Source organism: Schistocerca cancellata, chromosome 3 (genome assembly GCF_023864275.1).
Source record: "Schistocerca cancellata isolate TAMUIC-IGC-003103 chromosome 3, iqSchCanc2.1, whole genome shotgun sequence".
In the NCBI taxonomy this organism is placed as follows: Eukaryota; Metazoa; Arthropoda; class Insecta; order Orthoptera; family Acrididae; genus Schistocerca; species Schistocerca cancellata.
In genome coordinates, this window is record NC_064628.1 from 938,813,893 (window position 1) to 938,958,071 (window position 144,179).

The following is a 144,179-nucleotide window of genomic DNA, read 5'->3' on the forward strand; positions in this document are numbered from 1 at the left end:
AATTTTGATTGTACAATAGCCTAATTGTTTCTGCGGCTACTAGATGGCGCTCGTAGCAACACCATGTTTACTTGCCCACACTTTCTAACGTGGGCACCTCAGTCTTGTTGCTACCCTTGTTCACTCGCCATCGTATCTTATTTACAACTTTTCATGACGTCGCCTTTCCGGCTTAGATTTTTTTAGAATGTGACTTGTAAGTACTGCATCTCTTTCCAGTCAGTACGCACTTTAGTTTATTAACGTCTTATATACCTATTATGTTTTAGAACAGTTAGTTTAATTCTGAAGACGACGCTCATAGCAGCGTCGAAACCTGGTCAATTTTGACTTAATATTTGTGGCTGAGGGCTTATTTGTTCCAATATAATTCTGACGCGGTCACTGAACCTTAGCAGCTATGTTCAGAGTTTCACGAATTAATATATGTTCGGAAGAATGCCCTGGTTCAGTCAGGACTGTTTATTTTCCAGACGTCTGAGAAGAGGTATTTAAGAAATCTTATCGGCGTCATTAGGAAGATGGGTGATATCCCGATGCGATCATCACTTTCAATCACTTTCAGCTACAATAGAAACCACTTTGTAACTGGGAGAACTTTGTCAAATCTCTGATGGCTTTCGCCCAGCCTTTGGTTTCTGTTACTGTTCTTTCTAGAAGCCGGCCCTACTCTTCTACTTTTTTCTGCTGCAGTGAGCTACAGATGAAGTATAATTTGGCCCGTGCATACTTATATTCTTACTGCGATAGCTCCACTGCTGTCTCCTTGTCTTTCGCAGAATATCTTGCGTGCTGTGAACATTTTCAATTTCTTTCTCAAGTCAGTAAGTACTAAAAACCTCCGCTATTCAGAGGGAAGAAATCAGACGATACTGTTTAAGTGCGGAGAGGACGTGCCGATGGGCAGGGGCGGCATAATAAAATGCGCTCACACTCGACTGAATACAAATTCACTGACGTGTCAGTCAACGAGAACTCTTTTCTTAAAACGTTGACGTCATTGTCATGACGATTTATTAGAATGCTAGGGCGACCATGGGGCATGACTAATGTTCATATAATGGTTAGACGAGGCACTTTACAGAAGCTATGTCTTGCTGGGGAACATGGTCTCTGTGTCTTCGCTAATTTATGAAGAAAAAAAAATACCGAAGAAAACAAATGGCTGTTTCGTAGCAGCAGAACCTTAGGTCGTCTTAACTGGGAAATATGTTACCTTACAATCTTCATTATATATTGCAAAAGAAGTGTAGCACGCATTTAGCGTCAGAGGGGATTACTGAGTGCTCGAGGAGGAGGGAAGAAATCAGTCGCTGTTGACATTGCACTCAGGAGGAAAAACTGTCAAGTTGGAAGAGCGAACGAGACACTTAGGAAGGGCTGTCTGCGTTGTTAGCCGACTATGCAGTAGGACAGTATTGGGGTTTAATAGCTCATCTAGTATTCTTACGGCGTGGAAGCGAACAGGGGATGTTTTCTTTTGATTCTCTTTAATTCCAGCGCTCGATCACAAACGTACATAGGCTGCTATTGATTTCTAGTGCTGACAACAACTGATGTACGCCTGCGATAAAACACTGGGGTTAAAGAGAATTAAAATCAACACTCCTTAGATCGCTGTTCCTTTCCATTTTCAGGATTCGCAACTCTTACTATGTTCCTCAGAATATTTTCTTCGCCGTGAGCCACTATCAGACTGTTAGCTCTACGCAACGGCCCGAGACTATTTGCTCGCTCCCACTCGACGCGGAGCAGTCAGTGAGCCTACAACAGCGCGGAGGTACGCCGTCCTCCGCCAAGTCACGCCACGAGGTGCGACCCTGCGGTCTACGGGGCGGTGTGAGGCTGTCCTCACAGCAACAACGAGCCAGCGTCATTGTTAGTCTGCACGGCTACAACGCACGCGACAGCTACCGACTTACTGACGGCCCACGCTGCGAGCTCGAACTGTGTCTTCTGCCTGTCCCTTGCCGGACTTGTCACAGAAATACATCGGACTTGGCCGTTACTCACGGAGACGCAACACTTCACGGATTTCATAACATCACCGCAGTCAGCCAGATGGTCTCAACCTGTACACAACTTGTAACTAGTGTTTAGTTCAAACAAACTGTGTGTCGAAGTACACGGCGATTAAAAAAAAGTTTACAAATTGATATGCCACATTAGAGATACAACATAGATCAGTAACCACACAGGAACCGGCAGTCGCAAACCCCACAGAGGGCGCTACTGTCACGAGAACGAAGTGTCTCTTCGCCGACGAGTCTGCGTTCTCTCTCGAGGGCGCGATGAGCTTCAGCAAGCTGCGTACGTGGGCGGGTGTGCACCCACATGTCACACGGACGCGTCACTCGTAACGCAAATTTGTCCTGAACGTGCGGCCGGGCTTGGTCGGGGGCTGTTTGATTGGGCCGTACACTCTCACGGACCGACTTGACGGTCGCTCGTGTCTCGCATACTTGCGACAGGTTCTGCCGGACACGCTGAGTGATGTTCCCGCGCCTATTCGTCGTCGCATCCGATTTCTGCACGACGGAGCCCCAGCACACGTCTGCACACAGCTGAGGGCACGTCTGCAGCCAGCCTTTCCGGGCCGCTGGATTGCTCGCGGTGGGCCAGTTGTACGGCTACCACGATCGCCTTCTCAGCCCCCAGTCGATATTTTCCTGTGGGAGGCATCTGGAGGTCCTCGTGTATGAAACAACTGTTACATGGCCAGAGCACCTAGTGTGCAGGATAGTTGCGGCAGCACGTCGTCCTCGAGATAAACCAGCTACCTTCCAGAGGGTACACCGTTCAATGCAGCGTCGATGTCACGCGTGTCTCGATGCCTCTGGACGAAACTTTGAGCATCTCCTCTAGTGGCATCCGTTTGTAGCGTGTGATGAAATAGTTGGAACGTCTTTTAGTAGCCCCAGATGGCCTTTGCGACCCGCTGTTCCTACGTGATTACGGATGTTGTATGCTCCATGGGCCGTGTCAGTTCGTACATGTTCTTTTGAATCACCCTGTATTCAATGGGTGTTCACACTCTCCCGGTGAATTCTGTCAGTGGGAGCTGCGTGCTGAGAGGTCAGCGGCCCTTCACCCGAGGTGCATCATCGCGTCGGAGTACGGCAGGTGGGCAACGTGAGACTGCAGCTGAGGATGGTTCTGTTGGTGGTGCTGGTGGTGGTGGTGGTGCGGCGGCTGCTGCTGGAGGTGGTGGTGGTGCTGTAGCTGGTGCTGGCGGTGGAACAGTGGGCAGTCGTCCTCGTCCAGGTCGCCGTCGCCGTCGCCGTCGGCGCTGCAGGAGGAGGAGGGCGAGGGCGGCAAGTGGGGGCGGCAGGCGGCCGGCGGCCAGCCAGCCGCGGCGGAGCACTGCAGCTCGGCGCCGCCCCCAGCCGGAGGCGGCAGCGCGGGGGCGGGCTGCGGCTGCGCCGGCGCCGGCGCCGCGGGGGCGGGCGCCGTCTGCTGCTGGAAGCTGAACGGCCACGTCTGCAACATACACACACACACCGTCACTCACCAGCCGATATACTGACTGCACGGTACCAGCGTTCATACATGGATACTATGCTACCGGTATACCAACCGTATCGTTATTTTCCCCCGACGGTCAGCTAGTTCTCTACGTTCCATAACCCATACTCACAGTAAATAATACGACGTGGAACATATCAAGAGAACAAACACACAACGTACACACACACACTATATACACACTGCTGGAAAAAATTAGTACACTTCTTTAAAGGTTTCCAGTTCATTCGAGATTGACTGTTGCAACAGTGCATATGAAGTACATGAAATTATCACATTTATGGATCAAGAGTCGAGGGGCATGAAAGGGAAGAAGTGGTTGGGAAGGGAGTGAGACAGGGTTGTAGCCTATCCCCGATGTTATTCAATCTGTATATTCAGCAAGCAGTAAAGGAAACGAAAGAAAAATTCGGAGTAGAAATTAAAATCCATGGAGACGAAATAAAACCTTTGAGGTTCGCCGATGACATTGTAATTCTGTCAGAAAAAATGGAAATGCCATGTGGCTAGGGCCTCCCGTCGGGTAGACCGTTCGCCTGGTGCAAGTCTTTCGAGTTGACACCACTTCGGCGACTTGCGTGTCGATGGGATTGAAATGATGATGAAAGACACACAACACCCAGTCATCACGAGACAGAGAAAATCCCTGGCTCCGCCGGGAATCGAACCCGGGACCCCGTGCGCGGGAAGAGACAGCAAAGGACTTGGAAGAGCAGTTGAACGGAATGGATAGTGTCTTGAAAGGAGGGTATAAGATGAACATCAACAAAAGCAAAACAAGGATAATCGAATGTAGTCGCGTTAACTCGGGTGATGCTGAGGGAATTAGATTAGGAAATGAGACAAAGTAGTAAAGGAGTTTTGCTATTTGGGGAGCAAAATAACTGATGTTGGTCGAAGTAGGGAGGATATAAAATGTAGACTGACAATGGTAAGGAAAGCGTTTCTAAAGAAGAGAAATTTGTAAACATCGAGTATAGATTTAAGTGTCAGGGAGTCGTTTCTGAAAGTATTTATATGGAGTGTAGCCATGTATGGAAGTGAAACATGGACGATAAATAGTTTGGACAAGAATAGAATAGAAGCTTTTGAAATGTGGTGCTACAGAAGAATGCTGAAGATTAGATGGGTAGATCACATAACTAATGAGGAGGTATTGAATACAATGAGGGAGGAGTTTGTGGCACTACTTGACTAGAAAAAGAAATCGGTTGGTGGGACATGTTCTGAGGCATCAAGGGATCACCAATTTAGTACTGTAGGGCAGCATGGAGGGTAAAAATGGTAGAGGGAGACCAAGAGATGAATACACTAAGCTTAAATCGGTTGGTAGAACATGTTCTGAGGCATCAAGGGATCACCAATTTAGTACTGGAGGGCAGCATGGAGGGTAAAAATGGTAGAGGGAGACCAAGAGATGAATACACTAAGCTGATTCAGAAGGATGTAGGCTGCAGTAGGTACTGGAAGATGAAGCAGCTTGCACAGGATAGAGTAGCATGGAGAGCTGCCTCAAACCAGTCTCAGGACTGAAGACCACAACAACAACAACAACAACAATATGGAACAATAGCACATGCGGTTCTGAGGTAGCAGGTATCGAATCATGCAGAAACACCCATATTAGGAATTCGTGTATCCCGCACGTGCGGCAGTGGAGCCACTGACCACTCAGTCGGTCCTACAGGTGGCGAATACTGTCCTGGGATAGGTTACGCCACGCCTAGTAGACCTGTCCACACAATACTGTAAGACTTTCAGTCGCACGAGTCATTTCTCGTTGCGTCGTATCCCACACGTGCTCGACTGGAGATGAGTTTGGAGTTTGCGCTGGCCAGGAAAGTGGCTGCGTTTCTGGTAGAGCACACCGAGTTTGATGAGCAGAGCGTCGGTGAGCGTTATTGTGTTGGAACCGCACATCAACTCCCCGTTGCAAGTACGGCAAAAAATGGGTCTAACATCATTCTGCACGTAACGAACGCTGGTTGGCGTCCCAGCAGCAACAGCAGAGGTGAACGAGAGTTGTAGGTTATCGCACCCCTGACGGTGAGGCCTGGGATGGGGGCCAGTGTGTATCGGACGAATGCACTCTGTGGGACACCGTTCAGCTGGTCTGTGTCGTATCCGTCACTTGCGTGCACGCAGAATCTCCTTGCATCACTGAAGCCATTCCATCTTCCACGTGATCCTCTGCCGGCACCAGTCGACAATGCTGTCACTCGAGTGGAAGATGGGCTAAAGGTGTGGGTGCCCGTTAGTGACGTTCACAGCAATTCACAAGCCCTCTTACGTGTGCAGTTGTAGCTGTACGGTCTGCCACTGCTGCCCTTACAAGACGACGGTCCTGCCGGGCGTATGTGCTGCGTGGTCGTCCAGAACCTCGTCTGGAGGTGTGACCACTGATACCAGCGTCATTGTGTAACTGGCGCAGCACGTCCAGCTTGTGTGACAATTCTCCGAAAGCACCATCCCGAGGCCATAATTTGATCCCTTTCAAACTCGCTGAATAGGAAGTAGGAAACATCGGTGTGTCTCCGTTCCGCGGTTAGCTGATTGCTTCACACGTTTTCGCCGCACTGGCCCTTCTGGCTCTGAGCATTCCGTATTAAAGGCCAGACACAGATGCCGGTCTGGTAGCCATGCCACTACGGTATCTGTTGGCGGACGACAGTGAAACCATCATCAGTACATGTACTACGCTGTCGGTGACATATGCCGTTATAGGATCAAAATCGACGTCGTCTTTCCAGGCGTAGTATTTTATTTTTCCAGGGGTGTATGTATTGCCTGACAAAAGACGTTAAGGACCCATACGAGATGGTCGGACGTCAGTGTAACTTCGTACAAATACGCACCATCGGCGGGTAAGCAAATGATTATAGAGTTGCAATTGTCTGTGACAGATAGAACGGGCACCAGCGTACAATAGTGTTTTCGCGTTTAGTGTTTTCACCACACCCGATGGCGTATACGAGGGTCGTGAACTACGTCCGGTGTCGAGTGAAGACTGTGAGGGACACGGAGATGCCGCGTATTCGTGTGAGACAGTGCTCGCGGCATCTGACGCAGTACGGAAAGGGCCTCATTGTGGGTCTCCGTTTGGCCGGCAGGTGTGTCTGTGCAGCATCCAGATTTGTGGGACATTCGGATGCAACAGTGGCTCCGTGTTAAACTGCAGAGCACGTGACAGCAGGCACACTCGCCGTCAAGGTCTGCGTAGACCACAAGAAGTGCTGTACCGCTCACCAACCCCTCCCCAGCCGCGCCTGCCGCCCTACGGCAAGTGATGGACCCTCCACAGTACTGTCATCCAGCACCGTCGGTCGAAGAGTGACTGGGAAATTACCGTCCCGTGCGAAGGCTGCCGTCAACATCGCAGCACAGGTCGCCGCGTCTGTCGTGGTGCGGTGATCGGGAAGTACGGACTGCTGGCGAATGGTGTCCCATCGTAATCAGCGACGAACCGCAGGTCTGCACTGCCCCGGATGACCCAGGAAGAGACAACTTTCTTACAATATTTTGGAGAGGTACGGCGTTGTTAGTGATAGCATGGAGAGTCATACGGTATTACTTCAGGTCACGGTCGGTAACTCTGAAGGCACGACGGTACTTGACGGACATCCTGGGTCCTCGTGTGTAACCCGTCGTACGTGCTGTACTGTGGTGCTGCTTTTTTTCAACAGCAATTTCTTAGTCCACAGCTGGCATTTGTCTCTGTGAACTGTCTACGTGACGTTGAGGTACTGCAGTGGCCAACAAGTTACCGAGATGTGTCACCAATGGAGCCTGTGTGGGAACAGCTCGGAAGTCAACTGGCTCAAATGGCTCTGAGCACTATGGGACTTAACATCTGAGGTCATGAGTCCCCTAGGACTTAGAACTACTTAAACCTAAGGACATGACACACATCCATGCCCGAGGCAGGATTCGAACGTGCGACCGTAGCGGTCGCGCGGTTCCAGACTGAAGCGCCTAGAACCGCCCGGCCACCAGCGGCAGTCGGCTCCCGAGTGGCCGCGGCCCAGGGCCCAGGTGTGGGTGTCACGACGGCGGGGGGCCGCCGCGCCTCAGGAGAGCCTGTGACGCCCACCCCAGCCGAATCGAGGCACGCATTCAGGCCAGAGGGAATGCAACGCCATATCGATGGCGGACTCGTACCGCCAAGTTCTGGGTCAATCTGACTGCAATTTTTCTTCACTGAAACATAATAACGTAGCCTCGGAAGCCGTGAAAGCTCATTTTGTTCCCTCCTCCCTTCTGGATGCTTTGCTTTTGTTGTCAGGCTGTGTATTTCGTAATGAATATTAATTCATTACTTGAAATTTCCTGCCCTTTTATAATCCAACCGCCACAATTTCAACAATGTGGAGAACAATAACTTTCCCAGAAAGTAAAACATTTTTTTTAGGTTGAAAATCCAACTCTTGCTAATTAATTAATGTCATTAACGGAAGTTTGAGAAACAACAAATATGATTAACTTTTGATGTTAACATTTAAAATAAATCTGGAAACCACTGAAGCTGACAAATTGTAGTGACTTTTACTTCTTATTGAAGTACTTTAATTAGTTTCCTGTGATTTTCATTTTTTTGTGTATCGGTTTCTTGGCCGTCGTATTCCTACGTCCCTTAAAAGAGATTAACGTATGAATGAATCAACATTGGAAGTGAATTTAAAGTATTTACAAAGTCTGTATATCGAAATTCGTAACAGTAAGGATTACAATAAGGTTAGTTTAGTTCATCTTCGTTCTGTGTGTGAGTGTGAAATCTTATGGGACTTAACTCCTAAGATCATCAGCCCCTAAGCTTACACGCTACTTAACCTAAATTATCCTAAGGACAAACACACACACCCACTTTTGGTAAACATTTTTGGAAACAGTGATCAATAGAGTTTTATATTTTAGCTAAAGTTCAGTCTCGATCCCAACACTTATGTCTCAATAACATAGGTGACCGGTTTCGGTTATACACTCCTGGAAATTGAAATAAGAACACCGTGAATTCATTGTCCCAGGAAGGGGAAACTTTATTGACACATTCCTGGGGTCAGATACATCACATGATCACACTGACAGAACCACAGGCACATAGACACTGGCAACAGAGCATGCACAATGTCGGCACTAGTACAGTGTATATCCACCTTTCACAGCAATGCACGCTGCTATTCTCCCATGGAGACGATCGTAGAGATGCTGGATGTAGTCCTGTGGAACGGCTTGCCATGCCATTTCCACCTGGCGCCTCAGTTGGACCAGCGTTCGTGCTGGACGTGCAGACCGCGTGAGACGACGCTTCATCCAGTCCCAAACATGCTCAATGGGGGACAGATCCGGAGATCTTGCTGGCCAGGGTAGTTGACTTACACCTTCTAGAGCACGTTGGGTGGCACGGGATACATGCGGACGTGCATTGTCCTGTTGGAACAGCAAGTTCCCTTGCCGGTCTAGGAATGGTAGAACGATGGGTTCGATGACGGTTTGGATGTACCGTGCACTATTCAGTGTCCCCTCGACGATCACCACTGGTGTACGGCCAGTGTAGGAGATCGCTCCCCACACCATGATGCCGGGTGTTGGCCCTGTGTGCCTCGGTCGTATGCAGTCCTGATTGTGGCGCTCACCTGTACGGCGCCAAACACGCGTGCGACCATCATTGGCACCAAGGCAGAAGCGACTCTCATCGCTGTAGACGATACGTCTCCATTCGTCCCTCCATTCACGCCTGTCGCGACACCACTGGAGGCGGGCTGCACGATGTTGGGGCGTGAGCGGAAGACGGCCTAACGGTGTGCGGGACCGTAGCCCAGCTTCATGGAGACGGTTGCGAATGGTCCTCGCCGATACCCCAGGAGCAACAGTGTCCCTAATTTGCTGGGAAGTGGCGGTGCGGTCCCCTACGGCACTGCGTAGGATCCTACGGTCTTGGCGTGCATCCGTGCGTCGCTGCGGTCCGGTCCCAGGTCGACGGGCACGTGCACCTTCCGCCGACCACTGGCGACAACATCGATGTACTGTGGAGACCTCACGCCCCACGTGTTGAGCAATTCGGCGGTACGTCCACCCGGCCTCCCGCATGCCCACTATACGCCCTCGCTCAAAGTCCGTCAACTGCACATACGGTTCACGTCCACGCTGTCGCGGCATGCTACCAGTGTTAAAGACTGCGATGGAGCTCCGTACGCCACGGCAAACTGGCTGACACTGACGGCGGCGGTGCACAAATGCTGCGCAGCTAGCGCCATTCGACGGCCAACACCGCGGTTCCTGGTGTGTCCGCTGTGCCGTGCGTGTGATCATTGCTTGTACAGCCCTCTCGCAGTGTCCGGAGCAAGTATGGTGGGTCTGACACACCGGTGTCAATGTGTTCTTTTTTCCATTTCCAGGAGTGTATTTATATAACCATCTTCAGACCCATGGCTTCCTTGGAGGATGGTAGGCGGAGCTCTTCTCAGCTGCTATGGAGTCAACTGATCAGTACACTTCACAGCAGCTGAAGAGAGCTCCGCCTACCATTCTCCAAGGAAGCCATGGGTCTGAAGATGGTTATATAAATATAACCGAAACCGGTCACCTATGTTATTGAGACATAAGTGTTGTGATCAAGACTGAACTTTAGTTAAAATATAACACACACCCATGCACGAGGGAGGACTCGAACCTCCGCCGGGACCAGCCGCTCAGTCCATGACTGCAGAGCCCCAAACCGCTCGGCTAATCCCGCGCGGCCATCTTCGTTCTATCGCGTACCTATGTGATCGATTCGATTTTCATTTTGTTTATCATTATCTTAAACGCTTCTAAAGATCTGACTAAGAGATATGACTTAAGTAAACATTTTGGGAATCCTCGTATATGCCAGTTTACTCGTGCGCCAGTTACAGCTGACGTCATCATTACACGTGTTACGTCAACTTACATTTAATTGTAACCAATTGCTTGCAGTAATGAATAGTCCGCTTTAAGAGTAGCGTTATTTCATTCCACGATTATGATTTCGCCAAGTCTTTATTAACCTTCCCACCACAAGGTGATGTCGGACAGAGATGGGTGAATTCGTGTTACAAAACCGGGTTGACTCCGGCTGAGTAGATTTCATGTCAGCCCGAGTTACACCGTTACTTACAACTCGAGTTGTGTTCGCGCGGCGCCACTCCCCCGGCAACGGTTCAGCTGCGACGCTGGAGTTTCCCTCCGTCACGCCGACCAAATCCGAGTTGGATCCATGCCTACAGAACGGGATGTCACTCACTGTGTTCTTTAAAAGTGTGTTATCGTATTACGATTTGTTTGGTAGAAATTCGTTAAACGTTTCATGAGTGAGGTTAAAATCGTTTGATCGCCGTCCAAATCTTACAGGAAATTCAAGGTGGCTCATGAGTGTATTCAGATACCAGTCTGTACTGTGGCATTCGTTAACCTTAGCAATTCAAACGCATTTTCCGCAGATCCCATTACCAGAGGATGATCCGTTAATTTTTGTTGACTTATATTAGCAACATACTTTTTAAAGAGTCATTGATATGAAAGTAAAATGCTCAAACTGAAAATACTGAATAGTAGCTTAGCGCCCACTGCTTCGCTCGTGTAGACTGTATGACCCGCACAGAGTTTTGTTTCTTTAATCGAATATTTAGGTTATTCACATATTGCTACACCTTCTAAACTTTTCACAGTAAACAAGGTCATAGACACATGGGATTTGCCGAATGTACTCCTGACCAAAAAGCTAGAGTAGCTAGAGTCCAAGGTTTTTGTTAATCATGACGTTTATTTTCTTGTGGTGATATATCCTTAGAAACATCATCACGTAACACATGTTTCCTTACATCTAACAGAGAAGTGAAATACCAGCTTTCACAAACTTATCTTTAAAAAATTTTAATATAACGAAATATTTTCTAGAAATTTTCATCCCTTACTTTACCCCCTTAGTGGTTGAACTGACAAAAAACCAATTTCTAGGTGAGAAACCATGTACCAACTTCGGTAGTTCTAGTTTCAAAATTGTCTAAATAGCATTATGTTTACGAAAAGCCTTTCATTCCCTAGGAGAGTACTTTCGAACGATGCCTACGGTATAAGATCCACACCATCTACAAATTTCAAGTTATTATTCTTAGAGGTTTGGGCTGGCTGATTGTGAGTCAGTGAACAAATCTGGCCCTATTCCATCCCCTTAGCGGTTGAGTATTCAAAAACAGTGAAACGGTACTTTTTTAATATCTAACAGAGAAGCCAAGTACAAGTCTTCATACACTTACCATCAAAAGTGATTGCACAATTAAATATTTCCATAAAAAAACTTGCATCCCCTGTTTCAACCCCACAGAAGTAGTGAAACTCAAATGCTCATAGATTTAGCTTTAAAAATGCTTTGGTAATGAAATATTTCAAAATCCTCCCCCTTAGCTGTTGAATCTGCACAAACACTGAAACAAATATTTTTTATATCTAGCCGAGAAGTCAAATACCAGTTTTCATAGATCAATCAATAAAAATACTTTAACAGTCCTTTAATCATAATTTATTTTCAAAAAAACTTTCACCCGCTGTTTTGCCCACACAGCTGCTAAATTTCAAAAAACGCCGAAACATATATTTCTTTATTTATAACAGAGAAACTAAACACCGATTTTCGTCGGTCTAGCTTCTGAATTTCCTTAATAGCAACATGTTTTCAAAAGACCTCTCTTCGAATATGTAGCCCACTTACAGGTCTAATTTGGAATGAACCCTTCTTAAACGACGCCTACAGTACAAGATCAAGACCATCTACAAACTTCAAGTTTTTATCCTTAGTGGTTTGGGCTCGGCGATGGTGACTTGTGAGTGAGTGAGTGGGTCAGTAGAGACATTTCCTTTTATAAATAGAGATTACATTCGTTGTGGAAAGGGACATCACTATTAAGAGTTAAATTTTTCGTTTAAAGCGCAGTTGCCGTTCGTGCTTGTGGCGGCGCATTTGGCTACAAAATCGCCGATTATGAACTGCTCTCAAGGAAAAAACTGGATAATATGTTAGAAGATTTATAATAATATTGAGTGTATACCTTGCAAGAAATAAACTGCAATGGATGGAACGTATTGCTTTGACATCAGATATTTGGATGTCAGGCAATAAAAAACGTGTACTCAGTTTGATCGCCGATTTCATATCAGAAACAAATTTGTAATCAAAGGGTATGCAAACTGCGCAGACGCTACCGAGAGAAATGAACGCTAGAAGAATATTTCTACCAATTTGATTTAGTTAGCGTATGTTAAGAGAAGTTGCAACCGCAGCAGACGTGAACGTGGCAAACGACGGTTTAAATTCACTTTATGAAACGGGCTAACTTGGGTTGGATTCTTATAACTCGAGCTGAACGCGCTGAGTTAGACCTTGTTTTGCGCTGTTTCTGAGCTCTCCGCCGCTTTCGCACCTACCGAACCTGAATTTATCCGGGTCACATGTCTACACCTTCATTAACGTGCGCGAACTGAACGTTATCACATATCTATCTTCAAAATTTCAAGCCTAAAGACCAAAAATTGCGGCCTATGCAGTAATCGTCACGCTCGTGACTAATACATATACATAATAATCGATTGGAAAACCGTGAATTTCGGGTTGTTTAACTGCATTGAACAGTAATCTGCTCAGATGCGAAAGAGAGATGTCATTGAAAGTTATCTCAGTTGTTTTTTCGTCCCAACTCGGTTAACACGGTTTGAACTCGGTTTTCTCAAATTTTCAACACGGTTAACTCGGTTTGGCGTAAACCCAAGTTTACCTATCACTGTCAGATTCGACACGTCGTGTTTCATTTCGCCTGCACATGAAACGGTGCTAGTGTCGCGATGGTTGCGACCTTCAAGTATCCTGTCAGCTATTACTCCTCAAGACATCGGCGTGGAAAGTTCTGTAGTTGACCTTCAGTTTTTCCGTAATTTAAGGTACTAGTAGGGTGCGCTCTGCCCCGGTGTCGGTTACCACACCCTCGTGTGGTCCACATCGTCATTTTTCATCGGAAGACGAAACTGCTACAGCAGCAGGCTGAAGAGTCACATGACGAATGCGAAAATATCAGCGACCCGTGTAGTACAACGAATGGTGTAATCTTCCAAAATGATGATGATTTGGAAGACAGCTCTTCACTCTCTAATCACGTTATGTTAGATTTTTCTACATATAAAACATTTTCCATGAGTGACATGAGGCATTATAGAACTTGGGCAAGCATTCGAAACTATTTGGTCAGATAAGCCTGTTGTATATTTTCGCGTGTTTCACGAAAAAACATAATAACCCACCATCTACATCTACATCTACATCCATACTCCGCAAGCCACCTGACGGTGTGTGGTGGAGGGTACATTGAGTACCTCTATCGGTTCTCCGTTCTATTCCAGTCTCGTATTGTTCGTGGAAAGAAGGATTGTCGGTATGCTTCTGTGTGGGCTCTAATCTCTCTGATTTTATCCCCATGGTCTCTTCGCGAGATATACGTAGGAAGAAGCAATATACTGCTTGACTCTTCGGTCAAGGTATGTTCTCGAAACTTCAACAAAAGCTCGTACCGAGCTACTGAGCGTCTCTCCTGCAGAGTCTTCCAATGGAGTTTATCTATCATACCCGTAACGCTTTCGCGATTACTAAATGATCCTGTAACGAAGCGCGCTGCTCTCCGTTGGATCTTCTCTATCTCTTCTATCAGCCCTATCTGGTACGGATCCCACACTGCTGAGCAGTATTCAAGCAGTGGGCGAACAAGCGTACTGTAACCTACTTTGTTTTCGGGTGGATTTCCTTAGGATTCTTCCAATGAATCTCAGTCTGGCATCTGCTTTACCGATGATCAACTTTATATGATCATTCCATTTTAAATCACTCCTAATGCGTACTCCCAGATAATTTATGGATTAACTGCTTCCAGTTGCTGACCTGCTATTTTGTAGCTAAATGATAACGGATATATCTTTCTAAGTATTCGCAGCACATTACACTTGTCTACATTGAGATACAATTGCCATTCCCTGCACCATGCGTCAATTCGCTGCAGATCCTCCTGCATTTCAGTACAATTTTCCATTGTTACAACCTCTCGATATATCACAGCATCACCCGCAAAAAGCCTCAGTGAACTTCCGATGTCATCCACCAGGTCATTTATGTATATTGTGAATAGCAACGGTCCTATGACACTCCCCTGCGGCACACCTGAAATCACTCTTACTTCGGAAGACTTCTCTCCATTGAGAATGACATGCTGCGTTCTGTTATCTAAGAACTCTTCAATTCAATCACACAATTGGTCTGATAGTCCATATGTTTTTACTTTGTTCATTAAACGACTGTGGGGAACTTATCGAACGCCTTGCGGAAGTCAAGGAACACGGCATCTACCTGTGAACCCGTGTCTATGGCCCTCTGAGTCTCGTGTACGAATAGCGCGAGCTGGGTTTCACACGACCGTCTTTTTCGAAACCCATGCTGATTCCTACAGAGTAGATTTCTAGTCTCCAGAAAAGTCATTATACTCGAACATAATACGTGTTCCAAAATTCTACAACTGATCGACGTTAGAGAAATAGGTCTATAGTTCTGCACATCTGTTCGACGTCCCTTCTTGAAAACGGGGATGACCTGTGCCCTTTTCCAATCCTTTGGAACGCTACGCTCTTCTAGAGACCTACGGTACATCCCTGCAAGAAGGGGGGCAAGTTCCTTCGCGTACTCTGTGTAAAATCGAACTGGTATCCATCAGGTCCAGCGGCCTTTCCTCTTTTGAGCTATTTTGTTTTTCTATCCCCCTGTCATCTATTTCGATATCTACCATTTTGTCATCTGTGCTACAATCTAGAGAAGGAACTACAGTGCAGTCTTCAGCTGTGAAACAGCTTTGGAAAAAGAAATTTAGTATTTCGGCCTTTAGTCTGTCATCCTCTGTGACCAAAATGGTACTGAAACAGAGTGTCTGGACATTTTGTTTTGATCCACCTACCGCTTTGACATAAGACCAAAATTTCTTACGATTTTCTGCCAAGTCAGTACATAGAACTTTACTTTAGAATTCATTGAACGTCTCTCGCATAGCCCTCCTCACACTACATTTCGCTTCGCGTAATTTTTGTTTGTCTGCAAGGCTTTGGCTATGTTTATGTTTGCTGTGAAGTTCCCTTTGCTTCCGCAGCAGTTTTCTAACTCGGGTGTTGTACCACGGTGGCTCTTTTCCATCTCTTATGATCTTGCTTAGCACATACTCATCTAACGCATATTGTACGATGGTTTTGAACTTTCTCCATTGATCCTCAACACTATCTGTACTTGAGACAAAGCTTTCGTGTTGAGCCGTCAGGTACTCTGTAATCTGCTTTTTGTCACTTTTGCTACACAGAGCCCGCATCTCGTGGTCGTGCGGTAGCGTTCTCGCTTCCCACGCCCGGGTTCCCGGGTTCGATTCCCGGCGGGGTCAGGGATTTTCTCTGCCTCGTGATGGCTGGGTGTTGTGTGTTGTCGTTAGTTAGGTTTAAGTAGTTCTAAGTTCTAGGGGACTTATGACCACAGCAGTTGAGTCCCATAGTGCTCAGAGCCATTTGAACCATTTTTTTGCTAAACAGAAAAATCTTCCTACCTTTTTTAATATTTCTATTTACAGCTGAAATCTCTCTGATTTTATCCTCATGGTCTCTACGCGAGATATACGTAGGAGGGAGCAATATACTGCTTGACTCTTCGGTCAAGGTATGCTCTCGAAACTTCAACAAAAGCCCGTACCGAGCTACTGAGCGTCTCTCCTGCAGAGTCTTCCACTGGGGTTTATCTATCATATCCGTAACGCTTTCGCGATTACTGAATGATCCTGTAACGAAGCGCGCTGCTCTCCGTTGGATCTTCTCTATCTCTTCTATCAGCCCTATCTGGTACGGATCCCACACTGCTGAGCAGTATTGAAGCAGTGGTCGAACAAGCGTACTGTAACCTACTTCCTTTCTTTTCGGATTGCATTTCCTTAGGATTCTTCCAATGAATCTCAGTCTGGCATCTGCTTTACCAACGATCAACTTTATATGATCATTCCATTTTAAATCACTCCTAATGCGTACTCCCAGATAATTTATGGAGTTCTTCCAGTTGCTGATCTGCTATTTTGTAGCGACATCAGCAGATAAAGGTAGGCCTTGTCAAGCAGAGTTAAATATTTTCAATATTTGTGACTTATGGAATCATTGATTACTGGTGCAATACGCCAAACGAAGAAACTGACCGTAAAACAGAGAAGTACAAGCCAACACAATGTTACATCGGTAGAACTGATTCAACACAGATTAAAGCTACTATATGCCTGTTGCTCAAATCGGGATTCGTTAAAAGTTTTAGACTGGCCGTAACGCATATGTTTTCACACATTTATAGTTCACCTTTATTTCAACGCATGATGACACAAAACACATTTGAATTTCTACTGGGTGCAGTACGTTTTGATACAAAAATTACAATGGATCTTAGAAAAGAAAGCGATAAATTTTCTGTCTTCTGCGAATTTTGGAATTTGTTCACTCAGTATTTTTCGGGATACTAGACGCCTTCAGAATACGTCACTGCTGATGAAACTTTTGGAGCTTTAGGGGTAGATGTCCTTTACATAGGTCCATACCTCAAAGACAAGATACATATGGTATCAAAATCATTGCTATGTGTGATACGAGAACGTTTTATTTTTGTGATTGGACTCCTGAAGTTGGCAGAGAGGATAGACCCGAAAATACCTTACTGCTGCCAACATACTATGTACTAAATCCTACTGAGCCACTGAAAGAAACCAACAGAAAAGTGACGACCGACAGCTGGTTCTCCTATTGCGAATTAGTTAAGGAATTAAATAAAAGAAAAACCTCTGTAGTCGGTACTTTCCGGAAGAACAAAAGAATAACTTTCTCCAGCCATGGAAATCCCAAAGGTCGTAATGGGAATTCTTAAAAATTTCTGTATGATGATCTGAAGATGATTGTTTCTTTCTGTCCGAAGAAAATAAAACCGTAGTCCTCATATCATCTATGTATTCCACTCGCGAAATTGACCACTTTAGCCACTTCCGTAGTTAAATTCTATAATTTGACTAAATGGGGCGTAGGAGATTTTGATAAGTTATGTCAGGCAAAATCTCGCCAAATAATGACAAATCGCTGGTCTATGCGATACTTCTATGGCATTTTAAATGCAATGGCAGTAAATTCCTATGTAATCCACAAGCTAAATATCCCACAAGGAAATAAAAACAGCACTTGTAGAACCGAGTTTTTGAAGAAATTTTCTGTTACACCCCGCATGAAGAACAGGATGATGGATCCCCACTTTATTAAAATATTGAGAGAAGAAATATGCAACATCCTATGAACAGAAATGTCCGAAGACGCATCATTACTTATTCCTTCAACATCGGCAAGGCCAGGAAAATATTCCTTTCGCGGTTGGAAAAAGAATCGAAGAGGGAATCACCTATGCAACAAATGCGAAAGTGTTTGTGGCGAACACAAGGAAGTGATTTGTCCGTTGTGCATTATGTTCAAATAAACACAAATAAAAACATTCTTTCTTAAAAAATAAAAAGTTTGTTCCGAATAAATAAAATTGTAATTCTGTAAATAATACAAATAGTTTGCTCCTAATCAAACAAAACTTTGCACGTTTTGTATTTATACATACATTCTTTAACGTGTATTTATGTATGTAAACTGAATGAACCTGATTTATATCGGGGAAAACAGTTTTTTAGCATGTGTCGTCTACGAGACGGTCTTGTCGCATGTGCCCGATAGTCCACGTTATGTCAGGAAGATTAAGACAGTGTATTCAGCGCTCACTTTTATAATTAATTGTAAACGTTTCCACATCGTTTTGGTCAAATTATTTCGGGATCGATTCTTCCTTGCAAATTAGGGACGAGGGTTGCTCAGAAAGTAATGCTCCGTGTTTCTTTTTTCCTCAGCCGAAAACAATGCTACGAATGCGAAACGTTACGTACGTTTTATTTGAAGTCTACTGAGTGAGCACGCCAACTTTCCGTCACTTTCGACAGTTAGCGTAGCTGCAGGACAGTTTCAAAATGGCGTCTGTAGGTGATGTACGTTACAAGCAACGTGCTGTCTGAATTTCTCACTGCAGAGAGAGAAACTGTGGGGAATATTCACAAACGCTTGTGCAAAGTCTGTGGAGCATCTGCTGTCGACAGAGGTACAGTTGGTCATTGGGCACGGGGTAGTGACGTCATCAGAAGGCGTTTCGGCGGAGCTCCACGATTTGTAGCGATCGGGAAGACCATCCACGGCTGTCACACCTGACATGCTCCAGCGAGCTGACGTTATCATTCACGAAGCCAGATGCATTATGACTCGGCAGTTGGTGCTGCGTCTGTCGATCAGCAAAGGAAGTGTGGATGCGATTATCCGCACTCTCGGATATTCAAAAGTGTGTGCAAGATGGGTCCCGCGGTGTCTAACGGTGGATCACAAATGGCACAGAAGAAACATTTGTCTCCATTTGTTGCGACGTTTTGAAGCTGAGGGGGGGAGGCCTTCTTGTCCCGGACTGTGGCAGGTGACGAAACCTGGGTTCACCATGTTGAGCCCGAAACAGAACAACAGTCGATGAAACGGCGCCGTTCCCACTCCCCACAGAAGAAAAAAATTCGAAGCAACTGCTTCCGAGGGTAAGGTCACGATCACTGGGTTCTGGAACTGCGAAGGTGTGGTTCTCATTGATGTGATGCCAAGAGGCGGTACCGTTAATTCAGAAGCATGTGTCAGTCCACTGACAAAACTCAAAACGCGCTTCCGGCGACTTGGGCGCTACAGCAACCCAGGAGATGTTTTGCTGCAATAAGATAGAGCTCGGCCCCACACGAGTCTGAGGACTGCTGAACACGTCGCAAAACAGGGCGGGACGGTGTCACCCCGTCCACCGTACGGCCCTCACCCAGCCGCCTCGGACTTCCACATTTTGAGGACGATGAGGAGGTGATTCACATAGTGAAGCACTGGCTCCGTCACCGTTTGTTTCACGCTGGAGGAAGGCCATAGAATGGGATGTAAATTACGTGGTAAAATAGGATGTGTAGATAAAACACCATATTGTTTTACGAGTGTAATTATCATTATGTTCAATAAAGAATAGTTGAAGAAGAATGCAGTGGATTACTTTTTGGGCAGCCCTCGTACATTTAATGACGGTCAGTTGTAGGGTATAGAGACCGAGGAGGAGTGTTACAAGAACACCCTGTCCGTTCTTCTGGTCTGTGTTCCCACATACTTGTTCACTCGCCGATTCAGACGAGAGCCTCATTCCTGATCTTTTCAAAGAACTTAGATTTCAATGTCCATTTCTAAAGTGGCAACTCAAACTCTTCGATTGTTTTTTTTTTTTTTCTTTTACGAAATCTAGCTTGGACTGTGGTAAAAGCGGGAAAGATGTTCTATAAGTGCACATTCGGTGGTCTGAGGAGACCAGGCCTGTAAATTTACCAGATTTTCCTGGAACGGTACCGCATTGCCCTCGGTTGGCAGAAAGGATGTCTCCGCAGTATGAAATTTTCACTCCGCAGCGGAGTTTGCGCTGATATGAAACTTCCTGGCAGATTAAAACTGTATGTCGGACCGAGACTCAAACCCGCGCACGGGCAGCGGAGTCGGTAGAGTACTTGCCTGCGCAAGGCAAAAGTCCCGAGTTCAGTCTCGGTCCGGCACAGAGTGTTTTAATCTGCCTCGCACAAGGACCTTTTGCCAACTACTACAATACTGTGGCAATCAGCGTGTTGTTTAAAGCGTTTTCGCAAATACCTGTGTTCGTGTTGTCATAGACAGAAACTGCTCTCATCGACCAAAACTAATGCTCCGTACCCTCACCAGTAAAATCGGACTCTGACCTCCGTACTGCTTCAAAACAGTTTTTGCGTCGGAACAACAAAGTGCCGACTGCTGTAACACAGTCAGATGTGCGACGATTGCGCTCGATCGCTCCATCGATGACTTCAGAGAGTACCTTAACTGCTACGTAGAGTTCAATCCATCAAACACTCAACATTCACCCAGTCACTACGGTGCTCTTTCGTACTGCGCTTAAAATACACCGATGAGTCAAAACATCATGACTGCCTGTCCAATGGCGTGTTGGTCCATTTCTGGAAAGCGATACTGCAGAGATTCTGCATGGCGTGGATTCGGCAAGACCTCGGTAGCTTTCCGGAAGTATGTCTACGATCAGGTCACGCAGTTCCCGTAAATTGCGGGCCGCCTGTTTGTGGGCACAGAGCTGGCGCCACTTGTGTTCCTTTGAGTTCAGGTAAGGTGAATTTGGTAGCCAAAACATTCTCAGTTCTTAGAACCGTTGTAGCAGTGTTCTGCACTTGTGACACGGATACTCATTCAGCTGGAAGACGCCATCAGCATCGTGGAAGACGTCACGGACAAAGGGATGAAGGTAGTTCTCAATCATGTTCAGGTCGTCGACAGCCGTCGCGGCGCCTTCGGTCACCACCATCCGTGAAGACAAATGCCTGGTCACTATGCTGCCGATATGGTTGCACTATCAGTCAGAGGATGGCATTCACGGATCGTACAACCATTACAGCACCTTCCATGACCACCAGAGGCATACGTTGGCCCCACATAATGCCACCACAAAACAGCAGGGAACCTCCTCCTTGCTGCACTCACGGGAAAGTGTGTCTAAGGCATTCAGCCTGACCGGGTTGCCTCCAAACACGCCTCCGACGATTCTATGGTTGAAGGCATATGGACACTCATTAATGAAGAGAATATGATGCCTATTCTGAGTGGTCCATTGGCATGGTGTTGGGCCCATCTGTACCGTGCTGCATGGTGTTGTGCTTGCAAAGATGGACGTTGTCATGGACATCAGGAGTGAAGTTGGGCATCATGCAGCCTGTTGTGCACAGTTCGAGTCATAACATGACGTTCTGTGGATGTACAAAAAACATTATTCAACATGGTGGCATTGCTATCAGTGTTCCTCCAAGCCATAATACGTAGGTAGTGGTCATCCACTGCAGTAGTAGCCCTTGGGTGGCCTGAGCGATGCATATCATTGACAGTTCCTGTCTCTCTGTATCTCCTCGATGTCCAATCTCTTTGGTTCCCTCTAAGATGCCTGCACACTTCCCTTGTTTAGAGCCCTTCCTGGCACAAAGTAACAATGTGGATATGATCAAACTGTGGTATTGACCGTCTAGGCACGGTTGAACTACAGACAACACAAGTCATGTACGTCCTTCCTGGAGGAAGGTACGGTTTTGCAGCACCTGTTCGCCTGGACGACGGCGCATCCGGATACGATTGTCGACCAGGTGTGACAGGAAACGTGGTTCACACGTGGAGGCGACGCGTTTCTGTTGGTCCTCGGTCGAATTCCGAGCATGCTGTGCCGTCTGCTATCGTCAGCGGCCGTGTAGTTGTGTCAAAATGGGAACGCGAACACCCGCAGGTCGTCTTCTACGTTTGAGGGTGAAAAGCGTCAAAGCTTTTCATGTTCATAATTAAAGGAGATAATTGCTTTCAAAATCAGTCATTAGTTTATTGCAATATATGAAGTGTGAGGGAGGTGAATTATTGTGCCATTAAGCTCCGGTAAAGGGCTACGATTCTTCTCTTTGCAAACTTGGTACACTTTGTGCACGAAAGGAATTCTTCTGATGCGTTCCCAGCCGGGGAGCCCGGCGACCAGGTGGACACAGGTGGTGCGCCCACGGGCTAGCGGCGGTCGCGCGCCCACGTCGGCACGCTTCACATCACAGAGGGTTAGCGACAGGCGAAGACGCCGCAGACATCGACACGCTGCCGAGGGAAGCCGTGGACATTCGCACGTGTGCCCTAGGCAGCGGAAACTACAAACTTAGAGCGAAAAACAGCTTTGCCACGATTCTAGGTAACGCGGACAGGGCGGCGAGTTGAATAGCAACAACACGACTTGGGTGTCCAAGAATCTCAAGTGGCCCGGGGAATTTTGGCCGTTTCCCGCGAGCAGGACACCTGGGAACGTAGCGGCAATACTCAAAGGGGGAAGTTGGGTTGGGTTGTTTGGAGTAGGAGACCAGACAGCGAGGTCATCGGTCTCATCGGACTAGAGAAGGACGGTGAAGGAAGTCGGCCGTGCCCTTTGAAAGGAACCATTCTGGCATTTGCCTGGAGCGATTTATGGAAATCACGGAAAACCTAAATCAGGATGGCCTGACGCAGGATTGAAAGGGAGAAGTCTCGGTTTATTTGTATGCTCTGTCTCACACAGGGTATCGCTCTCTTTTCCTCGCGGAATGCGACGGCCAGGAGGGAGGAAATTTTGACAGGGACCTCTTCATTGGCAAGAATCTCATGTTCGCTTTGAAAAATAGTACGAGCTACGTAATTTGTGGAAGGGCGGAGACAAGACGCTGGAGGGGAGCGGCCCTCTCTTTCCAGGTGCATCAGTGCATCAGTATTCCGAATATTGCTTCTGGGGAGGCAGGAGTTCACTCTTGACTGCTTCCGATAAGTCGCAAGGATTCTCTTATCGCTTTTCGTGAGACAATGCACTTTGCTCTCTACGCTGTTTGCGACGAATGCAAAGTTTGTTAGATCCAAGTAGGCGAGCTTCACTCACTGTGCGCATTATCGAGAGCTTCATTCAGGACCGCATTTTACTTTACTACATGTCCGATAACAGTAGTACTGTTAGAACAGTTTTGAGCTTTCTTCAATACAGTTTGACGTAGGTTTGCACTTGCAAATGGACGCATACCGTCGTCCAGTAATGATAACTTCCAGTAGCAGGTTTCGGTGACTATTTTTAGCGTAGGGCACGTCAGACGCTATCAACTACGTCGCCGGCAGAGTCTCGATGCAGCCGCACGCAATCAGCCGACACTACGGCCACGCCGACCACGCTATGAACATGGCAATACAGAAAACGCCCGCTTTCCTAGCTGCACATTCTTCTTTCGCTTTGTTAAATTTCTTTGCAATGTGTTAGAAGCTCATAAAGACACAAGGCACAGTATTCACCGTTTGCCCTTTAAGAGAGTCATATGTTTAACTGTTTTTTTATTCCTTCCTCATTTATTACACCAGATGAACCCGTCTCGTGTAATTTATTTATAGGTTATATTAGAATGAAGTCATACAATGCTCATGTTAAAAGGCAAATACCAGGGCAGGCTGTAAGTAGGCTGTTTAGGTTCTTATACTGGTAACGCCGCCGCCACGTAGTGCTCTCTGTATGAAAATCACTGGCTGTGCTGTGTGCAGTCTGTGGCTAGTTTGCATTGTTGTCTGCCATTGTAGTGTTGGGCAGCTGGACGTGAACAGCGCGTGGCGTTGCGCAGTTGGAGGTGAGCCGCCAGCAGTGGTGGATGTGGGAAACGAGATGGCGGATTTTTGAGTACAGAATGGATGTCATGAACTGCTATATATATTATGACTATTAAGGTAAATACATTGTTTGTTCTCTATTAAAATCTTTCATTTGCTAACTATGCCTATCAGTAGTTAGTGCCTTCCGTAGTTTCAATCTTTTATTTAGCTGGCAGTAGTGGCGCTCGCTGTATTGCAGTAGTTCGAGTAACGAAGATTTTTGTGAGGTAAGTGATTTGTGAAAGGTATAGGTTAATGTTAGTCAGGGCCATTGTTTTGTAGGGATTATTGGAAGTCAGATTGCGTTGCGCTAAAAATATTGTGTGTCAGTTTAAGCACAGTCATGTATAAATTTTTCTAACGGGACGTTTCAAGGGACCTTATATAATTTACTTGTTGTGAGCTCTTGGTACCAATTCAGTTCTATTTGTTGTTTTTTATTTGATACTTTCTACAGTATCTGGCGACCCAAATTTTTTATTTTTGTTTATCATTATTTGAATAATTTGTGAGTGGATGTTTAATGAATTTGATGAAATTTCAATAATTATTGCATATGCAGTTTAATGCAATTTTACTGAATAAATGACTTACATGTTGAATAGCACTCCTTGCATTTCATTTATAGAATCTAAATAAAATTCACACCTCTTCCTCCTTCTTGCAAAGGACACTTTCTTCCAGGTGCCGGGTCATGACGGTGTGCTCTCTGTCAGAGGCGCTTACGCCTGTGGCTTTCCCCGTTTCCGGTCAGTACCGTCGCTCGAGTGATTTTCCAGTCCCGTCTGCTGCATTTACACATTTTCCTTACCGCGACTCGGGCCTGCAACAGCACTAGGCGGTGGACAGTGGTCATCACGATATGCACGAACTAGCTCCACAGATAGGACGTCGTATCGAGTAATTAGTTTCATCGTAGCTCTGTGAAGTGCTTCTGTCAACACGTCCTACGAGAAACATTTTGACTTAATGGAAGAGGAATTTCGGAAAGCCACGGTGAAACTAAACGAACTGTAAAGCACGTGCGCGTCGTGTGATCAGTGCTGGAACGCTCAAAGCGACAGATAAGTTGGGTGTTGAGATTCTGCACGAAATGTGTAACTAAATGCAGAAAAGTGGTCAGTGGGTTAAAGACAGCTCTCTGTCAAAAATAATTGTCTTTTGCGAAAAATGCATATGTGTCGAAACTTCCTGACACATTAAAACTGTATGCCGCACCGAGACTCGAACACGGTACTCGTGCCTTTTGCAGGCCAGTGCTGTACCGACTTTCCGAGCACGATTAACGCGCCGTCGTCACGGCTCCGCTTCGGGCAGGACCTCGTGTCGTACCTCCCAAACGTCATACAAGTTCTCGTGCGTACCAGACTCTGCCTAACCCACGTTTCCACACAATCGTTTCTTTCGGAAGTGCTAGTCCCTCGTAGTATGTGCAAGAGCATCTGTGAAGCTTGTAACATAAGAGACGAGGCTCTAGCCGAAGTAAAGTTGTGAGGTTTAGGTCTTGAGTGGTACTCGAATAGCTCAGTCGGTACAGCAAATGCCCGCAGAAGTGAAAGGTCCCAGGTGCGATCCTCGGTCCGGCACACAGTTTTAGTGTGCCACGAAGTCTTATACAGCCGCCCATTGCGCTCCAGGGTGAAAATTCATTCTGAAATTCAAATGTGTTGTCTGAACAAGACCTACCCGTCCTGAGCTCAGTTTGCTCTTGCAACAGGATATTTTCTAAAATTGCTGTGAGTCTTTGTGATGTTATATTCGGAACCATTTAACATTCACTGTTTCTTTAAAAAAATTCCCCTACTTTTCTGTCGGTGTTTCCCATCTCCTTTCGTAAACATGAGCGTTAGTGTGTCCTGTCCAGACAATAACTCAGAAGCATGTGGTAGTCAATAGTGGAATACATCTACTATTTGCTGAATAGGCGAAAGTCGTTGATAATGTAGACAGGAGAATATTACTGAGAGAATATTAGACAGGAGAGTCATACGGTGCTATTTACTTAGAGTAACGGAGCAAATCTATCAAGACTCCGAAATTATTGTTGCTGGAGGAGAGAATGAAAAACTAATTAATTTAATATAATTTAATCTTACGACAAGGATGCATTTTGCCTCGCATATTTCGTAATACACTACTGGCCATTAAAATTGCTACACCAAGAAGAAATGCAGATGATAAACGGGTATTCATTGGACAAATATATTATACTAGAACTGACATGTGATTACATTTTGACGCAATTTGGCTGCATAGATCCTGAGAAATCAGTACCCAGAACAACCACCTCTCGCCGTAATAACGGCCTTGATACGCCTGGGCATGTAGTCAAACAGAGCTTGGATGGCGTGTACAGGTACAGCTGCCCATGCAGCTTCAACACGATACCGCAGTTCATCAAGAGTAGTGACAGGCGTATTGTTATGAGCCAGTTGCTCGGCCACCATTGACCAGACGTTTTCAGTTGGTGAGAGATCTGGAGAATGTGCTGGCCAGGGCAGCAGTCGAATATTTTCTGTATCCAGAAAGACCCGTACAGGACCTGCAACATGGGGTCGTGCATTATCCTGCTGAAATGTAGGGTTTCGCAGGGATCGAATGAAGGGTAGAGCCAGGGGCCGTAACACGTCTGAAAAGTAACGTCCACTGTTCAAAGTGTCGTCAGTGCGAACAAGAGGTGACCGAGACGTGTAACCAATGCCACCCCATACCATCTCGCCGGGTGGTACGCCAGTATGGAGATAACGAATACGCGCTTCCAGTGTGCGTACACCGCGATGTCGCCAAACACGGTTGCGACCATCATCATGCTGTAAACACAACCTGGATTCATCCGAAAAAATGACGTTTTGCCATTCGTGCACCCAGGTTCGTCGTTGAGAACACCATCGCAGGCGCTCCTGTTTGTGATGCAGCGTCAAGGGTAACCGCAGCCATGGTCTCCGAACTGATAGTCCAATGCTGCTGCAAACGTCGTCGAACTGTTCGTGCAGATAGTTATTGTCTTGCAAACGTCCCCATCTGTTGACTCAGAGATGGAGACTTAGCTGCACGATTCGTTACAGCCATGCGCATAAGATGCCTGTCATCTCGACTGCTAGTGATACGAGGCCGTTGGGATCCAGCACGGCGTTCCGTATTACCCTCCTGAACCCACCGATTCCGTATTCTGCTAACAGCCATTTGATCTCGACCAACGCGAGCAGCAACGTCGCGATACGATAAACCGGAATCGCGATAGGCTACAATCTGACCTTTATCAAATTTGGAAACGTGATGGTACGCATTTCTCCTTCTTAAACGAGGCATCACAACAACGTTTCACCAGGCAACGCCGGTCAACTGCTGCTTGTGTATGAGAAATCGGTTGGAAACTTTCCTCTTGTCAGCACGTTGTAGGTGTCGCCGCCGGCGCCAACCTTGTGTGAATGCTCTGAAAAGCTAATCATTTGCATATCACAGCATCTTCTTTCTGTCGGATAAATTTCGCGTCTGTAGCACGTCATCTTCGTGGTGTAGCAATTTTAGTGGCCAGTAGTGTAATACTCAGTATGCACTGGGCTGTCTCCACGATCACATGTGTTGCATGTTTTATCCATGGAAAATTAAGCGATTCAATATTGATCACTGCCGATTGTTGGCGCTAGACTTACTGACAACTTTCAAATTGCTACCACTCCAATCACACCTGGACACGCTCCACGGCTGGGGGTGGTGCATTCTGTCATTTATGCGCGACCATGAAAGCGGCTGCGATCATGACGGCAATTTTCTGCGACCTCTGAACATTCGCGCTGGCAGTGTATGAGGGGACTGGCGCTCCGCGTGTGGATCTCGGGGCAGGAGCGCGCGGGATGTGTGCGCGCTTCAGTGACCTCTCACATCTAGCTGTGACAACTACTGCTAAGGACTGGATCGTGCTATGGGTGTGCCATGTTTAGTGCTTCTAAATACACTGCAGTGGACTCTGTATTGTAGTGATTCTTGCTATTGTCTCTATCCTATCACGCAGTAGGCCCTTCCTCCTTCCAAACGTAGTGGAGACGAACAGTTTATGGACTCCATAGTGCTTTAAAAACCGACTCGCAACTCCAGAACGTCTGTTTCAATGCCATTATCATCCCTGAGTGTCTGGATATGCTGTTTCGATCCACTTACTGATTTAACGTAAGACCAGAACTTCCTAGGATTTTCTGTCAAGTCGGTACGTAGAATTTTACTTTCCAATTCACTGAACGCTTCACGCATAGCCATCCATACGCTAACTTTGACATCGTTTAGCTTCTGTTTATCTGAGAGGTTTTGGCTGCGTTTAAATTTGCAATGAAGCTCTCTTTGCTTTCGCAGTAGTTTCCTAACAGACGACAGCTACCTAGCTTCGACACCTATAACCTTTCACGACAAGAAGACATTTTTGAGATAATCAACAACCTGGCGAATGAGGTATCATTAAAGATCGTGCCTGAGGGACAACAATGATCCGTAGGATGTAGAACATACGTAGGGCATATCGCCGGGGTGAGGACTGGCCGACCGCCGTTACGACAAGAATCCGTCACGCCATGGAACAGGTGGGAGGGAGGTGCGCCACAAGCCAGGGAAAGACGACAGCACTTTTTTCAGTTGTAGAATTTTTGACGTATAGTAGGAAGTAGTTCGACGTGATAGTAAAAGTAGTAGTAGGCTCCAGTGACGGTAAAGCTTTTGCCATTAACTTTGATACACGTTGTAGTTCACACGGGATTTATGTAGCCTGTATTGAACTGAGCAGCCAAAGTTGCAGAAAGTCGCCGGACACAGGGAAGTCAGTGAGGTGCGTCCCTGTAGGTGCAGCCCCAGTAGGAACGCCTAGGTTTCCCGGCAGCACACATTCGCAGCAGACCGTCCGCCGGCTCCGCGGAGGCGACGTGACGTCCGTTCGTCAGACACTTGTGGTCGTCCTGTGCGATACTGAAGGCACACCGTACACACTGCTGACCTCAGCAACCAGAATACTCGTTTACACCGAGGTTATATGAGCCGTGAGCCTTGCACCGAATATCATTCCAGTTTCAGTATCCCGTAACTCGCTGTGTCCACTACACACGTGTCCGTAACAGACTGCTGAGGTGTGTCTACACTCGCACCGTGCACCGCCTAAGCTGCAGCACTCGGTCGCCAGACGCGGGGTAACTTTGAAGGTTAGAACCTTCCCACGACTTTTGGAAGCTGCATCTATTTTACTGCCGTACAGGTAATTTACAAATGTATGGGAATACTTCCTTCGTTGAGATTTTTTGCATTGTTTGACGTTGGTTGGAACACGAGGGAAAACGTTGCGGTCTGGGGGTACAACGATACCACAAGTTTGTAGAACCCAGAGCAATGAGAATGCTACTGGGACTTTTCAGGCGGAGGTCGCCTGCAGCGCCGTGAGAGGGTGTGCACGTGCACCTTTCTGACTGAGACGTGCCGAATCGCCGACAGATCGCGCGACAGTTGACTGTACTGCAGAACAAATAGTGACGACGTGACTAGTTCGACCGTATGTGACGAATAGATTGACGAAACAGCTGAACTCCTGGCAGATGTTTCGGGCAGAATTACCACCAACGGTCAGGATGAAATTACTGGAAGCTGCGTCCAGAGCTGGAGTTGCGTCGTTTACCGCTGACACTCTCGTATGCTGAGACCCGGTCGAGTTACAAGGTCTGACGGCATTCTGTGATGTTCAGCGGTGAGTCTCTGTTCTGTTTGTGGCGCTCAGATAGACGCTGACCTGGTGAAAGATCACGGGAAGCAGTGATGCTCGAGACTCGTACCTCTCCAGATCACGGAATCGCCATGTGGGAAGCCATTGGATATGACAATAGGGCGGATTTGGGAAGTGTCGAAAGTAGGCTGAGCGCTCGTCAGTACGAGGCAAGACTGATGAGTCCTACCAACGCGTCCTTCACGAGTAAGGCGCCAAATGGCACATTCTACCAGAAAAATGAGAGACCGTACACTGTAACCGTCTTGAGGAATGTACGGATCATTGACTGTCCTGCCCAGAACCCTGCTTTGTTACCCATACGGCATGTCTGGGATGACATGAGAAAACGTACAGTTTCGTACCAGCCTTCAGAAATCTTCATGAACTACACAGCATGTTTTTAAGGAGTAGAATAAATTCCTATTTGCTCCCATTCTGATGTTAATGATGAACATTTGCTCGGATCAAAATGAAAGTTTAAACCTTTAATGCTCGTTATGTGATGGACATTCGCACCAAGTTTGATAAACATCGGGCTGGCGCTTCATTCAGGATACATTTGTTACTAGCCGATATTCATTATATATTCTGAAATTCTTCAAAGTGATACTGAATTTGTACATTTGTCTCTATGGCAAGATGCGAGTTCGGTTTGCAAAGCTAATTCTTTTTACACGCCTTCCCCTTCCCCTCACTGGGGACTCCAAGGTGGGGTGATACTTCTTTAGGAGAAATGCAAACTTACACGTATGTTGCACTACACCGTTAATCTTTACGAGCTCCCTTATGCGAGCGCTACACGACGTAAGTCTATCCCATTAAGCGACTACACTCGTCCTCCTGGAGGAATATCTTCGGCACCACAGAACTCAGCACGTACAGTGTCCCATATGCTGATCTCAGTTGGTGATCCCTTGATGCCTCAGAACATGTCCTACCAAGCGATCCCTTCTTCTAGTTAGGTTGTGTCACAAGTCGTGTGCACTACGGTGTGTTCAAAAAGACTTGCGATCTGACAAATTGTCGTCTGTTTCGCCTTAGAGGGCAGGCCTCCGATCTCCACATTCTTTGACGCGGTGTGAACGTCATACATTTTGTCGCCTACTCTTTCTTTCACCGTCTTCGACCACTTTCCATAGACACTCACGACAGTAGCACGTAAACAGCCGACAAGGTTCGCCGTTTTCTAGATACCGGTTACCGACCGCCAACCATAACAACCAGGCCTTTGTCAAAGACGTTATTTATTCTTTCTTATTTTCTGACTGTACTTTCATTGGAATGATTCCTCATTCGTCTCTCCTCCGTTCGTGTATTTTCCTTACCTCGTCGGAAGAGGAGTTGAACGGAATGGACAGTGGAATGAAAGGAGGGTATAAGATGAACATCAACAAAAGCAAAACAAGGATAATGGAATGTAGTCAAATTAAGTCGGGTGATGCTGAAGGAATTAGATTAGGAAATGAGACACTTAAAGTAGTAAAGGAGTTTTGCTATTTGGGGAGCAAAATAACTGATAATGGTCGAAGTAGAGAGGCAAGTAGAGAGGCAAGGAAAGCGTTTCTGAAGAAGAGAAATTTGTTAATATCGAGTATAGATTTAAGAGTCAGGAAGTCGTTTGTGACAGTATTTGTGTGGAGTATAGCCATGTATGGAAGTGAAACATGGACGATAAATAGTTTAGACAAGAAGAGAATAGAAGCTTTCCAAATGTGGTGCTACAGAGGAATGCTGAAGATTAGATGGGTAGATCGCATAACTAATGAGGAGGTATTGAATAGAAATGGGGAGGAGTTTGTGTCACAACTTGACCAGAAGAAGGGATCGGTTGGTAGGACATGTTCTGAGGCATCAAGGGATCGCCAATTTAGTATTGGAGGGCAGCGTGGAGGGTAAAAACCGTAGAGGGAGACCAAGAGATGAATAGAGTAACCAGATTGAGAGGGACGTAGGTTGCAGTAAGTACTGGGAGATGCTTGTACAGGATAGAGTAGCACGGAGAGCTGCATCAAACCAGTCTCAGGACTGAAGACCACAACAAGAACAGCAGTGGATGGGGCTGAGGCGGACTGGGGAGCCGCGCTGCAGGGGTTGGCGGGCAGCGGCCGGCCGGCTGCGGAGGGCGCGGCGGATCGCTGCTCGGGGTGGGAGCGGCCCACCCGCGGGCCCGTATCAGCCGCGGCCCACAAACAAACCCGAGAACGTTGATCGCGGCGCCCGCCCCGCTCCCGTCTCACCAAAAAACGCGCCCACCTCCCTGGCGCAGCAGACCACAGCGGCCAACAGGCCGGTCTGCCACTCCACCCCCTGTCGCGTTACTTCTCTTCTTTACTCGCTTATGTCGCCACGGAATGACAAATTATATCTACTTGCTGACTTATTCCTTAGTTATTTACACCGTCATGACTCCGATATACAGCGCGTTTCACAATATCTGTTTCAGGCCTCTAGGTGTTTTAGAGGAGACTTAGCAGATAAAGTTTCAATAAGGAACTCGTTCCGGATTTGTACCAATTGATCGTAAAATAAGTTTGAAGATGGGTCAGTTCCAAATTTCCAGCTTCCCGGAACGCATGCCAGCTGAAAAGAGGGTGATGTCGCCAGACCCTGTTGCAGTTATGACGTCATCTTCATCTACATACATACTCCGCAAATCCACCATACGGTGCGTGGCGGAGGGTACCTCGTACCACAGCAAGCATATTTTCTCCCTGTTCCACTCCCAAACAGAACGAGGGAAAAATGACTGCCTAAATGCCTCTGTACCAGCCCTAATCTCTCTTATCTTTGCGGTCTTTCCGCAAAATATAAGTTGGCGGCACTAAAATTGTACTGCAGTCAGCCTCAAATGCTGGTTCTCTAAATTTCCTCAGCAGCGATTCTCGAAAAGAACGCCTGCTTTCCTCTAGACACTCCCACCCAAGTTTCTGAAGAATTTCCGTAACACTCGCGTGATGATCAAACCTACCAGTAACAAATCTAGCAGCCGGCCTCGGAATTGCTTCTGTGTTCTCCCTCAATCCGACCTGATACGGATCCCAAACGCTCGAGCAATACTCAAGAATAGGTCGTATTAGTGTTTTATAGGCGGTCTCCTTTACAGATGAACCACATCTCCCCAAAATTCTACCAATGAACCGAAGACGACTATCCGCCTTCCCCACAACTGCCATTACATGCTTGTCCCACTTCATATCGCTCTCCAATGTTGCGCCCAAATATTTAATCGACGTGACTGTGTCGAGCGCTGCACTACTAATGGAGTATTCAAACATTACGGGATTCTTTTTCCTATTCATCTGCATTAATTTACATTTGTCTATATTTAGAGTTAGCTGCCATTCTTTACACCAATCACAAATCCTGTCCAAATCATCTTGTATCCACATACAGTCACTCAACAACGACACCTTCCCGAACATCACAGCAAACAGCCGCACATTGTTATCCACCCTATCCAAAAGATCATTTACGTAGATAGAAAATAACAGCGGACGTACCACACTTCCCTGGGGCACTCCAGATGATACCCTCACCTCCGATGAACACTCACCAGCGAGGACAACGTACTGGGTTCTATTACTTAAAAAGTCTTCGAACCACTCACATACTTGGGAACCGATCCCATATGCTCGTACCTTAGTTAGGAGTCTGCAGTAGGGCACCGAGTCAAACACTTTCCGGAAGTCAAGGAATATGGCATCCGTCTGATACCCTTCATCCATGGTTCGCAAGATATCATGCGAAATAAGGGCGTGTTGCGTTTCGCAGGTGCGATGCTTTCTAATGCCGTGGTAATGCATGGACAGCAACTTCTCTGTCTCAAGGAAATTCATTATATTCGAACTGAGAATATGTCCGAGAATCCTGCACATAACACCTTCGTCCGGCTGCAACGTGGGCTGCGAGAAACTGGCTCGTTCGCAATGACGACGAACATCCGAAACACTGGCCGTGCCGTGAGATTTGGAAGTGATTCAATCCTCAGATTTATTTTACACCCAAACGGCACATTTCCAGAGATGGGTTTATTATCAAAACTTTACCTACTAAGTCTCCTCTACAGCCACTACAAACCTTTAATAGAAACTGTGAAACACCCCCGATAAGAGTGAAATTCAGTGCGTGCCATGTATTCCGACCACCCCAAATAACTTTTTTGTCCAGAAACAAAACCAAAAACGTTTCAAGTAAGTTCATTTAGCAACACCATTGCCTGTCTTGTAACTTTGGTCGCTACCAAGATATGAAATGCAATAAGTCTATTTTAAATAGCACCCTATATTTTTTTTCTCTCCCCGAGACGTGTTCAAAATCGTGTCACAGCGTACCACTCACGTAAACATGACGTTGCTAAAAACTTAACACAAAATTTACTTTGCCTCTTCCGCACGAGCTCACAGTGCACGTACCCAGGGTCTACTCTGTGGAGCTGACTGTACGCAGAGGAAATGCGCTCCTGTCGTCGAGGCAACCGCCTTCACGTGAACGACTGCGTGGGTACTGTGCTGCCAGCACAGGACAGTTGCGCTGCTAACTGCGTCAGGTTTACGTGATCTGTTCACCGCGATTAGTTTTTGAACACGTCTTGTGGAGAGGAAGTGGATTACCGAGTAAAAAATATAGGATGCCAGTTAAAAGGCACATACTGCTGTTCGTACCCTCGTAACTAAACCAAGTTACAAGAAAGGTGTTCTTGCTGGTTAATGTCCCCATGGTAGCTAAACAGTTCTTACTCGATATATTTTTTGTTTTGCTTCTGGGCTGAAAGTTATTTTTAGTGATCAAGATAAATGCACACCCTATGTAGGGACGATATATACACGCCTGGAAATCGAAATAAGAACACCGTGAATTCATTGTCCCAGGAAGGGGAAACTTTATTGACACATTCCTGGGGTCAGATACATCACATGATCACACTGACAGAACCACAGGCACATAGACACAGGCAACAGAGCATGCACAATGTCGGCACTAGTACAGTGTATATCCACCTTTCGCAGCAATGCAGGCTGCTATTCTCCCATAGAGACGATCGTAGAGATGCTGGATGTAGTCCTGTGGAACGGCTTGCCATGCCATTTCCACCTGGCGCCTCAGTTGGACCAGCGTTCGTGCTGGACGTGCAGACCGCGTGAGACGACGCTTCATCCAGTCCCAAACATGCTCAATGGGGGACAGATCCGGAGATCTTGCTGGCCAGGGTAGTTGACTTACACCTTCTAGAGCACGTTGGGTGGCACGGGATACATGCGGACGTGCATTGTCCTGTTGGAACAGCAAGTTCCCTTGCCGGTCTAGGAATGGTAGAACGATGGGTTCGATGACGGTTTGGATGTACCGTGCACTATTCAGTGTCCCCTCGACGATCACCAGTGGTGTACGGCCAGTGTAGGAGATCGCTCCCCACACCATGATGCCGGGTGTTGGCCCTGTGTGCCTCGGTCGTATGCAGTCCTGATTGTGGCGCTCACCTGCACGGCGCCAAACACGCATACGACCATCATTGGCACCAAGGCAGAAGCGACTCTCATCGCTGAAGACGACACGTCTCCATTCGTCCCTCCATTCACGCCTGTCGCGACACCACTGGAGGCGGGCTGCACGATGTTGGGGCGTGAGCGGAAGACGGCCTAACGGTGTGCGGGACCGTAGCCCAGCTTCATGGAGACGGTTGCGAATGGTCCTCGCCGATACCCCAGGAGCAACAGTGTCCCTAATTTGCTGGGAAGTGGCGGTGCGGTCCCCTACGGCACTGCGTAGGATCCTACGGTCTTGGCGTGCATCCGTGCGTCGCTGCGGTCCGGTCCCAGGTCGACGGGCACGTGCACCTTCCGCCGACCACTGGCGACAACATCGATGTACTGTGGAGACCTCACGCCCCACGTGTTGAGCAATTCGACGGTACGTCCACCCGGCCTCCCGCATGTCCACTATACGCCCTCGCTCAAAGTCCGTCAACTGCACATACGGTTCACGTCCACGCTGTCGCGGCATGCTACCAGTGTTAAAGACTGCGATGGAGCTCCGTACGCCACGGCAAACTGGCTGACACTGACGGCGGCGGTGCACAAATGCTGCGCAGCTAGCGCCATTCGACGGCCAACACCGCGGTTCCTGGTGTGTCCGCTGTGCCGTGCGTGTGATCATTGCTTGTACAGCCCTCTCGCAGTGTCCGGAGCAAGTATGTTGGGTGTGACACACCGGTGTCAATGTGTTCTTTTTTCCATTTCCAGGAGTGTACAAATGGAAAGAAAATTGATAGTCTGTTAGACGACGATTATGGCTTTAGGAAAGGTAAAGGCACCAGAGAGGCAGTTCTGACGTCGCACTTCATAACTAAGGCAAGACTTAAGAAAAAAGAAAGACACATTCATACGATTTGGTGACCTCTACAAAACTTTCTATAATGTAAAATGGTGCAAGGCGCTCAAAATTCTCAGTAAAAAAGGTAAAAGTCCGAAAGCTGATTTGATTTCATGCACCTTTCTACCCTACTGTATCCTGTGCTAGCCTCTTCATTTGTGACTAAGTATCACAAGCTACAGCCACTTACACCTGCTAGCCTTAGTCCAGCTTCGGTATCCTTGTACAACTTCAGCTTCTACTGACGCTTCCTTGATGACTAAAGATGCGTCCAATTAAGCGATCACTTCTTTTAGTCAAATTGTCCACAAATTTCCTTACTCGCCGACTAGATTCAGTTCTTCCTTTCAATCTTCAGCATTCTTCTTTAGCACCACAGATCAAGAGCTTCTATCAGTTTTGTGTCTACTGTTTATGGCCCGCAATCAACTTCGTGACATTCAAATTTGTAATCTATGTTAAGAAATGGTTTTTCTTTTGAGAAGCGCCGTCGCAGGTCCCAAACTGCAAAATTCTTCTACCAAGTTCTAATATCTCGCTTCCTAACCTAATTCCATCATCACATGATTTAATTTGACTACGCCCCAGTACCCTTGCTTTTAGTCTTGCTGATCACCTTATAACCTGTTTTCAAGAAACTATTAATTCCTTTGAACTACCTCAAGTCCTTTGTCGTCTCTCATAGAATTAAAATGTCATCGGCAAAATTGAAAGTTTTTATTTCTTCTCCCTGAACTTTCATTCCGCTTCTCTTTGGTTACCTTTGCTGCTCGCTCAGTGTACAGATTGAAGAACGTTGGGGATAGGCTTTCGTTCTCTGGCGAAGATATCGGAAATGACACGTTCAAAACCAGGTGTTAATTATAATTCTTCAGTTTCTTCACAATCTTTAAACGCAATCGAATGTAACATATTGCGGATATGTGATCTGAGGCTTTCCCGGCGTATGCACTGTTTTACGGGTTTTCGGGTGTCCAGCCGGATACGACCGTCGAATGCCCACGATATTTCGGCGAACAACCGTTCCGCCATCATCAGGTGCTACTGATTCAATGCATCGGCGACCGTATCCAGTTGGACAATCGAGAACCTTCAAACATATTGCGGATAAATAGGACGAAAGGCTTTTTATTTTGTGATTACACTATTGGGAAACTATCACCGGAAGCAGTCACATCCATCAAATATCTGAGAGTACGCGTGCAGACTGATATAAAACGGAATGACCACACTAAAATAATTGCAGAAAAAGCAGATCCCAGACTAAGATTCATTGGAAGAGTCGTCAGGAACTGTGACCCACCCAGGAAGGAGGGGCTTGGAAAACACTCATTCGACAGATACTTTATTCATCAGTCTGGGCGCCTTGACAGATAGGGTTCGTACAACAAGATCAGTGATAATAGATTCTTTCGGTAAGCGCTTAAGCGACACGGAAAAGATCATACAACTCCAGTAGCAGGTGCTACAAAAAAGGCAACGTCCATCACAGATTAAATTCTGAAAGAGTTGTTCCTAGAACAGCAGACCATTGTGTTGCTTCCCCCGGCGTATGTCTCAGGACATACCATGAAGGTAAAATTAGGGGGGCTTACCAAGAGCCGGTCCTTCCGCGCACCATTCGCAACTGGAACAGGGAAGGAGGACGTGATGGTGGAGCACAGAGTACGCCCCGCCACACACCAAAATGTGGCTTACGGGATACGCATGTAGATCAGGATGTGGATGTAGAGGGGCAATCGATATCGTCCGATGGCTCTGAGCTCTCACGTGGTAGTGTGTGTTGTGGTGCGTGACACTATTCACGTGGTTCTTGTTGCTTGGGGCCGCTTGTAGTTTCAGTTACTGCTGTGTTTGTATTGGGTTTGCAGAGAACGTTGTGAATTGTGATGGTGTGGCCGAGTTATTGAACTTAACAGTTAAACTGACTGAACAGAAGATAACGACTATTACTACAGGTTATCCGTCTTGAACTAATTGCAATAGAATAAAAAAGAATTACACAACAAGCTTTCGCTTTTATTTACAAAACATCTTCCGTGGTTATTCTGTAAATCGGATACATCGTTTGTACATTTTTCATTGTTTTAGGTTAAAAGCAGCGTTTTCTGTATAAAGTTGGTCTGCAAGTTACTTACGATGTTTCTTTACATATTCTGGTCCCTTCCTCCTTGCTAGCAGCGGTTGGTGTCGAAAGGCTTAATTTCACATATGCATTTGGCAGTTTTTGCCATTCTGCAGTATTTCTCGCACTGCACTATTTACAGTTTATTTTCTTAAACTATTTCTCACTCAGCACAGCCACAGTATTTATGTATGTTCGTTTGTTTTCGTTCACGTAGTGTTGCCAACCTGTGTAACGATTTTTATTTATTTATTTATTTATTTATTTTGCTTTTTTTGTAGGGGAGGGGGGAGGGGAAGGCAGAGATGGGCCTGGAAAGGACAGAATCTGGGAGGAGATGATAGCCTGTGATTATATGTGTACATTTAATGTTAAGTTCAAAGGGTGTGTGGTTTGCCAAGGTGGTCTCATCATTCATGAGTAGCTTCTTTTCTGTTATGGTTTTTTGGATGTGGTAGTTTTTGTGTAAGGTGAGGAGGTGTTTTTTGTTGTTGTTTATCCTTATGATTTCCATATCTGTGTCTTTGGTTGTAATTTTATGTTGCTGCTGGTGTAAGTACTCTGCAAAAGTTGATTGATTTCTCCCATACTTCCATGCTCTTTCATGTTCTTTGTATCTGGTGTCAAAATCCTCCTGGTTTAAACCATGAATCTTCCATCACATTTATTGCATTTCGATTGGTATATTCCAGGTTTCAGATACAGATCAGTTTTTCCTATTGTATTTTTAATTCGACTGCAGTCAGCTATAGCTTACCTATAGTAACACATGAAATTCCTGGCAGATTAAAACTGTGTGCCCGACCGAGACTCGAACTCGGGACCTTTGCCTTTCGCGGGCAAGTGCTCTACCATCTGAGCTACCGAAGCACGACTCACGCCCGGTACTCACAGCTTTACTTCTGCCAGTATCTCGTCTCCTACCTTCCAAACTTTACAGAAGCTCTCCTGCGAACCACATGTTAACAGTTGCTGCGGAAGATGGCCACAGAAACAAAAGTATAGAAGTTACGAGCTTAAGCTCCTAATACTCAGCACTGGCTTTCGAAATGGGAAAAGTTGAACTTCATAGGCCCTACATTTGAGGCAGTACATTGAAGGTGGATATGAAAATCCTAAATTCACAGAGTACTCTTTATGGATCTATCTGATGCATATAGCACGGCTAACCATCGGATATTGTTACATAAACTATATAATAAGACACAGCATTGTAAGATTCCTTAAGTTCTAAGCTATCTTCTTCAAAATCGCAAGTCCCTTGTCGAAATCCAAAGTTAGGGTAGTCGATGGAGGAAACAAAAAAAACTGCTTACCATAAGGCAGTGTTGTTGCCCCTATTCTCTTCAATATTTAAATGTACCACGAGAACCTTAGATGGTATCAGGAGCTTCATATACGCGGGCGATTGAGCTATTACATTTCTGGCAATCGAGTTTGAGGCTATAGAAGGTAAGTTATCCTATCGGAAATAACTTATAACCCTATCGGAAATAACCGACTGTTACAGAGAACACCAATCGAACGCTATCAAAAATTGAGGTTCGTGCCTACCATGTAAAGAACAAGCGGATTTGGAGGAAACTGCAAGCTTGGGAGGACGTTCGGTTAGACAAATGAGTAAGACGGGATTATTTAGGTGTAACAATGGATCGGACCTCCACTTACGAAAATCACCGCATAATCACCAAACAGTGAGTGTCAGCTACAAATACACTACTGGACATTAAAATTGCTACACCACGAAGATGACGTGCTACAGACGCGAAATTTAGCCGACAGGAAGAAGATGCTGTGATATGCATATGATTAGCTTTTCAGAGCATTCACACAAGGTTGGCGCCGGTGGCGACACCTACAACGTGCTGACATGAGGAAAATTTCCAACCGATTTCTCATACACAAGCAGCAGTTCACCGGCGTTGCCTGGTGAAACGTTGTTGTGATGCATCGTGTAAGGAGGAGGAATGCGTACCATCACGTTTCCGACTTTGATAAAGGTCGGATTGTAGCCTATCGCGATTGCGGTAACGGATCGTGCAGCCACGTCTCGATCCCTGAATCAACAGATGGGGACGTTTGCAAGAGAACCATCTGCACGAACAGTTGGACGACGTTTGCAGCAGCATGGACTATCAGCTCGGAGACCGTGGCTGCGGTCACCTCTTGTTCGCATTGATTACACTTTGAACAGTGGCCGTAACATTTCAGATGTGTTAAGACCCGTGGCCCTACCCGTCATTCGATCCCTGCGAAACCCTACATTTCAGCAGTATAATGCACGACCGCATGTTGCAGGTCCTGTACGGGCCTTTGTGGACACAGAAAATGTTCGACTGCTGCCTTGGCCAGCACATTCTCCAGATCTCTCACCAACTGAAAACGTCTAGTAAATGGTGGCCGAGCAACTGTCCCCTTCACAATACGCCAGTCACTACTCTTGATGAACTGTGGTATCGTGTTGAAGCTGCATGGGCAGCTGTACCTGTACACACCATCCAAGCTCTGTTTAATGGCCAGGGGTATTAAGGCCGTTATTACGGCCAGAGGTGGTTGTTCTGGGTACTGATTTCTCAGGATCTATGCACCCAAATTGCGTCAAAATGTAATCACATGTCAGTTCTAGTATAATATATTTGTCCAACGAATACCCGTTTATCATCTGCATTTCTTCTTGGTGTAGCAGTTTTAATGGCCAGTAGTGCAATATCCTTAGCAAACTGACTGGCAACAATTGGGGTACACAACCACAGACGTTCAGAACTACCGTCCTAACTCGGTGCTACTCTGTCGCAGATTGTGCCCGCCCTGTTTGGTAGACATCGCTTGATGCTTAACAAGCTGACATTTTTCTGTATGAAACATGTCTACTCGTCACTGGTTGCGTGAGACGAAAACAACGTAACAAAGTGTGGCAGGAATCGCTCCATCGGATATTACAAGAAAAGTTGCGTCCATGAACGAGAGACCTGAAACACTTGCTTCACACATGCGAATATTGTACGCCTATCAATCTGTCCACCGTTGACTGAGACTTAGGAGGAGTTTCCTGCATACAATCGTAAATCTAAACGACGTGAAGATTATGGAGGACGTGCTGGATGGATGATAGCAATCAAACATCTGCTCCCAGCAGAGAAACACTGATTTGCCGGAAAATCGTTAAACGGACTTCGTATTCATGTTGGAGGATCGAGAATGAGTACGTTAAAGTGCAACATCCCTGGCACATGTAGGCTCTGCGAACGTGGCGAAAATCAGACCACAGTCCACGTCGCCAGGTACACCAAGTGCCATTCGAGATGTGACACCTAACTCCGGCGATTTGGCAAAACTGTCGGCAGACAGTATTTGATATGCATTCTCATTAAGTATCATCATGTGAAGCAATTTGAATCTTCGTCATTGTTCGCTTCTGATACTAATGGATAAAAAGTCAGAATCAAACATTATATTTGGTTGTCATAGTAACAAACGTAAACGGTGGGTACAGTTCACTCGAACTTAGAATCGCTTACAAAAAAATTTTTATTCCTTTTTTTCATTCTTTTATTTCCTGCTGTTGCCACGCTGTGCTTCTTGGTAAATGGTAACTGTACGGTAATTTATCATATTTTGGCATAATGTATTAGTATCGATTTTTGGCTTTCTTTTTAGTTGAGCTATATTGGTCAAGAGTTGTTCTTCATTTCAATATTTTAAACATGGCTGAAACAGCAACTGTTGAAATTCTTCACGATAAAGGATGACAGCCAAAACAGTTGCAGAATAAAAATTCATTAAAATTGTTGACCAAGGTTTCGGTATATATAAATATACCTTCATCAGGAGTAAAAAATCTAAAATTACATCATGCAATGGAGATTAATAAAACAATTGTGCCAATGGCACCATTTATAACTGTTACACAGTCCGCCCTCGGTAGCTGAGCGGTCAGCGCGAAAGAATGTAAATCGTAAGGGCCCGGCACGGTAGCTCAGCGTGTTCGGTCGGAGGGCTAGCCGCCCTCTGCATTAAAAAACTGAGTTAATGGATCAACAACGAACTGAAACAGGTGTCTTTCGACGTCCGCCCAGAGCAGATACGACGAACGAAAGCGAACCAAATGAGCTAAAAAAAGGGGTTCAAAAATGGTTCAAATGGCTCTGAGCACTATGGGACTTAACAGCTATGGTCATCAGTCCCCTAGAATCTAGAACTACTTAAACCTAACTAACCTAAGGACATCACACAACACCCAGTCATCACGAGGCAGAGAAAATCCCTGACGCCGCCGGGAATCGAACCCGGGAACCCGGGCGTGGGAAGCGAGAACGCTACCGCACGACCACGAGCTGCGGACGAAAAAAAAAGGGCCTGGGTTCGATTCGCGGCTGGGTCTGAGATTTTCTACGCTCAGGGACTTGGTGTTGTGTTGTCCTAATCACCATCATTTCATCCCCATCGACTAGCATGTCGCCGGAGTGGCGTCAAATCGAAATAGGCAGGGGATGTAAAGCACATTTTGTGCAGTTTAGATGCTATGCAACGTGTCATACAAAATTTTGTGCAATATTTCGATCAAAATAGAAATGTGTCAACAATGTGAGATACTTTTATGTTGCTTCATTATGTCGGTATTTGGCATATACAAAACATTTAATAGAGTGTTGACCTGACAACATTGCAGCGATTTTGCATGCCACGGATTTAGCGAGTCTTGTGTCTATGTACGGGTTATTCAGTTCCCGTGCCGGCCGGGATGGCCGAGCGCTTCTAGGCGGTACAGTCTGGAACCGCGCGACCGCTACGGTCCCAGGTTCCGAATCCTGCCTCGAGCATGGACGTGTGTGATGTCCTTAGGTTAGTTAGGTTCAAGTAGTTCTAAGTTCTAGGGGATTGATGACCTCAGAAGTTAAGGTCCATAGTGCTCAGAGCCATTTATTCAGCTCCCGTAAATTACGGGCTGGTGGTTTATGGGTGAAGAGCTGGTGCGTGATAGCGCCCAGACGCGATCCACTGGATTCAGATCGGCAAAATTTGCGTCTTTGATCTCGGCCACTGTATCGCGTTCTGATTTTTCGGTAATTTTTTTTTCCTTGAGATTTTTGTTTGTCCCCGCGAAAAACACCCAGTTTCCCCGTTAGTTTCAATATTTACCATTAAGAATTCGTGCATTTTGGTATCTGATGACTTTTCATTTTCGCGGCAAGGGAACGGCTGATGTCATGATCGCCATTTTGAAATCATGTTTGTGTTTTGGGGCTTGCAATGAAATCACTGGCCGTTTAGTATCGAAGACTCTGTTTTATCCGATGTGAAGGCGCTTAGATTACGTTTTGGCTATTTATTATTTATTTATTTTATTTATTTACGCATTTATTTTACCTGGCAAGATAAGGGCCTTCAGGCCCTCTCTTACACCTAACCAGGCATACTCAGATTCAACAAATTTCAGTTTCTACAGAACATTAAGGACATATAACATGTTATACAGTATTAATGTTACAGAAAAAAATTAGAGATTATAAAAGTAGTACAATGATAATTATAACAATCAAAAAATAATTATAATAATCAAGAATAATAATAATAGTAATGACTATGTATAGGAAAGTAAACATATTTTTTCTTTTATGAATGTCAGTCCTGTTGCTAGTTGGGAATTTTCTCGTTATATTCTTGCAGCTTGTGAGTTATTCTGATCAAGCAGAGACATAAGACGATAGAATGGGGTGAAAGAGATATAGAAGAGGTAGATAGGTTAGAGGAAGAGAAATAGAATGGTAAAATTCGAAGCTATGATGGAGAGGAGAAAGAAAAAGATGAGAGGGGCACGACAATGGTGGCTATACCGTCTCTAATATGTAAGTCTTGAGTTCCCTCTTGAATGTTAAGTGGTTCTGGATAAGACGCAGATCACAGGGGAGCGCGTTCCATAGTCGTATGGCTGAGATGGAGAATGACACAGAGAAAGATTTTGTGTTATGTAAAGGTTCAGCCAAGATGCTAGACGTATCCGATCTGGTATTGCGGTTGTGGAATGATGATAGGTGTTTAATGTGAGAAGATAAGTATTGGGGGCACCAGTGGCTAAGAAATCGATGAAGTAAGCACATCGTGTGGAGATCGCGTGCCTTATGTGGGCGTATCCAACCTAGCTGGGAGTATGAAGGACTGATATGATCATACAACCGTATATTGCATACGTATCTAACGCAAGCATTCATCACTAGCTCGAGGCATCCTGAATTTTCACTATTTGTGCCGTGTTGAACTACATCACAGTAGTAAAGATTAGGCAAGACTAGTGTTTGGACCAATTTTTGTTTAACATGGGTTGGAAATAATTTTCTAAATTTTTGAATTGCATGTAGGGAGGAGAGCGATTTCCGGCAAGCTGTGACTGTTTGTTCTTCCCAGTTTAGGTGTTCATCCAAGATTATTCCAAGGTCTTATTAATATTACGTATTTAAAGAGAGTAGAAAAATGCATTCGAAATGTGGTAGAGGCTGACACCTTGTGGAGACACAGGGCAGCGGCACGCGACCCCGGGCGCCCTGGCCGGATGCGCGGCGCGGCGCGGCCTTCCACAATAGCCGGGGCGGGTAAACAGCGGCCGGGGGCGCCAGCTGCGCGCGATCCGCGCTCCGCCGCCACTTTTAATGGCGCTGTTTATTTTCGGGGCCGCTGCACGGCGCGGCGGCTGGCCCGCCGCCATCTTGCCCAGGTGCGTCTCGTCCAGTCGCCGCCATCTTTGTTTACGGAGCGCGCGCGACTAGCGAGCCGAGGAGCACTAACTCGGCTTTTAATAGATCCCTCTTCCCTTCTAAATGCTCGGCTCTGAATTCTTGATACCCCGTGCTTTGTAGAAGCATTTCCTGCCGAGAGACACCGAACGGCAAAAATTTGAGAAAGTTTCTGCTGCCCATTCCCAGAAGCGCTGGGTCTATTTCTATGGTGTTAAACAAAACAGAAAAAGGATATTTGACACACTAATTCTTCTCGATAGTCTTCGAAATGGTGACATTTTTTATTATTTTATCTCGTCGATGTACATTTCTGAACAGAGTTCCTTCATCAGGCGTACAGCTCGGTAGTAAGGCAGCTTAATCGCAATGTCACCACACAGCTGCCGCGCGGGATTAGCCGAGCGGTCTTAGGCGCTGCAGTCATGCACTATGCGGCTGGTCCCGGCGGAGGTTCGAGTCCTCCCTCGGGCATGTGTGTGTGTGTGTGTTTGTCCTTAGGATAATTTAGGTTAAGTAGTGTGTAAGCTTAGGGAGTGATGACCTTAGCAGTTAAGTCCCATAAGATTTCACACGCATTTGAACCACACAGCTAATGATAAAAGATCAATTGAAACGTGGATTATATTTTAACTTCTCTTGTTCGCGTATTGCATCCCTGGATATTGCATCGTAATACTCAAACACTGATGATCCAAAACGTTATGACCACTGCCCAGGGCAAGAGTCAGTGCCGACTTGTGCCGTTGCAGGCATGTGAAGCGGTAAAGAGAGAATATAAGGGGAGCAGAGTCGGATGGAGAATCATTGTGTCGACGATAGAGGTTGCAAATGCGGAAGTCCGCTGACTGACAATAGGCAGAGTGTTATAGCCTGGAACATGGGGAGCAGCATTTCGGAAACGGCGGAGCTGGTCGACTGCCGGACTGAGCCACTATACGAAGTGGTTTAAGGACGGTGAAAGCGTGAGAAGATAACGACATGCGCGACATCCGTGCATCATGACGGAACGTGGACATGAAAGGCTTGCCCGTTCAGTGAAGCACGATTAACAGCGATCTGTGGCGGATTTGAAGGCAGAGTTCAACACCGATGCAGGCAAAAGTGTTCCACTGCACAGTAGTGAGCACAGGGCTCTCTGCAGTAGACGACCCGTACGTGCTCCAATGTAGACCTAACAACATGGGAAATAACGATTGCAGTGGACGTTGTATCACCGAGACTGCATCGTTGATCAGTGGAAACGTGCCGTCCGGTTGGGTGACTCACGTTTGTCGTTAGGCGAGGTCGACATCCGCGTCTGCATAGACCATCAACCAGGCGAACGGCTGCTGGAAACACGCGCTCTGAGTGCCAGCTGGTGGGAGCAGCAGCGTCCTCTTAATGCTACAGGAACATCACTCGGACATCCGTCCGACCTGTCATAGTTATCAAACTCGTCATGACACCAGTGGACTAAGTGAATATTACTGTCGCTCCATCGATTTATTCTCGATGCCAGAATCGTGTTACAGTCGTTTCAGGATCATTCTAGTGAACTCACATCGAACTGTATGCCACCAAATGCTCGAGATCTGAATCCAGTGGAACACGTCTGGGCATTGTCAGGCACCAGCGCTTCACCCGTAAACCACCAGCCTATATGATTACGTAGGCTTTCCCGGCGTAATAAGTCTTGAAAGTCTCTTCGGGTTTGCTACCGGATCCTAAAACCAACTTGATATTTCGGCGATCCAGCTGTTCGCCATCTTCAGGCAAATGCTGCTTCTGCTGATAAGTCCCGCTGAGAACTGACACAGTTCTCAGTGGGACTCATCAGCAGAAGCAGCATTTTCCTGAAGATGGCGAACAGTTGGATCGCCGAAATATCGAGTCTTCATTTTAGGATCCGGCAGCAAACCCGAAGAGACTTTCAAGACCAGCCTATAATTTGCGGGAACTGAATAACCCGTGCGTAGACACAGGACTTCCTAAATCCGTGGCAAGCAGAATCGATGCTATGTTGTCACACTATTAAATATTTTGTATATGCCAAATACCGACATAATGAAGCAACGTAGAAGTACCTCACATTGTTGAGAGATTTCTATTTTGATGGAAATATTGCACAAAATTTTATATGACACATTGCACAGCATCTAAACTGCACAAAATTTGGTTTACATCCCCTGCCTATTTGCAAAACGTATGCGTGGTTGGTTTCAAGACGAGCACGGATGAAATAATAAGCCTCATAAATCTAAAAAAAGAGGAACTTTAGCGTGAAACGAAAGCAAAATAATAGTTAAAATACAGTCAATCTTCTGAAAGGTACACATCTTTCGAACAAATGGAATCTAAACGTACTGCTACGTAAAATTCAGTACCACGTTACTCCATCGTGTGTACTGTAACGTAAAGTGGACCCATCGGCCCTGTCCCACTCTTCAAACAGCAGCTCTGCTGACGTCACCCAGTGTGGCGGGATGGGTTTCTGCGCTGATGCAATGCGACTTTCCACTGACCTCCAGAATGCTCCGTCACGGAGAAGAGTGCGACAGGTCATTCCATTGTTTGACTCCTGACTGCAGAAAGAAGACCGCGACGAGGTGGGAACCGTGTGCTGAGTACTACCGCCTTGAAAAACAGACCTGTCGATTGTACGGCTAGAGAATAGAACGACCGCGTCCCAGTACTGCACAGCACTCACGCTGTTCTGGACGGCGACCATCAAACAGAGCAGCCTGTCTGCTGCAGCGTGAGCGAGCAGGCCTCAGGTGTGCGTTGGTACCAAACAGACCCCGCCCCGCAGTCTCCTACGACGATCACGAAGCATCAGGCAAGTCGGTCGAGAGATCCGAACGTCGTCATTCCATATCGTACAGGCTTCTGCGGCCAATGTCACATTCAGAATAATGTCTCTGGGTTTGTGCATAGAGTAAATATCTCTGGAGTGAGCATTGCGTTCGGCGCATGTTGTCAACATTAAACCAGGATCGTCACGTGTTTTCGGGACTTCGCTGTGCGTATGTGATTTCCTCAGAGTTTGATGTTCATAATATCGAGAGTTTTTGTTGTGTCTTCACCGTTTGTTGATAGTGTAATAGCGACGGTGAATAACTGTTGTTGCTACGGATGCTAAGAAAAATATGCGAAAGGAGGGATAGTAACTTTTCATGGGTACTATGTTTAAAAATTTCGAGACGCATTATAATTAAGGCTTGATTCTGTAGACCTATTTTCCTACGATTTTATGACTATATAATAGATATTACGGCTCGTACAAAAGCTTACAAATAATCGCTTCCTCTCGTAAATTCGCTAGTGGAACAGGAAAGGGAATGGTTAGTTGTTTCAGCAAATACTATCATCCATGCATTTATCAGTGACTTGTCAATTACGTATATAGATTTGAAAGACGGGAGAGAGATAAATTCACTAGAGTGGGAGTCTGTAATTGTCTTCGTATAATGTGTGTCTCCAAACCTTTTGTTTACTATAAAGTTCCAGTAGGAGACCATGTTAAGTGTGTCTAGGACATGGAGAATGATTATGTGTGATTTATATTTTAGGATGAACAATGAGTAAAGACGTGCCTCCAGAAAATAAGGAGGAGTAATTTTGTCCCCACAAAATATTCCAAAGTATGTTCAAAGCACTTTGAAGAGGAATGTTTAGAAAGAGAAAAATTTGGACGTGTGTGGCTGAAGGTAAATGCTATACCAACTATTTTTAATTTTCCACAGCACCTACTACCAATTTCTGCATTCTGCTTAAATACATTTTCTGCACAAATCAAATAAAAAACACAATAGTGTAGCTAATCGAAGTACACATTCATCTTCTTTGGTGTATTTTGCCTTCAATTTATTTTCTTCACCATTTGATTAAGAAGCGTAAAATATTAGTGAACATGTCCCCAAACTCTTTCATTTGTGTAACTTTCCACTTTCCTTAATGGTGTTATATGGTTTGACTGTTACATGACCAACTGTATTTGCTTTGCAGTACATTTATTCTCCGATCGACTTTTTTCCCCCTTCTTACTCAGTCTACTATTTATTTAATAAACTGGGAGCAAGTACGTAAAATGCGTTAAATAAACACTTCAAAGAGTCACCAGTAAGAAAAATTGTGCTTTAGGTCGCAAAAACGAAAAAATAAATACACAGAAATAGCAGAAAAAAGGACGAATTAGCAGGGATATAATCGCTAATGTGAGGCGAATTCGGTGTTTTTCGGACACTTGCAAAAGTACTAGCGTACTGTCAAGTCGTTTTCCAAGACTATCACTGCAAAAATGTACGTCAGGCTCTGTAATACTATCAAGTGCCGTATCATACCGAAAACTACCAAAAATCGGGTGCATCTGAACTGACACCTATCGTAAAGAAGCAGAATGCAATATCACTTGCCCCTAAAATTTACGTAGCTGCTTTATTCCCAGTATCAAATGGATACTGTCAAAATGTCTGCGCAACATATATAAATAATCCATGACACGTACGAAAAGAATCCGTCTGTACTAAAGATGTAGTGACATTCGAAATATACAGGGCGCTATACGGACAAACACACGACGTCCCGAGATCACGTGACCAGGCCGGCAATGTATGTTGACAACACAACACCTATTCTGCGCATATGAATGCTGACTCCAGAGATATTTACTCTATGGGTTTGTGACCGTATTGTCAATATTTAAAACTACCGACGTTTCGATCCCTGTTGCAAGTGACGTTCTTCGGCGCGTTTTTGTTCACTGCCGAAAGAGAAACCTTTGTTTCTTATTACCTGTAGACGTAGCTGTTATCTAATTCTGATAGGTTGTTAAGGATGAAGGGGAGGGATGTTATAAATCTTTACTGGTGTTCTTATTATTTGTTATCATTGGTGGTAACCCGACGTTTCGATTGGTGTTTGCATTACTGCTTGTGACTGGTGGAAATCGGCAAATGGAACACTGGACGGCAGTTGTGAGGTGGCGTTGCTTTCCTGCTTCCTAGCGCCGGCGCCAGTGCTCTGTGTACTTGCGGCCGCTGCGGTCTCCCGCGTGACCACGTGTGTCGCTTCACGTGAGCTGCCGTGCCGTAACGCTGTTACTGCCGGCAGCCAAGACGTCGGAAGTCGGTACCCGTCTTCTCTGTCCACGGTGGCGGGTCGCTTGGCTATTTCTATTGCCTCTCTAATCTTCAATTCTGAAGGTGGAAGGGGTAAAATACAGGGAGCGAAAGGCTATTTACAGTTTGTACAGAAACCAGATGGCAGTTATAAGAGTCGAGGGGCATGAAAGGGAAGCAGTGGTTGGGAAAGGAGTAAGACAGGGTTGTAGCCTCTCCCCGATGTTATTCAATTTATATATTGAGCAAGCAGTAAAGGAAACAAAAGAAAAATTCGGAGTAGGTATTAAAATTCATGGAGAAAAAGTAAAAACTTTGAGGTTCGCCGATGACATTGTAATTCTGTCAGACACAGCAAAGGACTTGGAAGAGCAGTTGAACGGAATGGACAGTGTCTTGAAAGGAGGATATAAGATGAACATCAACAAAAGCAAAACGAGGATAATGGAATGTAGTCAAATTAAGTCGGGTGACGCTGAGGGAATTAGATTAGGAAATGAGACACTTAAAGTAGTAAAGGAGTTTTGCTATTTAGGGAGTAAAATAACTGATGATGGTCGAAGTAGAGAGGATATAAAATGTAGACTGGCAATGGCAAGGAAAGCGTTTCTGAAGAAGAGAAATTTGTTAATATCAAGTATAGATTTAAGTGTCAGGAAGTCGTTTCTGAAAGTATTTGTATGGAGTGTAGCCATGTATGGAAGTGAAACATGGACGATAACTAGTTTGGACAAGAAGAGAATAGAAGCTTTCGAAATGTGGTGCTACAGAAGAATGCTGAAGATAAGGTGGGTAGATCACGTAACTAATGAGGAGGTATTGAATAGGATTGGGGAGAAGAGAAGTTTGTGGCACAACTTGACTAGAAGAAGGGATCGGTTGGTAGGACATGTTTTGAGGCATCAAGGGATCACAAATTTAGCATTGGAGGGCAGTGTGGAGGGTAAAAATCGTAGAGGGAGACCAAGAGATGAACACACTAAGCAGATTCAGAAGGATGTAGGTTGCAGTAGATACTGGGAGATGAAGAAGCTTGCACAGGATAGAGTAGCAGGGAGAGCTGCATCAAACCAGTCTCAGGACTGAAGACCACAACAACAACAACTCTAATCTTCCTTCTGAAAGTAGGGGATTGTTTCACCAGTACGCGAGCTTCACCGAAATCAGTCTGTTTGCCGCACTCATCCCGATGTTCTCCCACCGCTGACTTCGTGTGACGTCTTAGTCGGATATATTTTTCGTGTGCAGATATCCGTGGGCTCATGGATCGCTTTACCGACATGCCCCGAGGACCGCATTACTTCCATCTAAGTGCTCAGTTTCTATAGTCCATTAACAGATTAATCGTGGGAAACACGCAGCTCTGTATGAAACACTTTCCTAAATGAAACGTTCGAAATCCCCTCCGTTAACGAGGCTACTTGCATCAACCGACCGTCACGTTTTCACAGCCTTCCACAATACGGGCACGACGACTGTTTACATACCATCTGGGGTTCGGGAGACGTGAGGTTCCAAATGCCCACCAGAAGTAAAAGATAAAATGGTTTGGATCCGGACAGTGTGGACGACGACAAGTCAAATCCCCATTCTGCCACCCAAATTTAGGTTTACTGCGATTTCTCTGCATCGCTCTGGGTAAATGCCGGGATGGTTCCTTTGAAAACAGCACGGCCATCATTTAAAACAGCATGGCCGATTCTATTCCCCAACTTTTTCAAATTCGAGCTTGTACTCCATCTCTAATGATATCTCAGTCGATGGGACGTTAAACACTAGTCTTGCTTTCTGCTTTCCTTCCTTCATTTCTCTGCGTGTCGAACGCCGAGTGCAGAACATTTCACATCAGGGCTGTCTTGCGTTGTTACTGCGGTCTCGTAAACTGACATAGGGTCGGGAGAGCGGTGTGCTGGCTGCGTGCCCCGCCATAACCGCATCCAGTGACGGCCGTGGGCCGGCGGCCGGTCGCTACCGTTGGCCCTTTGTGGCCTGTTCAGGCGGAGTCCAGTTTACTTCCGTGGTTACTGTCATTATGAGAAGTGGAAAATGAGCTCCGCTATGTTTTTGCGTTGCTGCTCGCAAGGTCACTGAGACGAAGAGCAATGAGTGGAGTGTTTGGAGATGGCAAAGTTAATTAGCCATCCTCCACCTTTTATTATTCATCATTGAATTCCTTGTGTCTACTGATGATGTTCAACCAGCGGTATTTTTCTGATTAGTGGCCGCTAACGCCCCAGTTACCTGCCCTGGAGGTAGCGTATTTTCGCGGCAGTGTACTTTTCCTCGCCTTGCCGCTACTGTCCGGTAGGGCGTGTAGTTTGACAGCCTCCTTGATTGTGGTTCAGATATTTTGTCCTTTTGGATTACCTTGGTCGTAGTGGTTCGTTCTGCTTCTGGATGTTCTAAACACCAGATTCTGTAGACGCAGTGCTGTCCGCCAGTTCTGCCTTGCCTGGGTTATTCCATCGTTGTGTTGGTTACCTGAAGTTAGGTAGATTTTCCAACACTCTTGGTCTGCATTTAAACTGTCACTGGTTTGAGTTGTCATTCGGTTACGTGAATACAACTCTTGGCTGCCTGTCTCATTGGTTACGAAGTTGAACGACTTTCTCAGGTCGATCCTTGGAGCACTGTCAGAGGCCCGCTTCTCTCTTGATTTGGTCAGGCTCTGAGCACTATGGGACTTAACATCTATGGTCATCAATCCCCTAGAACTTGTTGTTGTTGTTGTTGTTGTGGTCTTCAGTCCTGAGACTGGTTTGATGCAGCTCTCCATGCTACTCTATCCTGTGCAAGCTTCTTCATCTCCCAGTACCTACTGCAACCTACATCCTTCTGAATCTGCTTAGTGTATTCATCTCTTGGTCTCCCCCTACGATTTTTACCCTCCAAGCTGCCCTCCAACACTAAATTGGTGATCCCTCGATGTCTCAGAACATGTCCTACCAACCGATCCCTTCTTCTGGTCAAGTTGTGACACAAACTCCTCCCCAATTCTATTCAATACCTCCTCATTAGTTATGCGATCTACCCATCTAATCTTCAGCATTCTTCTGTAGCACCACATTTCGAAAGCTTCTATTCTCTTCTTGTCCAAACTATTTATCGTCCATGTTTCACTTCCATACATGGCTACACTCCATACAAATACTTTCAGAAATGACTTCCTGACACTTAAATCTATGCTCGATGTTAACAAATTTCTCTTCTTCAGAAACGCTTTCCTTGCCATTGCCAGTCTACATTTTATATCCTCTCTACTTCGACCATCATCAGTTATTTTGCTCCCCAAATAGCAAAACTTCTTTACTACTTTAAGTGTCTCATTTCCTAATCTAATACCCTCCACATCACCCGACTTAATTCGAGTAGATTCCATTATCCTCGTTCCCTAGAACTTAGAACTACGTAAACCTAACTAACCTAAGGACAGCACACAACACTCAGCCATCACGTGATTTGGTCAGATTGTGATGATTGTCAATAAGGTCTTCAGCCGTGAATGCAATTTTGTCTTAAGAATTTTTAATTAGATATTGTCTCTTAATGTGAGTGTCCCTTTTTCAATAATATTTCAGTAAGAATTTGCTATCTAGGCCTTCAGCCGTCAGTTGAGTAATTGCTATTGGCCGACAAAGAATTTGAATTTCTTGTTAGTAAGGCCTTAAGCCATGAATGCAATTTGTCTAAAGAATTTTTAATTAGATGTTCTCTTAGCAGTCAAATTTAATAATTGTTCCTTATTGTCGACCTTATATGTAATTGGTTCCAAATAAAGTGTACGTGATTTAAAAATAAAAAAACTGAGCAACCGACGGTAACTGAGTAAGGCCCTGTCCACACCAAATACTGCCTTTCCCTAGGTACCATGTTACAGTGGTAGCAGGGAGTGGTTGCGATTTTAATATTGCCATTACAGTTACCGTTGGTTCGAATTCTAACTCTGTCAGCGATACACGATATTTGTCTTTGCTATTTCGTTGTTTCAGGTAAGCTATTGTAATGGCGGTCAGACAGTGCCCGGGATCGGCCTGTTCAAGAAGGACCACCTCACATTTATGAGCTGGCGATAAGGCGCCAGCCCATTGACGGTGGTGTCCCGGACTCAGCTGCCCGTCTGCGTGCTGCCGTGCTTCAGCCGGTTGACGTCACGTCGGATGTTGTGGGTGAGACAGAAGCAGCAACTGAGTTTTTGTGTAAGGCTGTTAGAGGTTTTCAGGGCATCATCGGTTAGTTGGAGGGCACTCAACCTAGTGGCAGTCAGTTGGACAGGGTGCGGGCACAGTTAATACATTTAACCAACCAGATGGCGGATTTAAGGACTTTAAGGTTAGAGGATCATTATAAGGAATCAAGCGCTGAATTGGGATCCTTGATTAATGAGTTGCAGTTTAAGACTACATGTTTAGAGCTCGATGGGAAGAGGACTGGGGAGCAGTACTTGCTGTCGTCTTCCGGGTGCGCGCGAGCCAGCCCGGGAAGTTAGACGCAGCGTTTGCTAAACTGCCTAATCCCCTGGTGAATCTGTTTCGAGATTTCACTAAGTTAGCTATAGACCGACTTGAGCAAATTGAAAGGTTGTTATGGTTGTTGGTTCGCTTTGAGCAACATTCTGATGCGTTTGGTGCTTCGCATCAGGTAATTTTGTCCCTATTGTATCCTTTAACCAGAGGCGAATTGAGGACTCCGGTATCCAGGACTATGCCAGATGGGTATTCACTGCAGCGGTCGAGGGAGCTTGTGATCAGCGGAAGATTGACCACAGGAGTTCGTAAGCAGCTCATGGGTCGCTATGTTTGGCATATGCACCAAGATAGGGAGGAGTTGCATCAGTACGTGGAAAGGGTTAAGACGGCCTGTTTAGCCTTGTTAGTCGACTTGCCAGAACTGGAGTAAGTTTCAATTGTCCTGAGGGGAATGCGAGCGGCGGATAAGTCACATTTTGTTTTTTGTGATCGTCCCTCCAGTTGGGAAGAGCTTGGTGCCGCCGTTGTAGCGATATCCGCGTTGCCGCTCTCGGACGACAGACACCGTGAGGTTAAGGTTCAGCCCGTGGGGGTCACCGAGCAGAACTCCGGATTACCAACATCAACTGAGGAATCGCGGCGTTGTTTTAGGTGCAGTCGAACTGGCCATTTAGTTCGTACTTTTCAGCCGCGGACACCCAGAGTCAATAACTCTGCTAACGGGGAATCGCAGCGTTGTTTCAGGTGCGGTCGAACAGGGCATTTAGCTCGTACTTGCGTTCAGCTGCGGACAACTAGAGTTAATAAATCAGAGCCGTCGGCCGGTATGGCCGAGCGGTTCTAGGCGCTTCAGTCTGGAACCGCGCGATCTCTACGGTCGCAGGTTCGAATCCTGCCTCGGGCATGGATGTGTGTGATGTCCTTAGGTTAGTGAGGTTTAAGTAGTTCTAAGTTCTAGGGGACTGATGCCCTCAGATGTTAAGTCCCATAGTGCTCAGAGCCATTTGAACCATCTGAAATCACAGCCGGCTGGGCAGCGACCCCGGGATCGAGCCTTTAAAGCCTGGTGTGCCCGTGTCGCTGCTCCATCATCTCCCTCACTGCCTTATATTTGTTCACGAATAGGTGGCGAACCTCTTTGTGCCCTTTTGGATTCTGGTAGCTCCTTTTCATTGCTGAGCTTGGAATGGTTTCTTGAATATGGTCATCTTGTGAGACTTAGGCCTGTCCCTACTCTGTAGGAATCAGCATCGGTTTCGAAAAAGACGGTCATGTGAAACCCAGCTCGCGCTATTCGTCCACGAGACTCAGAGGGCCATAGACACGGGTTCACAGGTAGATGCCGTGTTTCTTGGCTTCCGCAAGGCGTTCGATACAGTTCCCCACAGTCGTTTAATGAACAAAGTAAGAGCATATGGACTATCAGACCAATTGTGTAATTGGATTGAGGAGTTCCTAGATAACAGGACGCAGCATGTTATTCTCAATGGAGAGAAGTCTTCCGAAATAAGAGTGATTTCAGGTGTGACGCAGGGGAGTGTCATAGGACCGTTGCTATTCACAATATACATAAATGACCTGGTGGATGACATCGGAAGTTCACTGAGGCTTTTTGCGGGTGATGCTGTGATATATCGAGAGGTTGTAACAATGGAAAATTGTACTGAAATGCAGGAGGATCTGCAGCGAATTGACGCATGGTGCAGGGAATGGCAATTGTATCTCAATGTAGACAAGTGTAATGTGCTGCGAATACTTAGAAAGATATATCCGTTATCATTTAGCTACAAAATAGCAGGTCAGCAACTGGAAGCAGTTAATCCATAAATTATCTGGGAGTACGCATTAGGAGTGATTTAAAATGGAATGATCATATAAAGTTGATCGTCGGTAAAGCAGATGCCAGACTGAGATTCATTGGAAGAATCCTAAGGAAATCAACCCGAAAACAAAGTAGGTTACAGTACGCTTGTTCGCCTACTGCTTGAATACTGCTCAGCAGTGTGGGATCCGTACCAGATAGGGCTGATAGAAGAGATAGAGAAGATCCAACGGAGAGCAGCGCGCTTCGTTACAGGATCATTTAGTAATCGCGAAAGCGTTACGGAGATGATAGATAAACTCCAGTGGAAGACTCTGCAGGAGAGACGCTCAGTAGCTCGGTACGGGCTTTTGTCAAAGTTTCGAGAACATACCTTCACCGAGGAGTCAAGCAGTATATTGCTTCCTCCTACGTATATCTCGCGAAGAGACCATGAGGATAAAATCAGAGAGATTAGAGCCCACACAGAGGCATACCGACAATCCTTCTTTCCACGAACAATACGAGACTGGAATAGAAGGGAGAACCGATAGAGGTACTCAAGGTACCCTCCACCACACACCGTCAGGTGGCTTGCGGAGTATGGATGTAGATGTAGATGTAGCTGTAGAGGTGCAGAGATGTCGGGTTGCCGACGGCAGGTGTTGCCTCTTCATGGTTGGGTCCGCGGGAGTATCTCGGTTGGTGATTTCTCCTGGCCCTTGTCTTTGGCCTCGGTTAAGAAGCTGCCGATTGATTTGATATTGGGATGTGATTTTATCAGTAAAACTTGTCTTGTCTTGGAATATTCGGGGTACACCTTGTTTTTTATTTTTAAATCTTATGGGACCTAGCTGCTAAGGTCATCAGTTCCTAAGCTTACACACTAATTAACCTAAATTATCCTAAGGACAAACATACACACCAATGTCCGAGGGAGGACTCGAACCTCCGCTGGTATCAGCCGCACAGTCCGTGACTTCAGCACCCTAGACCGCTCGGCTAATCCCGCATGGCACACCTTCTTCTTTAAGTTCGCTTCTGGTCAGAAATTCGGGTTCTGTGAGTGTGCTAAATGGAAGGTGCATCGAGATGCGGGGATGCTGGCTGTTGATGCCAAGGTTAGTGAGTTTGATCTCACCCATGTCTCTTCCCAGCTTCTCTCAACTGTTTGGTGGAGAGGTTCCCAGAGCTCCTCTGTGATAGACTCGGGGTTAATAATGTTCTTGACTATCAAATTCGTCTGTCTGACCATATTCCCGCCAGGCAGTCCCCATATCGCCTCTCACCACCAAAGACGAAGATACTAAGCGGAATGATCTCCAAAATACTTTGTAAGTAGGCTGTTTGTATTCTTTATGTAAGTAGGCTGTTTATGTTTTCTTATTGGCAACGTTACGTAGCGCTCTATATGAAAATCACTGGCTGTGCTGTGTGCAGTCTGTGGCTAGTTTGCATTGTTGTCTGCCATTGTAGTGTTGGGCAGCGGCAGCTGGATGTGAACAGCGCGTAGCGTTGCGCAGTTGGAGGTGAGCCGCCAGCAGTGGTGGATGTGGGGAGAGAGATGGCGGAGTTTTGAAATTGAACTGCTATATATATTATGATTATTAATGTAAATACATTGTTTGTTCTCTAAAAAAATCTTTCATTTGCTAACTATGCCTATCAGTAGTTAGTGCCTTCCGTAGTTTGAATCTTTTATTTAGCTGGCAGTAGTGGCGCTCGCTGTATTGCAGTAGTTCGAGTAGCGAAGATTTTTGGTGAGGTAAGTGATTTGTGAAAGGTACAGGTTAATGTTAGTTAGGGCCATTCCTTTGTAGGGATTTCTGAAAGTCAGATTGCGTTGCGCTAAAAATATTGTGTCAGTTTAAGCACAGTCTCGTATACAATTCTTCTAAGGGGACGTTACAACTTGAGCAGGGAGTTACTAGGCCTTCTAAATCTGCTTATGCTTCCTCCATATTCCTCGTTCCTAAGGATCAGGGGCGGAACTTTCGGCCTGTTGTTGACTACCGTCACCTAAATAAGAAGGTTGTCGTTGAATCAGTTCCATTACATGATCTTCATAACTCCTTTACTTGGTGTGCCGGGGCTATCTGGTTTACTGTGCTCGACCTGAATCAAGCTTGTTATCAGATTCCCTTGGCCAAAGAAAGTAGACACCTTACAGCATTTTGTACTGATTGTAATCTGTTTGAATTTAATAGGGTGCCCTTTGGTTTGGCTACTGGCACAGCCGTTCTTACACGTTTGCTGGATAATATTAGTCTGTGTTTACAATTACCTGGACGATCTGGTAATTTACAGTCGTTCGTTTCAAGAGCGTTTGGAGCATACCCGGCTTGTTACGTTGCAGGGGGCGGTTTAGCTGTTAAAGCCAATAAGGCGATATTACCCAGGCAGCAGGTATCCTTCTTAGGTCACCTAGTATCAGGCGAGAGTGTTCGCATCGATCAGAAGCGGACTAAGGCCTTGAGAGCCCTCCCGTCGCCCACTAATGAGCGAGGGATTGCCAAGTTCATACGGATGGCGAATTATTTTAGGCGTTTTGTCCTTATTTTGCTCAATTGCCGGCTCCTTTAAATGAACTGCGTTGAAAAGGGGTGCGTTTTGAATAGGGACCTGCCCAAGAGGCCGCGTTTGAGCATATTAAGGCAGCTATAGTCAACCGTCCGGTTCTCGGAGAGCCTGATTTTAATAAAAAATTTATTGTACAAACCGACCCATCTAATGCGGGAATTTCGGCCGTCCTCCTAGAGGAGTTCGAGGGTCAAAGGCAGCCATTAGCGTACGTGTCTCGTAGGTTAACCAGTGTTGAACTTGCAAGAATTAAGCGGGGTGCTATCCAGACCACGTAAAACTGGACATTTCGCCAGATGGGCAGTACGCGTTTCAGTGTGTCAATTCGAGGTTAAACACATTAAGGGTGTAGTGTCACCGCCAGACACCACACTTGCTAGGTGGTAGCCTTTAAATTGGCCGCGGTCCGTTAGTATACGTCGGACCCGCGTGTCGATACTATCAGTGATTGCAGACCGAGCGCCGCCACACGGCAGGTCTAGAGAGACTTCCTAGCACTCGCCCCAGTTGTACAACTGACTTTGCTAGCGATGGTTCACTGACAAAATACGCTCTCATTTGCCGAGACGATAGTTAGCATAGCCTTCTGCTACATCATTTGCTACGACCTAGCAAGGCCCCATTACCAGTTACTATTGATGCTGTAAAACATGTACCATCAAGAGCGACGTTCACCATTTACGGATTAAAGTTAAGTATTCCAACAGCTACGTCCTTTTTCGCTAAATTCTAATTTCCTTGTCCTGTTCCAGACCTCACGCCATCCTGCGTGAGCTAAAACGCGTGCCTTTCGGCTTCCTCTCATACCGGTGTTGGCTCTCCTCCAAACCCACAACATTTGGCGACGAGGCAACACCGCGTTCGTACCTATACTGCCCTGATTTACTTGTGTAATGGCGTCGCCACCATCTCCAGATGTACTGTCCGAATTTTATCGCTTACAGAATCAGCAGACGCAGGCCTTACTGGATGCCCTTGGACAGCTCATCCAGGGTCAACGTGCAATGCAAAACGATGCGGCAGCCGCCGCTCCACCACTAACGCAGCCACAACACGCAGTTGCACCAACTTTTCGTCCTTTTGATGTTGCACTGGAAAGCTGGACGGAGTGGTCACGCTAATTTGGATTCCATCTCGCCGCCTACAGAATTCAAGGAAATGAGCGGCAGCCTTTCTTATTGTCCTCCGTAAGGGTGCACACGTACCGTGTGATAGTCAAATTATTTCCCCAACGCGACGTAGCAACTCTGTCCTACGACAAAATTTTGTCCGCATTATATACATATTTCAAAGAATCATTCAATGTAGTTGCGAAAAGGTATACCTTCTTTCGTACAAAATGTACGGCCGGTCAGAATAATCGGGAGTGCCGGCCGGTGTGGCCGCACGGTTTTGGCGCTTCAGTCTGGAACCGTTTGACCGCTACGGTTGCAGGTTCGAATCCTGCCTCGGGCATGGATGTGTGTGATGTCCTTTGGTTAGTTAGGTTTCAGTAGTTCTTAGTTCTAGGGGACTTATGACCACAGATGTTAAGTCCCATAGTGCTCAGAGCCATTTGAACCATTTGAACTAATCGGGAGTGGGTTGCAACCTTGCAAGGCCTTACTAGGGATTGTGCTTTTGAGTGTCAATGTGGACTCCCTTATTCAGATACTATGGTACGTGATGCAATTGCAAAGACCATTTCTGATGTTCGTATAAGGGAACAGATTTTGAAACTAGTCAGTCCCTCCCTTCAACAAGTGATGGACATATTGGATCGGCAGGACACACTTGACTTTGCTCAGGCATCATTTGAAACTTCGCCACCCATGTGTCAGGTGGCCCGCCGGGCGAGCTGCATGGAACAGTAAACAGTCCTCACGCCGGACACACCACTACCACTAGCCTCTCAGCCTCGTGTACTGTGCCGGCAAGCAAATGCAGTGCTAAAATCATGCCCGCAGTGTGCTACTAGACATTAGCGTGAGAATTGCCCATCACACCAAGCTATTTGCTTTTACTGTAATAAAAAAGGACGTGTTCAAAGTGTTTGCCAGAAAAAGCTCAGATCGGAAACTCAAAATCATTCCAGGCCATTTGCTTCGCGCCGGAATCGGAATCGAACCAAGGATACTCAGGCTCGCGACACTTCGCTCATGGAAATTCATATAGTTCATGCCACTCCGTCCAGTGCCACTCTCTCTAACAGAGACTGTGTTCGTCCCACAAATAGTGTGCGTCGACATCGCCGGCACTCCCGTCAAGTCGCAAGTGATTTTGTACCAGTGTCACTTCACGATGCACGAGACAGTCGCTCTTGTCGTCAGCAGGACAATAAACTTTTTTTGGACTTGGACATTAACGTCAAAGTGATACCATGCCAGCTCGATACTGGGGCTGCAGTTTCATTGATCAATCAAGACACTTACAAACTGCTGGGCACACCTCCGTTGCGTGCTGCAAATGTTAAGTTAAGTACCTATTTAGGTCACGTGATCCCTATGTTAGGACAGTGCAGCCTTCTTGCAACATACAAGCAACAAACAAAAATTGTGTCATTTTACGTCCTTCGTTCTTCTGCTGCAGTGAACTTGTTTGGTTTCGATTTATTTCAGTTGTCTAACTTGACTATAGTAAATCAGGTCCTATCAGTGAACCAGACTGTGCCTTCCAACAGTGTTTCTCGCCTATGTGAAGAATTTGAAGACGTTTTGCACCGGGCCTCGGTTGCACTAAGAACTATAAAGCACATTTGGAACTGAAAGTAAAAGCGCAACCGAAATTTTTCAGAGCGACCAATGTTCCCCACGCATTGCGTGATGAGGTCGCAAAAACGTTACACGATTTGGAATCACAAGGAATCGCAGTGCCGCTACGATATCTTGTATTGGTCCACTGCTAAGCACGGAAACGCCGATGCGTTGTCCCGTTTGCTTGTTGCTGAGGATAGAGCATTCGATTCCTCCGAACTTGCTTGCATGTTCATTGATTGAACGTGTGCAGGCTTCTCTCTGGGTATCACCCTTAATAATTTTGCCAAAATCTTCCGGAAAACTGAAACTTTGTGTGGACTTCAAGGCAACAGTGAATCTACAACTAGTGACTGCAACTTTTCCTTTACCCCGCACGGAAGATCTTTTTGACAAACTGTGCCCGGGTAAATATTTTTCGAAGTTGGACCTAGCAGATGCGTACTTGCAAATACCTGTGGACGAAGAATCCCAGCCCGTTTTGGTGGTTAACACGCATCTTGGTTTGTATCGATTCAAACGACTGCCATTCGGGTGTGCATCCGCCCCTGCATTGTTTCAGCAATATCTAAAAACTATTTGTGCGTCTGTCCCTAAGGCAGCAAACTATCTGGACGATATTGTGATCTCCGGAAAGACGGAAGAAGAACGTTTAGCCAATCTCAGAACATTATTTCAGGTCTTGCGACAAAATGGTCTTCGCTTGCAGAAGGACAAATGTGTGTTTTTTGCTCGTGACTTGCTCTACCTGGGACACATACTCAATGCTCAAGGCATACATCTCAGTCCCGAGCACCTCCGTGCCATACAAGACTTGCCTTCGCTGCAGAATTTGAAGCAGCTACAGAGTGTGCTGGGAAAAAGAAATTACTATAACAAATATACCCAACACGCCTCTTCCATTTCAGCTCCGCTTCATCGCTTACGCCGTAAAGGTGTTCCGTTCGTCTGGACGACAGAATGCGAACGCGCCTTTCGCCAGTTGAAATCGGCGTTGACTTCCAATACTTGCCTTACGCCATTCGATCCCTGGAAGCCCTTTTTGTTGATGGTGGATGCATCGGATTTCGGGATCGGTGCTGTGCTTGCGCACAAAGATGGTTCGCACGATCGCCCTATTGCCTTTGCGTCCAAATTGCTCTCGTCTGCGCAAAGAAATTATTCACAGATCGAGAAACAAGCATTGGCTCTCGTATTTGGTGTTACAAAGTTTCATGATTTCTTGTATGGTCGTCACTTTACCATCATCACCGACCACAAACCTTTGACATCGCTATTTCATCCGACCAAGCCTGTACCTCCATGTACAGCGCAGAAATTCATTCGCTGGTCTATTTTCCTCTCGCAGTACCGCTACGATATCTTGTATCGGTCCACTGCTAAGCACAGAAACGCCGATGCGTTGTCCCGTTTGCCTGTTGCTGAGGATAGAGCATTTGATTCCTCCGAACTTGCTTGCATGTTCATTGATTCGGAAACCGATGACGTGGTCGAATCGTTTCCGATTGATTTTCGTCGTGTAGCTACAGCCACAGCTGCCGACCCTGTCCTAGCTACCGTTCTGCGTTTTGCTGCTATGCAATGGCCCTTGTCAAAGTCACGGATCGGGGATCCGTTGGTTCGCCGATTTTTTGCTCACAAGGAGAGACCTTTTGTACGACGTGGTGTTTTGCTGTTGCGTTCTGATAATGATCAGTCCAGGGTCGTGGTCCCACGTTCGTTACAGTCCTCTGTCTTACGGCTTCTCCACCAAGGACATTGGCGTATAGTGAGAAGGAAACTACTTGCTCGTCAGACCTGTACTTGGTTCGGAATCGATGCCGCGATTACGAATATGTGCTCTTCTTGCATGGTGTGTGCCGAACAACAGTCAGCACCACCGCGGAAATTCTTTGCATTGCCAAACGCCACTTCCCCTTGGCAACGCTTACATATCGATTTTGCTGGTCCATTCTGGAATGCTCGATGGTTGGTTGTGGTAGATTCATTCAGTAATTTTCCTTTTGTTGTCCGGATGTCTTCCACGACGTCATCTGCCGCCATCCAAGCGTTATCCGTTATCTGCTATCTTTTGCATTGAAGGTCTTCCACAGGCTATTGTTTCCGACAATGGCCCAAAATTCATGTCCGCAGAAATTCAGTCATTCTGCCCGACCAATGGCATTCAACATCTGACGTCCGCGCCGTATTCGCCACAGTCAAACGGTGCCACTGAACGTTTGGTCAGGACTTTCAAGTCACAGATGTTGAAGTTGAAAGAGTCTCATTCTCGGGAGGACGCGTTATTGCTCTTTTTGTCCTCGTACCGCTCTCAGCCCCGAGATGGTCGCTCGCCGGCTGAGTTGCTCCACGGTCGCCCTCATCGCACCTTGATGTCTTTGCTACATCCGCCGCATCAGGTTCCTGTGCAGCGGCAGACTCCTGCTTTTGCTCCAGGCGACGTTGTCTACTACCGCAACTATCGAGGTTCACGGCGTTGGCACGAAGGGCGCATTCTTCGCTGCCTCGGCCATGCGATGTATCTGGTTTTGGGGGCCTCTGGTGAGGTGCGTCGGCATCTCAATCAGCTGCGCCTCTGTCGTCGCACGGGATCTGCCGCTCGCCGTCTGCTTTCAGCGACGGTGCCGTCCGGTCAGCGCCCTGGGGACCCATCTACTGGCTCGCCTCAGCCCCAGGTGTTACCGACGCTGCCTTCCATTTTGCCCCATGGCGACGCGCCGCCGCCGCCGCCGCCGCCTGTTCTCCCGCCGGCGACGCCCGCAGAGGACGCGTCGCTGAAACCGCCGGGCGACTCCCTGGGTCACGCGCCGCCGATCGCTTCCCGTGACCAGCTGTCCTCCGGCATGGAACTCTGGCCCGTCCGGACCATATGTCGTCCTCGCCGTCGGGTGCCCCGGCCCGATGGAGGTCGACCCTTCGGCCCCTCCTGTCTCTCTACGGGCGCATACACCGCATGTTGGCGTGCACCCTGGAGCAGGTTTTCAGGCGTTTCCTCGGTCCGAATGGCAGGGTGCGGGTGGCACAGCCTCGCCTGTTGTTAGGCTCCCCACCTCGTCGCATACGTCAATATGGGGTCCTCCCCACGGCGGGCGGAAGCCTTATGCCACAACCGTCCGCCGGTTTGCGGGGGAGGAATGTGGTGTCACCGCCAGACACCCCACTTGCTAGGTGCTGGCCTTTAAATCGGCCGCGGTCCGTTAGTATACGTCGGACCCGCGTGTCGCCACTATCAGTGATTGCAGACCGAGCGCCGCCACACGGCAGGTCTAGAGAGACTTCCTAGCACTCGCCCCAGTTGTACAACTGACTTTGCCAGCGATGGTTCACTGACAAAGTACGCTCTCATTTGCCGAGACGATAGTTAGCATAGCCTTCTGCTACGTCATTTGCTACGACCTAGCAAGGCGCCATTACCAGTTACTATTGATGCTGTAAAACATTTACCATCAAGAGCGACGTTCACCATTTACGGATTAAAGTTAAGTATTCCAACAGCTACGTCCTTTTTTGCTAAAGCCTAATTTCCTTGTCCTGTTCCAGACCTCACGCCAGCCTGCGTGAGCTAAAACGCGTGCCTTTCGGCTTCCTCTCATACCGGTGTTGGCTCTCCTGCCAACCCACAACAAAGGGGACTGAGAACGTGCTCGCGGACGTCGTCAGCCGTATGTTCACTGAACATCCATCTAGTAAGCGCGCGCAAGAAACGGAGGAAGGCAATCCTAGTTGTGTCGTGTTAGGCGATATTCCTCATTTGTTTAGTGACGTTGCCGACCATCATGATCAGGACCCCATTTTGTGACCGGTTAAGGAACTGCTGTCGGCGGGAGAACCTTTGCATGGATGTGTCATCATGAAAGGCGTTTTGTGTAAAAGGGTGGGACGTGCCAAGGAGTTGAAGATCTGCCTACCAACCACCCTGAGACGCCCCGTTTTCCATTACTTTCACAGCTCGGTGATTGGCGGGCATTTAGGAACCTATAAGACCTTGCAGAAAATTAAGGAACATCTGATTTGGCCGTCTATGGACTGAGACGTTAGAGAGATGGTTTCTCGGCGTCGGTTGAGTCGTGTGGGCAAACCGAATAACGCTCTTCAACAGAGCTTCTTGAGATCTGAGCGCGAATTCTGCCCCATGGACAAAGTCTATATCGATTATGTGGGCCCCTTACCTCGCGCCAAAAGAGACCATAGGTACGTACTGGTTATTATTGACGCGTTTTCGAGGTTTACCTGGCTTCTTCCGAGTCGTAACGTGACTGCTGGTACTACTATTGCGCATTTAACTAACGTTTTTTAGTGTTTTTAGCCCCCTAAGTAAATCGTTAGTGATAATGCGCCGGCCTTCCTTTCGGCTCCCTTCAAGGTCTGTTTTCAAAGCTGTGTCAAGCAGGTGACAACCCAGTAAGTGGGACTCTAGTCTCCCTTGGCTTAGTTTTTCCTTCAGTACCGCCAGCCATGGGGCTTTGAAGGCTACTCCGGTTTCCTTGATCTTCGCTTATGCTGTTAATTCCCCCATTTCGAACTTACTGGGAATTCAAGATCTAATCCTTGCGGATATTACCCCTCAGATCGTCAAAGAAAACTGGAATCGTGCCAGGCGCAATATTGTCACGGCCCTCAACAAACAAGCTGACCGTTACAACCGTAATCGACGAGTCTTTAGGGGTAAACCAGGAGACCAGGTGTATGTCCGTAATTTTCCCGGGAGGGAGGTGCGTGTTGGAAACCTCGGTGCGTTCACTCCCCGTTTCCCCACTCCCTGTACTATTATGCGTATTTTAGACCCAGTTAATCTTCTGTTTAAGGACAACCGCACCGCTCTTTCGGTAGGTTGGCATCGTATAATAGGGATAGTGGCGTCTCGTTTTCTTCTTGTGTTTACTGGGGCCACTACATTAGCTAGCCTTATTTGTCCGTGAGTGGCAGCAGCAGCGTTATCGATATCTAGATACTGTCTGAGGGCCGCTTCTGTCTTGATTTCATCCGATTGTGATGATTGTTAATAAGATCTTCAGCCGTGAATGCAATTTTGTCTTAAGAATTTTTAATTAGATATTGTCTCTTAATATGAGTGTCCCATTTTCAATAATATTTCAGTAAGAATTTGCTATCTAGGCCTTCAGCCGTCAGATTGAGAAATTATCATTGGCCGACAAATAATTTGAATTTCTTTTTAGTAAGGCCTTCAGCTGTGAATTCAATTTGTCTAAAGAATTTTTATTTAGATATTGTCTTAACAGTCAAATCTCATAATTGTTCCTTATTGTCAACCTTATATGCAATTGGTTCCAAATGAAGTGTACGTGATTTTTTTTAAAAAATTGAGCAACCAACGGTAACTGACAAGGGGAAGGCCTCAGACACGGCCAACCTATTCGGCTCAAATTTGGCAGGTCGCTTGTGTACAACTTAAAACGAAGGACTCTAAGATATTTTGGGTCAACACCCCCGCAATTTTCAAAAAATCAACCCTAAAGGTTATGACGAGCAACAGTGACAGGAAGAGCCATTGTAAAGTGACCTGGAGTAACATTTTAGTTGTTGACTATCCCAAGAGGTTTGAGAAATTTATTTGCCTACCTTATTATTATCATTCCTTATTGATTTACTTACCTTATTAACCCTCCTATCCGTATCAATTGCGATATGAAAAAATACAAACGAAAAGAAGAACATCCGCTAGATTTTTTCGAGATTCGAGCGCGGGTTCTCCGATTCCCAGCCACTTACCTTGGCCGTTGCGCTAATTTTTATTTTTATTTTTAAATCTCACTTTGTTCGCTTTCGTTCGTTGCATCTGCTCGGGGCGGACGTCGTAAAACATCCGTTTAAGTTCGTTGCGGATCAAGTAACTCAGTTTTTTTTTATTACAGAGGGCAGCTAACCCGCTGAGCGAACACGCTGAGCGACCGTGCCGGCGATATCGGTGCTGTCGACGAGAAGCGTTTACCATGTGGTTACAGAACAGCAGTTGTAAAAGTTTCTTTCCTCGATTTCTGGAAAAGTATGAGTTTGCGGACCCATACCTGATGATGAAAAATGTTCTATTTACAATTGTCTATCGATCCCGCCAATTTTGAGTCGATTGCTCGTCGTAACCTTTAGGGGTGATTTTCTCAAAAAACGCTGGGGTGTTGACCCAAAATATCTTAGATGCCTTCGTTTTTAAGTTGTACACAAGCGACCTGCCAAATTGAGCCGTGTCTGAGGCCTTCCCCTTGTCAGTAAAGCCCCGTCGACACCAAATCCTGCCTTCCCCTACGTACCTTGTTTCACGCCCTGTATTCCAGGCGTTACCTCGCCCAACGTTCCCCGCGCACCGCAGTACCGGCAGTTTGTCGAACGGACGCCCAGACGAGGAGACGGCGAGGAGACGGTCGCGTGACGTGTGGCTGTGAGGGGGGGGGGGGGGGGGGCGCGGCCCTCTGAGTTGGCCGGCGGCGCGCACTGCGGCTCCGCTCCGCCCCGTTGCGGCCAGCGCTCCCGCCGCCGCGCCGGTCGTCAGCTGCTGCCGTCGGTCGCAGAGGCCGCCTCTTCGGCGTTTCGCGTCTCACACTATCGTCCGAATGCTCAAATGTCACCACGTGGTGTGCGATAAATCTGCACGAAACTTCCCTGCTGACAACGCTTCTGGACAACGTGTGCACCTCGCACGCATCAAGTGACCCTCCGAGACACGTGACGGGCCTAAAGCCGTCGGCACACGGACCGTGCTGTCGAACGTTAACGTTGAGCGTGCCAAGCTCAACGTGCTGCTGAACGCTCAGGAACGATGCGTCTTGTGCATAGGTACGTGGGCCCCAACGTCGTATACGCGATCGCAACGCACTCCAGCGGCAGTTGAGGGATGTTTCTAGCTCGTAAATCACACTGTTTACTCGTATCCCACATTAGCTCTATTAAAACGCACATTTCCTCCATCGTCCCCGAAAAGGAAAGTACTATGTCCAATCAATAAGGACACAGGCTTATAAAATTTCCATTACAAACAGTGCGGTACAAATTTGGAATACTTCTCCGCATAAGAATAATAAATAATGTTTATTATTTCATCATTCCCACATTTTAGTAAAACCCCAAGGTCATTCTTACTTGATCACCGTTCCTACCTTGTTGCAGAATCTTTGCAACATGTGAATTACGAAGCGTAAAAGAAAAAGGAGCAAAATATATTTATACAAGTAGCGCAAGCTGTCTAGTAGATTAAGTCAATCGAAAAGTCACCCCTCAAAAAAAAGGTGAACTTATATTTACATAACATCAAATATTATGGTGTATACCTATATTAAACTAATAATAAAGTATCAGATCCTAATAAAAACGCGAATGTTAAGAAAAAAAAATTTGCAAGTGTCTAGACGCGAACTATCTCCCCGACACTTAACTCATTACAAGTCGGTGATTCTACTCATTACGTTTTTTTTTTTTTTTTGCATCTTGTTCGTTATTGATCGTTGTGTTTGGTCGCTGCGGACGTCGCAAGACATCCTGTAAAAGTTCGGTGGTTGATCCTTCCGCTCAGTTTTTTTATTACAGAGCTCAACTGGCTCTCTGACCGAACATGCTGAGCTACCGTGCCGGCTGTCTAAACCAACCACAAATCTCTGTTTCTAATGGTAGTATCTTATTGCATGCTGAAACCTTAATCGTAGATAATTACTAATTGAAATTTAATTATAACAAATTGTACCAAGAACAATGCGTTTTGGGTGGATCTTCAGTGTGCCGGTGCCTTCAAATAGCCTACTCTCATAATACGCAAGTTACAATAATTCTTTCGCCACGACTATGATGTTTCTCATTATTTTATTGGAACGGATCACACAGTTAACAACGGGTTTTCCAGTGATTCTCAATTTTCTGGTGCTCAGAAACGGCATATATACATATAGGCTTGAAATGAATGCCAATATGGCGCCTCACAACTCTGTACTGAAGAGAGACGGCGTGCGTGTGACGGTAGGTGGCGATGTGCCATCTCATTGGTCAGCGCTCAGACGCACGTTCAGAATATCTGACATGCCAGATATTGCTCTGCACGTTCGGAAAGACTCCCGAACGTGCTATTCCACGCTATGACGTCAGAAACTCGGCACGCTCAACGCTCAACGTTCGGATGCACGGTCCGTGTGCCGACGGCTTAAAGCCCGAACGTGCTATTCCATGCTATGACGTCAGAAACTCGGCACGCTCAACGCTCAACGTTCGGATGCACGGTCCGTGTGCCGACGGCTTAAAGCCGTCGGCACACGGACCGTGCATCCGAACGTTGAGCGTTGAGCGTGCCGAGTTTCTGACGTCATAGCGTGGAATAGCACGTTCGGGGGTCTTTCCGAACGTGCAGAGCAATATCTGGCATGTCAGATATTCTGAGCGTGCGTCTGAGCGTTGACCAATGAGATGTCACTACGCCACCTGCGTCACACGCACGCAATCTCCCTTCAGTACAGAGTTGTGAGGCGCCATATTGGCATTCATTTCGAGCCTATATGTATATATGCCGTTTCCGAGCACCAGCAAATTGAGAATCACTGGAAAACCCGTTGTTAACCGCGTTATTCGTTCCAATAAAATAATGAGAAACATCACATTCGTGGCAAAAGAATTGTTGTAACTTGGGTATTATGAGACGCAGCGACACACTGAAAATCCACCCAAAACCCATTGTTCTTGGTACAATTTGTTATAATTAAATTTTAATTAGTAAGATGTCGACGCGCTATGGTCGCAGATTCGAATCCTGCCTTGGGCATGGATGTGAGTGTGATGTCCTTAGGTTAGGTAGGTTTAAGTAGTACTAACTTCTAGGAGACTGATGATCTCAGATGTTAAGTCCCATAGTGCTCAGAGCCATTTGAACCGAGATGTCGACGATTAAGGTTTTCGGCACGGGTAGTATAATGTGATTAGAAACACTAGATATGTTCTTCGTTTAGCGTAATGAATAGCGTCACTCTCCCACAACAAGAACTTTATTGACGGCGGTAGTTCGTTACTTGATACTCCCAATTTTTTTTTTCTTAAGATTCGCGTTTTTATTAGGTTCTGACACTTTATTATTAGTTTAGTATAAGAATATACTATAATATTTGATGCTGTGTAAATATAAGTTCCTTTCTTTGAGGGTTCACTTTATTCGATTGGCTTAATCTACAGGACAGCTTGCGCTACTTGTGTATAGAGATATTTTGCTCCTTTTTCTTTTACGCTTCGTAATTCGCATGTTGCAAAGATTCTGCTACTGTGTAGGAACAGTTATCAAGTAAGACTGACCTTGTGATTTTACTAAAATGTGGGAATGATGAAATAATGTTGATCTTATGCGGAGAAGCATTCCAAATATCTACCGCACTGTTTGTAATGGAACTTTTATAAGTCTGTGTCCTTATTGATTGGACACTGTACTTTCCTTTTCGTGGACGAAGGAGGAAACGTGCGTTTTAATAGAGCTAACGTGGGAATTTTACGCTCGCCCATTGAGTAATCAGTGTGATTTACGAACTAGAAACATCCCTCAACTGCCGCTGGAATGCGTTGCGATCGCGTTTACCACGTTGTGGCCCACGTACCGTATGCACAAGTCGCACCGTTCCTGAGCGTTCAGCAGCAGCACGTTGAACCTGGCACGCTCCACGTTAACGTTCCACAGCACGGCCCGTGTGCCGACGGCTTAACAGTGTACACGAGCGCCACTGCCGCACTAGCGACTGCAGACACAGTGCACTCGATCCAGATGAACTCGGGATACAGAACCGCATTTACGTCCGTCATTCAGACACAGGGCTTGGACAAAAATATGAAAATACCACAAACATAGCAAATTACTGTGCTCACCACGACGTACACAGGACACGCAAAATATTGCGAACAGTGGTAGCAATGGGATAGTTTTGTTTCACCGTCAACAACGCACGTTACGCTCGTGTCGGGCTGGACTGTGCGTGTCGAGTACGGTCTTGGCATCCGTGCAAATGTTTACGAGTAGTGCACGCTTCGTATTTGTTTTCACAGGTCGAGGTCGACGTGCGAGGAAAGACCTGACAGAGTTCCAAAGAGGGCAGATTGTGGGCGCCGGATTTGCTGCAGCATCAGTAATCGCGACAGCCAATTTATTGAATGTTTCGAGAGTAAGTGTTTCAACAGCCATGACAATCTACACAAAGCATGGGAAGACCTCATCGTGTAAACGTAATAGTGGGCGCGAATCAAAACTAAATGACAAAGATCGTCGTCTGCTGACACGAATTGTGTCAAAACAACAAAAAACTAAGGCTGCTAAAGTGACTGCAGAGGTCAACAGCCTTCTTCCAGACCCTTCTTCTATCCACACTGTCGCTCGGCAACTGCATAAAGCGAATATTCGTGTACGAACAACTGTATTGAAACCATTAGTGACGACAACCAAGTCAAAGGAGCGTAGAACATGGTGTCAGAAGCATAAATCCTGGACGGCTCATCAGTAGAAACATGTCATATGGCCCGACGAGTCATCAATTTCGTTAATTGCAACATCGGGCCGGGTTTAGGCATACGTCTGGAGAGCGCTAGAAGAAGCCTACAATAGTGATTGCTTGATTCCAGTAGCTAAGCATGGACGTGGAAGTTTCGTGGTGTGGGCAGCCACATCGTGGAATTCTGCTGGTCGCGTGATTACTCCCGCTGGCCGTGTTACAGCCAACGATTATGTGAACATTTAGGGTGATCAGGTGCACCCCATTATTCAAATATAGTTCCCTAATACCGATACCATATTTCAGGACGATAATGGACCCATTCATATGGCCAGGACAGTGCAATCGCGGTATGGGGAGCATGCAGCTGAACTGCAGCGTCTTCCCTGGCCAGCTCAGTCCCCGGACTTCAACATTGTCGAACCCTTGTGGGGGCGGTATTGGAGGGCAGACTCCGGAGCACATTTCCGCCTCCATCGTCACTACAGGAGTTAGAGGTGGTTTGGTCGAAGAGTGGCGTAACATTCCACTGGAGACTATCAGACATTATGTGCCAGTATTCCACCAGAATCGCAGCTGTATTACGGGAAAATGGGGATCCAACCCCCTATTAATAAAACTTTCCCAAGTAGGTACAGGTGTTCACATTATTTTGGCTATCCACTGTAGGAAAACCGTTGGCATTCATAACATCTTCCAGTCGTCTCGGAATGGGTGAATACAGAAACCTTATAGCATTCTTCGTGAAAAATAGGGGCAAGTGGCCGGAGGTGGATAGCGATCCGTGCGTTATCGACTGATACCACCCCGTCCTGTGACAGTGCTGTCTTGCATTTAATCTTCTCAGTGTGTAAGTAGGCTGTTTATATTTTCTTATGGGCAACGTTACGTAGCGCTCTGTATGAAAATCAAGGGCTGTGCTGTGTGCAGCCTGTGGCTAGTTTGAATTGTTGTCTGCCATTGTAGTGTTGGGCAGCGGCAGCTGGATGTGAACAGCGCGTAGCGTTGCGCAGTTAGAGGTGAGCCGCCAGCAGTGGTGGATGTGAGGAGAGAGATGGCGGAGTTTTGAAATTACATATATTATGACTTGTGATGATATTAAGGTAAATACATTGTTTGTTCTCTATTAAAATCTTTCATTTGCTAACTATCCCTATCAGTAGTTAGTGACTTCCGTAGTTTGAATCTTTTATTTAGCTGGCAGTAGTGGCGCTCGCTGTATTGCAGTAGTTCGAGTAATGAAGATTTTTGTGAGGTAAGTTATTTTTAAAAGGTATAGTTTAATGTTACTCAGGGCCATTCTTTTGCAGGGATCTTTGATAGTCAGATTGCGTTGCGCTAAATAATATTGTGTGTCAGGTTAAGCACAGTCTTGTATAAATTGTTCTAAGGGGACGTTTCAAGTGGTTCAAATGGTTCAAATGGCTCTGAGCACTATGGGACTAAACATCTGTCGTCATCAGTCCCCTATAACTTAGAACTACTTAAACCTAACTAACCTAAGGACATCACACACATCCATGCCCGAGGCAGGATTCGAACCTGCGACCGTAGCAGTCGCGCGGTTCCGGACTGAGCGCCTAGAACCGCTAGACCACCGCGGCCGGCCTTCTCAGTGGTCAATACATACTTATTCCATTAATTTGCTGCTTGTCTGTGAGTTGTTTCTAGCCTTCCCGCTGTCCCTAATTACATCATTTATTTGGCAACAGAAACACCTGTCGTAAGTTAGAATTCCGACTCCTCTACAGTCAAGGGAGAGATCACCAGATAAGAACGCTTTTAGCAGCTAATTCAGAACTGGTATCACAGTAGACAGTTAATTGAGTTAACTACTACTCATCACCTCGTGTAACGAGCCCTGAAGACCACTCGTCCAAAGTGCTAACGCAAAGATAAGTTCGAATGCGTGCGAAAAAATGAGACGCTCGAAACGAACGGAACCGCGGGCGCGGCACGACTGTCGCACCAGTCTCCCTGTTTGGGACGGGCAGACACACGGACGGGTAGCTTGCGTGCACGCTCCTACCTCTCCGTGCACCGGCAACGTCCACCCAGTGGCGCACGGAAAGTTACCCGGGCGTAAACCCACCTCTGGTGTCGTAAGTTGGACAATATCGGCAACTCGGGCTGTATCATCGACGGCAGCTAACTTGTATCCGAGCTGCTGCGATTTTTCACGGCACGGCGGTGCTACTAGCTGCTCAGAAGAAGTGCACTCCTCGGCTGTGCAGGGGTGGGCGGATGCAGCTCGACGAGCGTTCTTGTGCTCCTGACAGCGCGGCGTCGAGGCGTCCTCTCGACGGAAAGGTTCGTGAACGAGCAGCCGGTGATGTCGCAGCGCGAAATTCCGTAGCTCGCCACAGTGCGAAGCGTTAAAAGGAGAGACTGACGTGGCACACGTGTGCCTCGTGGAGACGTAACTGGTCACTGAGACGCGATGACAGGTTTACGTACACACCGTATTGTACGTGTTAAACTCGGTATTTTGTGCTTCCTTTTTTTTTTTTTTTTTTTTTTTTTTAAATACAGAGTACACCGGGAATATTTTGAAGAGTTGCTCAATGTAGGTGAAAATGCGATCAGTAATGTTTCAGATTTCGAGGTAGAATGGGATAGGAATGATGATGGAAATAGGATCACATTTGAGGAAGTGGAAAAAATGGTCAATAGATTGCAGTGCAATAAAGCGGCTGGGGTGGATGAAATTAAGTCGGAACTCGTCAAATACAGTGGAATGTCAGGTCTTAAATGGCTACACAGGATAATTGAAATGGCCTGGGAGTCGGGACAGGTTCCATCAGACTGCACAAAAGCAGTAATCACACCAATCTTTAAACATGGAAACAGAAAAGATTGTAACAACTACAGGGGTATCTCTTTAATCAGCGTTGTGGGTAAAATCTTCTCAGGTATTGTTGAAAGGAAAGTGCGAGTATTAGTTGAGGACCAATTGGATGAAAATCAATGTGGGTTTAGGCCTCTTAGAGGTTGTCAGGACCAGATCTTTAGCTTACGGCAAATAATGGAGAAGTGTTAGGAGTGGAACAGGGAATTGTATCTATGCTTTATAGATCTAGAAAAGGCATATGACCGGGTTCCTAGGAGGAAGTTATTGTCTGTTCTACAAGATTATGGAATAGGAGGCAAACTTTTGCAAGCAATTAAAGGTCTTTACATGGATAGTCAGGCAGCAGTTAGAGTTGACGGTAAATTGAGTTCATGGTTCAGAGTAGTTTCAGGGGTAAGACAAGGCTGCAACCTGTCTCCACTGTTGTTCATATTATTTATGGATCATATGTTGAAAACAATAGACTGGCTGGGTGAGATTAAGATATGTGAACACAAGATAAGCAGTCTTGCATATGCGGATGACTTAGTTGTGATGGCAGATTCGATTGAAAGTTTGCAAAGTAATATTTCAGAGCTAGATCAGAAATGTAAGAACTATGGTATGAAGATTAGCATCTCCAAAACGAAAGTAATGTCAGTGGGAAAGAAATATAAACGGATTGAGTGCCAAATAGGAGGAACAAAGTTAGAACAGGTGGACGGTTTCAAGTACTTAGGATCCATATTCTCACAGGATGGCAACATAGTGAAACAACTGGAAGCGAGGTGTAGCAAAGCTAATGCAGTGAGCGCTCAGCTACGATCTACTCTCTTCTGCAAGAAGGAAGTCAGTACCAAGACTAAGTTATCTGTGCACCGTTCAATCTTTCGACCAACTTTGTTGTATGGGAGCGAAAGCTGTGTGGATTCAGGTTACCTTATCAACAAGGTTGAGGTTACGGATATGAAAGTAGCTAGGATGATTGCAGGTACTAGTAGATGGGAACAATGGCAGGAGGGTGTCCACAATGAGGAAATCAAAGAAAAACTGGGAATGAACTCTATAGATGTAGCAGTCAGGGCGAACAGGCTTAGATGGTGGGGTCATGTTCCGCGCATGTGAGAAGCAAGATTACCCAAGAGACTCATGGATTCAGCAGTAGAGGGCAGGAGGAGTCGGGGCAGACCGAGGAGAAGGTACCTAAATTCAGTTAAGAATGATTTTGAAGTAATAGGTTTAACATCAGAAGAGGCACCAATGTTAGCACTGAATAGGGGATCATGGAGGAACTGTATAAGGGGGGGCTATGCTCCAGACTGAACGCTGAAAGGCATAATCAGTCTTAAATGATGATGATGATGATGATGATGATGAGTACACCGTACAAATATACGCTGTTCCAAAGCATCAGCACATCGAGGATGTCTCGAAGACGATTAGTTGTAACAAAATAACGCGAAACTACCTGTCGGTAGTTAAAGACACTCTTAGTGCCATATCTTGTGCGGTGTGGAAGTTTATCGTTTCCGTAATGATCAATCAAAAGCACATCTCTTCTTTTTTTAGCCGGCCGGTGTGGCCGTGCGGTTAAAGGCGCTTCAGTCTGGAACCGCGTGACCGCTACGGTCGCAGGTTCGAATCCTGCCTCGGGCATGGATGTGTGTGATGTCCTCAGGTTAGTTAGGCTTAAGTAGTTCTAAGTTCTAGGGGACTTATGACCACAGATGTTGAGTCCCATAGTGCTCAGAGCCATTTGAACCATTTTGAACATCTCTTTTTTGCACTTTTGTGGTTAAATATCAAATAATGGCATCTGTAGTTACGGCCCTTAGACATTTTTACAAACAGTATAGCATGTAATATAGTTGCGTCATATTAAAACCATAACATTCTCGGCAGCGTCGAGACAGCTGTGAAAGAGAAAGTAGCAGGTTCGCCCCCTGACTACTTACATTTTTTCACTAATATTTGTTGTACAAATTACTTAACTTAAACTAACTTACGCTAAGGACAACACACACACACACACACACACACACACACACACACACACAGAGACATCCACACATGTTGTTGTTGTTCTTGTTGTTGTTGTGGTCTTCAGTCCTGAGACTGGTTTGATGCAGCTCTCTTCATCTCCCAGTACCTACTGCAGCCTACATCCTTCTGAATCTGCTTAGTGTATTCATCTCTTGGTCTCCCTCTACGATTTTTACCCTCCACGCTGCCCTCCAATGCTAAATTGGTGATCCCTCGATGTCTCAGAACATGTCCTACCAACCGATCCCTTCTTCTAGTCAAGTTGTGCCACAAACTCCTGTTCTCCCCGATTCTATTCAATACCTCCTCATTAGTTATGTGATCTACCCATCTAATCTTCAGCATTCTTCTGAAGCACCACATTTCGAAAGCTTCTATTCTCTTCTTGTCTAAACTATTTATCGTCCATGTTTCACTTCCATACATGGCTACACTCAATACAAATACTTTCAGAAACGACTTCCTGACACTTAAATCAATACTCGATGTTAACAAATTTCTCTTCTTCAGAAACGCTTTCCTTGCCATTGCCAGTCTACATTTTATATCCTCTCTACTTCGACCATCATCAGTTATTTTGCTCCCCAAATAGCAAAACTCCTTTACTACTTTAAGTGTCTCATTTCCTAACCTAATTCCCGCAGCATCATCCGACTTAATTCAACTACATTCCATTATGCTCGTTTTGCTTTTGTTGATGTTCATCTTATACCCTCCTTTCAAGACACTGTCCATTCCTTTCAACTGCTCTTCCAAGTCCTTTGCTGTCTCTGACAGAATTACAATGTCATCGGCGAACCTCAAAGTTTTTATTTCTTCTCCATGGATTTTAATACCTACTCCGAACTTTTCTTTCGTTTCCTTTCTGCTTGCTCAATATACAGATTGAATAACATCGGGGAGAGGCTACAACCCTGTCTCACTCCCTTCCCAACCACTGCTTCCCTTTCATGCCCCTCAACTCTTATAACTGCCATCTGGTTTTTGTACAAATTGTAAATAGCCTTTCGCTCCATGTATTTTACCCCTGCCACCTTCAGAATTTGAAAGAGAGTATTCCAGTCAACATTGTCAAAAGCTTTCTCTAAGTCTACAAATGCTAGAAACGTAGGTTTGCCTTTCCTTAATCTTTCTTCTAAGATAAGTCGTAGGGTTAGTATTGCCTCACGTGTTCATTTCTACGGAATCCAAACTGATCTTCCCCTGATATATATATATATATGCCCGAGGCAGTACTCGAACCTCCGACGGGGAGAGCTGCGAGAACTGTGGCAAGGTGCCTTACGTAGACCGCGCGGCTACCCCTCGCGGCTGCAGTTTTTCAACCTGCCTTTTGTATTAGATTCTGGAATTTAATTATTAATTTAATAGAACACTCGATGTTACTTATAACGGGTCCGCTGCAATTCTTGTTGCATAGGCCAGCGACTGAAACGTTGCTTCAGTGACCAGATATTTTAACGTTGCTGCCAGTCTGTCAGGAAGTAAACACAATTTACACACTGCAAGTTTTTGCTATTATGAACCTCTGTGTGCAAGATATATACCTATCTCTCAGTTTGACGGACTGAGTCATGTTTGCATTTTCCGGTTAATACCTTTCTCCGTGATGATAAGTAGCTTAGAACCAACCTCCCACACCATTCCTACGGAATTACGAAACGGATCTCGATCTCGAAATTTACGTCATAAAGTGCGACGCTCCGTCCGCCGAGGTAGCTGCACGATCGGCGTGGCACGTTGCTAGCCAAAGGGGTCCGTGTTCGATCCCTGGCCAGGTCGGGGATTTTCTCCTCTCGGGGCTGCTTTTTTACTGTTCTTACGTTCGTATCCTCAGAAATGACATTACGCTGTTGAGATGACTGTTTGGCACTTCCCGGGAACCAATAAATGGAAAAAAGTAAAGTCTGATGGTAGTCAATACAGCATCGAAAAGAGGGGTACTATGCACGCGGAAACTGACGTCAGACACTATATTTTATCTATATTCAATTTAAAACCAAAAATGTGATGGACATTCTAGTTGACGAATAACCTCTTTTAAACTTCGCGTCATGTAGAAAGAAGGCCCCTATTTTCATGCGTTCTGAGCATTCCCCACCATTAACTACTAGTAATCAATAAGATTCATTCTCTCTCCTTGCGCCTAGTGGTGAATTACAAACTGGACTACGAGTTGCCAATTTCGCGACAACGCAGTACCATTCACAGAGTGACCGAGTTATTCATGCAGATGTCGATGTTAGTTTCTCGTAGCAGTTGAGCTGTGAACGTGTTTCTGTAAACGTTTTAATCTGATTTCCAAATGAATGTCAGTGACGGTAATAAACGTGAAGTTCCTCACAAGCCACTTTAATTAAATTGCGTATCTGCGGAGTAACGTTTTAGTTGTGTGACTGGATTCGTGATTTCCTGTCAGAAAGGTAACAGTAATCAACGAAAAATTATCGAGTAAAGCTGAACTGATTTCTGGTGCTTGCAAGGAAGTGTTGTAGGCCTTTTGCTCTTCCTGACCTAATAAACGATTTAGGAGGCAATCTCAGGAGCCCTCTTAGATTGTTCGCAGATGATGTTGTGATTTACCGTCTTATAAAGACATCAGATGGTTAACACAAATAACAAAACGATTTACACAAGCTATCTGTGTCATGAGAAGAGTGTCAATGGACTCTAAATAATGAAAAGTCTGAAGTCAACCACACGATAACGAAAAGAAATCTGCTAAATTTCGGTTTACAAGACAAAACACACAAATCTAAAAGCTGTAAATTCGACTAAATACTTATGAATTACAATTATGAATAACTTAAATTGCAACACTCACGTGGATAATGTTGTGTGGAAAGTAAAACAGATTGCGGTTTATTGGTAGAACACTTAGAAAATGCAACAGATCTACTAAAGAGACTAGTTACACCACATTTTCCGCCCTCTTCTGGAGTATTGCTGTCCAGTATGGGATCCGCAGTATATAGGTTGATTAAAAAAAGTTCAAAGAAGAGCAGTCCGTTTTTTTACTATCGTGAAATAGGGGAGGGACTGCCACGTATGATACGCAATTTGTTGTGGTGATCATGAAAACGAAGGAGTTTTTCATTGTGGCAGGATCTTCTCATGAAATTTCAGTCCCCAACTTTCTCGTCAGAGTGTGAAAATACTTTGTTGGCGCCAGCCTACATAGGGAAGAGCGATCATCATAATAAAATAAGGGAAATCAGAGTTCGCCCCCAAAGATTAAAGTGTTCGTGTTTCCCGCGCGCTGTTCGAGAGTGGAATAGTAGAGAAATAGCTTGAAGGTGGTTCGATGCACCCTCCGCCAGGCACTCAATTGTGAATTTCAGAGTAATCACGTAGATGTGGATGCTTCACAAGTAGTCGAGGCGGTTTATGTCCCGCATTCATAGCTTTTTCAAATGAGAATCTGAAAGCGAGACTTCTATTTTTGACATTTTGAAGAGTCAAGAACGAACTGCAGAAGCACGTATCGGCAAGAGAACTGTACAGAGAATAGTAAACAAAAGTGACGGAGCTGTAGAAACTTCCAGAAAACTTGTTTTCGTGTCGCCTGAAAAGCACCAAATTCGAAAGAAACCTGTAACACAAATAGATGGTTGTGACAACTATGTTCCCACAGGAAAAATGTACTCGAATACTTATTCTGCGTGCTGGCTCTTTTCTGATTTGCTTCATGAGAGTAAAGTTGTATTTAGGTGTAAGGTAAATGGTAGTGCCTAGCATTCGGAAATGGAAGTTGTCACTGTCATAAAGTGGTTCACTGAACAATTCTTGCCATACCTTGCTTCGAAGTCGGCCATTGTAATTACCGCGGCAGTTACCATTCAGCTGTTCATATGGTTCAAATGGCTCTGAGCACTATGGGACTTATCATCGGAGGTCATCAGTCCCCTAGAACTTAGAACTACTTAAACCTAACTAACCTAAGGACATCACACACATCTATGCCCGAGGCAGGATTCGAACCTGCGACCGTAGCGGTCGCGCGGTTCCAGACTGAAGAGCCTAGAACCGCCCGGCCACACCGGCCGGCCCATTCAACTGTTACAGAGAAAAGACCAAGTACGAGCACCAGGAAAGGGGATATTGTGCTTTGGCTCAAAAATAAAAATATCCGGGACAATATGTGCCAGTCTCGTGCTGAACTCCTATAGCTCGTTAATTTATAGAAGTCAGGCGACAGAATGTATAAAACTTGACTTTCTTGCATGTGAATGTGGTCACACAATTTTGCGATAGAATTAATTTGCGCACAGGTTACATGCTATGTGGGTTAAAAAAAAATCAAAACAGACACTTTGGAACAACAGACAGCATCCACCTTCAGCGTGGGCTCGCTGAGAAGTTTCAGAAACAAGAATCTGGCAGGGAAGTGATCCCATCATCCTAAATTTACAATCAGATGGTTCGGACATGGGCTCAGATAGCAGATGTTATTACGGTGTAGACGTTGAAACAAAGTAAAGTAATAATCTTTGTTGGTTTTAAAGACGCATGGTGCAAAAATACTTTTGCCAACAGACCAATTGCGTACAAAGTGCATGAGAACTTCGTAGCTTTTATCGATTACGAATATAAGGCCTGTGAAGTATTCAGACAATGATATTCAACACTTCTCCCAAGGAGAAGTTAAGCTTTTTCCAGAGTGTTGTATGCTGCAATTACTCGAGAGAATACGGCCGGATAAATACGTCAAAAACTCCAGTATTTCGAAAAGTAAACCACTGTCATTTTCAAGGCACGAATTGGAAAATGCCGTAAAATAAAAGGGAGTGTTACCTGTCAAGATACCGGTGATTTTCGACATTAACTCAACGGAATGCTGACAGATATTCACAGGTGATGCTTAAAGGCTTGCTTGTTCATTGGATCATAAATGGTTCCTCCCACTGTAATGTCGAACGAATAGGTTTAAACTCATAATGCCTGTTGATACCGAAAAATATGACATACTGACAATTTTTACGATAGTCTTTTGCGTTAGTCTTTGCTCCCAGTAATTCTTTTTTATGCATTGTAATTTAAATTGAGCTACATTGAAACACCCCCTCATAAACGCATTATACACATTTTAAAATATTATACGGAGTAGAAGCAGTTGTCATACAAATATAATTTCGGTTTTAGTTTGAAGTTTATGTTGTTATGTATTACATTTTTACTTACACTACTGACCATTAAAATTGCTACACCAAGAAGTAATGCAGATGATAAACGGGTATTCATTGGACAAACATATTATACTAGGACTGACATGTGATTACATTTTCAAGCAATTTGGGTGCATAGATACGGAGAAAGCAGTAACCAGAACAACCACCTCTGGTCGTAATAACGGCCTTGATACGCCTGGGCATTGAGTGAAACACAGCTTGGGTGGCGTGTACAGGTACAGCTGCCCATGCAGCTTCAACACGACACCACAGTTCATGAAGAATAGTGACTGGTGTATTGTGACGAGCCAGTTGCTCGGCCACTATTGATCAGACGTTTTCAGTTGGTGACAGATTTGGAGAATGTGCTGGCCAGGGCAGCAGTCGAACATTTTCTGTATCCAGAGAGGCCCATACAGGAGTTGCAACATGCGGTCGGGCATTATCCTGCTGAAATGTAGGGTTTCGCAGGGATCGAATGAAGGGTAGAGCCACGGGTCGTAACACATCTGAAATGTAACGTCCTCTGTTCAAAGTGCCGTCAATGCGAACAAGAGGTGACCGAAACGTGTAACCAATGGCACCCCATACCATCACGCGGGATGATACGCCAGTATGGCGATGACGAATACACGCTTCCAATGTGCGTTCACCGCGATGCCGCCAAACACGGACGCGACTATCATGATGCTATAAACAGAACCTGGATTCATCCTAAAAAATGACGTTTTGCCATCCGAGCACCCAGGTTCGTCGTTGAGCACGCCATCGCAGGCGCTCCTGTCTGTGGTGCAGCGTCAAGGGTAACCGCAGCCATGGTCTCCGAGCTTATAGCCCACGTTGCTGCAAACGTCGTCGAACTGTTCGTGCAGATGGTTGTTGCCTTGCAAACGTCCCCATCTGTTGACTCAGGGATCGAGACGTGGCTGCACGATCCGTTATAGCCATGCGGGTAAGATGCCTGTCATCTCGACTGCTAGTGATACGAGGCCGTTGGGATTCAGCACGGCACCTCGTATTACCCTGCTGAACCCGCCGATTCCGCATTCTCCTAACAGTCATTGTATCTCGACCAACGCGAGCAGCTGTCACGATACGATAAACCGCAATCGCGATAGGCTACAATCCGACCTTTATCAAAGTCGGAAATGTGATGGTACGCATTTCTCCTCCTTACACGATGCATCACAACAAAGTTTCACCAGGCAACGCCGGTCAACTGCTACTTCTGTATGAGAAATCGGTTGGAAACTTTCCTCGTGTCTGCACGTTGTAGGTGTCGCCGCCGGTGCCAGCCTTGTGTGAATGCTCTGAAAAGCTAATCATTTGCATATCACAGCATCTTCTTCCTGTCGGTTAAATTTCGCGTCTGTAGCACGTCATTTTCGTGATGTAGCAATTTTAATGGCCAGTGGTGTATATTGTCGAAATCGCAATAAGTGGCAATTATTGCAAACGTTTTCGATTACCTTGTAGTTAGACAATAGTCATTTTGAGGAAATTTGTACTAGACGTGTTCACAAAACTACGTCAGCTGTTCTCGCATTCCGACGTAGAACGGATAGTCGCTGCAGAGCAGTGGAGACGACGTCAACACGTGAAGCAAGGTTTCTCTCATGTAGACGACTGATAGAAATCGGTTTTAAATATTATTCATGTGGTGTCACCGCCAGACACCACACTTGCTAGGTGGTACCTTTAAATCGGCCGCGGTCCATTAGTACATGTCGGACCCGAGTGTCGCCACTGTCAGTAATCGCAGACCGAGCGCCACCACACGGCAGGTCTGGAGAGACTTACTAGCACTCGCCCCAGTTGTACGACGACTTTGCTAGCGACTACACGGACGAAGCCTTTCTCTCATTTGCCGAGAGACAGTTAGACTAGCCTTCAGCTAAGTCCATGGCTACGACCTAGCAAGGCGCCATTAACCATTTCTATAGAGAGTCTCACTTGTATCGTCAAGAATGCTGTATACAAATGATGGATTAAAGTTAAGTATTCCAGCAGCTACGTACTTTTCTTTATAGCATTCATTACGTATCCTGTTCCAGACCTCACGCCAGTCTGCGTTAGATTATAGCGTGCATTTCGGCCTCCTCTAACTACAAGGTGTTGGCACATCTGCCAACACATCAATTCACCCGTAGATTTGACCGCATAATACGATGTACTGACAGCAAATGAATGTGACTGTTGTCCGCAGCAACACAGTTCGGCAACACGGACTTTTGTTTGCCCACTCCCTGCCGCTACGCATGCGCAGACCTCATCCCCTCTACGCTTCCCTATCGCTCCGCCTGTATGAGCGGAAGCGACCTCCTATGTGACGCGGGCTAATAGTACATCTGTAACATTGTTGTGCACCATACGTAGTTCAAATGGTTCAAATGGCTCTGAGCACTATGGGACTTAACTTCTAAGGTCATCAGTCCCCTAGAACTACTTAAACCTAACTACCCTAAGGATATCACACACATCCATGCCCGAGGCAGGATTCGAACCTGCGACCGTAGCAGTCACGCGGTTCCAGACTGTAGCGCCTTTAACCGCTTGGCCACCGCGGCCGGCACCATACGTAGTGTTCTTCTACCAGCAAATCCCTGGTAAATTCACTGACGAATTCAGAATCTGCTCCGCGATTTCATACATCTATCTCGGACGATCGCTGACAGTGTTAATGCAACTACCGGGTGATCAAACAGTCAGTATAAATTTGAAAACTTAATAAACCACGGAATAATGTAGATAGAGAGGTAAAAATCGACACACATGCTTGGAATGACATCGGGTTTTATTAAAACAAAAAAAAAGCAAAGTTCACAAAATGTCCGACAGATTGCGCTGGACAGCAAAACGTCAGTGACTGCGGATTGCAATAGTGTATAAAAGGAGCTGTAATGAGAGAGAGAATCAGATGCGCCAGCAGTCGCAGCATGTTGACGTTACCTGAAACGACGCTTTTAGTGAAGCTTTATTATCAGAATGTGGGACGTGCTAGTTCCTATCGCCATAGGAATGGGATTCGAACGGGTAAAGGTCCGTTGACAAATGCAGCTGTGGCGAGAATGATTTCTAAGTTCGAAGCCACGGGTTGTTTAGACGATAGCCCCCATAGTGGATGGCCGAGCACAAGGCGTAATGCTGCTGAGACAGTTCAGGAAGAAATGAAGACTGTAGCGGGTTCGTCTATGCACGGGGAAGTCAGCGCTCGTGCAGTCGCACGTCGCACCGGCATTCCATACATTACTGTTTGGTTAGCACTTAGGCGTACCCTCCGATGCTATCCGTACAAAATCCATCGGCATCATGGACTGTTACCTGGCGATTAAGTGAAGCGGAGGGCATTTGCGGTGTGGACGTTTCAAAAGATTGCGGAAGATGACGATTGGTTGAGTAACGTGTTGTGGACCGACGAAGTTCATTTCACGCTCCGAGTGTCTGTCAACGCCCACAACTGCAGAATTTAGGCTACCGAAAATCCTAGAACTGTCGTGGAAACTCTATTGCACGACGAGAAAGTCACGGTATGGGTTGGATTTACCACATCTACCGTTATTGGGCCTTTTTTCTTCGAGGAAATGCGTGATTCTGGTTTTGTAACTGCTACCGTGACGGGTGGGAGGTACGCCGATATGTTACAGAATCGCATCATGCCCAGCCTGGCTGATAAACACCTGCTGGAACGTACGATGTTTATGCAGGATGGCGCTCCTGCCTATATTGCTAGACGCGTGAAAGATCTCTTGCGCCGGGCGGAGTGGCCGTGCGGTTCTAGGCGCTACAGTCTGGAGCCGAGAGACCGCTACGGTCGCTGGTTCGAATCCTCCCTCTCGCATGGATGTGTGGTTTAATTAGTTTCAAGTTCTAGGCGACTGATGACCTCAGAAGTTAAGTCGCATAGTGATCATAGCCATTTGAACCCTTTGATCTCTTGCGCGCTTCGTTTGGTGATGATCGTGTGCTCAGCCGCCACTTTCGTCATGCTTGGCTTCCCAGGTCCCAAGACCTAATTCCGTGCGATTATTGGCTTTGAGTTTACATGACGTCGCAAGTGTACTAGATAGACCGACGTCTCTAGGGATGCTGTAAGACAACATCCGACGCCAATGCCTCACCATAACTTCGGACATGCTTTACAGTGCTGTTCACAACATTATTCCTCGACTACAGCTATTGTTGAGGAATTGTGGTGGACATATTGAGCATTTCCTGTAAACAACATCATCTTTGCTTTGTCTTACTCTGTTATGCTAATTATTGCTATTCTGATCAGATGAAGCGCCATCTGTCGGACATTTTTTGAACTTTTGTATTTTTTTTTTTTTGGTTCTAATAAAACCCCATGTCATTCCAAACATGTGTGTCAATTTGTACCTGTCTATTTACATTATTCCGTGATTTATTTAGTTTTCAAATCTATACTGACTAAAGGTGGCAGGGGTAAAATACAGGGAGCGAAAGGCTATTTACAATTTGTACAGAAACCAGATGGCAGTTACAAGAGTCGAGGGACATGAAAGGGAAGCAGTGGTTGGGAAGGGAGTAAGACAGGGTTGTAGCCTGTCCCCGATATTATTCAATCTGTATATTGAGCAAGCAGTAAAGGAAACAAAAGAAAAATTCGGGGTAGGTATTAAAATCCATGGAGAAGGAATAAAAACTTTGAGGTTCGCCGATGACATTGTTATTCTGTCAGAGACAGCAAAGGACTTGGAAGAGCAGTTGAACGGAATGGATGGTGTCTTGAAGGGAGGATATAAGATGAACATCAACAAAAGCAAAACGAGGATAATGGAATGTAGTCGAATTAAGTCGGGTGATGTTGAGGGTATTAGATTAGGAAATGAGACACTTAAAGTAGTAAAGGAGTTTTCCTGTTTGTGGAGCAAAATAACTGATGATGGTCGAAGGAGAGAGGATATAAAATGTAGACTGGCCATCGCAAGGAAAGCGTTTCTGAAAAAGAGAAATGTGTTAACATCGAGTATAGATTTAAGTGTCAGGAAGTGATTTCTGAAAGTATTTGTATGGAGTGTAGCCATGTATGGAAGTGAAACATGGACAGTAAATAGTTTGGACAAGAAGAGAATAGAAGCTTTCGAAATGTGGTGCTACAGAAGAATGCTGAAGATTAGATGGGTAGATCACATAACTAATGAGGAAGTATTGAATAGGATTGGGGAGAAGAGAAGTTTGTGGCACAACTTGACCAGAAGAAGGGATCGGTTGGTAGGACATGTTCTGAGGCATCAAGGGATCACCAATTTAGTATTGGAGGGCAGCGTGGAGGGTAAAAATCGTAGGGGGAGACCAAGAGATGAATACACTAAGCAGATTCAGAAGGATGTAGGTTGCAGTAGGTACTGGGAGATGAAGAAGCTTGCACAGGATAGAGTAGCATGGAGAGCCGCATCAAACCAGTCTCAGGACTGAAGAGCACAACAACAACAACAACAACTGACTTTTCGATCACCCGGTATTTTCGCGCACTTGTTTTCGTTAACGAACTGTGCCATTGCTGCGGCAGGTGCAGCCGACAACTGCCGCTGGAAAATGGTGGGATCAAAAACGGCGGTGAGGCGCAGGCCGCGTTCCGCGAGACGCGGCAGGTGTGGAGCGAGCAGCGAGCACTCACGAGGTTGAGCGGGTGCCGGGCGGAGGGCGGCGCCGGCTCGTCGGTGAGGATGGCGCGCAGGTGCGCGATGTAGGAGGCGGCCAGGCGCAGCGTGTCCAGCTTGCTGAGCTTCGTGTCGGCCGGCACCCACGGCAGCGTCGTCTTCAGCCGGCAGAAGGCGCGCGCCAGCACGCGCATGCGCGCCCGCTCGCGCGCGTTGGCCGCGTGCCGCTGCTCGGGCCGCGCGCAGCAGCCCGACTCGTCGTCCGCCAGCGCCGCCGCCGCCGCCGCCGCCCCCGCCGCCCCCGCGCCGACGTCCGCGCCGCGGCCTCCGCCCCCGCCGGCTGGTCTGCGCCGGCGAGGCATCTCAGCTCCTAGGCAAAGCGCGCCGTCATTTCCACCCTTTTCAATATTTATTTTGACGAAATCGTTCACGAATGGCTCATTTCATTAAATGCAGTGAGAAGTTGTAAGTAGGCTGTTTATTTTTTCTTTATGTAAGTAGGCTGTTTATGTTTTCTTATTGGCAACGTTACGTCGCGCTCTATATGAAAATCACTGGCTGTGCTGTGTACAGTCTGTGGCTAGTTTGCATTGTTGTCTGCCATTGTACTGTTGGGCAGCGGCAGCTGGATGTCAACAGCGCGTAGCGTTGCGCAGTTGGAGGTGAGCCGCCAGCAGTCGTGGATGTGGGGAGAGAGATGGCGGAAGTTTTGAAATTGAACTGCTATGTATATTATGATTATTAAGGTAAATACAGTGTTTGTTCTCTATTAAAATCTTTCATTTGCTAACTATCCCTATCAGTAGTTAGTGACTTCCGTAGTTTGAATCTTTTATTTAGCTGGCTATAGTGGCGCTCGCTGTATTGCAGTAGTTCGAGTAATGAAGATTTTTGTGAGGTAAGTTATTTGTGAAAGCTATAGTTTAATGTTACTCAGGGCTATTCTTTTGCAGGGATCTTTGATAGTCAGACTGCGTTGCGCTAAAAATATTGTGTGCCACTTTAGTGAATGTTTGAGTACGTTCAGTTTTGCTCAGCTGTTTGAAAAGCAAATAGTGTAAGAGGTTTATCAGCACAGTCGTGTATAAATTCTTCTAAGGGGACGTTGCAAAGTGATACGTCGATTTCAAGACACTGCTATTCCCTGGTGATCAGCTTATAATAGGAGAACCCTGAAGAAAAATTTCATTTAGGTCACTTCAAGAATTGGAGCATATAAAAAGCAAAACTGTTATGTAAAAAACTACGGCCGAACAGGCCACGAAGGCCCTGAACCAGACCGCTGGTCGATCATCAGCAATCGGCTTGTTATCTGTGGCGCGTCCCCGGGCGTGAGCATCTTTGCGTTTTCGGATGGGGCGCGCGGGACGGCGAGAGGCAGTCGGTTTGGAGCGGCCGGTGGGACTGGCGGAGTTGTGGTTCGGGCGTAAGCACACGTGTGATGTCTGTTACACTGGGGCTGTTTGCTAATCGTGAAACTCCTGCGGCGGTTACTGGTTGCCTGGAAGGCATTTCATAGAAACTGTGCCAGGCTTCGCAGTGACAGGGAAGTCCTGAGTTGGTGTTGTCCTAGATGTTTGTACAAATTGAGGTGCCCGTGTGAGAAGCACGGCGTGGGCCTGTCGGTTGCTTCGTCCTTGTGGCAGCCACCGCAAGCGGATGTTCGACCGGAATGTTTACAGTATGTGGTGAGCATAGTGTGAGAAAGTTCTCGTAGGATGTGCTGCCAGCCTGACTCCTAGCCAGCGTTATTTGTGGGTGCCGACCCCTTGTCTGCTACTGCTTCCGGGTGTCCTGTAACATTTCACAGCAAAACTGTGTTTTTGTGGCATTCTGTGTTTCTGGCTCAGCCTCCGCCTAGAAAGGGGAAAGATTTGGAATTCCTTAACGCTGTAATTTAAACATATAAAAAAAGTTGTTCTTTCAGAATAAGCGCCGGTTCCTTTGGGACACTGCAGTTCAAACAGGAGTGGCGTAATATTAATGTGTATCTGTTAATCGTCAAATGAAGCGTATTTAATGGCTTGTTGTTTTCTGGGGCACGCAGCTGTGTTATTGAACTCATTTTGAAGTGAATGACTGCTCCCTACTTCAGTGTATTCTTTTCAGTAGTATTGTAAGGTTTTTTGGATATTTGTCAGTGGGGTGTATTGATTGAATTTTGTTTTTCTCTTTCCTTTGAATTACGATGAGTTGTTCAGTTTACCTGGTTATTGGCTTAACTCGCGCTTCACGCACTAAATCAGCTGATATTGAAATTGTTTTTTTGTTCCTGTTTAATGTCATACAGAGTCAAATGTAACTTCATGTATGTTATTTGAAATAAATGTGTTGGATTGACCTTAATGAAATATGTGCAGTCGGAGTAAGGGACCCAGTCCTTCATTAGTGCTTAACAGTGGCGTGTGGTTCGGGTTGTGAGTCCCGTGCTCGGACCAGACGCGACAGTGCCGAACAAATAGATTTTAAATATCTAGAGTCCAGTTTTAAACTTACCAGTTCATATGATGTAAAACAGTCCATATTCAGACACTTCTCTGAACCAGTTACAACTGAAAAATACGGACTTAACTTCAAACACCACGTCCAATGTACAATTAATAATAGATAACTAAAGTTGTAGTATTATCTAACCCAACAGGAAAAAGAAATTACGAAATTTATTCCCTAATTGCGAATATCTTGTCATCAGTTGCATTAGATAGATATATATATACTACCTGTTAGTGACACACGAATATTTGTGTCGGCCCAGTACTCGAAAGCGGTTTTCCCACTTAACACTGACGATCGCCTCAACCAGTTCGGCCATTAGTGCGCACATTCTCGACCCAACTAAACCTCCATATGTCACCACATCCACAGCTCTTACTACTCGCGCGCTTTCCATAATCCGCCCGTGTCTCAAAAAAATGATTATAATGACTCTGAGCACATAGGGCTTTTAACTCCTGAGGTTATCAGTCCCCCAGAACTTAGAACTACTTAAACCTAACTAACCTAAGGACGTCACACACATAGACTGTAGCGCCTAGAACCGCTCGGCCACCCCGGCTGTCCGTCCGTGTCTCAACTACATTGCATAGTATTATACAGACACTGTAAAATGTAGGCATTGCAGATTTGTACCCTCATTTGATTTCACCAACATTCCGGATACCTTAATAGTGGTAAATAGTGTTTCGACAACAAGTGTATCGGTCGAGGCTCACCAATACCCTCGCCTCCTAGACGCCCAACTGGAACTGGAGTTTCTTTGTTTGGGGGATATTTCAAAGTTTTCATGTATTCCAGTCCTGTTGATAATGTAGAATGACTGCACGAACTCGTTGTCGATGGCTGTCAATGTACAGGCTGTCCCACTCAAACTTCCCTCATTTCAAGTAGTAGTAGTAGTATGTTGTTCTGCCTCACGGCAGGTCTTGTCATGGGTTAAGCCTCTTCCACTTTCCTCTGTCTATAGTCAGTCTTTTCATTTCCGAATATTTGTCTCCTTTGATATTGCCCAGCATTTGATATCTTCTTTCTCTTCTTCGCGTTTTTCCCGCCACCATTCCTTCTATTCCTTCCTTCGATAAACAGTCCCTCCTCAAACAATGTCCAATCCAGTTCCGTAATCTCTTTCTAATGACTCAGATTGTTTCTTTCTTCTCCAACTCTTCCTAATACTTCTTCATTCCTTACTCGGTCTTCCCATTTCACTTTTTCCACTCTTCTCCATATCCACATCTCTAGTGCCTCCACTCTTCTTTCATCTTCCTTCCTCAATGTCCAGATCTCTGCACCACATACGGCGATGCTCCAGATGTAACATTTGGCAAGTCTTTTCCTCAGATATTTGTATAGTGGTCCACAAAGTAATTTGTGTTTCCTCTTGAATCCTTCTTTTGCCATTGCAATTCTTTTCCTAATTTCTGTTGAGCAATACATATCTGTTGTTACACTTCCTAAGTAATTGAAGTTATTCACTTGCTCTATTTCATCTCCCAATATTTTCATATGGCATTTTCTCCCCTTTCCTCCAATTACCATGCTTTTCGTTTCCTTCTTGTTAACCTTCTGCCGGCCACGGTGGCCGAGCGGTTCTAGACGCTTCAGTAGAGAACCGTGCGCCTGCTGCAGTCGCAGGTTCGAATCCTGCCTCAGGCATGGATGTATGTGATGTCCTTAGGTTAGTTAGGTTTAAGTAGTTTCTAAGTCTAGGGGACTGATGACCTCAGATGTTGAGTCCTATAGTGCTTAGAGCCATTTGAACCATTTTTTTGTTAATCTTCTGATTTCTAAGAGCCAGTAAAAAAAAACACATTAGATACAACAATGAAAAATGCACCACATTGTAGAGTACCTGAAAGAATTTATTTACTTATCATCAATGCACCTCTACATTTGAACCATTTGTAGCACGAAGTAGTTTAGATTAGTGTTATCACGAATATGTTCAATGACAACGTGCGGATTTTGCGAACCCCAAATAAAACATTTTGCCTATTAACCCTTCCTGATAGATCGAAGAATCTGAGAATAAACATCTTTCCAGGAATCTGGCATCCATATCAATACCTTGTAGCATATCTGTAGCAAATTATTGTCGGCGTGGTTTGTCGTTCGGCGTGACATGTTGCAGAATTTGCACTTTGTAAGCACACGTGCGAAGACTCTGGTGAACTACAGGATGCAATGTTGATCGAGGTACATCAAGTTGCCTAGATGCTTCACGAATTGACTTACGTGGGCTTCTGAGAAACGTTTCTTTGATGTCCTCCACTGTCTCTTCTGAAACGCCGTAATGTGCACCTCCAGAGTGTTTCAGAACACTTCCTATTGCCGGAAACTTCCTTACCATTCCTTCATTGTTTTCACATCAGATTATTTTCACATCAGGTGCATCACATTCATACACACGACGATAATTTCTTTGCACAGAAATTGGCGGTTTTGTTTCTGCAAACCATACTACTGCTTGCGCGCACTGCTGTGGAGTCGCCATTTTCACTTCATGCGACCATGCTGCACCCTGGCGACTATACTTGGCACTTCTGACGCGGGAATATAAATTCTGTGAGATGCTCTACATTGTGGTACATTTTTCATTGTCGTGTCTACTGTGGTTTTTTTTCTCTCCTGGGTCCTTGAAATCAGGGAGGTTTGAGTGGGACACCCTGTATTAAGAAAATGCCTGCGATTTTTGAACGTGTATGGGTAGCTATGAGGAGAAATGCTGAAGCCTGTGACCATCTAGAACACTTGTCATGTATTTGCATGTCCGCAGTTTGGATTTTCGGTTGACACTCTTATAAAGTGTTAATCTACTCAGTCTTAATGCTCTGTATCCGGGAAACGTTGCTTTCGGGTCCATGTCTGTTGCGATTATTTTTTTGTTTCATTGTCCTCTACTCATCCTGTGGTATCGTAGCTCACCAGTACTGCCACAGCCAGAGCCTCGGCAGAGATTCCCATGGGCACTGCCAGTGGCGGTTTGATAGAAGCCATCATTAAGGTGACCTTATAACATATTTGTCTATGGTCCATTTAAATTTTTATAATTTTTTGCATTAAAATTTTCCCGTATTAGTACTACTGGCCATTAAAATTGCTACACCACGAAGATGACGTGCTACAGACGCGAAATTTAACCGACAGGAAGAAGAAGATGCTGTGATATGCAAATGATTAGCTTTTCAGAGCATTCACACAAGATTGGCGCCGGTGGCGACACCTACAACGTGCTGACATGAGGAAAGTTTTCAACCGATTACTTATACACAAACAGCAGTTCACCGGCGTTGCCTGGTGAAACGTTGTTGTGATGCCTCGTGTAAGGAGGACAAATGCGTACCGTCACGTTTCCGACTTTGATAAAGGTCGGATTGTAGCCTATTGCGATTGCGGTTTATCGTATCGCGACATCGCTGCTCGCGTTGGTCGAGATACAATGACTGTTAGCAAAATATCGAATCGGTGGGTTCAGGAGGGTAACACAGAACGCCGTGCTGGATCCCAACGGCCTCGTATAACTTGCAGTCGAGATGACAGGCATCTTATCCGCATGGCTTTAACGGATCGTGCAGCCACGTCTCGATCCCTGAGTCAACAAATGGGGACGTTTGCAAGACAACAACCATCTGCACGAACAGTACGACGACGTTTGCAGCAGCATTGGACTATCAGCTCGGAGACCGTGGCTGCGGTTACCCTTGACGCTGCATCACAGACAGGAGCGCCTGCGATGGTGTACTCGACGACGAACCTGGGTGCACGAATGGCAAAAAGTCATTTTTTTGGATAAATCCAGGTTCTGTTTACAGCATCATGATGGTCGCATCCGTGTTTGGCGACATCGCGGTGAACGCACATTGGAAGCGTCTATTCGTCATCGCCATACTGGCGTATCACCTGGCGTGATGGTATGGAGTGCCATTGGTTTCAGATCTCGGTCACCTCTTGTTCGCATTGACGGCACTTCGAACAGTGGACGTTACATTTCAGATGTGTTACTACCCGTGGCTCTACCCTTCATTCGATCCCTGCAAAACCCTACATTTCAGCAGTATAATGCACGACCGCCTGTTGCAGATTCTGTACGGGCCTTTCTGGATACAGAAAATATTCGACTGCTGCCCTGGCTAGCACATTCTCCAGATCTCTCACCGATTGAAAACGTCTGGTGGATGGTGGCCAAACAACTGGCTCGTCACAATACGCCAGTCACTACTCTTGATGAACTGTATATCGTGTTGAAGCTGCATGGATAGCTGTACCTGTACACGCCATCCAAGCTCTGTTTGACTCAATGTCCAGGCGTATCAAGGATGTTATTACGGCCAGAGGTGGTTGTTCTGGGTACTGATTTCTCAGGATCTATGCACCTAAATTGCGTGTAAATGTAATCACATGTCAGTTCTAATATAATATATTTGTCCAATGAATACCCGTTTATCATCTGCATTTCTTCTTGGTGTAGCAATTTTAATGGCCAGTAGTGTATGTAAAGTAAAGTGTGCTATACTGGAAGTTGAAGTTCTTTATGTATGTAAAATACCATGTAAATTGTTTGTTACGTTAAATAATTTTCTGATGACCTTTCGTAATGAAAAATATTTGTGGGTATAAATTGTTCATGTTGGTGTAAATTTGACAATTTTAAGAAATGGCCACGCTTAGCAACAATATATGAAATAGGTGTTACGTTAAAACCAGTGCGCTTTTGTTTAAAACGAAAGTGGCGTTGGGGAGTGGAGAAGGTGGCAAGGGAGAATTGGCGCGCTACCTGGAGCAAGCGCGTGTATTGAGGCAACACCTTTGTAGAGCAGCAGAAGCTTTGCCTGCGAAGTCGTACAGAATGCCTCGGATAGAGACTGCGAAAAGCTTACGGCTTAGCTGCGAATTGTTGGGCCACTGTATGCAGATTTCACCAACGCCAAGAAGAGAAATTGAGCCTATACAGACGTGCAGGCCGTACTGTGGGTGGTGTAGCCGCCATAATTGTTCGCCACACCCAAGCCTCCAGCTACCAGAAAAGACTTTTATTGTAAATTTACTTCTGCACTACGTGAAGCATTAAGTTAAACTGTGTTTAACTAATCGTACTTGAACTTTAAAGAAACTGGTTCACCCTATTATTTAATCCTAATCATACACCTATATAGAGTTTCGTTTGGGTGTTTGATGAGTCCGAGTATCCTATTTTAAAGACTTACGAAGTGCCAAGTTAATATAAAGAGGCGCCATTTAAATTGTTTTTGTGTTTTCTTAACAATTACAAAGTGCTGTAGTGAAAGTCTGCTTACGTAAAATTCAATCAGAGTGTAGACAAGTTACTAGAATCTCGTATATCACTATACTGAGTTACTTCGAAGAATAATAGCTTCTGAAAATAAACTCCAGTATGAGGGCGGTTTTGTTAAAGTGAAATGATCAGTATAAGAAAGTGTGTCCTTTAGTATCTAAGTGTTTCAGTATTTCAGTTTATTTATTGTAGAAAATGTTTTTTTTTTTATGGTCCCCCATGCCCAAATTTTTTAGCTTCCCTGAAGTTGTGTTCTGGGCCTTTTTCTCTTTTTAAAACGTAATGTATAAGGGTTTAGTAGACAAAACGAAATTCCATTGTCTGCATTAATATTGTTTACGTGGAGTAATATTACTTTGAGGAACCAAATTAAACAAAACAGTAGGAAGCAAGTAGCCAAAATTCATACTTCTGTGTGGTGTGCGTACTGTAAGACCTTCGGTACACACACCATCAGATTTTTTGACTTGTCACTCTAAGGAAGTAGGCGAGTGTCAGCAATATGTCTCTTGGTCTTATCGTGGCGTGTTAATCTTCTGCTGTTACGTCAGACGATAGAAATGCCACTTGCACGCTTAGAGAAGCAGATTGACGGTGACCAACTTTAAACAGAACTTGATTAATTTCCACACACATTTATTAAAATAATAACAAGCATAAAAATTACTTAACTTGGTTCTGGATGCTATTTATAATTGACAATCTGAAGTTCCTTTGGTATTGGTACGTTAATCTTATTCTCACATATATCTCTGATACCTGACAAAAGTGTCTATACTTTTATCTCCATGGCTATGTACAGGAATATGGTAATCTTATTAGGCGCAGACTGAAACTTGACTACAGACTGGTACAGACAAATGTAGAACTCGTACAGACTAATGCAGACTGGTACAGACTGGTGCAGACAAATTCAGACTGACTAATCGCAGGTCTGTACACTCATTATAATACCTCGCGCGTTCAGGTATCACTGCGTGAGTGTGATCCGCGAGGAGAAAAGGTTCTACGTTAGCAGCAATCTCATTGGCTGCGAGACATATTAATACGCGGATCACCGGAAGCAGAATTTGGTCCGTCTCTAAGACAGCGCCATCTCTTAGTGCAGAGACGGACGAGCGCTGCGCCTGCGCTGTTGTGCTTAGCAGGGCGCGCTCTAGTGGGAAACTTGTGTACGCGCTGACTACGCGGAACTATGTACACAACATTCTGCGTTTCCAAATACTTCACTGTTTTCTTTGCTTGGATAGGCTGGCGACCATTAGTACATGTTTTGAAGCACTAAATGAACTTGGAACTGAGTTGTCCTAGCTTCAGTATAATATTATTCATACTGCGCTTCTGTTTAACCGCAGGGTAAACTCCTAGGGAAAGAATTGAATAGTCTGATCTACTTATCCATTAGACACAGCACATGGTCAAATGCTGCAAAAATGGTAACCCTATTGATTAGGTTTTCCTACTAACAGGACTAGCCTCCCATAGTGTATTTTAGCTGGAAGCTAAACTAAATTTTAGTAACAGGTTTATACGTGGCTTTTCCCGTAACAATTGTATTTGTGCTGTTGGGGAATAGTATACGTGACAACATAGATACAGGATTTTCTGTTATTTAGGTAAAAGCATACTAAATTACAATAGTAGAGATAGGGTTATAATCGCGCTTGGTAACAGTACCTTTTACAGCAGTTAAGAGTCCATAAACAGTTAGGCACAGTAATTCATTTTACAGATAGGTGATATTCTTTTGAAAAAAGTATAAAGGTCTCAGGGGCACGAATTTGTTAAAGCAGCTAAGAGAAATGTGCAGCAGTATAAATTACTATATATGTGGTTTAAGCAATTATTTAAAATGGATAAAGATAAGTGTATGCAGTATAGAGAAATGAAGCAGGAGGATAAGTGTGTTGACACTTCAGTAAACAGTGATCAGGGTTAGGACATAGAGGAATCAATGTTATTCATGGAAAAGGAGGCAGAAAATATTCATCTGTGGAATGAGACTTCTATGCTGTCAAGCCTGTCTCAGATTAAGAAAGAAGTAGATTCAGAAGAGGAAGACAATGGGGTAGACAATAATCAACAAAATGAACAACAAACGATTGATTTGTATGCATTACTACACAATATGCATACACAAATTCTAGCACAAAACAAGAACTTGCAGGTTCAAAATGAAAAATTTGAAAGTCTGAATAAAATCAGTCAGGAACAGGTTTAGTTACTAAAAGTCTGCCGCACGGGATTAGCCGAGCGGTCTGGGGCGCTGCACTCATGGACTTCGCGGCTGGTCCCGACAGAGGTTCGAGTCCTCCCGCGGGCATGGATGTGTGTGTTTGTCCTTAGGATAATTTAGGTTACGTAGTGTGTAAGCTTAGGAACTGATGACCTTAGCAGTTACGTCCCATAAGATTTCACACACATTTGAATATTACTAAAAGTCTATCTGAAGACACTTCTAGTAATAACGAAAAAATTAAGAAACGGAGTGAACATATAGAAACGAACAACCAAAAGTTAGAAAAAGTTAATAGTAAAATAGGTTTTCCGACTGAGGAACTTATTAACGCGAAGAAAGATGAAAAAGATTTAGGTGAAACTGTTAGCAATATACAGGCAGAAATTGTGGGCATTAATGACAGGTTTGAAACCGAAGTAGAGAAAATACAGGAACAGATCGAGTCTATGATAGAGTTAAAGACTGAGGAAAAATTTTCCCATGTTATAGAAAGCAATAACGAAAGCGAACGAAGTACAGATTTCTCAACTGAGAATGACTGTTCAAGAAACTGAAAGAAACCTAGAAAGGAAAGTAGAGCATTGTGAGAGAAGTGTTGCAATAACACCTCCAGTATACAAGAAAAGTTAGTGACTCAGAAAGGAAGATTACGTGTAATGCCCTTAAGGGGTAGGCAGAACACCAGTTTAAAAGGTTCTAGAGGGCGAAGAAAAATTCGACCCATACCGAAAACATAGTGGATTATCCCCTGTGGATTTTATTCAGAACTGCGAAATTACAGCAATCATGAGCAAAACGACGGTTCAAAGAGGAAGAGGCAGAGGCAGAGGCAGATTTTCCTCTAACCATCACGGAAAAGGACATAGGCCCCGAAATAACTCCCGTAGGGAAGAGTTAAAGTAAATAACGCGAACGTTGTGGGTCTGTCGGACGCGGGAATAAGTTAGAGGAGGCCCAAACGTAAGAAATATTCTCGACATAGACAGAGAAGCTTCAAAACGCTGCAGTACGGTGCAGATGAGAGGCAGGGTAGTAGGCCTGCCGCGACAGATGGTACTGCAGCTGAGTCACAGTCGGCCAGCAGCGGACGTATTTCGTGCGCTAACAAGCCGCTGCAGCGCACCGCTGTAGCGAGAAGTGCAGACGGAGCGTGACGTCACAGGGCAACAGGGCAATCAGCTGAGGCTGTGAGTACGTCAGTAGAGGGGGCGTTGCCCACTGGAACCAATTCGGAGGCTCTGGACAGACAACGTGCAGCAACTGAGATGGAGGGGAGTTTGTACGGAACTGACAATTGGCGTATACAGGTGAGTAATCTGTATGACGGTATAAAGCAGTGTAACGAAAAGGAAGACAGCGTTACTGCGACCGGAAAGGAGGTCAGGGAGAAAGGTTCATTGTCTGAAGCCGCGCAGAGTACGCGACCTGCCACTACAATTGAAATCAAAAAGCACCGCGCAAAGGACGCGTGTCGCTAATGTTAGGGAAAATTAAGAGGTCGTACGTAGACGCGAAGTAGGAGATGCAAATTTACACTTTGCTGAAGAATCATTCCGTGGCAACGAATCTGCGGATAACGTTTTTGTCATTTATAAGTCTGATTTGAAGCAAAACGAATTTGTGCGATTGAAACAAATCCACAAAGATTGTAATGTTTATGAAGTCCAAGCTGATGACGTCAGGAAAGATAAGGAGGACAGTTCTGATGAAGACGAACTACCAACAGACAGAGGAAAAAGAAACTGCCTGCAACAAAAGATAAACAAGGGGAACTCGTTACTATAGAACGAATCCAGAAATCCACTAATTACGAGACTAGCGACGATCTAGAGTTCTCAAAGAAGAAGGGCTTTCATGTTAGAAGCCGACAGTGATAGCGAAGATGCCGACTCAAATGAAAATAAAGAAATCAATGAGTCTAGTGATTCAGAATGCGAGGAAACAAAGCTTAATGAAAAACTTTTATAGAAATGAGAATACCACAGAATTAGAATATTTCGTGTGAAAAGTTGTCGAAATTGGACATTAAACAGCAAAAAAAAGTCAGTCGAGAGGAAATACAATCTGTAAATGACTAGACCTGTAAAGAAGCAGTAATGTAAATACAGGATACGGAAGACGTAATGGGTTCTAAGGAAAAGGAACCACCGGACGAAATGATTAGTAAACAACAACAACTAAGGACCATGAAGGATTTTGCGACAGGAAAGAAAAAAGAACCACCCGACTTAGAATGTAAAGAGATGAATGTCATTTCGTGGGAAGAAGTAATAATAGACCAAGACTTATTCTGGCAGAAACAAGAGGACAAGGAAGTGGAAGTGACACAAACCAATGAGGACGGAACTTTTAAAAGAGGTAGTTGGTAGTAGAAGAATAGCCAATATATGTAAAGATATTAGGAGACTCCAAAACGAGGATAAAGTGTGGAAATCAGTAAAGGACAAATTTGACAGTAATGATTGTCCACAGATACCAAAATTTTAATTTTACAACATATTTAAAGAAGTACCGTTTATTAGTAAGGCGAGAAATAGTGAAGAATGGCAAGTCTGTTGACCATCACTGATTGAAATAGAATTCATTGATTACTTTCATTAGGCATATGGACATTGTGGGGTGAAAAAGTGCCATGAGAAAATTCAAATCGTTGTCAAAATTGGGAGTAATGCTTTGAAAAAGGTTACACAACGTTTAAAATCGTGTCATGTTTGTCTAAGTACTGTAGAGGCCAACAGTACCAACAGAGGTGCTATGCAGAATCTCAACCATTAGGTTACTTAGTACCTATATGGGTCCTTACATAAAACCACTGGAAATTTCACCTACGTTCTAGTTATTTTAGATGTATTTTCAAAATTTATTAAAATGTATCCAATCAGGAAAGCCCCAGTTAAAGCAGTAATCCATAAAATGTTGGAATACTTTAATGAAATAGGAATACTAAGGAGAGTGCTATCTGACAATCGTCCGCAATTTATTGTAAAATTATGGTTAGAAGGAACGAAGCGAAAAGGAATACAAGTAACACACATTTCAGCCTACCGTCCACCTAGTAATCCAGTAGGACGCTATATGCGAGAATTAGCAAGACTATGTAGGACATACTGTCGCCAAAACCATACACCTTGGTGCAAATTTATTCCAAAATTTGAGGTAATTATGAACTCTTTACAACATGAAACCACTTGTTTCACACCTGAAGAAAGGCCATGAAACTAAAAATTTGATAAATTAGTGTTAGAATAGCCACCCAGTAAAGAAATAGATTTGGTAAAGAAAAAGGAAATAGTGAGGGAACTAAGCAGACGAAAAGCAGAAGCAAGAGCCAAAAGGCACGATAAAAAGGTAAAATTTTCAAAATTTAATTTTAACTTCTTAAAGCTCCGAAAAATCTAGTGAGGAAAATCACGAGATTTCATATTTTAAATACGTTTACTATGGTCTTTTGAAATTCAATACCACACCCTAATGCATACTTTCTGGTTTATCCTAAGTCCAGCCTAAAGAAGTATATAGCCGGAAATGTGTACAAGTTTGTAACTATTATTATTATCCAATGTTAATATCTATTAAGTTTCAGGTTCTGAGATACTTTTGTATAAATGTGCAAAGATAGAAAATTGAAACAAATGTATCACTTAGAAAACTGTTAAGGGAAGTACTGTAGCCTAAGGCGCATGACAAACCAATGGTTTTTGACGAAAAAGGACTGCCAAAAATTATTTCAAAATAAAAGAGGCAGCCTACAAGGAAGAATGAATCAAGTGTTCTTAAAGAAAACGTAAAATGGACTGCATTTGATGTCATAAAGAGGCAGTCAAAAGAAAAGTGTATGCTATTGGTTCACAGGAGGCAAGTAGGACTGCCATAATACCCATACTGGTGACAGTAAATTGTTCTATTAATGTGTTGTAATTTTGTATTATTAATGTTTATGTGTAAAGAGTGTTTTTATGATTAACTTGTAACAGACTTAAGTGTATACTGTTTGTTCAGGAGAACATTGCTTTAATGTAAATGAACCAAAGAAACCTATTATTTTTGGGTATTTTAATTATGCTTACCTTCAGGGCACATAATTAAAACAGGGGCATATATAACATATTTGTCTATTGTTGATTTAAATTTTTATAATTTTTTGCTTTAAAATTTTCGCATATTGGTACTACATTTTCTGTGTATGTAAAGTAAAGTGTACTGTACTGGAGGTTGAAGTTCTTTGAGCTATGTATGTAAAATACTATGTAAATTGCTGGATGAGGTTTCGGGACTGCAGCCGGATCATGTTGACTTCTTGCCACGATATTTCGGCTGGCAATCGTCCAGCCAACTTCAGGTGAATGCCAGTCAGTGACACATACCTGAAATTGGCTGGACGATTGCCAGCCGAAATATCGTGGCAAGAAGTCAACGTGATCCGGCTGCAGTCCGAAGCCTCATCGAAGATTCAGTACGCCGGGAAAACTTAAAGAATCACGCTATGTGAATTGTTTATTATGTTAAATAATTTTCTGATGACTTTTCTTATTGGATGTCTGTGCCAGTATGGGCTTAGTAATCACTAACTCCTTTTTTAAACATAAGAACATTCACCGCTATACTTGGGAAGGCAAGGTAACCAGATCTGTCATTGACTATATAATAACAGATCAGGAATTCAGGAAGGCTGTGAGGGACACACGTGTATTCAGGGGATTCTTTGATGACACTGATCATTATTTAATCTGCAGTGAAATTGGGATTGTGAGGCCGAAAGTGCAGGAGGTCAGGTCCATATATAGGAGGATAAGAGTGGAGAAACTTCAGGATAACGAAATCAGGCACAAGTACATAACAGCGATCTCAGAAAGGTACCAGTTAGTTGAATGTAGTCAATTACAGTCATTGGAAAAGGAATGGACAAGGTACAGGGACATAGTACTAGAAGTGGCTAAAGAATGTCTTGGAACAGTAGTGTGTAAAAGTAGGATGAAACAAACAGCTTGGTGGAATGATACAGTCAAGGCAGCCTGTAAAAGGAAAAATAAGGCGTATCAAAAATGGCTACATACCAGAACCCAGGTAGACAGAGAAAGTTATGTTGAAGAAAGAAACAAAGCCAAACAGATAATTGCAGCATCCTAGAAGAAATCGTGGGAAGACTTTGGAAACAGGTTGGAGACTATGGGTCAAGCTGCTGGAAAACCATTCTGGAGTGTAATTAGCAGTCTTCGGAAGGGAGGTAAGAAGGAAATGACAAGTATTTTGGACAGGTCAGGAAAACTGCTGGTGAATCCTGAGGCTGCCTTGGGCAGATGGAGGGAATATTTTGAAGAGTTGCTCAATGTAGGTGAAAATGCGATCAGTAATGTTTCAGATTTCGAGGTAGAATGGGATAGGAATGATGATGGAAATAGGATCACATTTGAGGAAGTGGAAAAAATGGTCAATAGATTGCAGTGCAATAAAGCGGCTGGGGTGGATTAAATTAAGTCGGAACTCATCAAATACAGTGGAATGTCAGGTCTTAAATGGCTACACAGGATAATTGAAATGGCCTGGGAGTTGGGACAGGTTCCATCAGACTGGACAAAAGCAGTAATCACACCAATCTTTAAACATGGGAACAGAAAAGATTGTAACAACTACAGAGGTATCTCTTTAATCAGCGTTGTGGGTAAAATCTTCTCAGGTATTGTTGAAAGGAAAGTGCGAGTATTAGTTGAGGACCAATTGGATGAAAATCAGTGTGGGTTTAGGCCTCTTAGAGGTTGTCAGGACCAGATCTTTAGCTTACGGCAAATAATGGAGAAGTGTTATGAGTGGAACAGGGAACTGTATCTATGCTTTATAGATCTAGAAAAGGCATATGACCGGGTTCCTAGGAGGAAGTTATTGTCTGTTCTACAAGATTATGGAATAGGAGGCAAACTTTTGCAAGCAATTAAAGGTCTTTACATGGATAGTCAGGCAGCAGTTAGAGTTGACGGTAAATTGAGTTCATGGTTCAGAGTAGTTTCAGGGGTAAGACAAGGCTGCAACCTGTCTCCACTGTTGTTCATATTATTTATGGATCATATGTTGAAAACAATAGACTGGCTGGGTGAGATTAAGATATGTGAACACAAAATAAGCAGTCTTGCATATGCGGATGACTTAGTTGTGATGGCAGATTCGATTTAAAGTTTGCAAAGTAATATTTCAGTGCTAGATCAGAAATGTAAGGACTATGGTATGAAGATTAGCATCTCCAAAACGAAAGTAGTCTCAGTGGGAAAGAAATATAAACGGATTGAGTGCCAAATAGGAGGAACAAAGTTAGAACAGGTGGACGGTTTCAAGTACTTAGGATGCATATTCTCATAGGATGGCAACATAGTGAAAGAACTGGAAGCGAGGTGTAGCAAAGCTAATGCAGTGAGCGCTCAGCTACGATCTACTTTCTTCTGCAAGAAGGAAGTCAGTACCAAGACTAAGTTATCTGTGCACCGTTCAATCTTTCGACCAACTTTGTTGTATGGGAGCGAAAGCTGGGTGGATTCAGGTTACCTTATCAACAAGGTTGAGGTTACGGATATGAAAGTAGCTAGGATGATTGCAGGTACTAGTAGATGGGAACAATGGCAGGAGGGTGTTCACAATGAGGAAATCAAAGAAAAACTGGGAATGAACTCTATAGATGTAGCAGTCAGGGCGAACGGGCTTAGATGGTGGGGTCATGTTACACGCATGGGAGAAGCAAGGTTACCCAAGAGACTCATGGATTCAGCAGTAGAGGGTAGGAGGAGTCGGGGCGGACCGAGGAGAAGGTACCTGGATTCGGTTAAGAATGATTTTGAAGTAATAGGTTTAACATCAGAAGAGGCACCAAAGTTAGCACTGAATAGGGGATCATGGAGGAACTGTATAAGGTGGGCTATGCTCCAGACTGAACGCTGAAAGGCATAATCAGTCTTAAATGATGATGATGATGATGATGACTTTTCTTATTTAAAATATAATAAATGGGTATAAATTGTTCATGTTGATGTAGACACTTTAAGAAATGGTCACGTTTAGCAACAATATAAGAATTGGTGTTACGTATAAGAATTGGTGTTACGTAAAAGCCAGTGTTCTTTTGTTTGAAACGACAGTGGCTTTGGGGAAGAAAAAGGAGGCAAAGGCGAATTGGCGCGCTACCTAGAGCATGCGCGGGAAGTAGGTCACACAGTTTTTAGGCAGCAGTGATTGAGGCAACACCTGCAAAGTTGCACAAAATGCCTCGGATGGAGACTGCAAACGGTTTAAGGCATAATTGCGAGTTATTGGGCCACTGTATATATATTTGACCAACGCCAAGAAGAAAAATAAGGCTGCTTACGTAAAATTCAATCAGAGTGTAGACAAGTTACTAGAATGTGGTAACTGACTATACTGAGTTAATTCGAAGAATAATAGCTTTTGAAAGTAAACTCCGGTAAGAGAGAGGTTTTTTTGAAGTGAAATCATGAGTATAAGAAAGAGTGTCCTTTAGTATCTAGGTGTTTTGTTTATTGTAGGAAATGCTTTTCTTAAGGTCCCCCCCCCCCCCCAGCCAAATTTTTTTAGCTTCCCTGAAGTTACCTGCTGGGCTTTTTCTCTTTTTAAAACGTGATGTATAAGGATGTAGTAGTCAAAACGAAATTCCAGTGTCTGCACTAACATTGTTTACGTGGAGTAATATTACTTTGAAGAACCAAGTTAAACAGTAGGAAGAAAGTAGGCAAAATTCACACATCTGCTTTTCCAAATTCTTCACTGTTTCGTTGCCTGGATAGGCTGGCGACCATTAGTACGTGAGTACATGTTTTGAACCACCAAATGAACTTGGAACTGAGTTGTCCTAGCTTCAGTATGATATTATTCATACTTAGTTTATGTTTAAACGCTGAGTAAAATCCTAGGGAAAGAACTGAATAGTTCGATTTACTTATCCATTAGACACGACACATGGTCAAATCCTGCAAAAAGGGGTTCAAAAAATGGTTCAAATGGCTCTGAGCACTATGGGACTCAACTGCTGAGGTCATTAGTCCCCTAGAACTAACCTAAGGACATCACACACATCCATGCCCGAGGCAGGATTCGAACCTGCGACCGTAGCGGTCTCGCGGTTCCAGACTGCGTGTCGATTCTGTCATTGCCAACCGGCCGAAAGGTGGAACCGCACGACCACTTCGGCCGGCGCAAAAAGGGTAACTGTATTGATTAGCGTTTCCAGTTAACAGGAATATGCTCCCATAGTGTACTTTAGTTGGAAACTAAATTTTTAGTAAGAGTTTGGGTATAGTATACGTGACAACATAGAGACAGGGTTTTCTGTTATTTAGCTAAAAGCATATTAAATCACAGTAATAGGGATAGGGTTATAACTTTACCAATGTTCTCAAGAATCTGACCCCACAACCTGTTATCGATGGCTACGTTATGAAATTTATGTCGTATAAATCAGCAGATGGAGTTTCGGTTTGAAAAGTTAAATTTACTTCAGTTATTGAATGCTAGAGAGCAAAATGAAATGCCGCCGATCAATGGAGACCGCCAGGACGGTGCTGTTAGCGGCAGGCACCTGCGCACCAGCCTCCTAGCTCGAGGTTCTGTGCCTGGCTGCAGTGTACGTGGGAGTGGTCAGTTTTCGTCCAAAGCGCTTGACGAGTTCGTTCGTTTGTTCAGAAGGTGAGGCCGACAAGCCTATGCCACCTTTCGGCCGGTTGGCAATGACAGAATCGACACGCACGCTCTGCAGTCTTTCTGAAACAATTTGACATGAACTAGTTGGAAAAAAAAATAATTTGCTTTACTTGTAACTTTATATGTCAGGTTGTTTATGATGTTCCCATCATTTCTTTAATGGTCATCGTTATTGTGATATCTACGTGGAAGTAAGACAGTTCGCGGAATCCGAACAAGTTTGCAATGAAAAATAGGAATCGCTATGATTTCTGGAAAGCTATATTGTGCATGTATCTCGCAGAATCGATGTTTTAACCGTTTTTTCATTTCACAGTAGGTCATCATTATCGTCCAAGTGCTAGAAATATATAGATCGCTGCCAGGTATACTTTGATGCATATATTCGAGAATTAACAGTGAATGGACGTACTGCACAGCCATCTATCTACATTCGCAATGGTACTCGCGAAGTGGAGGAGGGGCAGTAAAGGTGATACAGAAACTGGTAAGCATGCTGCCCTGTCACTGTTCGGCGTTGTAAAAAAACTAGTAAAACTGCTAAATTGATCGCAGTATCAAACTGTGACGCTTATTACAGTACATCGGTGGTGGCTTTTCGATCCCATCCGTCCACTGGTATGCTCTTGTTTACCACATGAGGATCGACTGACATCGCTTCTTTGAGACTGAGAAAGAGTTCTGGTGGAGAGGCAACACCTTCTGGGGATGGCAAGCACCAAAACAGTGATCGCGTACATGACTGCAATTTGAGGAATCAGCCGAATCGAAACACCGAGACATCTGCTACCCCGTCACTGTGAAAGATGTATTTAAATGCAGAGGTCGTCAATCACCTTCAGATATCAGTTTGGAAACTCTCCACAATGCCGCAACACTCTCACAGCTTCCTTATGTTGTGACTGTCTTTTATGCAGTGTTGGGTTGTGGAAGCAGCAGCAACATGATTTACATCATGCTATGTCCAGTTTTCTGCGCGAGCCAATGGATCGAAACGTGTTAATGTCTGTTTAGAACCTGAAACGGACCTCAAAGTCGTTGGGAGAAAAGAAAATGTATGGCGGTGTACAAGGCGTGTTACAGCAGAAAAAGAGCAATGTATCAGATGCTAAAACAGGGAGCCTCTCTTGCAACTGATGTCTGCTAGATTCGATCCTCTTACAGTACAGGCGATGAGACTTTGCGCTGGTCTGTGCAAACGAATTCTATCACTGGCCACCTGCTCCAGTGGTTCAGTACGTGTATATTTGTATATTTAATAGGATCAACACTTACCCTCGATGCCGGTATACAGACGGGATTTGTTTTCGATGTATCGGAAGAGAGAGATGCGGTAAAAGTCTTTTCGAGTTGTCTGTCGGATGAAGTTAGCGGAGCTCTTGTAGTTCGTAGTTTTTCTCTGTTGGATGGTACAAAATAACGATGATAGAATGTTTGGCAGACAGACGTCAATGCACCCTGAGGGAAGCAGACCTCCGTCAGACTCAAGTGCCTGTATGTAGTCTGGAAACGCATCGCAATACAGTAGCAAAACCCTCGCCCCTTTTCCAGTTCCTGTATGTGGAGTCTTCCTAATTTTCCCGCTAAGAAGCACCGTGGTAACTGTTCTTACTGTCTTTTAAGCTGACTCGTGTCGCAGGAGAAAGCTTCGTTTTGGAAATTAATTTACACATCGTACACCATTGGCGGAGTTACAACAACATGTTCCCATTTCCATCGAGTGGTCAAAATACGGTGCTGTCGCATTACCTCATCTTACCCGTTTCTACACGGGTTGCAGAAAACGTTAGATACAGTGGTCTGCTCAGTTCCGATCTAAACTGGAAAGATCACACGCTCAAAGCCGCAGGGGTGGCGGGAGAGCTGAGGAACAGTTACAATATGCAGAGGAATTGTTTGAAACCACGTTGGAGTTTTATTGCAGTGGATAGGTTCGAAAAAAGGTGACTCGTTTCGAGATATGAGAGTGCCACGGAAATAATTCACTAGCAGCTGTAATCATGAAAAGACATTGCCACCACGCATCACTTGAGCCAGGCCACGGTCTCGGTGGACCGTCAGTCCAAGTCGTTGCGTCTGTCGGTCCATGGCTGTACCCTGGTTGGGTTCCGACGGATCAAGTGTAATTGGAGTCACCACGTGTCTCACCTAAGTCAGCGAGGGCAGACCGGCCTCCCTGGAGGCTTCTGAGTGCCGTTGTCATTACTGTCTTTCCCACCGGTGTTTGATTATCTGTTTTCAGCTACTTAAAATTTAAGGCTTATGGCTATTTTTTCTTTATTCTGAAAACTTTTGCCAAATTAATTGTGAGCTTTCAGCTATGCAACCGTATTCTTAAAATTATCTTTCAAACCTAAAGATTGCGGCCTTCTGCCTTTAAAACTCTATGGTAATATATTCTAAAATTTTGAAACTTCAGCCATTGGTATTGCACCTTGCATATGTTTGTTCTGTTTGCTTTCCCTTGAGGCTCTCCACTTAGAAGTGATATGTTTTTTTTTAATTTATTTTATTTGCTTTTTTAAATGCATTTTTTATCTTGTTGATTTTTAAGATTTCTTGTCTTTGAACATTGTGGCCTTCAGCCTATAAATGTCTAAGGTAATATATTCTAAAATTTTAAACTTAATTGTGGCCTCCAGCCATTTGTATTGCACTTTGCGTATGTTCGTTCTATCTGCTTTGCTTTGAGGCTTTCCACCTAGCTGTCATAGATGTTTTTTAATTATTTTATTGCTATTTTAATTTGATTTTTATCTTGTTGATTTTCTTATGATTTCTCGTTTGGAGGCCTTCAGCCGTGAAAGAGTTGCATTTGGTAAAGCTTCGGCTATTTGCCAATCTGGCTGTAAATGTGTTATTAAATTACAATAAATTACAATTAGAAGGTGAAACTGACTCCAACCTTATTTGGCCTTGTCCACAATCCCAATTACTTGTTCTGCCCAGTGGGTTTATCGGGCGTATCATATGTATTAATGTATTATTGACTTTGATTTGAATTTTGTGTCATGTGATCCTTCTTCTCCAGCATGGGGCAGGCCTTTTCTCTACTAATTTTTTCTGGCAGGGGCGGTGGCAAGAGATAGGGCGGTGGGACACCCTCTGGTGGTGGCACTGTGCACTAGTTCAGTCGATCCCTGGATGTCAAGGTGAGCATACACAGGAAAATGTTCCAACAAGATGACACCTAATTTCTGCCACAGCATAATTATATAATTAGGACATGTAGTCGCTGGATGTGACCTTTTCCCTCCAAACAAAAGTGAGTTCAAGCCCTTGAAAACTGAATTTTATAAATAAACAGTATATTCTGTGCTATATAATTGAGTTTCTTGTTGTGGGATCCTTTCTCTCCACCACAGATGGCAGTTTAGAGCCCATATCGGAATCGATTCTTAGACAGGCACTTGCCGTGGAAGGAGTTCTCGTGTGTCTCAGTATTCTGCAGAGGTTTATGAGGTAAACACTGCTTTGTTTCTGGTTCAGTTTGACAGCGACCAATGGCGCATACAGGTCTGGCAATGGGATGCTGCAGGAGGAGAAACAGGAATTTCTCGGATGCTTTTGTTCGCGGACTAGCGTGCCAACTGGTCTGTCAGCCACGAGCTCGAGCGGACACTCTAGGATAGGCGGGTGGCGAGGTCGTGCTTTTGAGAGCCCCGAGCGAGTTGCGTGTGTCGTGGTTTGACATGGTATTGGGTACCATCCAGTGGACAGGGGACGGTGAATGATGTGTGCTTCCTATCGAAAGATTTTTATCAGGATAATTACATGTGATGTGTGTTTCATGATGGTATTCCTTGCACATTCAGAATGAAAAAGCATCGAAATTGTTTAAATATTGCACATACTACCGTCTATCAGGTACATTGGTTAAATAAAAACTATTTCACACATTGTCTAAATTTTTTAAAGAATATTCCATACACTGCTATCGATTTCCCTCCAAATGCCCTATCAACACAGTCCTTTTCCCGCCAATGTCCAGAAGGGGAAGGGGAGGAGAGGGCTGTATGTTTTACCAGAGGGGGAGGGGTTAATTAATTGATAATTTTAATTAAGTAGTCAATCAAATTGATAAGAGAGAGAGAGAGCTATTCGAATGCGTACCTGTATCACTGAGGGGAGTGGGGAGAGTTAGAAGTTTCCTGAGGGGTTGGGTGTGGGAGGGGGAGGGAGAGGGTGAGTGGAACAGTAGGTTAAGGATCTATCAATCAAAAGGATGGATGACCCCTGGGGGGTTAGTATGATTAATTCATCCAAATAATATAAATCTTAATCATATAGGCAGAGCAATTGCAAATGTCATTCAAAAGAGAACAATAGGTTCACCCCTGAGTGTATACTTGCCCCTGATGTAAGCAACCCGCATTAACAAATTGTGCTCGTGGCGACCTTGTCCCCCTAATCATGACTTGTTAGTGAAGAAAATACGGCCCAGGTCTGCTTCTTTTGTTTTGTTGGTTGACATGTATCTGGCAGACTTGTGTTTGTGGTGCACAGATGGGGTTTCTATGCATTGTAGTCCGTTGGGAAAAAAAGGATGGACTGATGATATCTATTTTATGTAATCACTAGGATCCTTTTCTCATACACTCCATGCCGCACAGTAATTTCTGCGGGTATGAATATGTGAGTGTGTGTGTCTGAACCCATTACTAAAGGTAACCGTGACCGTCTTGTGGCGTCTGATGGCGTCGTGGCAACCTTGCTAGTCTTCCCTAGCGAGGTCTACCAGAGCGTTTACTTTCGAGTCATAATGTTCCCATTAGATTGTCTCTGAAACACTGGCAATGAGAACCACATTACTAAATCGACTGGTCATTTCGGCAGTCGCCGTTGGCTGATGTGAATCAGACCGTTTCGCACTTCCCCTTCTCCGTAAACCACTGCCTCTCCACCCGGCCTCCTTACACAGGAAGCCGGTCCCCACTGCAGCGGACACTGTCCTGCGCCTCCAGACACTCGCTCCTGGTCCGGACGCAGGTGTGGTAAGCATCATGTTCTTCGGAACACGTTTTACTACTTCTTTACGTTTCTGTTAGTGAGAATACGTACTCGTTTTGGTTAGATAACTGCTCCATTTATTTCATTAACCGTGCGGGAGTATTTTCCGTTTCGAATCGTGGAGATATTTTTGATAAGTTCTCGTGGGTGTTGTTTGAATTACATTTCCCTCTTTGTTCAAACCTTCGCGTGACTGATGCCATCGAAGCTGGGGTTTCTTCTCTTGGCAGACACTTCGAATCTGTTTAAATACGGCACGTTTTTAAATTCGTGAACCTATCGATGGTGACAGAAAATGTGTTTCGTTGACCAGTCCGCTGCGAAACGCCAACATGTCCAGCCACTTCACACACCGTGTCGCTACTGGCACAGCCAAACACGATTGCCTATTTTTGCCAGTCTTCCCACGTTCGCGTACAATATCCGCTTGAAACACGAATGTGTCACTGGTCGCCTCTGCCTTGTGCTAACGTAGAGGCAGTTCGCGCGTGACTCGATCGCTGCGCCATCTGGGAAGGCTCGACGATTCATTTGTGTACACTGTGCGCACTGCGGTGTGTAATTTTTTGTCCGGGGGGCTTAAATGACAGCATGCGTCACTGCGAGGGTCGTTCAATAAGTAATGCCCACATTTTCTTTCTCGGAACATATTTATCGTTAAGAGTCAGAATTTGGTGGCAATATACATCAACATGTCTTGTCCATGTCCTATTTTTCTACTTAGTCTCCATCACGTTCTATGACGGTACGCCAACGTTGTGGAAGAGCATGTATTCCCTGCCGGTAAAACTCTTGTCCTGTAGGCGTAGCCATGTTTTCACTGCATGACTGACACTCCCGTCCTCTTCAAAGTGTGTTCCTCGTAGAGACTCCTTAAGGGGCCCAAAGAACTGGAAGTCCGTGGGTGCCAGATCTGGACTGTAAGGTTGATGAGGCAATGATATCCAACTCAATTTGGCGATGTGTTCCCGGGTTCTCAGACTTGTCTGTTGGCTTGCTTTATCGTGTCGGAGCAAGATTTATGCTGCATTCTTGTCCGAACACGTCGGAAATGGTTCTTGAGTTTGTTCAGAGTCTTCACGTATGCCTCTGAACTGATGATTGACCCAATGGCGTCACATCCACGAGAATGACGCCATCACAATCCCAGAAGACTGTCACCATGACTTTTCCGGCAGAGGGAGTTGTCTCGAATTTCTTCTTTTGTGGTGAATGAGGATGATGCCAGTCCGTGGACTGCCTGTTTGTTTTGGTCTCCCGTAACAATCCTTGGCAGAAAGGCCTCTCCGTCGTGCTCAAAACGCTCCAAGAATTCAGATCAGCTGGCCTTCCTTTGAATCTTGTGGTCCGCTGTGAGCATTCGTGGAACCCATCGTGAGCACTTCATTCGATATCCGAGAGTCTCGAACATTGCAGACGACAACTGAAGAGACTATTGACGAATTGTGATGCGCCAGTCGGCGCGAATAATGGCATCCGCATCATTCAGCATGTCTGGAGCAGTGGCTGTGACAGGACGTCCAGAGCGTGGCTGATCGTGGAGCTCTGTTTCTGCATTTCCTCGGGCTGCAACTTTCTCTACCCAACTGTATCCCTATCAACTGCAGCATCGCCATACACTGCACGCAAACGCTTATGGATGTTCACCACGGTTTCTTTCTTTGCGTACAAGAATTCAATAACAGCACACTACTTGTAACGTGAGTCGTATGTAGACGCCATGTTGACGCTGTACTTCGCTTCTGCCATCTGCCAGAACGGTTCAAAACTTCGCCGCCTCACAGAGCAAACGTCAAATGTGAAGCACCAACAAGGACGTTTGTCTATGTGTGTTAATGGTTTTTTTTTTTTAAAAAAGGTGGGGCACTACTTATTGAACGACCCTCATACTTTATCCCGGAGGACTGCCTAGCTGTGCAAAAGTGTCTCTTGTAAAACGAGGTCAGATTTTAATAAAAGTTTTCCTAATAAGAGTAGTAGATATGCACCTGCCGACTGTTGCCAAACGTAAGTAGTAACCTGCCAAATTCCTCCACACGACTAATACACTCCTGGCCATTAAAATTGCTACACAAAGAAGAAATGCAGATGATAAACGGATATTCATTCGACAAACATATTATACTAGAACTGACATTGCATTTTCACGCAATTTGGGTGCATAGATCCTGAGAAATCAGTACCCAGAACAACCACCTCTGGCCGTAATAACGGCCTTGATACGCCTGGGCATTGAGTTAAACAGAGCTTGGATGGCGTGTACAGGTACAGCTGCCCATGCAGGTTCAACACGATACCACAGTTCGTATTGTGACGAGCCAGTTGCTCGGCCACCATTGACCAGACGTTTTCAATTGGTGAGAGATCTGGAGAATGTGCTGGCCAGGGCACCAGTCGATCATTTTCTGTATCCGGAAAGGCCCGTACAGGGCCTGCAACATGCGGTCATGCATTATCTCGCTGAAATGTGGGGCTTCGCAGGGATCGAATGAAGGGTAGATCCACGGGTCGTAACACATCTGAAATGTAACGTCCACTGTTCAAAGTGTCGTCAATGCGAACATGAGGTGGCGGAGACGTGGAACCAATGGCACCCCATACCATAACTCCGGGTGATACGCCAATATGGCGATGACGAATACACGCTTCCAATGTGCATTCACCGTGATGTAGCCAACACGGATGGGACCATCATGATGCTGTAAACAGAACCTGGATTCATCCGAAGAAATGACGTTCTGCCAATGGTGCACCCAGGTTCATTGTTGAGCACACCATCGCAGGCGCTCCTGTCTGTGATGCAGCGTCAAGGGTAACCGCAGCCATGGTCTCCGAGCTGATAGTCTATGCTGCTGCAAACGTCGTCGAACTGTTCGTGCAGATGGTTGTTGTCTTGCAAACGTCCCCGTCTGTTGACTCAGGGATCGAGACGTGGCTGCACTATCTGTTACAGCCATGCGGATAAGATGCCTGTCATCTCGAGCGCTAGTGATATGAGGCCGTTGGGATCCAGCACGGCGTTCCGTATTACCCTCCTGAACCCATCAATTCCTTATTCTGCTAGCAGTCATTGGACCTCGACCAACGCGAGCAGCAATGTCGCGATACGATAAACCGCAATCGCGATAGGCTACAATGCGACATTTATCAAAGTCGGAAACGTGATGGTATGTATTTGTCCTCCTTACACGAGGCATCACAACAACGTTTTACCAGGCAATGCCCCTGAACTGCTGTTTGTGTATGAGAAATCGGTTGTATACTTTCCTCATGTCAGCACGTTGTAGGTGTCTCCACCGGCGCCAACCTTGTGTGAACGCTCTGAAAAGCTACTCATTTGCATATTCTTCCTGTCGGTTAAATTTCGCGTCTGTAGCACGTCAACTACGTGATGTAGCAATTTTAATGGCCAGAAGTGTATTATGTGTACGAAATTTTGATTTCTGCTCTGATATTGAGCAGTACCGTACAAAATCTGAGACTGGACGTTTTGAAGGTGAAAGTAGCATTACATCCCACACCACATAATGGACGGTCTCCAGGTCCTTGTTATGCCTACCACTGATCCACACATCCGGTAGCGGGCGACTGACAGTCCTGTTGCTGTTGAACTGTGCGGCACTGTGGCTTCTGGCTATTTCCCACCAAATGGTTTTACAACAGGCGCACACGAACGACTGCTGAACAATGAGACGTCGTTGCCCTTGAGAAACCAAGTCTACGGCGCAGTGAACTATGCAGTAGTATTACAGACGTCACGTGACCTGTGCGCGCTACATTGGCGTCTTAGTTCGCTGTCGAGAATACCTGTAGTGCTTTCCAACGGTGATGGACCCGACGAATAAAATGCAGTTCCTATTTAGAGACTTCCTTATTTTTCACATGTACGACTTTTCGATCACGCAGTATTTACAGTATTACATAGGATAAACGTTTTGTTCCTGTTGGTAGTCTTTCGACTGTATTCCCACGTTTACTCCAGTTTTCGAGGACTTTACTTCGTGAGGTGAAGAGTTCGGCTTTGTGCGACGATGACTGACAGCAGCGTCTCTCGTGCCGTCCGTTAATTGCGTAGCCATTGCTATTAGTGGCACATTGTGGCACCTTTACTGTGTTCAAAATTACAGCTAGCTCTTGATTATGCAGTTTGTGGATTATCTGCGCATAATACGGCGATATGAAAAAAAGAAAAACAAAGCCTAAAGCATTCTGTTAGCATTAGGGCGAATATTTTCGACTGGAACGCACTACTATGCGTGTCTCACAAGTTTTGGCACCAGAAGACTAAGTGAGACTTATCTCACCTCCAGGCACCTCTGAAATATTTGTCCGCTGTTTCTCATATCATCTTCAGCAGAATGTGGGGACTCTGCCAGTGATTCGTTACGTTGTAACAGCAATTAACATTAACCTACTTGACATGTCTTGTTGTTATTGAAGTTACGAACAGCTTACATGTGCTAGCAAGATGACAGATAAACGCGAAACTATTGTTGTAACAGTCGAAAAGAAATTAGAAGCTATAGCTAGGAAAGTCATGGCTGGAAAATACTAACAGGAATTCCTTACAGACGACTGGAAAAACTGATAGAAGAAGGCGACCTTGGGGAAGCTCGTATTTCATAAAAATGTTGCAACACGTTAGGCAATACCGACTCTACAACTTAACTTAGAAGATAGATTAAGGAAATACAAACCTCCTTTTCTAGCATTTGTAGACTTAGATAAAGGTTTTGACAATGCTATCTTGAATACTCTCTTTCAAATTCTGAAGGTAGCAGGGATCAAATACAGGGAGCGAAAGATATTTATAATTTGTACAGAAACCAGACGGCAGTTATTAGAGCCGAGGAACATGAAAGGGAAGCAGTGGTTCGGAAGGGAGCGAGATAGGGTTGTAGCCTATCCCCAGTGTTATGCAATCTGTACACTGAATAAGCAGTAAAGGAAACAAAATAAAAATTTGGAGTAGGAATTAAACTACAGGGAGAAGAAATACAAACTTTGTGGTTTGCCGATGACATTGCAACTCTGGCAGAGACAGCAGAGGTCCTGGAAGAGCAGCTTAACGGAATGGACAATGTCTTGAAAGGAGGATATAAGATGAACCTCAACAAAAGCAAAACGAGGATAATGGAATGTAGTCGAATTGAATTAGGTGATGAAGAGGGAATTAGATTAGGAAATGAGACACGTAAAGCAGTAGATGAGTTTTGCTATTTGGGCAGCAAACTAACTGAGGATGGTCGAAGTAGAGAGGATATAAAATGTAGACTGGCTATGGCAAGGAAAGCGTTTCTGAAGAAGAGAAATTTATTAAGATCGAGTGTAGATTTAAGTGTAAGTAGGTCTTTTCTGAAAGTATTTGTATGTAGGGTAGCCATGTATGGAAGTGAAACATAGACAATAAGAGAGTAGAAGCTTTCGAAATGTGGTGCTACAGAAGAATGATGAAGATTACTTGGGTAGATCACGTAACTAATGAGGAGGTACTGAATAGAATTTGGGAGAAGAGGAATTTGTAGCACAAGTTGACTAGAAGAAGGGATCGGTTGATAGGACACGTTCTGAGGCATCAAGGGATCACGAATTTAGTATTGGAGGGAAGCGTGGAGGGTAAAAATGGTAGAGCGAGATGAAGGGATGAATACACTAAGCTGATTCAGAAGGATGTAGGTTGCAGTAGGTACTGGGAGAGGAAGAAGCTTGCACAGGGTAGAATAGCAGAGAGAACTGCATGAAACCAGTCTGTGGACTGAAAACCACTACAATAACAACAACAACAACAGATAGAAAAGGCGACTGTGCAGTAAAAGTTTCTCAGGATTATAGGATAGTCATAGAGAGAATGGCAGAGTTACAGAAAAATAAAGAAAAGATGTTAAATTTTATAACCACACATGGCAGACGTGACGTATCCTGTGACTCATTGGTGGAACGATTAGATGTCTTTGCAGTAACGCGAGCCCCAGTTACCGGTTTAATGACAGTGTTCCACACAATGTCCTAGTGAGCGTGCTCACCAACGGTGTCCGGACTGGGAATCCGAGCGTTTTACGTGGTGCAGGCTGGGCCAAATTCAGTTTGTTTACAACGATGTTGTATATTGCGGCTGTAGGAGTGCCGGCCTCGGTGGCCGAGAGGTTCTTGGCGCTTCAGTGCGGAACCGCGCGACTCCTACGGTCGCAGGTTCGAATCCTGCCTCGGGCATGGATGAGTGTGATGTGCCTAGGTTAGTTAGGTTTAAGTAGTTCTAAGTTCTAGGGGACTGATGAACTCAGATGTTAAGTCCCATAGTGCTCAGAGGCATCTGAACCATTTTTTATTGCGCGGGACGCCACCGGACGCCGGCCTATGGAGGCCTGCGCTCTCGGCACCGCCTCCCCCGCGGCCGCCCCCGGCGAGTCGCCCCTTCCTTGGCTTCGCACGGCTGATTCTACACTCGCCTGCTCTCGTCTGGCTCCACGGCTCGCCGTGTAGTCGCAGTCTGGGGATTCGTCCCTCCTCCCCTCCGTTCGGTGGTGAGGGAGCTGCCTACGGTGACCACCAGTCTTTCCTCTCTGTCCTGTCGCTCCAGCAGCTCAGGTCTGCGATCGTCTCGTGCCAGGTGGCCCGTTCTTTCCCTTCCTCTGCTGCGTCTCTCCGCACACCCCTGGTGCTCCTACCGCTCTGCCCGGCCCTTTTCTTTCCGCCCACGGCGGCTCCTCGGAGTTTTCCAGTTGCGGTGCCGCTGCCAGTCGCTGTTGTTCTGCGCCTCGGGCTGTGCCCTCGTCAAAGTTCCGTCACCAAACCTGCCTTCCCCAGCCCCACCGCATCGCCACCTCCAGTGGTCAGTTTGATTTTCTCCTGAGCGGACACTGCATCCGTCTATTTTCTTCGTTTCCTTGCCTTCAGATAGCCAGTTCGTATCCTTTAACTGGGGTGTTAGTTCGTACACCCTGCGCGGCAGTTACACGATTTTTCTTCAGAGATTTCAGCGTTTTCGTAGGTTACTATTATTCTTTTTTTTTAGAAAAAGTGCGTCTAGCGTGTCGGTTATGTTCGGTACTTGTGGAATAGAATATTGTGTTACAGTTACCACCAGTTTCTGAGTGGTAATTTCTCAGACAAATATTTGTAAATTGGCTGAATGTGCTGTTGTTCTGTTCAAGTAGTGGAGACTTGTTCTGATGGCTGACTTGTGCCTCCTCCGTTTCGGTGCCGCGCCTTCTCGTTGTAAGTGGGCTGTTTAGGTTTTTATGTTGGTAACGTCACCTAGCACACTGTATGAAAATCACTGGATGTGCTGTGTGCAGTCTGTGGCTGGTGGGCATTGTTGAAATAGTCGCTATTGTAGCGTTGGGCAGTTGGCTGTTAACAGCGCGTAGCGTTGCGCAGTTGGAAGTGAGCCGCCAGCGGTGGTGGATGAGGGAAGAGAGATGGCAGTTTTGAGAGCGGATGATCTGGACGTGTGTCCATCAGAGAGAATAAATTTGTAAGACTGGGTGTCATGAACTGATATATATACTATGACTTTTGAACAATATTACGGTAAATACATTGTTTGTTCACCAACAAAATCTTTCATTTGCTAACTACGCCTATCAGTAGTTAGTGCCTTCAGTAGTTGGAATCCTTTATTTAGCTGGCAGTATTGGCGCTCGCTGTATCGCAGTAGATCGAGTAACGAAGATTTTTGTGACGTAAGTGATTCATGAAAGGTATAGGTTATTGTTAGTCAGGGCCATTCTTTTGTAGGGATTATTGAAAGTCAGATTGCGTTGCGCTTGTGTGGAAGTTTAGTGATGATCAGTATAAGTCTAGAGAGAAATGTCTGAGTACGTTCAGTTTTGCTCAGCTGTTTGAAAATCAAATAACGTAAGTAGTTTACTAGCACAGTAATTCATAAATTTTTTCTGAGGGGATGTTTCATAGTAAACTGTAGCTCCATGGTGCCCCTAATGAGGAAGGGTTACGGTATATGCCAGGCGCGCTCCTTCAACACGGCCGCCACACTTAGCTACGTGTCCCACAGGTACGGCCCGTCTCCTGCTGCGAGTAATTCTGTAACCCGACGACGATACTGTAGCACTTGGCCGCCTCGATGCTGTTGCTGGAAACGTCCAGTGATGTTGCAGTAAGCAACTACAGTGGTGATTCAGGAAAACTCGTAGGACTGTCAATGTGTTCGCAAATGTTGTGCGTATACTACCGAGTGATTCAGCATGTCCTCGCGAAATAACACGATAAAACTCACCACAAGCCGACCGAACCGTGCTCGCTCCCAGGTGAAATAATACTGTGATCGACTCATATTCCTAGATATGCCACGGAAACACCGGACGTCGACACAGTTCGCCGGGTTGTTTTCCTCCGTGCCTCACGCAGGTGGGGCACGAGCCGATTGACGTGCGACACGCGTGTCGTAGTAAAGAGCGGTGCCGTCGCTTTGGCGAGACCACGTGCCCTCGCAGCTCCTCATCTGCGGGCGGAACGCCTGCCGCGTCTGCTGCCCGCCACACACACGCAGCAGCGCCTCGCTCGAGCCGTACGCCCACAGCCTCGCACCACCACCTTCCTGCTTATCGCCACTGGTGCTTTCGTGGAATTCGTCATTGTGGGCATCTTCTAGGCATCCTCAAAGATTGACATTTCAGTTGCGTACTGCGGACACTCGTCCCAAGAAACTGCATTGAGTTCTGTTCTTAGTTAAGAAACGCACAGTTATTATTGCTGCTTCTGCATTTCAGATCTCACCTGTCGCTCCCCTCTGCTACGGACAAAAAAATAAGTATACTGTGTGATATATTCTTTCTACGGGGTCAATCAATAAACTATTCTCCCAACCAATTTCAATAACGAGCGACAAACAATCAGTTATCTTTAAAGGTGATGATAAGGGAAAGGATTAATTCTCCCCAACGCTACACTTTAGATTTTGCATTTATTGTCACACCCTTCAGCGCAAACCACAGAACAAGCGAGTGTAACAATCAGAGAATATTTGCACTCGTAATATTTGCTATGTAACTTAAGAATTGCTTAATTAACAATAGGAATCTGAGATTATTCCTTTTTAACAAACATATTTTTAAGACCATAAACGATAAAGATCAACGGTTAATAAACTCCCATAAACTTGAGCAAGGATCACTGTTGTGTTGGCAGAAGAGCCAACACCGTGTTACGAGGGGAGGCCGAAATGCACGCATTTTAGCTCACGCAGGCTGGCGTGGGCAAGGAAGAACTATACTGACGTGAGGTCTGGAACATGACAAGCAATGAGAATTCAGAAAGCGGACGTAATTAGTTTGATACTTAACTTTAATCCATTAATGAAGAACGTCGCTCTTGACGGTACATGATTCACAACATTATCTGTTCAGAATACATTCTTGTAACTGAATATGGCGCCTTGCTAGGTCGTAGCAAATGACGTAGCTCAAGGCTATGCTAAATTGTCGTCTCGGCAAATGAGAGCGTATGTAGCCAGTGAAACATGGCTAGCAAAGCCGGCTGTACAACTGGGGCGAGTGCTAGAGAGTCTCTCTAGACCTGCCGTGTGGCGGCGCTCGGTCTGTAATCACTGATAGCAGCGACACGCGGTGTCCGACGTATACTAAGGGACCGCGGCCGATTTAAAGGCTACCACCTAGCAAGTGTGGTGTCTGGCGGTGACGCCACAATCACGTTTTCAGTCTCTGAATGACGTCAGTAGGGGACAATCAGACGTACATTAAATGTTACACCATTAAGGACGATCACTCATTAAGGATTATAACAACAGATTAAAGAAGATCCACGTAAAGCAATTAAAATCAATAGCAAATAATTAAGTCACGTCCCAGCAAATGTATCAAAACCAAATCTTTCAGTTTTATAACATTGTTGGATCGTGGAATACGCAGGATTACCGACACAATGGGCTAAATTTTACCAAACAGCAATTTCTCCAAACCTAGTACAGTACTTAGGTTATTCAGAACTACTCTAATTCGCCTTTCTTGGGCATAACGGTGGAGTAGATAACTGACCTCTTATTTCATTCGCCTGGAACATTGAGCGGCAATAGACACTCGGGGAAACTCTTACACTACCGTGGCTCAGGCAAGATGACGGCTCCACCAGGAGGAGGAAACATTTAGCCGAACTGGAAAGGGAACTCGTCTAACACGAGCCACTAGGTCGGACGAAGACGAGTTGGCGGTTTTTAATCACTAACCAAAGATTGCTGGCCAGCGGACGAAAATTACAGAGGCAAAGGTAGCTTTATATGTGCTCATGAGAATTGATAACTTGTGCAAATGAGATTCCGGCAGAACTACCACCGTAGTATCAATACGGGACTTCGGAGCTGAGGAGAGCGAGTCAACAACGGTCTCTACCGAATAGGCCCAACATTTCAGACAGACCGAGCAACCGACATGAGTCGTGGCTAGGCGGATTACCAAATAGAAACTCTAGCACTACCTTAAATATAATTAAATATAGCACTTAAATGCCACGGGGACTAAACTCCTTAACACGAGAATATATGCACAATAACAACGACTAAAGTTATAAATGCCTAAATAGTAAAACACAACATATATTAGCGAACATAAACATAATCTCGCGTCTCAGACATCCATAAAATTAATTGGCTACAGTCCACTCTATCTCTCCGCCAGATAGTACACGGTTATTTAACATTTTACAACGTGCTTATCCAAACAGTGACCTACGCCTTCCATGGGAAAACAACGGCTTGCAGAAGGTCCACAGCAAAAAAATATTTTCTTTGTTTCTTTACCGACGCGAGCCGTAAGTCAGCATGGCGTTCAAATGGACGATTATGCAAGGGGGCAGTAACACACAAGCAAGGCAATTTCCGATCACAAAGTCAAAGCAGAGAAACGTTGCCACACAGTTTCTAATAGCTCCCACAACACCGGGAGATTGGCCCCGTCAGACGACGGCCGTTGCACTAACTAGACGAAAAATGTTATTTTCAGTGATGACACCACCTTCTGGAGGTTATTGGGAGCCGCAGACGGATTTCATAGCTTCCCCAGCCCATGAACGGAAACCAAACGATGTCCACAGATTTACGGCCTCTTGTGTCCGGGTTTTGGGCCCGTCCAGACTTAGGACAGAGGGACCGAGCGCCCTGCTGCAGAACGGTCGTCCAGGGCCAAACACTCGTCTCTGCTGCCTCGCCGGCCCTGGGCACGGCACGCAGCGACTCCCCCAGTGGGCGCGCTAGCAGGGCACTTGCGGGGGTAGGAAAGCGCGGAAAGTCCAAACAGAAGTAAACCGAGGGAAAACAGGAACCGTGGTGAACGACACGGTTCACTATGTCTTTATGAGGATAATGTCTCGACATATTCGAAAATTCTAAATTGCATCTTTTATAAAGAAAAGACTAAATACGACTTTCGTGGTTTAAACAAAGAGTGAAATGTTTGCAGTCGATGGGATGTCCAAGTGAAGTGTAGAATTATGTCCTGTAGTGCGCAAAAGTGAAACGACAGAGAACTGCACAGATCGTTAGTGTAGCTTGGACACATCGTGGACTGCTTACAGAATGTGTTTAAAAACTTCTAAATGCAGCTGTGAATTTTAGAATTAACTTTAAACGAATTTATCGGTTACGCAATGGCAATTGTCCGACAAATAGTGTGCATTGCTCATATAATGTCTTTTATTTGGATTTTTTTTCAGGAGGGCCAAATTTCAAATCCTTGATATATGTCCGTAAACAATCGCACCTCCATTGTACAAAGGAATACAAGGTTGTTTTTGATATTGTTCTTCATTAATTCAACAATCTGTTGCAGGATCAGCAGATGGAGAAACTAATAAGTCGGAGATCATTCCTTATGAGCCTTGACCATTGGCTAAGATTCTTACTGTTTATCGTAGATGCATAAGACACGGACGTAAATCGTCAGCTTTGATGAATACAGTTTGTCGCATAGCGTAACGATATTCCATATATACGAGGGTCGCTCCAAAAGAAATGCACACTATTTTTGTAAAAATACAGTTTTCATTCTGCAAGTGTGAAAGTTTTACAGTGTGTAGACACATCCTTCCCGCGTATCTTCAAACTTAGTTCAACCTGTTCCCGTGAGTTGCGCCGTCACAGCATGTCTCCAAGATCGCTGCTACACTTGACGTTTGTCAGAAGCAACGTGCTGTCACAGAATTCCTGTGCTGTGAAAACGAGACAGTGGGAAACATCTACAAAAGGTTGAAAAAGGTGTATGGAGATGCTGCTGTCGATCGCAGTGCAGTTAGTCGTTGGGCAAGCGGGTTACGTGATGAAAGCGGACACGGCAATATTGAGGATTGTCATCGCAGCGGCAGGCCTCGCACTGCACACTCTCCAGACAATGTTCAGAGAGTTAACGAATTGGTGACTGCTGACAGACGCATCACAGTGGACGAATTGTCACGCTACGTTGGGATACGGGAAGGAAGTGTTTCCAGAATACTTAAAGTCTTGGCGTTAAAAAAGGTTTGTGTCATGTGAGTTCACAGGATGTTGACAGTGGCTCACAAAGAAGAAAAACGGTATGCAGCGAACTTTTGGAACAGTACGAGACTGATGGAGATGAATTTCTTGGAAGAATTGTGACATGTGATGAAACATGGCTCCATCATTTTTCACCAGAGACGAAGAGAAAATCAATGGAGTGGCATCATGCAAAGTCATCCAAGAAAAAAAAATCAAAACCACACCTTTTTCTGGAAAAGTTATGGCTACGGTGTTTTCGATTCCAAAGGACTCTTGCTTGTGGACATCATTCCAAGTGGAACCACCATAAATTCTGATGCATATGTGACGACACAGTCGAGCTTGAAGTTTCTTCAGAGTCGTGTTCAACCACGTCGGCAAAAGCAGGATGTTTTGCTGTCGCAGGACAATGCACGGCCACATGTCAGTCAAAAAACCATGAAAGCTATCACATAACTCGGATGGACAACACTGAAACACCCGCCTTACAGTCCTGACCTGGCTCCATGCGACTATCATCTCTTAGGGAAACTGAAAAACTCTCTTCGTGGAACAAGGTTTGAAGATGATGACTCCCTTGTGCACGCTGCCAAACAGTGGCTCCAACAGGTTGGTCCAGAATTTTACCGTGCGGGTATACAGGCGCCGGTTCCAAGATGGCGTAAGGCAGTTGAGAGGGATGGAAATTATTTGGAGAAATGAAAATATTGTTCCTAAAGGATGTACCTACACACTGTAAAACTTTCAAACATGTAGAATAAAAGATGGATTTATAAAAAACAATGTGTGCATTTCTTTTGGAGTGACCCTCGTATGATGTGTTACTTATTTTCCGGGATTCCCACGACACCATGCCAGCCACTCTTACTTCATCATACACATGACAGAGGCGACCAGATTTAACTCTCTTTTTCTACGAGTTTCGTTTCCGTTTTCTGCTACAGTCGTGCGTTCGTCTTCGTGTTACACTATATCTGTGCGCAGTCAAATCAGTATTCGGTCAGCTATTAGTGCACAGTAATATCGGATGTGTCCACCACATGTGAGGTCTCTGAGTGTTCTTGGATGGATGACAGATCATTCCACCTCCAGCTCCGAAACCAGAAAAGGCAGTGATGTTGGACGCTGGCGCCTGGAGCAAGGTCGACGTTCTGATTCGTCCCACAGATGTCACATTTGGATCAGGTCGGGACTGTGAGCTGGCCAGTCCACGTCAGGAGTGTTGTGGTCCACAGACCTCTGCGTCACACCTGCTGCTTTACGGCAGGCTGCATTGTCACGCTGACACTATCGATCATCGTCTTCGAAATGTTCCTCTACTGTAGGCAGTACACTGTGCTGTGTAATCAGATCGTATCCTTCCGTATGCAGGGTTTTGCCGAGAGCGTAAGGGGACCACTGAAGACTCCTCGTCACCATATGAATACATCCTCCACACTCCTCTGTTGGCGCTACACGTGATGGCATTCGTCAAACCCGAGCCCTGCCATTGGGTTGTCACAGGGTTCAGCGTGATTCATGACGCCAAATCAGTCGTCTGCAGTCACCCACTGGCCAGAGGCGTTGCTCTTTACATCAAGTAAAGCGTCTCTTATCACTGTTGCAGAAAGGTAGGCGTGTGAGGAACTGAGCGACAGTGGTATCCCTTTCTTTATAACTCCCTACGCACTGTCACTGTGTAGCTGGACTGCCGGCAGTAATTTGGAGCTCACGGATGATTCCATCCGCTGATTTCATACGATTTTTTACGACCCGACATTGGTTCAAACATCTGAGGTCAGAAGTCCCCTAGAACTTAGAACTACTTAAACCTAACTAACCTAAGGACATCACACACATCCATGCCCGAGGCAGGATTCGAACCTGCGACCGTAGCAGTCACGCGGTTCCAAACTAAAGCGCCTAGAACCGCTCGGCCACACCGGCCGGGCCTTCGGAAATGCTCGGCAGTCCTTGTCCATCAGTACAAGAGGTCTCCCTTGTCTTCGTTTAGCTACGGTTGTTCCTTCTCGTCTCCATATCACAATCAATAGCGTACAGTCGACATGGGCAGCTTTACAGCGAGTGAAATGCCCGTGATGGATATCACACTCAGGTGGTATCCGATGACTGGTCCACGCTCGAACTCACTGATGTCTCCTGTCAAACCCTTTTTTTTCTTTTTTTGTGGCATGTTGTGTCCAAAGAGTGAATGACTTTGGCTATGTTTCCTTCTGCAGTGGCAACTTGCGAGAAATAGTTCACTTTATTGTATATTCGCTTGCGAAGGGACTTGGGTACTCTGTGGGTCCTTGAGTCCTTTGAGGCTGTTGGTTAGGTAGCCGTACGAGTGATTGACAACTATTTATATGTTGTTGTTTTTGTTGTGGTCTTCATTACACAGACTGGTTTTATGCAGCTCTCCATGCTACTCTATTCTGTGCAAGCTTCTTCATCTCCCAGTACCTACTGCAACCTATATCCTTCTGAATCTGCTTAGTGCATTCATACCTTGGTCTCCCTCTACGATTTTTACCATCCACGCTGCCCTCAAACACTAAATTGGTGATCCGTTGATGTCTCAGAACATGTCCTACCAACCAATCCCTTCTCCAAGTCAAGTTGTGCCACAAATTTCTTTTCTCCCCAATTCTCTTCAACACCTCTTCATTAGTTATGTGATCTACCCATTTAATCTTCAGCATTCTTCTGTAGCACCACATTTCGAAAGCTTCTATTCTCTTCTTGTCCAAACTATTTATCGTCCATGTTTCACTTCCATACATGGCTGCACTCCATACAAATACTTTCAGAAACGACCTCCTGACACTTAAATCTGTACTCGAAGTTAACAAATTTATCTTCTTAAGAAACGCTTTACTTGTCATTGCCAGTCTACATTTTATATCCTCTCTACTTCGACCATAATCAGTTATTTTTCTCCCCAAATAGTAAAAGTCATTTATTACTTCAAGTGTATCATTTCCTAATCTAATTCCCGCAGCATCACCCAATTTAATTCGACTACATTCCATTATCCTCGTTTTACTTTTGTTGGTGTTCATCTTATATCCTCCTTTCAAGACACTGTCCTTTCCGTTCAGCTGCTCTTCCAGGTCCTTTGCTGTCTCTCACAGAATTACAATCTCGTCGGCGAACCTCAAAGTTTAATTTCTTCTCCATGGAGTTTAATTCCCACTCAGAATTTTTCTTTTGTTTCCTTTACTGTTTGCTCAATATACAGATTGAATGACATCTGGGAGGGGCTACAACCCTGTCTCACTCCCTTCCCAACCACTGCTTCCCTTTCATGCCCCTCAACTCTTATAACTGCCATCTGGTTTTTGTACAAATTATAAATACCTTTCGCTCCCTGTATTTGATCCCTGCCACGTTCAGAATTCGAAACAGAGTATTCCAGTCAAAGAAACTTCCTGGCAGATTAAAACTGTGTGCCCGACCGAGACTCGAACTCGGGACCTTAGCCTTTCGCGGGCAAGTGCTCCACCGAGTTCGAGTCTCGGTCGGGCACACAGTTTTAATCTGCCAGGAAGTTTCATATCAGCGCACACTCCGCTGCAGAGTGAAAATCTCATTCTGGTATTCCAGTCAACATTGTCAAAAAGCTTTCTCTACGTCTACAAATACTAGGAACGTAGGTTTGCCTTTCCTTAATCTGTTTTCTAAGATAAGTCGTATGGTCAATATTGCCTCACGTGTTCCAATATTTCTACGGAATCCAAACTGATCTTCCCCGAGGTCGGCTTCCACCAGTTTTTCCATTCGTCTGTAAAGAATTCGCGTTAGTATTTTGCAGCCGTGACTTATTAGACTGATAGTTCGGTAATTTTCACATCTGTCAACACCTGCTTTCTTTGGGATTGGAATTGTTATATTCGTCTTGGTCTGAAAGTATTTGTCTCTGCATCTGTTGACAGGTTGTTCGATGTTCCTCCCAGAGGTTAGGAAGGCCGTGTCATCGCCGTACAGACTGGCGGTGGCGTGTTGAGCGGTACAAATTAAACAGGCATCGCGATACCAGCGCTCCCTGGGGGATGCCAGCTGAGACAAGTTTCAGTTATGACTTCTTCCCATTTGTTTGTACGAACAGACGCCTGGCCTTCCAAAAAGCTTGATGTAACAGTCGGGCAGACGGGTTTGGTCGACTAGTTTGCATGTAAGCTTGTCACGCCGCACCCGGTCGTATGCCTTCTCGATATTTAGGAAAACTCCAGCCGTAGATTTTCATCTTTTGAGGTTGAGTTGTATGGATTCTGTGATGAGAAGCAGCTGAAGCTCCGCCGATAACCGTGGCTGGAAGCCAACTGTTCGTGGGAGGAGATGTTACTTTCTCCCAGATAGTCTTCGGGGCGCTGTAGCAGCACCCGTTCCAGTGTGAGCATCAGAGTAATCGGGCGGTAGCTTTCTGGCAACGTTGGATTTTTTCCTCTTTTGGGAATAGGGATCGTCTTCACCGTCTTCCAGTCCGCGGGGAAGTAACCGTTGTGTTAGCAACCGTTGATAATTCGAATTAGGAGAACGATGGCTTTTATAGGAAAATGCTTAAGATCGGCGTTTGTCACAGAGGCGCCGAGTTGTTCGTCTTTCTAATCTTCCTAATGAGTTATCTAACTGTGGCGGGAGTGCTAAGAACAGGCCTCTGTTGTGTGGGGAGTTGGCGGAAGTCGTCGATTCGCTGCGGATACGGTACGCTTCCCTTGCGTCCTCTGCATCCGGTGGGGGCGGAGCTGTCAGTGGTGTTCGCATACGTCGGCTTACAATTCAGCTTTGCCAGGCGAGTCGTATATGAGGCCAACGGTGGTCCCGGTTGCCGTAGTGCCCTGACAATTAGCCACTCTTCCCTAGTCTGGAGAAACATTTCGTCCACCTTTCTTTCCCACAGGTCTTGCCGCCATTCTTCAGCACGGCGGCGTAGCTCCCGGGACAAACGATGCATCAGCTGTCTATCTTCTGGATGTCCGTATCGCTGCCATAGTTTTCTGTGATTGTTCCGGCGATGCTTGATTTCGTCGAGACGAGGAGGGAATGTTTCAAATTGATCCTCGTGACGAAAGATATCAGTTGTTGTACGTCTTGTTGCCCGTTGGATTTTAGCTGTCAAAGCAGCCACAGCGATGTTAATTTCCGTAATTGTGGGGACTGCTTGGGTCGGTCGGACGTTATTGTTAAAATATGTCGCAAAGAGATCCCAGTTAACAGCGGTGGAGCTTGGAGGAAGTATTGGGAGGCCACCACCCTCGAGAAGTCCGAGAACTGGTAGATGATCAGATGACAGGTGCTGGATGGTCTTGAGCTGTATATTTGCAGCGATATTTTTTAAAATCGCTATATCGAGAATGTTACCCCCCTGGACGGCGAACTCTGGGACGTCGGTTCCCGTGGCCCATAGATGGTGACTTGAAGGTCATTCTCTAGATCATAGAGTGGCTGTCCATTTCGGTTGGTCCTCCTTGAATGCCAAGCCCCATGTTTGGAGTTAAGGTCTCCTCCCGGCAAGACCTTATTGAATCTGTGGAAGACAGCATGAATATCTCTGGCCACCAACTGTTTCTTGGAATTAAGATGCGCTGCCACCAGAGTAATGTTTCCTATTGCTGTGAAGATTGTAACAGCTGTGGCCTCCAGTGAGTCCAGGGGCGGTAGATCCTCCTGATGATGTTGTATGGTGTTTTTGACGAAGACTGCAGCTCCGCCACCTCGGTGTCGAACCCGGTCCGTTCTGTAACCATGCATGTTGCGTAATTTGAAACTAGCCGTCAGATGCCTTTCCGAGATCAGAACTATGTCCAACCTGTGCCGACTAACAAATTCGTTCAGTTTGTTTACTTGCTACAATGGCATTCCAAATGCAGAGTCGGAAGTGTCTCGTTCTGCGGCCGTTATCCATTCCCTCCACCAGCGTGAGGATTCCTGCCAGTTTTTGTTGAAGTGGTATGGCTGGCGTGAAGGTGCCTGGGGTGGAAGCAGATGTTGCAGGTTGGTGTCTCCTAGGCGACATAGGATCGTGAAATCCGTCGTCTCTGTAGGACAGCTGATATTTGGGGCTGTCTGGATGGCTGTTGTTCTGGTCCCTGACAGCCCATCTTGCTTGTCGTCGCTGGCATTGTTGATTGTTGAACGATCTTCACCGTCGGTTTCTTGGACCGCTGTTGCTGTCCGGAGGTGTGCCTGGTATTTTTCGTAGCCGCGCCATGAGGCTCATTGGTCTTTGTCACAGTTACCACATTTTGATTTCAAGGTGCAAGGCGGGCTGTAGGCCTCGGTTCGACGGTCTCCAGCGAACTTCACGCAGCAGAATGGCATCCGGCAATAATTTGCCGTACGCCCAAAGTGTTCACAGTTTTTGCACTATATCGGCCCATGCTTGGACCGATAATCTTCAGTGCGCACCCTCGTGTAGAGAAGGTAATGGATGTCGTATATTTTACGGGTGTCTTTTGCCTTAGAAAGGCTGATACAATAGGTGGGCAGCCTAACTAAGTCACCAGTGACTTGATCTCCCTCTCTCTTTTATATTGATGTACCAAGGCGTGGGGGAATCCTTTTTCACTTAATGCTTCCTGGAATTGACGTTCTGTGACCTTTGCAGGCACTCAATTGATCACCAACTTAAGTTCAATTTCCTCCGGTGGTTGGTGTGCAAAATGTGGCAAGTCGTAGGCCTCAAAAAATTTGAGAGCCTTTCTTTGTTTGATCCTCGGAGGACTCGAAATGGTATTTAATCCGGTCCTTCTGGAAGATGGCCTTCAGGGTTCCGATGAGTTATTGCTGTTGAGCATTATTCAGTAGCACATACTGGCCATTATAATAAATCGTCACTTCTTGTTCCGAGGTTCCTAGTTCGAGGATCGTGTCTGGGTGGAGTCGTTGTCATCTTTGGGAGTAACTGGTGTGAACCCACTGGTAGTCTCAGTGGCATCAGCTTGTGATTTCTGAAGCTTCACATCTTCTTCGGAGTTCCTCCGATAGTGCCGTTTGTGTCGCACTAGGATTAAATGATCCGTTGCTGCGACGCTGTTGTCTCTTTCCAGTGGTTCTCGGTCCATCAATTCGATGTTTTCGCCGAATTGCAGAGGTGTTGTCCTATCCTGTTCCACGTCAAGTTAGTCGTGGAGGACACTACCCTGTGGAGGGTTCGAGTTTTCTTCGTCCGTGACGGTTTCAGTTTTTGCGCGGCGCATCCCTCCAGTGTTTGTCTGCTGGTGCCGAAGTCGTCGTAAGTGGAGCAACCGATGGACAGACCCCGGCGACTGACCCCCTCCTGTTCGCGTTGCCATCGCGCTCTCGACCGTGCCAGCTCAGTACTCTGCAGTTCCTTTTACACTTGTGGGTCCACGTCTTGCGACATCTAGTGGTCAGTCCCGTATCACAGAGGGCTCTGTGGACACTTCTGATCAGATAGCGGGCGCCACACCGTACGATCGAAGCTCGTGGCGCGGTGATTAGACTCCTGTAGCCAGTACAGCTGAGTATTGGACTTAAGCTGAACCTATGTGTAATTTTATTCCCGAGGAGGACAGTCACACCATATTTGATACGATTCCACAAGTGTAGATGCTCTGATAACAACGCGTTATGGATTCTGTAAATATTGATTCCACTATTAGTCTGTACAGTTGATCCTTCCTTTTTGTGACTCTAAATGAAGCTAAGACTATACTTCATTCATTGCTGACGCTCCCTGTCGGTCTAATGTCGCTGCCGCACATATTATCAGCATCGGGAACTGTATAGGCGCTCGAAATTTAAATCCAATGCAGTGGGGAAAAACAAATACTGTACTGGCCATTAAAATTGCCTCACCACGAAGATGACGTGCTACAGACGTGAAATTTAACCGTCAGGAAGAAGATGCTGTCATGTGCAAATGATTAGCTTTTCAGAGCATTCACACAAGGTTGGCGCCGGTGGCGACACCTACAACGTGCTGACACGAGGGAAGTTTCCAACCGATTTGTCGTACACAAACAGCAGTTGACCAGCGCTGCCTGGGGAAACGTTGTTGTGATGCCTCGTGTAGGGAGGAGAAATGCGTACATCGCGTTTCCGACTTTGATAAAGGTCGGCTTGTAGCCTATCGCGATTGCGGTTTATCGTATCGCGACATTGCTGCTCGCGTTGGTCGAGATCCAATGACTGTTAGCAGAATATGGAATCGATGGGTTCAGGAGGGTAATACCGAACGCCGTGCTGGATCCCAACGGCCTCGTATCACTAGCATGGCTCTAACAGATCGTGCAGCCACGTCTCGATCCCTGAGTCAACAGATGGGGACGTTTTCAAGGCAACAACCATCTGCACCAACAGTTCGACAACGTTTGCAGCAGCATGGACTATCAGCTCGGAGACGATGGATGCGGTTACCCTTGACGCTGCATCACAGACAGGAGCGTCTGCGATGGTGTACTCAACGACGAACCTGGCTGCACTAATGGCAAAACGTCATTTTTTCGGATGAATCCAGGTTCTGTTTACAGCATCATGATGGTCGCATCCGTGTTTGGCGACATCGCGGTGAACGCACATTGCCGGCCGGAGTGGGCAACAGTTCTAGGCGCTACAGTCTGGAACCGCGAGACCGCTACGGTCGCAGGTTCGAATCCTGCCTCGGGCATGGATGTGTGTGATGTCCTTAGATAAGTTAGGTTTAATTAGTTCTAAGTTCTAGAGGACTGATGACTAAAGAAGTTAAGTCCCATAGTGCTCAGAGCCATTTGAACCATTTGAACGCACATTGGAAGCGTGTATTCGTCATCGCCATACTGGCTTATCACCCGGCCTGATAGTATGGGGTGTCATTGGTTACACGTCTCGGTCACCTTTGGTTCGCACTGACGGCACTTTCAACAGTGGACGTTACATTTCAGATGTGTTACGACCCGTGGCTCCACCCTTCATTCGATCCCTGCAAAACCCTACATTTCAGCAGGATAATGCACGACCGCATGTTGCAAGTCCTGTACGGGCCTTTCTGGATACAGAAAATGTTCGAGTGCTGCCCTGGACAGCACATTCTCCAGATCTCTCACCAATTGAAAACGTCTGGTCAATGGTGGCCGAGCAACTGGCTCGTCACAATACGCCAGTTACTACTCTTGATGAACTGTGGTATCGTGTTGAAGCTGTATGGGCAGCTGTACCTGTACACGCCATTCAAACTCTGTTTGACTCAATGCCGAGGCGTATCAAGGCCGTTATTACGGCCAGAGGTGGTTGTTCTGGGCACTGATTTCTCATGATCTATGCACCCAAATTGCGTGAAAATGCAATCAAATGTCAGTGCTAGTATAATATATTTGTCCAATAAATACCCGTTTATCATCTGCATTCCTTCTTGGTGTAGCGACTTTAGTGGCCAGTAGTGTAGGATGCAGTTTTTCCAAGTTTCATTAGGACTACTAGGGCGCGCTATCTTATTACTGGAGGCAGGCCGTAGTGGTCCACGCATACCTCTTAGCCAGTAGAAACGGCCGCCACGCGGGCACCGTCGCCTGTGCAGCACCACGTGGAGGTGGCGCTGTGTGCAGCTCTCTTGTTTGCCCTTTAATGTTATCTTTCATTTACTTGCAGCAGTTTAAGGAAAAATACATGAATTTGGAAGCTATAAATTGTATGTTGACGTTATATTTCAGAAAGAGAACAAAAACAAGAACAGAAATAAATGTCTCTTCATCAACAGCATCAAAGGAATGGGACACGTGTGGCGGACGCGCGTGCTATGCGTCAATATTACTCGCACGAGTATCACGCCTCGGAAAAACTCTATTTGCACAGTCCACGTGGATCTACTCTAATTTATTTTTATGTTATTTCTTATTGTGCTCTGTGTTAATGTCTGTTAATTTGTAATCTAATTATCACAACTAAGTTAGAAAACAAACAAATTTTGCATGGCTTCGGAACGATATCCTGTAACCCTCTAACCCAAGTAACTTCCGTACAGCTCTTTGGGGCTAGTAGAAAAAATAACAGCCACAGACTAACTTCATTATCATTCTGTTGATTTATACTTGTATAATAAAACTAGTTATGCGTATCTTCAAGCAGTGTACTTGTCAATCACTACGCATGCGCTATTTAGTAGTTCCAAAACGCCTCTCATAAAAACGGTATTTTTCCGATGCTCATACATGTTGCGTTGGTAGGATCGAGTGTATTGGATAGCCCTTTGGCTAGCGAACGATCCTCGTACAGTAACTATCGTACAGAAACGTGTCAAACTTCGAATGTTACACACTTCCCCAGCTCAGGCAAATGGACCAAATCGATTGGTTCTTTTTCAATTTGATGTCGTCTACGGTGCACCTCATGGAGCTTCAGCAAGCACCATTTAGTTGGTAGGCGGTTCGTAAGAAAAACCGAAAAACATGATTTTTGGCTATGAAAACAGAGCCGCGGATTCCAAGACGACAACGAACAGCAAATGGCTCAAAATTTCGCCATACAAGATTCAGATTTCGAAAAACCTCGAACATTTTCTTGATATATTTACCAGTTTCAGAGATACAAACTTACCCAATTTGAACACGTAAAACGTGCATGTAAAATTCGGGAAGGGGCGAAATGTAAACAATAAATAACCGCATCACATTGCTCAGATTTTAAGGGTATGTTCTCTAGCATTTCTCTATAACTGCCGTCTTCCCGTTTTCAAAATCTTTAGTCATTATGGAGAAACTGCCCCAAAAACGTGGTTTCTGGGTAGCGAAACTGGGCCGCGGATTCTAAGACGGCTAAGCACAGCACATGGCTGTAATTTTTGCCATATCGAACACCCTTGGCAATTTTCTTGATATCTTCATCCGTTTCCGGGATACAGAGGAACAAGTTTGCCCTATTTGTAAACGTAAAATACGGACATAAAATCCGGTGTGAGGCGAAACCATAGTTTATAAAGTGCCGTAGCACGGAGAAATATGCTGTGAAGTATCTCCGTTATCATCAGAGGCATTCTGGGAGCCGCATGTAGTTGTAATAATGAAGCACATGCAAATTTTTTATGCATATAAAATCATGTCTGAGGTGTAAAACTATTACACCTTCAAAATCGTTTTGCAGCTTGTTTTGATCTTCTGATGACTTTATAAGTCGATTGAGGACAGTGTCATCTCCAAACAACCTAAGACGGCTGCTCAGATTGTCTCCCAAATCGTTTATATAGATAAGGAACAGTGAAGAGCGTGTAACACTACCTTGAGAAACGCCAGAAATCACGTCTGACCACCCTGTATATCTTAGTTACTTCTTACGCCGTTTTTCTGATGTTTAATCAAAACTTTTAGCTCGAAGTTGAAAGGCTGAGCAGTATTTAAATTACGGGTAGTCAACGTCTCCAAGCGAAAACGAATCGAGTAGTATCCGATTATAAGATAAGTAGCAAACTTTTTTAGCCCGTTACATCGTTTAAGTATTTAGATACTACCAAAGGTTCGCACCCGCCTCCATAGCGGACGTCTGTGTAGGTGGACCTAAGCCGCTTCGAATCATAGTGGTGAAAAGTTTTCACTGCTAGTACACTACTGGCCATTAAAATTGCTACACCAAGAAGAAATGCAGATGATAAACGGGTATTCATTGGACAAATATATTATACTAGAACTAACATGTGAATACATTTTCACGCAATTTGGGTGCATAGATCCTGAGAAATCAGTGCCCAGAAAAACCACCTCTGGCCGTAGTAACTGCCTTGATACGCCTGGGCATTGAGTCAAACAGAGCTTGGATGGCGTGTACAGGTAAACTGCCCATGCAGCTTCAACGGGATACCACTGTTCATCAAGAGTAGTGACTGACGTATTGTGACGAGCCACTTGCTCGGCCACCATTGACCAGACGTTTTCAATTGGTGAGAGATCTGGAGAATGTGCTGGCCAGGGCAGCAGTCGAATATTTTCTGTATCCAGAAAGGCCCGTACAGGACCTGCAACAGGCGGTCGTGCATTATCCTGCTGAAATTTAGGGTTTTGCAGGGATCGAATGAAGGGTAGAGCCACGGGTAGTAACACATCTGAAATGTAACGTCCACTGTTCGAAGTGCCGTCAATGCGAACAAGAGGTGACCGAGACGTGTAACCAGTGGCACTCGATACCATCACGCCAGGTGATACGGCAGTATGGCGATGACGAATACACGCTTCCAATGTGCGTTCACCGCGACGTCGCCGAACACTGATGCGACCATCAAGATGCTGTAAACAGAACCTGGATTCATCCGAAAAAATGACGTTCTGCCATTCGTGCTCCCAGGTTCGTCGTTGAGTACACCGTCGCAGGCGCTCCTGTCTGTGATGCAGCGTCAAGGGTAACCGCAACTGATAGTCCATGCTGCTGCAAACGTCGTCGAACTGTTCGTGCAGATGGTTGTTGTCTCGCAAACGTCCCCATCTGTTGACTCAGGGATCGAGACGTGGCTGCACGATCCGTACAGCCATGCGGATAAGATGCCTGTCATTTCGACTGCTAGTGATACGAGGCCGTTGGGATCCAGCATGGCGTTCCGTATTACCCTCCTGAACCCACCGATTCCATATTCTGCTAACAGTCATTGGATCTCGACGAACGCGAGCAACAATGCCGCGATACAATAAACCGCAATCGCGATAGGCTACAAGCCGACCTTTATCAAAGTGGGAAACGTGATGGTACGCATTTCTCCTCCTTACACGAGGCATCACAACAACGGTTCACCAGGCAACGCCGGTCAACTGCTGTTTGTGTATGAGAAATCAGTTGGAAACTTTTCTCATATCAGCACGTTGTAGGTGTCGCCACCGGCGCCAACCTTGTGTGAATGCTCTGAAAAGCTAAACATTTGCATATCACAGCATCTTCTTATCCCTGTCGGTTAAATTTCTCGTCTGTAGCACGTCATCTTCGCGGTGTTGCAATTTTAATGGCCAGTAGTGTATTTGGCCAGCAAGGGGAAGAGAGGTAGTGGTGTTGAATTCCTGATCTGCAGTCTGTGCGCCAGTGTCCTGGGCTGACTCCACAGAGTCTCATGACGTGTGGGCACGTGGCAGTGTTGACGGAGATACACTGCACGGGGGCGCTAAGCTCAGAGGCTCGAAGCAGCAGGCAGTGTACCGACCACGGATCTCGCACTCCACTGCCTTTCATCCACAACGACACCGTACTGTACAATGAGTCATCAGGGTCATCCACACGAAGCATATTTACACTCGGCACTTCACAACAGGCCGGCGGAAGGCCACGGCAAATCACCTCCGCTAGGCACTTTGCAAGAGCGGCGATGCGGGATTTCTGCATCTGCTCACCTACGCTCATTCCGTCAGTATGGGAACACATTGACACAATGGTCAAAACGAAACTGTCCTGGAAAAAAAAAAAAAAAAAATCATGCTCCTTATGGTAGGCAACCCACCATACATCTTTCGCGCGTCGGGTGTACGATGTAAGTTCTGCCGTTTATCTTGGGCTGCATGCATTATTTTGCAGGTACGTTTTATTTTGCGCACCCTGCACTAAGACAGGATGCTGCACTAAGTTAGGATGTTGCAGACATGTAAAATCCTTCGTAAGGGAGAGGAACTGAAGACTGTTAGAATTACTGAGAAAGTGCAGTGTATTTGTAAAGAAAAGCGTATTTAAGGCGCTAATGAGCTCAATTATAGAGTAGTGATATAGTGTTTGGAATGTTTACCAAATACGCATGGTAGCAGATTTCGACCGAATATAGAGACCAGTTCCAGGATCGTAACAGTTCGGTATAGCCAGTACTAGTTTAAAGACGACCTGAATGGAGACCTTCGGAAGAAAGGCGATGTTTCCAGAATGAGATTTTCACTCTGCAGCGGAGTGTGCGCTGATATGAAACTTTCCTGGCAGATTAAAACTGTGTGCCCGACCGAGACTCGAACTCGGGACCTTTGCCTTTCGCGGGCAAGTGCTCTACCATCTGAGCTACCGAAGCACGACTCAAGTAGGAAAGTAGGAGACGAGGTACTGGCAGAAGTAAAGCTGTGAGTACCGGGCTTGAGTCGTGCTTCGGTAGCTCAGATGGTAGAGCACTTGCCCGCGAAAGGCAAAGGTCCCGAGTTCGAGTCTCGGTCGGGCACACAGTTTTAATCTGCCAGGAAAGTTTCAAAGGCGACGTTGTTTACTTGAAATCTTGTTAAGCAAATTCAGACAGCCTGTATTGGAGGAAGGCAATGCAACATTTCTACTGCAGTATACAATAAAGCGCCAAAGAAACTGGTATAGGCATGCGCATTCAAATTCAGAGATATGTAAACAGGCAGAATACGTCGCCGCGGTCAGCAACACCTTTGTAAGGCAACAAGTACCTGGTGCAATTGTTAGATCGGTCCCTGCTGCTACAATCGCATATTAGCAAGATTGCTTCAAATGGCTCTGAGCACTATGGGACTCAACTGCTGTGGTCATAAGTCCCCTAGAACTTAGAACTACTTAAACCTAACTAACCTAAGGACATCACACACATCCATGCCCGAGGCAGGATTCGAACCTGCGACCGTAGCGGTCATGCGGTTCCAGACTGTAGCGCCTTTAACCGCTCGGCCACTCCGGCCGGCTATTGGCAAGATTTAAGTGAGTCTGAACATAGTGTCATAGTCAGCGCACGAGCGATGCGTCACAGCATCTCCGAGATAGCGATGTGGGGATTTTCCCGTACGACCGTTTCACGAGTATCAGGAATTCCGTAAAAGATCAATCTCCGACATCGCTGCGCCCGGAAAAAGATCGTGCAAGAATGAGACCAACATTGACTGAAGAGAATCTTTCAAGGTAATAGAAGTACAACCTTTCCGCAAATTGCTGTAGATTTCAGTGCTGGGCCATCAACAAATGTCAGGGTGCGAACCATTCAACGAAACATCATCGATATGGCCTTTTGGAGCCGAAGGCCCACTCATGTACCCTTGATGAATGCACGACACAAACCTTTACGCCTCGCCTGAGCCCGTGAACTCTGACATTGGACTTTTAATGACTGGAAACATGTTACCTGGTCGAACAAGTCTCGTTTCAAACTGTACCGAGCGGATGGATGTGTACGGGTATGAATACAACCTCATGAATCCATGGACACTTCATGTCAGCAGGGGACTGTTCAAGCTGGTGGAGGCTCTGTAATGGTGTGGGCGTGTGCCGTTGGAGTTATATCGGACACCGGTACGTCTAGATACGACCCTGACAGACGTAAGCACCCTGTGTGGTCACCTTCATCCATTCATGTCCATTGTGCATTCCGACGGACTTGGACAATTCCAGCAGGACAATGCGACACCCCACACCACCAGAAATGGTACAGAGTGGCTCCGGGCACACTCTTCTAAACACTTCCGCTGGCCACGAAACTGCCCAGACCTGAACACTATTGAGCGTATCTGTGATGCCTTGAAACGGGCTGTTTAGACGGTATGTCTACCCCCTGGTACTCTTACGGATTTATGGACAGCTCTGCAGGATTCATGGTGTCGATTCCTTTGAGCACTACTTCAGGCATAAGTCGAGTCCATGCACGTTATGTTGCGACACTTCTGCGTGCTCGCTGGGGCCCTACATGATATTAGGCAGGTGTACCAGTTTCTGTGGTATATCTGAATAGCTTAGCGTTGATTTAATTGCGATCCCTCGCTTTCTGTCCACATGCACACGCAGTTAGGTGAAGGTGAACATCCTGCGATGGTGTGTGTGAATGACGTCGCACCAATACCAAGTTCACGGATCGCAACTCAAATTAATATCGGCTCAAAACGTAATCCATTAGATTCCAAAAAAAGGTTGATTAATGAAATTAAGCTGCTTGGTACATCTAAAAACGGTTGAGCATCATGATTTTAACGAAGAACCACCATATTCCTATTATGTATCGGCTGCAGCATCATTATCCGCATTCTGAATTCGGATTTAACATTGTTTGGAAAAATTTGGAAATTTGTGGTAAGGTCTTATGGGACCAAACCGCTGAGGTCATCGGTCCCTAAGCTTACGCAGTACTTAATATAACCGGAACAAACTTATGCTAAGGAAAACACACACACCCATGCCCGAGGGAGGACTCGAACCTCCGACGGAAGGTTAACACTGTTTAATAGAGATGGAGGGCAAGGCAAGGAATGATAGCGTCGGGGGAACATTTAATGATGCATAGCGATGGAGATACAGGCCTTTGTGGCACTGGTTTCCTTCTACAAAGGTCTGTGAAGGCTAATGTAATTGGTTTTACTGCAATACGTGACAGAATGTGTTCTCTAAGGATAAGGGCAAAATTTTTTAACGTTATAATAGTGAAAGTCTACGCCCCTGCGGAGGAAACAGATAAAGATGCAAAGGATATATTTTATGGCAAATTGGAAGAAGAAATTGGCAAAATTCAAAGGCACCATGTGACTATAATACTTGGAGACCTAAATGCAAAAATAGGGAAAGAAGAGGTACATAGAAGTATAATAGGAAAGGAAAGCCTACACAATGACAGTAATGATAATGGACTCGGACTGATAGACTTCGCCAGTGGAAAGAACATGATAATAAACAGCACCTATCATCCAAGGAAAGATATTAAGAAATGTAAATGAGTATCACCAGATGGAAACACTAGAAACCAAATAGATGACGTACTCATAGACGAAAGGCATGCATCAGATATTATGGGAGTTAGCAGCTGCAGAGAGGCGGACGGAGACACCAGTATTTAGTACGAATTACATATAGGTAGAAGATAGATTTGGTAAGAAAACAAAGCAATAAGATTAGAATGAAACACAATATACAAAGACTCCAAACGAAGGAAACACAGGAAGAATATAGGAAGAAACTAGAAAAGATGTTGGAAGCAGGGAGAAAAACAGGGAATGAAGATAATGTGGAAATTAATGGGAGTCGTTGAAAACTGTCATTAGCGTAGCTGCAGAAGAGATACCGGGGAGAGAACAACGCAAAAGGGTGGTTAAGTGGTTCGACGAGGAATGCTTAATGGTAATACACGAGAGAAATGAAGCGAGATGGAGAATGTTGCAAAGGAACAAAAGGTTAGCGGCAGAAGAATACAGAGAAAATAGGAAAAGAGCGGATAAGCTTTTTAGGGTAAAAAAACGGCAGCATGACAGGAGAAAGATAGGACAGTTGGACGAAATAATAAAGAGATCAGAAGGTTCTGTGAAGGAACAAGAGATTTGAAGAAAGGTTTCCAACCTCGAGCAGTTTTTTATAAGGACGGGAATCTAATTGGAGATAAAAGCAAAGTCCTAGAAAGGTGGCAAAAGTATTTTACCGAGCTGCTTGACGGGAAAGAGAGAGATACAGAAGAAGGAACCATGAATGAAAATGAAAGGGAACAGGACTCAGAATTGGAATCTGGAATCAGATGTGGAGGATCGGGAAGAGGAAGTAGTACCAGAGCTAGAGGAAGTGAAGAATGCTATCAAGAGCCTGAAAAATAATAAAGCAGCAGGAGAAAACGTCATAGAGGCCGAATTATTAAATTGTGGGTCGAAAGAAAATGGAGGAGGCAGTCCATGAATTGATAAAGGAAATATGGATAAAGGAGGTAATGTCTAAGGATTGGAACATGGGAATTATCTGCCCGTTACATAAAAAAGGCGACAAGTCAGAATGTAGTAATTATCGTGGAATCACTCTCTTGGACGTAACATGTAAGATAAGGGATGATAGAAGGGATATTGGAGGACTATCAGGCTGGATTTAGGAGGAACAGATCCACGATGGATCAGATATATTAAGACAAGTGCTAGAGAAGTTTTATAAGTATGACAAGCAACTACATCAGTTGTACATTGATTTTAAGCAAGCGTACGACAGCCTACACAGGAAGAAAATTATACAGATCATGAAAGAATTTAGAATCCCACTAAAACTGGTCAGTTTAACGGAAGTGCCAATGAAAGCAACAGTGTGTAAACTAAGAATAGAGCAAGAACTGTCTGGTGAATTCCAAGCACAGAGGGGGCTACGACAGGGAGATGTGATCTCTACAATGCTATTTAATTTGGTTTTAGAAAAGGTGACGCGGCAAATGCCGATAAACCCAAGAGGAACAATACTTAATCGGCAAGTTCAAGTGGTACCACATGCGGATGACGTAGCATTAATGGCAAGGAATGTAAGAGCACATAAGTTATTGAGGAAATTTAGAGAACCAGCATTTGAGGCTGACTGAAGTACAATTTTACTGCCGCCAACTTATATTTCGCGGAAAGACCACGAAGATAAGGTAAGAGAGACTAGGGCTCGTACAGAGACATATAGGCAATCATTTTTCCTTCGTTCTGTTTGGGAGTGGAACAGGGATGCTAGTTGTGGTACGAGGTACCCTCCGCCACGCACTGTATGGTAGATTGCGGAGTATGTATGTATGTATGTAGATTTAGATGTAGACGAACTACGATACGTTAGAGGAAGCAGCAGGAGAAGTAAGTTTAGAAGTAAACATAAACAGAACAAAGTATATGCTGATGGGGGAGCCCAATATAAACGGGCAAAAGAATTCAATAGTAATGAATGGGAAAGAATATGATAGAGTGAAAACATTTAAATATTTAGGTTCTGTAATAACGGAGGACAATAAAGTACCAGTAGAAATTCAAGAAAGGATAGCGAGTGGAAGTCGTTGCTATTTTGCCTTACAGAAGGGCGCTGATGACCTCGATGTTGAGCGCCCATAAACCCCAACACACACACCCACACGCCTTACAGAATGTAGTTAATTCCAGGAATGTTAGTCGGAATACAAAAATCAAAATATACACGACCATATTAAGACCTATAGTAATATATGGATCAGAAGGCTGGGTATTGACATTAAAGAAGGAGAACTTGTTTTGAGATGGGAAAGAAAAATACTGAGAAGGATTTCTGGAGCGGTGAGAGAGGAAGATGGCTGGAGAGTAAGGACAAATGTAGAACTAGAAACACTTTTTGGACGGATGGATATTGTCGTTAAAATTAAGCAGGGAAGAATAAGATGGGGACGACTTGTACAGAGAAAGCCAGAAACTCAAGTTTCAAGAAAGTTTTCATGGGAAAACCTGACGGGAGAAGGAGAAGAGGTAGACCCAGGAAAAGGTGGCTGGACGATATAGAAGAAGATCTAAAGGCGATGGGAATAAGAAACTGGAGAAGGAAGGCGATGGACAGAGAAGAATGGAGGCAGGTGATACAGGAGGCCAAGGTTCTTCAAGGACTGTAGAGCCAACCAAGGAGAAGAAGAAGAAGAAGAAGAAGAAGAAGAATGGAGAGAGAAATCAAGACGTGTTAGGGAGCATCACTTGTGCTAAACTGAGGTGCTGATTCTCTTCATGCCCGATATGTTTGCTACAGCAGCACATTTCTACAAGGAGTAGGATATTGTACCCAAAAAATTTAGTTATAAGGAGGGTCTCTTCAAGTATGAGGCTTTTTCGAGTAATTACAAATCGAGGTCGGTAGCGTCTTCTGTATTACTGCATAACAGATCAAGCGACGGGGAAGGTAAGTGATGCTATTTCAGCAACTACAATGTGGAGTCAAATTTAGAAAGAACTGCGCAGTGTGTGACTGGCTACCAGTACGGCGTTGCACCACTTGTCGGCCGGCCGCACGCACTGATTCGTTCGGGAAGGCCGTCGTACAGGCGCCGCGTCCTCTCCTCAGGCAGACTGGCCCTCAGTGTTGCAACTGCTCACTGGCACCTCGGCCGGTCCCACCACGTGCTGTACTGGGGACAGAGGTGGGCACCTGGCTGACCACTGGAGCAGACAGTCCAGACACACAAGTGACGGGTGTCCTCTTGTAGAATGACCCCACGATAGTGTCGCATTAGAGGTAACTCGTGAGGACGTCCGATGCCTGCGACGCACCCGTTGTGCTGTCACATTCCCTTAACCACCGCCATTCGAAAAATTGCCCCCAAAATTCAGGTGCGTCTTATACTCGAAATTACTACGAAAATGTCCATTGTTTGAATTAAAATTCCCGCCAGTCTTAAAAATGGCCATCTATTCGATGCCGCGGGAAACCTATGTATGTCTGGCAACAGTGGATTCAATTGGCAGCAGCAGTGCATCGATGCGACGAACACGAGTTGCGGGGGTTCACGAGCTGGCCAACACCGTCTGTCTCCCTGTCCGCCCCTGGTAGCTGAGTGGACGGGAGACCGAAAAGAAGGACGCAGATACACAAAAGGAAGAGGTCGGCGAGTCTTCGGATCGGAACAAGAGAGAAGAACGGGCTGATACGCCACACGGAACATTTGAACCCTTGCATGACAATACGACATCAGATATGGACAACGAAACCCGACTTAGACAAGGGCATGGACACGA

General features: G+C 45.4%; 1 protein-coding gene across 1 annotated transcript; it reads right to left on the reverse strand.

The window, feature by feature from the left end:
* Window positions 1-2,505: 2,505 nt before the first annotated feature.
* LOC126176666 (uncharacterized) lies at window positions 2,506-87,854 on the reverse strand. The gene is made up of 4 exons (XM_049923825.1): window positions 87,678-87,854; window positions 44,638-44,898; window positions 3,218-3,480; window positions 2,506-2,707 (listed from the first exon to the last, which is right to left on the reverse strand). The coding sequence occupies exons 1-4, from the start codon at window positions 87,852-87,854 to the stop codon at window positions 2,506-2,508; spliced, it is 903 nt and encodes a 300-aa protein (XP_049779782.1).
* Window positions 87,855-144,179: the final 56,325 nt, after the last annotated feature.

Excerpts from the sequence above, each read along its gene's own strand:
- LOC126176666 (XM_049923825.1), bottom strand. The coding sequence starts at position 87,854 with ATGCGCGTGCTGGCGCGCGCCTTCTGCCGGCTGAAGACGACGCTGCCG. Across the intron at positions 44,899-87,677 it reads CCCGGCACCCGCTCAACCTC|TCGCGCGCGCTCCGTAAACA; the intron begins GTGAGTGCTCGC and ends TCGGCTCGCTAG. Across the intron at positions 3,481-44,637 it reads GCCCTGTGTCTCCACAAGGT|ACGTGGCCGTTCAGCTTCCA; the intron begins GTCAGCCTCTAC and ends TGTATGTTGCAG.